The sequence below is a fragment of the Rhineura floridana genome, chromosome 1, assembly GCF_030035675.1.
Source record: "Rhineura floridana isolate rRhiFlo1 chromosome 1, rRhiFlo1.hap2, whole genome shotgun sequence".
Lineage (NCBI taxonomy): Eukaryota > Metazoa > Chordata > Lepidosauria > Squamata > Rhineuridae > Rhineura > Rhineura floridana.
The window spans coordinates 149732078-149849203 of record NC_084480.1 but is presented as its reverse complement, the minus strand read 5'-3'; the positions used below and the strand labels follow the sequence as shown (position 1 = coordinate 149849203).

General features: G+C 45.2%; 4 protein-coding genes and 1 non-coding gene across 10 annotated transcripts in view; 1 reads left to right on the top strand and 4 right to left on the bottom strand.

Annotated features, from left to right (window-relative positions):
- Positions 1-6699, top strand: part of GAPDH (glyceraldehyde-3-phosphate dehydrogenase) — a 7356-nt gene extending 657 nt beyond the window's left edge. The window contains exons 2-12 of the mRNA XM_061637404.1: positions 169-214; positions 2304-2403; positions 3026-3132; positions 3229-3319; positions 3671-3786; positions 3932-4013; positions 4699-4850; positions 4947-5025; positions 5646-5729; positions 6131-6228; positions 6475-6699. Coding sequence (XP_061493388.1) covers positions 192-214; positions 2304-2403; positions 3026-3132; positions 3229-3319; positions 3671-3786; positions 3932-4013; positions 4699-4850; positions 4947-5025; positions 5646-5729; positions 6131-6228; positions 6475-6544 — 1002 coding nt within the window. The 5' untranslated portion in view covers positions 169-191 and the 3' untranslated portion in view covers positions 6545-6699. The remainder of the gene's footprint in view (positions 1-168; positions 215-2303; positions 2404-3025; positions 3133-3228; positions 3320-3670; positions 3787-3931; positions 4014-4698; positions 4851-4946; positions 5026-5645; positions 5730-6130; positions 6229-6474) is intronic.
- Positions 6700-21600: 14901 nt separating this feature from the next.
- Positions 21601-45726, bottom strand: IFFO1 (intermediate filament family orphan 1). Of its 3 annotated transcripts, none has more exons than XM_061637316.1 (9): positions 44508-45724; positions 31108-31168; positions 30924-31019; positions 29656-29796; positions 28602-28786; positions 27444-27564; positions 24906-25001; positions 23011-23141; positions 21601-22340 (listed from the first exon to the last, which is right to left on the bottom strand). In XM_061637316.1, exons 1-9 carry the CDS (start codon positions 45410-45412, stop codon positions 22238-22240), a joined length of 1839 nt encoding a protein of 612 aa, XP_061493300.1. In that variant the 5' UTR covers positions 45413-45724; the 3' UTR covers positions 21601-22237. The 3 variants fall into 3 exon arrangements, with proteins under 3 accessions (XP_061493300.1, XP_061493309.1, XP_061493319.1); XM_061637325.1 differs by having other exon boundaries at positions 28602-28762; positions 44508-45722; XM_061637335.1 differs by lacking the exon at positions 24906-25001 and having other exon boundaries at positions 44508-45726.
- Positions 45727-49660: 3934 nt separating this feature from the next.
- NOP2 (NOP2 nucleolar protein) lies at positions 49661-71002 on the bottom strand. The gene is made up of 17 exons (XM_061637302.1): positions 70899-71002; positions 70032-70398; positions 69339-69384; positions 68586-68653; positions 67012-67271; positions 65248-65291; positions 64806-64969; positions 63731-63930; positions 57983-58072; positions 57803-57890; positions 57533-57673; positions 53927-54066; positions 53041-53130; positions 51394-51516; positions 51193-51290; positions 50952-51082; positions 49661-50200 (listed from the first exon to the last, which is right to left on the bottom strand). Exons 2-17 carry the CDS (start codon positions 70135-70137, stop codon positions 49878-49880), a joined length of 2112 nt encoding a protein of 703 aa, XP_061493286.1. The 5' UTR covers positions 70138-70398; positions 70899-71002; the 3' UTR covers positions 49661-49877.
- Positions 71003-73694: 2692 nt separating this feature from the next.
- Positions 73695-103349, bottom strand: CHD4 (chromodomain helicase DNA binding protein 4). 4 transcript variants are annotated; one of them, XM_061637266.1, is made up of 40 exons: positions 103327-103349; positions 101571-101750; positions 98591-98718; positions 98081-98275; positions 97559-97677; positions 96590-96831; positions 95992-96119; positions 95704-95839; positions 95095-95276; positions 94753-94992; positions 94090-94293; positions 93789-93994; positions 93270-93401; positions 91201-91297; positions 90103-90294; positions 89804-90004; positions 89492-89629; positions 89112-89233; positions 88831-89004; positions 88356-88497; positions 87648-87779; positions 87410-87527; positions 86374-86498; positions 85443-85707; positions 85166-85338; positions 84793-84973; positions 84615-84701; positions 84115-84203; positions 83845-83978; positions 83422-83566; positions 82770-82935; positions 82357-82475; positions 81836-81962; positions 81585-81662; positions 81348-81485; positions 81148-81256; positions 80131-80263; positions 78939-79134; positions 74346-74521; positions 73695-74197 (listed from the first exon to the last, which is right to left on the bottom strand). In XM_061637266.1, exons 2-40 carry the CDS (start codon positions 101665-101667, stop codon positions 74180-74182), a joined length of 5784 nt encoding a protein of 1927 aa, XP_061493250.1. In that variant the 5' UTR covers positions 101668-101750; positions 103327-103349; the 3' UTR covers positions 73695-74179. The 4 variants fall into 4 exon arrangements, with proteins under 4 accessions (XP_061493250.1, XP_061493241.1, XP_061493261.1 ...); XM_061637257.1 differs by lacking the exon at positions 103327-103349 and adding an exon at positions 102814-102911; XM_061637277.1 differs by lacking the exon at positions 103327-103349 and adding an exon at positions 102814-102911 and having other exon boundaries at positions 81836-81959.
- Positions 82598-82731, bottom strand: LOC133375998 (small Cajal body-specific RNA 11). Its single transcript, XR_009760381.1, has one exon. It is a non-coding gene; the product is annotated as a small Cajal body-specific RNA 11 (non-coding RNA).
- Positions 103350-117126: the final 13777 nt, after the last annotated feature.

The window sequence follows — 117126 nt, the reverse complement described above, 5'->3', positions numbered from 1 at the left end:
GCTTCCCTCCCCTCTGTTGGGCGTGGGGCGGCTCCTCTCCTAAGGGAAGATTTTTCCTGGCGATGGGACCGGGAGATAAGAGATTCTTTCAGTCTCCGAAGATTCTGCTGGTGTGAGTCGGAGCTCGCCGTAGTGCAAAGCAACCCTGTATCTTCTGTTTTTCTCCAGGAGCGCTATTTCCAGAGACAAAGATGGTGAAAATCGGAGTTAACGGGTGAGTTTTTGGACGGGGTGGACGTGCGGCGAGACTGCCTCGGCATGGGAGGAAGGGAGGAGCCTGGTTCCTGGGAGAAGTAAGGAGGGGCTGTCCCTTGGCAGCGCTTGGAGAACTTTCCAGCCAATGGGGAACTCTTGGCGTCCGGATGCCTCTTACTGTCTCACTCCCAGCCTTGGGGGACCCAGCCCGGCATTCCTGCCCCTTGCAAAGACATGTGAAGGTCACTCTGGTCATCTGCCTCCGCCTGGCAGCTGTTTATTTCTCACAAGGATCTTTTTTTGTCCTTGTCAGCCTGGCTGCCCCCTTGAAACAGATGGCACCCAACAGGTTTTTGGCCGCCTCTGACTAATGTGTGCAGCATAGTATAGAGAAAGCACATGGGGGAAGCCAATGGCCAGGACATGCCTCGGCTTCAGAGGAGCAGTGGTGACTCACTTACCTGAGCTTTGTGCTTGCTGAGTCACTGGGGGCAGGAAGCAGCAGCGGCTTGTGGGGTCCCTGGTCCTCTCCAGCCCACTTCTCTCTATTTCTCTCTCTTGCAACTCTGGCCTCTTCCCCATGCTCTAAAAATCAAAGGGAAGGTTGTGTGTCTGTTTGTCTTAAGGGCCCAAAAATAATGTGACCTTCTGCCTACACCACATGGAGGCAGGAAACTGTAACCAGATAACTGCTTGGGAGGGAGCTGGCTCTAAAGTTAGGGCCTGACCTTTCTGCAGCGGGCTGGTGGTGTAAAGGAGGAGAGGTTTGCTGGGATGCAACATGAGAGAAAGAGACGGCCTAAGCAATATCTTTCCCAGCGCAAGGCAGCTAATGAAATACTGCAAAGCTGCTTCCAGGCAGAATTCCTGTAGATGACCCATAGATTTGTGGTAGAGTACATGCTTTGCATATAGATTGTGGGCTCAGTCTCTGGCACCTCCAAGATCTCAGGTTGCAAAACTGAGAGGGACCCTCTGTCTGAGATAAGAGGGAGCAACAGCTGCTGCTGTAAGTCAGAAGTAAATGTGTGAGCGAAAAGGACTTTCCTCAAAGCAGCTTCATACTGATTATGGAGCTTTCATTTGTACAGAGCCTTTACTAATTCTTATCTGACACCCTCACAGTAGTCTTAAGATGAATCTGGCACAACTTTTCAGGCAAATGCACTTACTGAGTAGGGATTTGAAACTGAGATTCATGACCGAGTGGAAAGATTCAGGCCTCCCCAATCCACATTTTTCCTTGTCCCTTAGATTTGCTAGTTACCAGTTTCAGCCATTTTGGCAGAAAGGGGTTAATGGTGGTTTGGTCTCATGGAAAGATGCTCTTTGTCTCAAACACAAAGCCTTCATCATGTGACCCAAAAGCGACTGTTAGCTCCATGCGGTTATAGGGTACTGGGAGGTATGCAGAGGGAAGTGGTATTGCATGTAGTTAGTTGAGTTTTTTTTCCAGTTACCCTGTTCCTCCCCACATTTCCCCCACTAGTTCTTGATCCTAACCATAAGAAAATCTGAGAGAGGGCTTTCTGAGCTGTATCCTGCCAAAGCACATTTTGGCCATCAGCAGATTACGGTTCATTGTTGAAGATAGCTCTAACATGATGCAGCTGCCTTGGGCATCAGATTTTGACTGCTGGTTGAGGGTGCCAGAATAGGATTAGGAAGGTCTACTATGTGGGTCACAGTCTTGGGAACAAACCTCATATGAAACTAAATGGAATTGGGCATTTTAGTGAGGCTTACACAGTGTCCCTGCAGACTGTGTCCAATGATACTGACATAACAAAGAAAGATGTCTGCTATGTGTTTTTGATGCCTAAGGCAGGAAATATTTCTAGAATAAGCTTGCTTTGCTCAAGATAGGGTCAGATTCTGGTCTAAAGCCTTGTCCATCCCAGTGGTTGCCATAGGATTGCAAGTTGTCACAAGTTGCAGTATAACATGCCTGAACCCTTGCTTCTCCTCCCCCCCTTCCTCCCCATAACACTTGGTCCTTGATTCTTTCTCGAAGTACTCTTCTGCTTTCTCTTACTTGTAGAACACCTTGAGAGAGTTCTGTTTATCTGTCCTGAACTTGGTGACTGTTGCTATTATTCCTTCTCTAGATTTGGCCGTATTGGCCGTCTGGCCACCAGAACTGCAGTGATGTCTGGAAAAGTCCAGGTTGTGGCTATCAATGACCCCTTCATTGATCTGAACTACATGGTGAGAATCCACTATTCTTCCTTGTGAAGTCAAAAACAGGCTATGACTTGCCTTGTGACTGTTTATTTGAATTGCTAAATAGTACTCTTGATATTATCTAGAAAGCTGGTAATAACTCTGTCAAGAAGATTGTCTACAGGCTAAAAGCAAGCAGCATCGGGCAGTTAGGGGTGATAGAGCAAGTGCCCCTTGAGAGTTTAGACTACGTAGCCCCTAGCTGAAGAACTCTTGAAGCAGAGCCAGAAAACCAAACTATTTATGCCATCTCTATATGAATGAGATGCTGAATTTCAAAGGGCCAGTTCATACTATTTTGTTACCAGCATTTTCCATACGCACAGATGCAGGTAGTTGTTCAGGATTGCAAGGAGAAAATATGGTGTGAAATGGCACGTGGCTATACTTCCATAGTTTCTGTGACTACAGCTGTACTTCACATCCTCCCCACAAACTGCAACAGCATCAAACTGCATTTCTACTGTCAGTTCACACAGCATTGTATTTGAGAGTAGCTCGGGTGGAAACATCTTGGGGGGTGGAAAGTGAGAAAGGCTGTTTAAGGGATTAAAGCAGAAATGGACTATAAAAAGGCCAAGACCAATGCTGAATGTCTCCATCTTAGGTCTACATGTTCAAATATGACTCCACTCATGGCCGTTTCCATGGTGACGTGAAGGCCGAGAATGGAAAACTGGTGATCAATGGAAATGCCATCACAATCTTCCAAGAGTGAGTAACATCCCTCCACTCCAGCTTTCCTTGCCTGGCAGGGGCTGGCTTTATCAGAAACTTGCAGCATCTAAACTGTCTCATCTTCTTTGCCAGGCGTGACCCTGCAAACATCAAGTGGGGAGATGCTGGTGCAGAATATGTTGTGGAATCCACTGGTGTGTTCACTACCACAGAGAAGGCCAGCGTACGTAGCTTGTATTTAGACTGGCATTGGGAGAGGCCTCTCTCCAGGGGATGGAGGGTGTCGGTGCACTCAGTATTTCCCCAGGCTGGGCAGTGATCAAGTCTGAAAAGCCACATAGTTTGCCTCATCCATGTGGCTGCAGGCTTCCAAACACAACCATGACAGCACAGGATAAATCCACAGAGAAGGGGCTCATTCACTATTGTGGTAACTCTTGAAAATAGGCCTTTAGTAACAACATTCTTCATCACTTCACTAACCAAATCTCTGCCCTGGTTGTCATGGTGCCCTTGGATAAGACATCCTACCTAAGTGAACATATTACTACAGGTTTTGCCTTTCCCTTATTAGGCTCACTTGAAGGGTGGTGCTAAGCGTGTTGTAATCTCTGCCCCATCAGCTGATGCTCCCATGTTTGTGATGGGTGTCAACCATGAGAAATACGACAAGTCTCTGAAAATCGTCAGGTAAATATGGAAGTGAAACTGGGGTAATAATAATTGGAGCAGAGTGTTGATCCTGCTAATGTAAGACCTGGAAGGTTTTTTTTATCTAGAAGTTGACAGGGGTGACAGTGTAACAATCCACTTAGATGCTCTTGTTTTCTCCTAGCAATGCTTCTTGCACCACCAATTGCCTTGCTCCCTTGGCCAAGGTCATCAATGACAACTTTGGCATTGTGGAAGGCCTCATGGTAAGTGAACTGTATGCTCCTAATTGTGCACACTCCTCACTGCCAGGGGACCCTGGGCCTCCTGTCAAGATCCTTCCACTAGAGATGGGGAGGCCTTGACCCCTCACAGATATTCCAAGCCCCTAACTCAGGTGAGAAGCTTGTGGCCTCCCAACTCCCATCAGCCCCAGCCAGCATGGCCAATGGTCATCAGGGATGATGGGAGCTGTAGCCAACAATACCTACAGAACACTAGGTTTTCCATCCCTGCTCTGACTAAATTTGTAGCTCTTTTTAATGAGGGTCTACCTTGTGGAGGTATGAGGAAAATTATACATATAGTATTCTGTTCAATTACTAGTTAATAAGTGATACAGTATTAAACTACCAGGGTTCATATTCTGGCTCTTTTGCAGTTACTACCTAACTCTTTAAGCCCTCTCTCCCTCACCACGAAATTTCCCACTGCAGGATTGATTGTTGAAAGGCCTCAGGAACTAGGGCTAGATAGGACTACCATTTCCCCCCCTATACTCAAGTGCTGTTCAAAGCATGACTACAGTGGTGAAAGGCAACCTAGGAGGAACTTTGTCTGGGATTAATGAAAGGGCTTATACAGTTCAGAGTCCTTTCTTACAGTTGTGTACATGGAAAGTATCTTGTGCTTGGGGTGAACAGTTGTCTTGTCTTGCTTTTTTGATGCCAGACCACAGTCCATGCCATCACAGCCACACAGAAGACTGTAGATGGTCCCTCTGGGAAGTTGTGGCGAGATGGCAGAGGAGCTGCTCAGAACATCATCCCAGCGTCCACAGGTGCAGCTAAGGCTGTTGGCAAGGTCATCCCTGAGCTGAATGGGTAAGTCCTCCTGTTTCCCCAGTAGTGGCATCAGAGGCATGGGATCAAACTGAGGAATATGTGCACCCTAACCTGATTCACCTTATACACCCACAGAAAACTCACAGGGATGGCTTTCCGCGTCCCCACTCCAAATGTTTCCGTTGTGGACTTAACATGCCGCTTGGAGAAACCAGTGAGTACTTTGCAACCTGGAGTACCTTTCCTTCTGCTCTTGTAGCATAGACCATTTTCTACAAGTAAATTTGTTTAGCATTGTGGCACCATAAGCAAACTCCATTTCATTCCTGTATGATTTGAGTTTAAAATGTGGAACTCCACACACAATTTTTTTGTTTCTTGTAACATATGAGTTGTAAAGCATGGATTGATGGGAGGAATGTTAATTGCTTCAAAACTGAAGTATAATGCACATGGCCATCTAAAGCCCCCTTCTTTTAGTCCAGGGCCTAAAATTACCTAGCTGCCCCATTGGGCAGGTGCCCCCGGTACCCACAATGCTTCTACTAGAGGTAAACCTTCAAGAATTTTGTGTGTGGATCCATCCAGTGCAGATAATGTTGCAGTGTATTGGATGGTGGCATTTTCTGCCTTGGTGAGCCAGCCCTAAACTTTATTGAAAAGGCTTAGGAAGCAGACTAAGAGAACAATATGCCTTGGCGGTGTAATTGTACTCTCTTCTTCTCTGCCCTGGGTCTTAAGTCGCAAGTGGCTTTGCCATAAGCTCCTACGCATACCTGTTGAGCTCAGGCTGCTTTGCCTTTTTTAAAACATTTCCCATCTCTTTTCTCACAGGCCAAGTATGATGACATTAAGAAGGTTGTGAAGGCAGCTGCTGATGGCCCAATGAAGGGTATCCTGGGATACACCGAGGATCAGGTACACAGTCATGGTTGCTTCAGCAGACACCATCTACTTTGAATTTTCCCTTGTGCGTGCAGATGAATCATGTGGAGAGAGTACTATCTGGCGCACTGATGCATTTTGTAGCTATTCCTGCTATTGTGGTGATGGCACTAAAGATAGTGCCATAGTTTTGAATGTTGCTGATTGTATCTGTGGTACAATTTCCTTTCTCTCTCTCTTTCCTCCCCTGCCCCACATGACTGATTACATATGATTCACATTCATCATGGAACTGAAGGGAGCCTCCCAGACACTGGGGGGAGCCCAGACTTGTTTAGCTTCAGACCATACCCTGAGAAATAACCGGGCATGTTGCCTTCCTCCTAATTGCTCAGCCTTGCCTAGCATTGTAAGTCTTCTTCCTTCTCCCAAAGGTTGTCTCCTCTGACTTCAATGGTGACACACATTCTTCCATCTTTGACGCAGCTGCTGGCATTGCTCTCAACGATCACTTTGTCAAGCTGGTCTCCTGGTAAGAGATGGGGCTAGATGACCACTGGAAAGAGGCTTGGGACTGGGGTGGAAGTGGGAAATTCTTGCTATTTGAATTGCACCAGACATTCAATGGCCTGCTGAAGTTTGGAAGGGGGGAATATAGCACTTGCAATGTGTTATATGGTGACATAGACTTGCTGCTCTCTCTTCTTCCTCCCCATCCCCACTTGTCAGATCGAGAGGCTACTACAGCAACAATACTATTTCCTGCTTTCTTTTTCAGGTATGACAATGAATTTGGATACAGCAACCGTATAGTAGATTTGTTGGTTCACATGGCATCTAAGGAGTAAAAGCAGAGTACCATTTTTTCCCCTTAAAACTCGCTCTAATCTTGCAGTAAGAGGCTTTCTCCATTCCATCTGCCTCTGAGGAAGTGGAGAGGCTGGAAGAAACGTGAATGTTTCAGTAACATCTCCCCTCTCAATAAAGTCATCACTGTTGAAAACTCTTGCTGTCTTGCCTGTTGTTGTGGGAAAGTGAAAGTGTGAGAACAAATGCTGTCTTTTTCAAAAAGAGTTTGTCTGGCTTAAAACATTACAGCCACCCCATGCAGGCTGCAGAACAAAGCTTCTGCATAAAAATTTCCTACTTGATGGTTGCGTTGCTTATATGTAGCAATTGTGTTGCTCTAAGGACCATCTATGTGAAAGATGAGCTGGGATGTTCAGTGCTAGGGTGGTGATGCCGCACTGCTGTCTCTTTCAAAGAGGGGTTGAATGGGCATCTGTCCTAACTACTGCAGAGTTTCAAGTGTCCAAAATGCCACTATCTGAAGGAGTGAAACTGAATGGGCTGCTACTTAGAGTACTTCATTTGTTGATACAGTAAATGAGATGGTTTATAGAAAAAAATCAAGTAACTGTAAATTTACAACAGAAAATTTATCTGTTTTGATACTTCTATAATTTTAGAAAAGGCAACAAGATTATCAAGCAGTTGTAGCTTCATTAGGGAAAAGACATTGGCTTGTTGGTAACAAACAAAACTGTATTTTTGAGGGCTGGAAAACAGCTACAGTGGTGTGGTATCATTTATGTACCAGCAGCTCTGGCTGGAATAGCCACTGGAAAATCTGCTTGACTTCCACAAATATTCACCTGAAATGACTTGTTTACCTTGCAGCCTTCTTTGTTTACTTTCCCATCTTAACTTACATACATGTAGTGCTTTTTAAATAAACAATTAGGTGTCAGTACTCATATTTTGATAAAATGTTTTGATTACTAGCACGAAATGGTTACTATGTAAAACAAAAAAAGTGCTGGTCCATCACAAAAAACAGTATATGGAGCTGAATTGCAGCCTTTTTGTAGCACTGAGGTAGACAACTAGTGTTCTTGCAACACTAATGGGAACCACAAGGTGGAATTCTGCCTTGCCCCTGCACAACTTTTAAAGATACAGAAGACAACTTGGTTGCCAGGCCCAGCCTCCAAGAGATCTTTTGTGGTTTTTCCCATTACAGTGTTGCAAGAACACTTGCACTTGGCTGACTTTCTCTTCTCCTAAAGATACAGGATCAGTCTCAGGGATTGAACCTGGCACCCCTAGCTCACACCCATAATGGGGGCAAGTGGAGGAAAGGAGGGATGTTCTGCATTCCAAAATGTGGATCCTCTTAAAATGGGTGACTAACCTTTTTTTGATCTCTGGAGCCTGCATACCAGCAGTGAAAGTTGTGGCCACCCCATACTTCAGTCGTGCTGCCCATGCCAGCACTGTGTCTTAGCTTTTTTCCTTTTGGTGTCTCTGCCATAACTGAGGGGGGAGAATTTCCTGGGAGGTAGATGTGTTGCTTCTTGGTTCGGACCAGGCCAGGCCAGCTGCTAGCTTGCCCATCACATACCCAGATTGCAAATGGACCCATTGTAGTGATTCATGCCTCAGATGGGCCTGATATTCCTGCTACCCCCTTCATTGTCCTCTGGTCCGTGGTTTCCTTTATGGAATCAATCCATCTCTTGTTTGGCCTTCCTCTTTTTCTACTCCCTTCTGGTTTTCCCAGCATTATTTTCTAGTGAATCATGTCTTCTCATTATGTGTCCAAAGTATGATAACCTCAGTTTCATCATTTTAGCTTCTAGTGACAGTTCTGGTTTACTTTGTTCTAACACCCAATTATTTGTCTTTTTTGCAGTCAGTGGTATGCACAAAGCTCTCCTCCAACACCACATTTCAAAAGAGTTGATTTTTCTCTTATCTGCTTTTTTCACTGTCCAACTTTCACATCCATACATAGAAATCGGGAATACCACGGTCTGAATGATCCTGACTTTAGAGTTCAGTGATACATCTTTGCATTTGAGGATCTTTTCTAGTTTCCTCTCATAGCTGCCCTCCCCAGTCCTAGCCGCCTTCTGATTTCTTGACTATTGTCTCCGTTTTGGTTAAGGACTGTGCCAAGGTATTGGTCAAGAATAGCTAACTTTGGTCAAGCTGAATTGAGGCAACCAGAGAGAATTCTGGGAGCCTGTGTCTTCCTTGAGATTCCCTACTGAGGAAGATCCGAAGCTCAGTGTCAGACAGGCAATTTACAACCTTGCAAGGAAATGCAACTGATTCTTAGGTGTTGCCCCTTATCAGCTTCCTGGGATTAAAAGTCAGGAAGAGGGGATATTGTAGATTGGGACACCTGGATGATGCTGTCTTGCTCTCTCAATCTTCAAAGACTTCAAAGGAAGGGGTCCCCAGCAGGGGCGGGATATGGCTATTTATTTCCCCCCCTCCTTGTTGAGGAAAAGAAACCCATAAATATGAAAAAGCTTCTTTCAAAAGGGAGTTCCCTCTTGTTCCATCTAGCTCGACTGGCTGCTCCATGAAGGAATAGAGTTAACTGGATGTAAGTATAGGATCCTAGTTAGGATAAGTCTTTCTTTTGTTCGTGTCTGTATTGGACATCTCTCCTTTTGTTATGCCAATGACCGTGTGTAGCCCGCCTGAGGGTGATTAGCTTTAAGGAATCAAACTCCTATTTCTCCTCTTGTATATACCAATGTATCTACTCTTAAATAAACAATCTTTGTATAAAAGGTGTGTATTGGCTTGGAACTAAGGATTCTAAATCTAGCGCTGGAAGGCTGAATGCTACGGATTGATTAGTGAGGGTAAATCCCTCTAAAATCACATACTTCTCTGAGGCCCCTTCACTCAGGGGAAGAATTCAGAAAGAAGGGTGGTGGCAGTGAATACCAGGGGTAATTACTTCCATGGAAAGGGAGGAATGTGCCTGAGAAGTGGGAACCCAGTGGGGTGGGGACTGTTCTCAGAAGCAAAGAACCCCCTTGGGGTACTGAGGGTAAGGAACCCTGGGGGGATGGATCTTTGACAGTATTGATAATCCTTGACAAGTTCAATGTCCTCATTGTCAACTTTAAAGTTACATAAATCTTCTGTTGTCATTACTTTAGTCTTTTTGACGTTGAGCTGTAGTCCTGCTTTTGTGCTTTCCTCTTTAACGTTCATCAGCATTCTAGCATGGTATCGTCTGCATATCTTAAATTATTGATATTTCTCCCTCCAATTTTCACATCTCTTTCATCTTGGTCCAATCCTGCTTTCCGTATGATATGTTCTGCGTATAGATTAAACAAATAGGGTGATAAAATACACCCCTGTCTCACACCCTTTTCTATTGGGAACCAATCAGTTTCTCCATATTCTGTCCTTACAGTAGCCTCTTGTCCAGAGTATAGGGTGCACATCAGGACAATCAGATGCTGTGGCACCCCCATTTCTTTTAAAGCATTCCATAGTTTTTCATGATCTACACAGTCAAAGGCTTTGCTGTAATCTATAAATCCTGGGGTGATTTTCTTCTGAAATTCCTTGCTCCGTTCCATTATCCAACGTATGTTTGCGATATGATCTCTGGTGCCTCTTCCTTTTCTAAATCCAGCTTGGATGTCTGGCGTTTCTCACTCCATATATGGTAAGATCCTTTGTTGTAGAATCTTGAGCATTACTTTACTTGCATGGGATAGGCAATAGTTCGATAATTACTGCATTCCCTGGGATCCCCTTTCTTTGGAATCGGGATATATATTGATCGCTTCCAGTCTGTGGGCCATTGTTTAGTTTTCTATATTTCTTGACAAATGTTTGTCAAAATTTGGACAGATTCAGTCTCAGTAGCTTGTAGAAACTCTATTGGTATGCCATCTGTCCCTGGTGATTTGTTTCTTCCAAGTATTTTAAGAGCAGCTTTTACCTCGCATTCTAAAATTTCTGGTTCTTCATCATATGGTTCCTCCGTGAATGAATCTGTCATCCTGGCGTCTCTTTTATAGAGTTCAGTGTATTGCTTCCATCTTCCTTTTATTTCATCTTGGTCAGTCAGTGTGTTCCCCTGTTAATTATTCAACATCTGTACACTTGGTTTAAATTTCCCTTTATATTCTCTAATCTTTTGGAATAGGGCTCTTGTTATTCCCTTTTTGTTGTCCTCTTCTATTTCTATACAATAACTATTGTAATAGTTTTCTTTGTATCCATGTACTAGTCGCTGACAGCAACTCGCTGTATTGTTGCATTTAGGGATCTCCTTTTGCTTTTGCTTTCCTTCTCTCTTTAACCATTTTAAGAGTTTCGTCAGTCATCCATTGAGGTCTTTCTCCCACAATTCAATAAGCTCTAGAAGCCCCAAAATACAACAATGGTCTGGCAGGACTTATTCTTGACAAATTCAAGCTGGCAATCGCTGCATTATCAAAGATTGCCTGTCTCTAGTCTTGTAGCTTTTCCATTCTCCAAGATTTCTCAAAGAGGATAGATGGAAGTTTTGAGAGTAAGGCTGCAATCTAGTACATGTCTACTCAGAAGTAAGCTCCATTGGGTTCAATGGGTCTTACTCCCAGGTGTGTATTGGATTGCAGCCTAAATTGACAAGTTCTAAGATGCAGCTGCAATCCAATATCACTTACCTGGGAGTAAGACCCATTGAACCCAAAAGAGCTTACTTCTGAACAGACATGTATTGGATTGCAGGCTAAGTTAACAAGTTGTTAAGATGCATTTTTCATCTGGCCCTGAAGACTTGAACTCATTTAACATAGCTAGGCACTTCCTGACCAACTCCTTATCAGTCTTGAACTGCAATCCTTTTTTTAAAAAATCATGATTTTCCAAAATACAAGTTTATATTGCATACTTTGGAGTTCACATTACATTTTTTACACAAACAAAATAAGCCTGTTAACTCTCCCCACTTCCACTTAAAAAGTTTGAAGTAACCCCCAGTTATCTTCAGCTTCTCACTACGCTATTTATGTAGCCACATTGTCATTTTTAAAAGATTTCTCCCTACATAACATTTTCCTGCACTTATGAAAATTAGCTTTCCTGATATCCAAGGTACACATTTAATTATGCTCACCTTTGGCTTTACAGGAGATCATAAATTCCTGCATTATATATTGACCATATCAAGTCACCACAAAGTTCCCATGCCTCACTCTTTCCTGTTAGTCAAGATTTAGTCAATTATAGGCAAGATCTCAGGGCCAGGGCCAGGCATGACTGGGTCCTTGGACACTAGCCTGCCCCAGGCCAATGGCACCCCCCCACACCTACCTCTCCTACTGCGGTAAATGCTGGTCACACTGCAAGCACATGCCTACCATTAACCATGGTGGTGGCAGAGGCTTCCCTAAGGAGCTGATGCTTCTGCCACCATCTTGGTTGGTGGCAGGCATGCATGCAATGTGGACAGCATTCACCCCAATGGGAGAGATAGGTGGAGCGTGCAGGTGGACATTGCGGGCCTGCATGGTTGTAGGGGGGTGCCTGGGATCTCCCTGTCTGCAATCTGTGGCAGGGTCAAGAGGCAATGCTGCTGCGGATCGCAGAATTGGACCTCTACCAACCCACCTTAAAGAGGGGCCCTTCAGGGGCTCCTCTGGCCCCAGTGGCCCTCAGCCAGGGCCTGACCTGACTGCCCACTGGCACCAGCCCTTCAAGATCCCCTCATATCTTTTTCCACCTTTTGAAACAGCTTTTGTTTTGTTTTGTAATAATGTTTATTAAAGTTTTGCCATATACAATTTGCAAATACACCAAGGAATCACTTCTGTTTGGAATCTTACCAATGACCAAAGGTAACTTAATATAGACCAGGGTCCTCTCAATTCTTTGTCCCTCAATATCAGGGCTGTAATTAATGGATAATTTTTCAGCCCCTTTCCAGCTTGAGTGTAGTCGTGATTCTGCTCCCCTTTAAGAAACAAAGGCTCTTTAGAAATAGCTAGCTACACCACTTCACAAGGCACTTTTTAACCATCCTGGACCTATCCTGTAGAGGGCATTGTAGTTGTGTTCTACATGTCAAGGTACATGATCAATGGCATTTTCATTTCTCCTTAACTTGTATCTCTTGGCAGCATGTGTCCATTAGGTGGCTCTAGAGGAACACAAATCAGTTTTTAAGTTGAGAAATTTTGAGATTGATTGGACAGTAACTTCATGTACATCAGCATTTCTCAATGTTTGGGTCCCCAGATGTTGTTGGACTAAAACTCCAATCAGCCACAGCCAGCATGCCCCAATGATCAGGAATTATGAGAATTGTAGTCCAGCAATATCTGGGAACCCAAAGATTGGGAAAGGCTGATTTATAAACTTTATTTTTCACAGGTATCATTACATAACATGAGGCTCTTTCTTCGTATCAAACAGATACCAGTATAACAGAACCCAAATACAACTGAACAACATCCAAAGAAAACAATAAAAATAAAAGAGAGACTCTCGTGGCACTTGACTTATTATTAAACTGATGTATAATCTTCTTGTTTAAGAAGTAATTTCTGCCTGCTCTCTGTGCAACAAATACAACACTTATAAATGTCCCCATATCTTCCAGGCCACCATAGATGGATGATGAATCAATGTATCTTCTGAAGTGCGTTCAATAAAATAATGCAAAGCAAGATAGAAGGAATCTGGTGTTTCCTTTCCCTGTCTTTCTTTCAATTCATGTGCCAGCTTTTCCATCATGGCAATGTTCCAGAGGGAGTTATACCAGTGTTTTGTAGAAAGATCATTTGTTGTTTTCCACTGAGATGAAATCGTTAATTTCACTGCTAAAGTCATATAGATTTAGTTCTTTAGAGAGCAGTTTTGAGTGTGCATCATCAAAGATATTAAATAATAACAATTTTGGAGAAAACTGGAAGTGTTCTTGGGAAATCAACTGCATTTCATCATATATCAGGTGCCAAAAATCCTGTACTTTTCCGCATTCCCACCAAAGATGAAAGTAGGTTCCTGTGTTTCCACAGTCTCTCCAACATTTGGGGGAGGTTGTTGAGAACATACGTGAGATCTGAACAGGGTGCAGTACCATCAATGTACTAGCTTTAATTAATGTTCTGCTATATTGGGCTGCATTAACAGAAGTATAGTTTCCAAATCACGTGAAGTACTAGTTCCCCCCTATTCAGCACTGGTTAGGCCTCATCTTGAATACCGCATCCAGTTCTGGTCTCTGCACTTCAAGAAGGATGCAGACAAACTGGAACAGGTTCAGAGGAGGGCAACAAGGATGATCAGGGGACTGGAAACAAAGCCCTATGAGGAGAGACTGAAAGAACTGGGCATGTTTAGCCTGGAGAAGAGAAGACTGAGGGGAGATATGATAGCACTCTTCAAGTACATGAAAGGTTGTCACACTGAGGAGGGCCAGGATCTCTTCTCAATCATCCCAGAGTGCAGGATATGGAATAATGGGCTCAAGTTGCAGGAAGCCAGATTTCCACTGGACATCAGGAAAAACATCCTAACTGTTAGAGCCATACGACAATGGAACCAATTACCTAGCGAGGTAGTGGGGTCTCCGACACTGGAGGCATTCAAGAGGCAGCTGGACAGCCATCTGTCGGGAATGCTTTGATTTGGATTCCTGCATTGAGCAGGGGGTTGGACTCGATGGCCTTATAGGCCCCTTCCAACTCTACTATTCTATGATTCTATGATTCTAACATAGCTGGAAACAGTTTTAAACAGTTTGCATTCCCACAACCTATTCCAATCTCTAATCTGTATTTCAGAGTTTATATCTGTTTCCCAAATTTCTTTGAGTGAGAGAGTGGATTTTAGGGATGTATTAAGTAAGATGGAGTATATTTTAGAAACCAGACCTTTGTCTCCCTTGTGTGTATCTTGAAGTAATTGTTTGAATTGTGTGATAGGCCTTGTTGCTTGCTGTTTTATGTACTCTTAACATGATGAAACTGCGAAATTGGGCAAGAGTTAACCAGCCCAATTGTGTTCCTTTTAATTTAAGTTTTAATTGTTCAGTTGATATTGGAAAGGAATTTATATAAAAGTCACATAGTCTATGTAACCCCTTATTGCTCCATTCTTTTAATTGATGTTCTCTATCGAGGGTGTGAAATTTGAGGTGAAAGGCAATGGGTATTAATGGAAAGGATTTTGGTGCCAGACTGCAGCAATTCTAGGTTGCAGCAGAACAAGTTGGAGATCCTGGACTTCTGATTTCAGATAAATACTCTCCCCCCCTCCCCTAGATAAAATAGTATGATGTTTGGGCACTTGAAAAGTTTTACTTGTAGAATCTAGAATGTGTATGCATAAGAACCAATCCAGTGGGGAGGATCTGCTGGAGTTTTGTCTGGAGGGAGGCAAGCTTAGAGAAGCAGCGGCAAAATGATGCCATTTCTCAGAACAGGTAATATATTTTTAGATGCCTGAACTGGGTGACCGAATGACCTAATGTCTCAGGGATCTGGGAGTTTTGCCACTTGGTTATAAAGGTGAGGTGAATGTGCACAGAAACTGCACAGGGACTGCACAGCCTTCAAGGAGCAATGAAGGCTCTTTTTTTAAAGAGAGGTCACAATCTATGTTTATATTAAGAGCTTTAAATCAACCTGTTTTATGTACTAACCTGGAAGTTTTAGCCTTTAAAGTCTGAGCGGCAAGGGGAGGGTTGTAACTTTTTAATTGCGATTCTGAGAAGCTAAATAGAACTGAGTTATAAAATAGGTTGCAAAGTGTGCTGTGTGACGTAAAGGATGACGCAAGAAGCATCAAATTTGGTACTCATGACATATCTGTAACCACACTCCACACAGCAATGGCAATGGATGTGCTACCAAGGAGAATAATGACGTTACCCAAGTAACTCTGCTATCAAAGTGGAGAAGAATGTGTGGGCTATGCACCAAAAGGGAGAGACCTGCTGTATGTTTGTTTCCGTTTGAGCACTTAGTTACTTATGCTATTAAAAAACTTAAAGACAGATTGCTGGCTAAACCTGACCACCAGTGCACCAGCCCCTGGGAAGGAGAGAATTCCTGCTGAATGTCCTCAGGAGAATTATCATCCTGGCAGCCAAGCTGACACAGCAACCACAAATCTGACACTATGTCTGGAGGCTCAAAGCAACATCCAAACAGTCCAAAGTGAAATTTTGCCAACACCCCACACCCCAGTAATGTATTGGCAAATTCAGAAATGCAGGGTCCCTTCATGATAGTCACAGCAACACTCCTCCCTCCCTTTTTATTTTGTTGCTGGTTTGGGACCAAGCTCCTTGTTAATGTCTTCCCCCACAACAACAGACATCCTTAGGAGCCAATCAGCATAAAAGGGAAGAGTGTTAACTAGTGAAAAGAGTCTTCTCAGTGGCTGATTCACCTCCTTTCACTCTGATTGGCTCCAATCAGCAGGAAAAGACAGTGAAGCTGGTTAGAAGACTCTTCTCAGTGGCCAACACACTCCCCTTTCATGCTGATTGGCTTATACAAAGGGACCCTGCTCTCAAAAAAGGAAGGGGTTTAAGACCCCCCTAAGATCCCAGATGACTACACCCTTGCCCCCCCCCAAAAAAGTGTTATCCACTTTGCCATTCAGGAAGGAGAAATCCTAAAAAGAGTACATTGCTCTCTGCAACAACCAAACAAGATCCCTATAACAACTAGTTAACCTTCTCAAATTTGGCTTCTTTTGCCTAGAACACCACCTTAAATTAATCTGCAGTTTTGCTGTAATAGGTCTACCTCTCTGCCTTACAGGGAAGATTTGTATTTTGATTCACTTTTTCGTTTGTTGGCTGGTTAAGACATTTTTGCATAGTTGGGTTTTTTCCCAGCCCACTTATGCTGACTCGTTTTAGTATTTATTATCTGCTATTTTGCTACTGAATGTTTTCCCCCATTGATTCTGTTGGTGGTGGTTTATTACACTTTTAGGTTTTTATGTGTGCGTCACTGGCCACTTTGAGTGCTTTATTTTAAGTGCAGAGGTGGGATATGAATGATCTTAATAAATACATTAGCAGCAAAAACTGGTCCAAATAATCGGTGCAGGCTTTTTTTGTATTTTCAAAGGGAGAACAGCATTTCACTGTAGTGTATCTTTCTGTAAGCCTGAGATCTTTTTTTTTTTTTTGCAGCAGGCACGGTTTAAGTCTGTGTAACACCCCTTCTCTCTCATTCCAGACTATTACAAAGGGCAGATTTTTGCTTTTCATCATGACATCTGTCTCTCCTCCTCCCCCTCTGGTGGAACGTTGACAGAAATAGGGAAGGGGAACTTCCGGACACACCACAGCGAAAGAAAGACAGCCACCCCACCCACACACACACACTCTTATGATTACTGCCTGACCTTTGTTAACAAACAACCCTTATCAACAACTTGGTGCTTAGCAACGGGCAGTCTGACCATCACTGCCTCTCTCAGCAGGCAGCCACTTCCCTGCATTCAACAGCACCAGGGAGAAGTCAGGCATTCCAGCACTTGAGGCCAGACTTTTTCCTAACATAAATCTGAGAGCTATTTCTAATACAAAAAACAAAAACTGGCCACAAATGCCACACAGGCCGAGTTCCAGATAAGGCTGAATACGGCGGGGTGAGGGGTCTTTTCCACTTCAAAACCACAAGTGGGTGGCTTTACCATTTTCTGAATGCTGTCCCATGAGCTGGGGGGCAATACAAAACAGCTGAAGAGCTGTACATTGGCAGGGAGTGAGTGATGTCCAGCACAGAGGTGGGGGGGGAGAGAGAGGAGCTGGATGCTGAGCTCTTCTCCCTCCTAGCTGGCCTTAAGACCAGAAATAAGCATGGTGAAGGGAGGAGGGGTGATGCTGAAGCACAGAACGAGAGAAGGGTGCATGCCATGAGATTAACCCAAGCACATGCTACACAAGGGGGAAATGACAACTGTCTTCTTTTCTCTCTCTTCAGAACTGCATACACGCTAGGGTTGCCAGGTTCAGGGCCTGAGACTGATCCTGTGTCTTTAGGAGAAGAGAAAGTCAGCCAAGTGCAGGTGTTCTTGCAACTCTGTAATGGGAAAAACCACAAGGTGGAATTCTCCCTTTCCACAGCGCAACTTTTAAAGATACAGAAGACCTCATGGTTGCCAGGCCTGGGGCTGGCAGTCTTCTGGCAGTATATAGCACAACAGGAGGAAGTATCACTGTGGGTGGGTGGGGAATGTGTCCAGCCCTTTCCCACTTCTGAAACGCATCTCACTGTGTCTGAGGCCTAAAAAGTTCCTGTTCCAAACATCAGTGGACAGCAAAAGAGTTTTAAAGATGTTCTTAAAGCAAATCTAAAAAAATGTAACATGAACATCGAGAACTGGGAAGTCTTGGCCCATGAACGTCCCAAATGGAGGTTGGCTATTATCAAAGGAGCTGTGGACTTTGAAGAAGCACAAATACAAGGTGAACGGGAGAAACGAGCTAAGCAGAAGGCACATCAAGCAAATCCTCATCGCGGCTGTCTTCAGTCTGGAAACCTATGTCCTCACTGTGGGAGGCTGTGTGGATCCAGAATTGGCCTCCACAGTCACTTACGGACCCACTGTTAAAGACCTTACCTTGGAAGACAATCTTACTCGGTCATGAGTGATCGCCAATGAATGAATGAATGAATGAATGACCCCAGTGTCAAGAATAGCTAACTTTGAATTAAAGTTGGTCAAGCTAAAATGGTTCAACCAGAGGGAAATCTGGGAGCTTGTTGATCCCTGGGATACTCTGCTGGAGAAGTCCAAGTGCCAGACAGGCAATTTGCAAATGTCAAGAAGATGCAAATGAACCTTATCTATTATCTCTTATCTGCTTCCTGAGATCTAAGTCAGGGAGAGTGGGTATTGCAGATCAGGACCGCTGGGTGGGACTGTCTAGCCCCCCCTTATCTTCAGAGGAGGTGATCACGGAAGGGGCGCCTAGGATGGCTAATTGGCCCCCTCCCTGTTGCCAGCTAAATCCCATAAAAATGAAGAGTGATCCTTCAGTTACTACTTGATCTGCCTGACTATGCTGTGGGGAACCCGGCATTTACTGTAGTGAGTATAGCTAGGTTAAGTTTTGTTGTGTTGATTGTCTGAATCTCTCACAGTATTATGTGAATGTATCTGTTGTTTAGCCCAGTTGAGGGCAATCAGCTTTAAAGGAAATATATGCTGCTCTCTATGTGCCTTTCTTTTCTTTTAAATAAACTACCCTTTTATTAATGGTGTGTATTGCTTGGGGCTATGACTCTAAATTCAGTCCTTAATCACTGGACACTACGGACTACTGTTGATTAGTGTGGGTTAATGCCATAGAGCAGAGGGTGTAACAATAGGTCTGTTCTAGGATCTCTGTTAGTGCTCTGAATTCCCCTTATTCAGAGTGGAAGCTAAGAAAGGGGGTGGTGGCAGTTCTACTGTAAAACTAATCCTGGAAGAGGGAGAGTTTGCCTGGGAAGCAGTGACCCAAGGGAATTGGGACTGTTCTCAAAAGCAAAGAACCCCCTTGGGGTGCTGAGGTCAAGGGACCCCAGGGGGGCAATCTTTGACACCCAGATGTTGTTGGATTACCATTCCCATCAATCCCCGCTAGTTGAGCTGATGGCCAAGGATGATAGGAGTTGTAGTCCAACAACATCTGGGGACCCAAAGTTGAACAACAGTGATCAACGGCTGAACATAAGCACTCCTCTTAGGAGCTACAGCTACACAGTTGCCCAGCTGGCACTGACTGCGACAGAGCCTTCTTGGTGAGGTTCCACCATTGCGGAAAACCTTCACTGGTGAGGTGTGTGCCTTCCTCATTATCAACATTCAGGCATTTGATGGCTGAATACTGCACTCAGCGTTATTGAAATTAGCAGCTTGGATGGTATGCAACCTTTTAAAATGTTTTTAGATGTTCTTAATGTTTCAATTTTTGAATTTTAATTTTATTATGCTACTTTGTTCTTTGCCAACCTGTGCTCCTTTGGAAGGAAGGGTAGGATAGAAAGTCGATGAATGAAATATTGTGCTCCAGATTCCACTTGTATCTTCTAACAACAGCACTAGACAGGCTCTAGGTAGTCTTCTTGGGCTCTTTTTGCCTGTTTATATTTTGTGATACTGTTAAAGATGCATGTGAGTTACTCCTACTAGTCTCCCTGCTATTCACAAATGAGAATTCAGACCTTTTCTGGTTTTCCCTCTTCCAAGTACCATGGGATCCTTATCCCCCCCCACCTCGGGAAGAGGAGGGCCCTTTTCAAAGGCCAGTGCAAATTCTAGTTCCTGCCTGGATTAAGCAAACACTTGGCATAGTGCTGTCTGCCACTGCCATTAAATTGCTGCCACCACTTGAGCACCCCAGTCCTGCTCATATTGGCACTGCTGTAGCCACCAATCACCCCCGCCAACCAAGTTTCATGGTGGTGCAAGCACCGTTTGAATGAAAGCCATGTTGTGGCCTTGCTGAACTTTTCCACAGTGTAGTGCCTGAAAGTATCTGGTACAGCAACAAAAGAGGGAGAAATCAGCAGCAGCAATGCCAGGGCACCTTCGACAGGGTAGAATCAACACTAGCGGATCCTGGCAACGCATGGACTCCAGCAGACACCTGCAGATGCTGGGTGTTGACGATAGGCCTGACTCCTGCACTGCGTTACAGAAATGCTAGTACTTCAATTGGAATATCATGCTTTCAGCCTCTTTTAATCATACAGGTACAGAGAAGGCAGCATGGGATAGATGTGAGGGATAGATGGATGGCAGGGCACACATACGCAACAGACAAGAGAACAGCATTAAGTGCCTCACACATCAGAAGAGCCCTGCTGGATCAGAACAAAAGCCCATCTAATCCAGCACTCTATTTCCGCAGTGGTCAACCCCATGCCTAGGGGATGCTCACCAGCAGGACGTGAGCCCAACAGCACTCCCCCCTCCTCCGGTGACACATATATCTCCATCATCACTCGCAGCCACCGATAGCCTTATCCATCATGAATTTGTCCAGTCCACTTTTAAAGCCATCGACTGTGGTCCTTTTGTAGAGAACTCCATTGTTTAATCATGCACTGTATGAAGAAGTACTTCGCTTTGTCCGTCCTGAATCTCCCAGCTTTGTTGGATGTCCCCAGACTTCAGTATGGGGGGGGGGAAACCTTTCTAATTGCTCCACCCCATACATGCGTTGTGCACCCGTTATCATGTTCCCTCATGGTCACCTTTTTTCTAGACTTAGGCCACATTCACACCAGACATTTATTCCACTATTATTCCACTTTAAATACTCATGGCTCCCCCGAAAGAATCCTGGGAAGTGTGGTTTGTGAAGAGGGCTGAGAGTTGTTAGGAGGCTCCTGTTTTCCTCAGACAGCTACAATTCCCTGAGTGGTCTAACAGTCAATCCCTCTTCCCAGGGGACTCTGGGAATTGTAGCTGTGTGAGGAGATTAGGAGTCACCTAACAACTCTCAGCACCCTTCACAAACTACACTTCCCAGGATTCTTTGGGGGAAGTCATGACTGTTTAAAGTGGAATAAATGTACAGTGTGAATGCAGCCTGAAAGCCTCAATTGTTGTAGCCTTTCCACCTTAAAGAAGGTGCTGCAGCTCCCTGATCATTTTGGTTGCTCTTTTTTGCACCTTTTCCCACTCTGTAACACCATAGATTTGTATAAGAACATTAAGATACTGGCAGCTTAGGATTGTTTTTTAAAAAAAATCAATTCTTTCCTAATGATCCTTAGCATAGAATTTGGCCTTCTCCAAAGCTGCCGCATAGTGGGCCAACGTTTTCATGGAGCTGTCAATAAAACCCCAAGATCCCTTTCTTTGTCAGTCATTGCCAGCTTGGACCCCCATCACTGAAGTTGGGATTCTTCGTCCTAAACATGCATCATTTTACACTTAGTTACAATGAACCCTATTTGCCATTTTATTGCCTATTCATCTGGTATCCTTTAGGAGCTCTTCAGAGTCCACTTTGATTTTCACAACTGAATAATCTGGGCTAGTCTGTGGCTATGAATATCTGTACTAAAATCTTGTGTCAGCAGCACCCACCATGAGGTTCACAAAATCTCACGCAGACAAGAGGCATAGAAAAGGAAGTTAATCCATTTAATGTTCCTTGTTTCCAGACATTTCACATCACATACGACTTTTTTGCCACAGCTACACAACCAAGCAAAATGCAAGGGTGGAGCAGGGGTGAAGGAGGCCACGGCTCATTCTTCGTCCCCAGGAGGAGAGGTTCTTGCTACTGTGTACAATGTGGCCTAGAGAAAACGAAAGTGGTGCCTGCTCGCAGAACAGGGTTCAGCCTTTTAGCCTCTTGACACCAAGAGAAGGTTCAAGTTTTGCAGAGAGAAACAGATCCAGTTCTGCTTGTGTGTAGCATGGTGGGAAAACAGTCACATATACAAGGAGGTGGCAGCAAGGTGGAGGGGGCTTCATGAGGGCGACCCCAGGAAGAAGAGCAGCAACAATAAGGTGGGAGCCTCCCCACTAAAGCCCACAAAAGTACAGGGAGGGGGAGAAAAGAGAGAGGAGGTGATCAGAGGAAAGGAGCTGGGAGGCAGACCCCCCCCACATCTCCACCTCTGAAGTGCGGAGAGAATTCTAAAGAGTGGCTCCTGGCTCCCTTCCATCCCTCACAGCCATAGTTAGGAGACCTCCTCCACACGCTCACACTCCTGGGCCAGGAGAGAGAGAGAGGGGCAGAGCCTCCCTCATTATCTGATGGAGGCATCACTTGGGAGGTCATGATCGGACTCCTCCGTTTCCTCGCTTGGGGCCGATTCACTGTTCGATACTGGAGTGAAAGCAGGAGATTTTCTGAAAGAAAAAAAGGGTGGGGGGTCACATGGGCACTAGGGCTGTGGGAGGGGTGAAAAGGTCTGGTGGGTGCCAGTTACAAGGCTCACAGGGCAGAGAAGCAGCACAGGAAAGGGCCCTGGTACCGGAAGCGGGGCATGGTTGGAGTGGAAAGGGGTTACTTGCTAGCTACACTGGACAAGTGGCAGGGCACAGAGAGGGAGACACAGAGGAGGGTGAGGGAGCTTCCTTGGGATCTTGCCAAGCCCAGGGTCGCAAAGGGATGAGGGGGGGGGTGCAGTGCAAAAATCCTCCCCAGCCCAGTGCTGCACTGAATTCATCGTCCCATAAGCTAGTGCAAAAGTCCAGCAGGTCAGCGATGCTTCTTATGTCCGGCCGAAGTTCTTTCAACAGCAGTTGCATCTTTCAAAACTGCGTCACCTTCTAGAGACACATGGCACGAAACACAACTCCTGTAAGTCTGCAAGGTGGGGGTTGCAGCCGATCACTCAGAATCCTGCCCAAATTTGCCATCCCCACCCCACCTCCAGCCACACACACGCTCCCCTCCCCTCCCGCAACAGGAAAGAGAACCGACAAGGCCCAGTTGCCAGCCCCTCACTGGAGAACGCTGCCTCCCGTCCCACACCTGGGATGAAGGCCTGGTCATGTCCCCACAGAGGTGGCTCACCTGTCTCCAGACTGGGTGATGAGCCGGCGACAAGTCTCCATCTGCACGTCCAGCCCACGCTTCATGCTACACATCTCCATGTACTCGTGAAGGTGCCGGTTCATGTCATTCTTGGCTGTTGCCAACTCCAACTGAGTAAAAAAGGAGCAGCAGAGGCTGTCACCCTGTAGATAGTATCCCCAACCACCTTGTCTCAAAAATGCCTTCCCTGCTGCTGTCCGGGCTGGCTCAATCTGCCCTAGACAAACATTAGTTTTGCCACACACCCTACCGGTCTCTTTTTGTTTGTTGTTTTGTATACAGTGGGGAAGAGGGAGGGCTTGCTTCCTCTGAGATTTTCCTCCACTGCAGTCCCCTCCTCACACAGCTACATATAAACACCACTTGTGAACATGGGCCCATTATTGCAAATCAAGAATTCAATGGATTCTGAACAGCTGGGGCGAAGCATATTTAGCTCCCATGGCGAGGGATAGTGTCCCCAGGTGTGCAACCCTTTACTTCACAAGCAGGGAACCTTTTTCAGCCAAATGGCCACTTTCCCTCGTGGTCAACTTTCCAAGGGCTACATACCAGTGGTAGGCAGAGCCAGAGAGAAAAGTACACAGAGCAATGAAGGTGACTCTTAACTTTATAATACCTTGTAGCCATGCAAAAGTCAGAGAGCTTTCTGCACACCCACACTCATCTCCTTCCACCCAGGCAAGCAAGAGGCATTGATCACAATTCAAGGACACATTCCAAACAGGGGTGGCACGGAGCAGGACTGGGAAGAGACAGAGAGACTCGAAGGGCAGCATTTGGCCCCTGGACCTGAGGTACTCCACCTTCCTTTACTTTCTCCCACAACAGTTAATGGCTATCCATCCATTCCCATGGGGAAAAGTAAAGCAGTGCACTTGGGGACAAAGTGTGCCATCCACTGGGGGGCCAGGCCTTACTGGGCAGAGACCCCAAAGGGGATGCAATAAAATGCAGTGTGCAGAATTGCTCTCCCTACATACTCCACTCATGATGAAGGATATTATGCCAATAAAGATACATTATTTATGAAGTACCTAATAGGTAGGTGCTGTATAACAAATGAAAATTAAGCAAATTGGCCTTGCCTTCAGGCTGTTAATAAATAAGAAGGAAGAGAGAAAAAAGGGGAAAGCTGGGAATATGATTATGATAACGAACAATTACAAAATATAATTTGTTTACACACAGGTGAATTGAACAAAAGGAAACCTGAAGGGTGCAAGATATATCTGCCTCCACCGTGGGATCCTGTTGCCTCAAGGAATGGGAGAACCAAACTGTCCCCCACTTTGAGGGCTTCCCTGAGATATGAAGCCCTTTCTTCCACTTCATACAATTGCATGCAGTGCATTGAAGGGGCTCTGAATGGGGAAAACATATATGTGCAAGTGGTTACATAGAACATAGCTGCTCCCTGCCCTAGACTCCACATTGGCCCAAGAATCTCTGAGGGAGGCCACTGGTTTCCCCTTGCCCATGGATCTTCACCATTTGCCAGATGCCCCTGGAATTCTTCCCCTCAGGTGGGTGCCTGTTTGGCCTCTTGAGTTGAGCTAGCCTGACACACACTTCACCACCTGCTAACAGCTATCACTGTTGACTTCCTCTTTAATTTTTTTTTTTACTTTGAGGATGGCAGGTAGTAGTTGCCATCTTCATAGGAAGCGCCCTTATACCGAGTCAGACCACTGGTCCATCCAGCTCAGTGACTGGCAGCTGCTCTCCAGTATTCCAAACTGGCTACATTCCCAGCCCTATCTGGAAATGCTGAGGATTGAATCTGAGACCTTCCGCATACACAGCAGATGCTCTGCCGCTGAGCTACAATGGCCCTTGGCTGTATTCATTTCCTTACATCCCTCTTTTCCCACCTCAATTTGGCCGATGGTTTCCTGATATTCCTTCTCCCTGCTTTTGAAGAGCGACTCTGTGTCCTTGATCACTTTCTCCAAACTGTCGTCCGCCTGCTGGCAGGGAAAGTGGCGGTGCCCCAATAGGAAAGAAAAAGAGCAGGTGCCTCAGTAACAGAGGTTGCAAAAAGGAACCAGCATCACCACAGAAGGGCTCAGGCAGGAGCACAGATTACAGAGCACTTTATTTCTAAAGCCTCATTCATAGCACGATGGCAGGGTTGCTTGTTTCTCCTGAGAGCAGAGAAGCCAAGAGCCGAGCTAACCGTGGCGTTAGTTAACTATTTAAACAATCACACTTAGGCTGCCATCCAGTATGTCTACTCAACGGTAAGCTCCATTGGGTTCAATGGGACTTACTCCCAGGTAAGTGTGGATTGGATCGCAGCCTTAATTTGGCTGCTTTTATTTTGAGGAAAACATACTCCTAGTGCAGACCAGGGTTGTTTTGGGGTTCATGGGCACACGTGAAAACCCGAGTGACTGCTGTGGCGCAACTCACAGGAATGTAGGAAGTTGCCTTATGTTGAGTCAGACCCACTGCCCCATCTAGTTCAGTATTGTCTTCACTGATTGGCAGCAACTCTCCAGGATTTCAGACAGGGATCTCTCCCAGTCCTACCTGGAGATGCTGGGGAGACTGAACCTGGGACCTTCTGCATACAAAATGGATCCTCTGCCCCTCAGCAATGGACCTTCCCAAACACTACAACCACACACCCACAGAGACAAAACCCATGTCTGCAGTTTGCGATGGAAAAAAATGAAAAAAAATAGGCCAAATTGAACCAAATGGAGTCTTTTGCAGGTGCAAAGCACCTGGTCTGGATCAGGACCCTAGTGCAGAGGTAGGTGGTTTTAACCCTTTGCCCCCTGCTGTGGTCCTGATCCAGACAGGGCTACCTTGGGCTTGCAATTTGTATTGCAAAAAAAGGGCCCATTTAGTTCAATGGGACCTTTTTCTAAATGCAAATTGACCGTAAGATAGGCTTCATTTGGATCTAGATCAGGACCACAGCAGGGACAAAGAATTAAAGCACCCCGTCTGCTATGGTGGAGTTCTGATCTGGATTGGCTCTCCCCTCGAGATGGCAATTTGTGAAGGAAAGCTTCTCCCTACCTCCAGTACACTGTCTGCTGCTCCACTCCCTGTTTACCAGCAGTGACAAAGACCATTTCTTTCTGGTTTTCTTTCTTTCATTTTAAGGGCAATTTTAGTCCAGTTCTCCAGCAGGCCCGCCCTCTTAACTTCCTTTGAATGCCTCTGGGCCCATCTGGGGCACAGAGGAATTCTTGGGAAAGAAAACAAAGGGGACACTGCCACTGGAGGCCTGGGCTCCTGGCAGCAGTCCAAGTTCAATTAAGAAAGGAAAACCCCAAATGGGGAAGGGCACAAAAGGAAGAAGGTGCCACAGCACTCACAGGCAAAATGTTGGCAACCCCAGCATCATATTGTCAACAATAGCTAAATTTGGTCAAGCTAAAACGGCTCAACCAGAGGGAATTCTGGGGTGCTTTGTTGCAAAGACCTCTGGGATACTCTGTGCTGGGGGAACCCAAGTCTTTTAGTGCCAGACAGCTGCAAATTGCTAATGTCAAGAAGATGCAGCTGAGTCCTATCTGTTATCTGCTTCCTAAGATCAAAGTCAGGAATCTGGGTATTGCAGATCAGGGACCGCTTGGTGTCACTGTCTAGCCCTCCTTATCTTCAAAGAAGGTCATCACGGAAGGGGCGACTAGGATGGCTAATTGGCCCCCTCCCTGTTGATACCCAAAACCCCATAAAATGAAGGATGATCTTTCAGTTCCTTGTTCCCTATTCCATCTACCTTGACTCGCTTGAAGCCACTTGTAAGCCATTGGGAACCAGGCTTTCAACTGAAGGGAGTATTAAGCTAGGCTAAGTAAGCTTTTGTTGTTTTCCTTTTGTCTGTTTTGAATCTCTCACAGTGTTATGTAATTGTGGGTAATTGGCTTCAAAGGAAAATAATGCTGCTCTTTTTTTATATGTACCTTTCTTTTCTTTTAAATATATGTATTGCTTGGAGTTAATGACTCTAAATCTAATCCTTGACCAAATGCTACTGACTGCTGTTGATTAATTTAGGTTAATGCTCCAGAGCAAGGAGTTTAACAATAGATCTGCTCTAGGATTTCAGATAGTGCTCCAAGTTTTCCCTTAATCAGAGCCAAGGGATCATCCCATGGTCAGGCAGCCAGGCTTTAAGTGCCCTTCTTAGCTTATTGCTTGAGCCTCAAGGAGCAAGACCAGAATGCATTCTACAAACTCAGGAAACCTATGAATTCAACTCTTTCTTGGCCCAGAATTTTGACAGATGCAATTTTGTTTTGTGCCCTGATTATCACCCTCCAGCATGCAGTACAGGAAGTGATTCAAAGAGCCCATTACACAATAGTAGAGGAGCTTGTGTAGAAATGTGGACAGATGAGAGGGGAAGTTCCAAAGCTTGCCCAGGAGACAAAGACTCTTCCCATTACCTCCCCTTGAGCTTCCGCAGCAGCAATAGCATAGCCAGAGAAATCCTCCCACAGCAGCAACGTTTCTTCCGTCTCCTCCCAGGTGAGGCTGTCACAGTCATCTTCAAAATCATACTCCCTCCTGGAGACAAGAGAACAGTATTATCAGCAGAGTGAAGATGGGAAGGCTCTCCTTGTGAGCAGGTGTGCTGAGGAGGAACAGGAGTGGTGACTTTGCTACATTTCTTACTGGGACAGGCCAGGTTATGGTAAAAGCTTCTAGCAACTTCAATTCTGGGATGGCCAGCTTATGTGTTCTTACTGGGCAGGCATGAGTCCAGGGGCCAAACTAGATGGACCACCACCACCACCCCTCTGCCAGATGGTCAGCCTACACAAAACAAAGTTGGCTTCACCTAGCAAATAAAGGCTTCATAAATGTAGAACTCGGATGGTATGTGATCATTCATCTTTTTTTTGGTGGAGGGTGTTCCAAGGAATGATTGTGATCATAAGGTGAACTGTAAGGAGGTCCTTTCCCTTTCTAGAATGCACATGAAACAGCTCTGCAATGCTGTAAGAAATACTTTCAGGATTATTCCTTCTTTGCTTTACAAAACAAAGGCTGTGAACACACTAGCCTTCAGAGCAAAGCGTTTCCATTAGCCACACCTGGAGCGGGAACAGGTTGATGTGCTAAGTAGTTGCAAAATCTTTTTGAAGTTGAATTCTTTTTAAAAATGCACTCAGCTGCTCCCACCAGATTTTACAGTAAAAAGGGGCAGGAGTTCACTAGCATTGTGTGCTCCCGTTTTCAGAAGAGAGAGGTGGAGACGCACTAGAAATGGCAGAACAGTGAGCGTGTTTCTACCCAAAGTGAGCCAAATTTTACCAAAAGGGTAGCCAATGTGGTGCCCTCCAGATGTTGTTGGACTTCAACTCCTATCAGTCCCAGCCAGCGCAGCCAACGGACAGGGATGATGGGAGATGTGTTTTAGCAACATCCAGAGGGCATCACTCAGACTGGCCCTGCATTACCAGATTCTAATTAAAATTTAGGAGGGCTGCCGAGGACCAGATAATTCTGCTTTCCAGAGGCTGGATTGGCAATCCCTGAATGCTTGGGGATCACCAGAAGCTAATTCCTCCCCCTCCCTCCAAGAAGCAGGATACACTCACAGCTGGTTCAACATCCTTTGCATCTCCTCATTTATGCTCATGGCTGTGGTCTCGTCCTCTTCCTCCTCTTCAGGTTTTTTGGAAGGCTCACTCTCAGACAGGGAAGTGTCTTCATCGCTGACCAGCTTTCGCTCCCGCTTCCGCCCCATCGAGGCTGGGACCTTAATGGGAGACAAGTGCAGAGACTACAGAACGAGGTTGGGTTGGAGATCAGAAGTGGGTGGGTGAGAAGAGATGCCAAGGAAAATGGGGTGGGTGTAGGATGATATGAAGATAAAGACAGAGGAAGAGGAAGAAAGAGAAAGAGAGAGAGAAAGAGAAAGAGAGAGAGAGAGAGAGAGAGAGAGAGAGAGAGAGAGAGACGGGCTTATTATGACCAGGTTAAAGATGATGTGATGGCTAAAATGTAGTTTCAGAAACCTCTATTTTAAAATTAAAAGCTAAGCAACTGAAGATGAAATCAGATGAGGGTTCACAGTAAGGGAACTCCAATCACACCCCAGAGGTGGAGGCAGGAATACAGAGGTTTTAAGAAAGAAGAGGAAAATGCCAGGATTTACAGTTAAATTTTATTTTACAGAAAAGCTTCTAACTTGCATATTGTTCCAGCTCAATGAAAAAAACAACTAACCAACTGATTCTATAGGGGAAGAAAGAAAAAGAAGAGTGAGAGCAAGTGTGAGATAGTCAGTGAGTGAATAAGACAAAGAGAGAGATAAAAAAAGGGGTGGGGAGGAGAGGAGAGAGAGGATGTTAGAGACACACACAAAGACACCTTTGCAGCATGTCTCTCTCTCCAGCAGCTGCTCCCTTGGCAGGGCCCGCCAAGTCTTGCTGAAGAGATGCTGTACTGATGGGGTTTCCTAGTATAGCTTCCCAGAGATCTTGTGTGAAGGCTACCCTCAAACTGCCTGCCAGGTTTCTCCCGTGTGACTGAGATGAATACATGGAATGAGGTCAGAGCGGCAGGGCCATTTCCCTTCGAAAGGGCATGTTTTTGGTTCTTCATCACATCCCTTCCCCACAAATGGGAAGAGGGTTTGGCACCTCTCACCTGAAACATTTTGATCATGTCCTCACAGTTGCGCTGCTGGGCTACGTCACACAGTTTAGCCGTGATATCTATACGCCGACAGATGTCCATATCCACTTTCATGGCTTTCTCTTGGATTTTGGTATCTAGCTCGGTAAGATTCTAGCTCAGACCAAAGTAAAGAAAGAGAAAGAGAGGAAATTAGATAATCTTCTTTGAAACTTCCGACACGAATGACGTTGCCTCACGAGATCTCACATTAAGCATGAGGTGGAAGGAGAAACCTTGTGCTGGGCATTGTATTTTATAGACAGGCAGCAGAACTGAGGGTTATTGGACTCCAGCTCCCATCAGCCCCAGCCAGCAGGGCCAATGGTCAGCAAAATTATGTAGTCCAAACTGTGGTCCATGAGCTTCATCAAGGGGTTTGCAGCATGTCCATATTAAATATTCATATTGATTTCTAACTATAATCTGCTTTGCTTTTTATATATGAGACCATCTTGGCTGTAAGACCCTCTCTCTGCTTGCTGGCCTCTTTCCACCTGCCCTGGAAGGGCGGGGCCTTGTCTGACTGCAGCTGTAAAAGGTATCACTACCTGAAGATGCTAGAGACCACCTTGACTGTGGGGTGTTGTTTAGGGGCTTCTGTTTGGGTAAAAGTTTAATTTCTGATGGTTGGTGTTTTGTTCTGCTGTTATTGGGATTATGCTTTTGTATTTTGTTGTTGGATTTTATTAGGAATTATAAGGATGTATCAATTTATTGTATGTTTTTATGATGTTTTTGTTAACTTATTGACCATTTGAATTTATTTCTTACAGTGAGTTGTGTAACTTTTTCTCTGCTCATGTTGTGAGCCGCCTTGTGCATAAATTGTTACGGAAAGGCGGCATACAAATAAAGAGTGATGATGATATTGTATTTTACTATATTACAATTTGAATTCTATGGAATGCAAATTGTAATACAATGAAATACAATATAAGAATATAATTAAAAATCATACAGCACCTACCTAGCACAGTGAATTACAACTGGTACAACAGGCAGAGAAAACATTAAGTGGTCCACCCAGACCATCAGCAATTTTCAAGTAGTCCATGAGAAAAAAGAATTGGGAACCACGGATGTAGTCCAACAACATCTGGGAGGCCACAGGTTTTCCACCTGTGCAGTATAGTATCCTCCATGTATGGGTATTCTCTTGCCAGCAATCTCTGGACCTGAAATAAAGTGGTAGGGGTGTGCGTGTGTAACAGATTGGAGTCAGTAATATATACACTCACATTACTCATCAGCCCCTTGAAAACGACCAGCTCTGCTTTAAGCTGCTCAACCTTCATAGCTAGCTCTTCCTGACATGCTTCTGCCTCTTGGGCCTCCTAGTGGAGAGACAGACAGACACATCACAACTTGGAAGAGACAGGGGACCCGGGTGCAGGGAGATGGAGGGAAAGGGATGACCCTCACCTCATGCAGCTCTGTCACTCGGTCTTGCAGCTGAACTCGCAACGTATACTCCTCTTCCCACCTGGCAAGAAAAATGGACCAAGGACATGGCAATCGTTTTTGCACCAGATTCTGCTGGGACACAGGTGGATCCATCCCTTTGGTGACACTGATGCTGGCATAGGAAGCTTTGCTCATTCAATAGAGACTGGCATGGAAGCAGAGGCACCCCTTGGAATGTGTTGCAATGACAGGTGGCAGGCTCTGCCACACAGACTTAACTACCTTGCTCTAAACTCACTGAGTACTTTTCACATACCACCGGCTGCAGATTGAGGAGGGTAACCACAAACTATGTTTAGTAACTGCCAACAGACTCCCTACCCCAGAATAAACCATGCTGACAGATGACCCCTGCCTCTCTTCCCTGTTCTGCTGGATCAAGCCACTGGGTATGTCTAACCTCATCGGTTTTTGGGCAGCCAGAGCTTGCATTCCCTCTTCCTTCCTTCACAACTATACCTGGCACTCAGCTGTCTCTGGCCTATGGAGTGGCATTTTACTGCTGCCAGATAGCTATATATGTTCTTCACAGGGACTGATATATCTATAGTGGCCCCCAAGCAAATTTCTCTGGTCTCCCAAGACTCAATCAATTTTGGTGGCAGCAGCCCAAAGGAAGGCTGGGCGGAATGAAACACTGCACTAATGTGGATGGATCTCAGTACCCTGATGGCAATGCAAATTTCCCTCCCTAGTCATGAGAATAATCATTTTATGAGTGGAGAGGGGGCAACAACTCCCTCATCAGCTGATCTGCATGGATCAGCTGAGGGGAGGAGCTGCCTGCCTGCATGTGATGTGTGTGTGGGCATGTGAGAAAGAACATGAGGTGGCCACACCCACCACTGCTACACAGCACCTGGAAGGTTGGCCAAAGGTAAATGCCCTCAGGCCATAAAAGGTTAGCCGTCCACTACAGAGCATCAAGTCAGCTATGGGAGATCTCTGTCACTGTCAGTGTTCAAGCAACTCCACTACCATGTACTGCCATGGAGTTCACTACAACAGGATGCCCTGGCCTGGACACAGGAAACTGGTATAGTGTAAATCAGAAGCAACAAGGAATAAAAGAGAGATGTCTAGACTACACTAGCAAAGAAAGAAAGAAAGAAAGAAAGAAAGAAAGAAAGAAAGAAAGAAAGAAAGAAAGAAAGAAAGAAAGAAAGAAAGAAAGAAAGAAATGGGGAAAAGGGCCAGGTTAAGCCATAACTTTAGAAAAGGTACAATCCCAGAAGCAGAGAAAAACAGAAATGAAACCATCCCTTTCCTTCTATCTGTATGTATTCCATAGATCCAAGAAATCACACATGTGCAGAAACTGGTACTGAATTCAACATCTTGGGGGGGGGATCTGTTTTCTTTGAAAAAAAATGAGCTAAGTCTAGCCTTTAATATTCTGAGGATAGACTTGAAAATGTCTGGGGTTTCACTGTGAAGGGCAAGGTATGAATAAAATAAACACACTATAAAGAAGCAGGTTTAAAAACATTAGGAACACAGAATTTTAAGTTTCCTACACAAGCACTCTGGTCATAACTCTTCAGCTGCTGCTGCAGAAAACATATGCCACTTTTTACTGTGCTGGACTGCTCTGCCTGTAGGGGGGAATCACTGCAAGAAATTTTACAATACGGCAGGTTGTTGCTGAGTGGGACAGCTCCCCTACCAAATCACATTGTTGTAATGCCGAAGGTTTCACAGTAAAGTGAAGGGTGGAGTATAAATTAAATCAACACACTATGTTCTGCTAACTTGAGTCGCTCTATGATGATGTGCTAGTTCATTACATGCCTGCAGTTTTGCTTAGCTACTAATGCTCCGCGTGATGTATGTAGCTGGTGCAAAGAAGGCTGCACAACTCCTGCTGTATCCAGCTTTGTGCAACACCTCAAAATAGCTATGAAGGAGCAACTGAATCATAAAGCATAGAGCAGGAGGGAAACCAGCTGAACATCTAGTCAAGCAGAGGCTGAGATGCACTCAAATGCCTTAGAGGCACTGAATGGGATTGTCAACATGTTTTTTCTTTGATCAGCAGACACCTGCACTTCCAGTGCCCTGCCACAAACTGCTTTTGAAATTCCTTTCAGATTTAGAAGTAGTTTGCCTGTGGCCCTGAGGAAGGCTTCTGCTTGAGGAAGAAAGAGCCCAAAGCCCCTGGGAGTATGTGGAACCAGTTGGTGGTTCTTTGTATCCAAGTATACCTAATTCCTTCTCCAGCCAATTTATAAATAGTTCCAAAGTCAGAGGTTTTTAACTGCCTTCCGAACCAGCTTTTCTCTGTGTTTTACCTATAAGATTCCCACAGAAAAGCAGGCTGCTGCATACACAGCCAATGCAGATACAAATACATCCCATATATATCATATCTAGATCAGCATCTACATTGTAATGCTATGTAGTGCCCCACTAAAATGGCTGGAATGATATAACCTTACTGGGAAGACTGGGTGGTGTAAATCTGGTCACTGAGTGAGTAGAACAGAATCAGGGCTGTTTGAAATTTACCTCCAAGGGACTTTTGTGAACACTTGCTGCTTCCCCTTTCCCATCATCCTTTTAGGACTTCACAGAACAAACTCCACTTTGAAGAGTCCCCTTCCTTCCAGAAGCAACAGGCTGGGCTGCCATCTTGTCTTGCCTAAAATAAGCAGAATTCTTCTCTGGCAAACCCCCCCCCACCAAATGCTCTGTATGCCCAAAAAGTTTGCCTGCTCACCCATCCCTACAGGACAAAAACAAATTGGTGGTGACTCATAGCTTGGGAAAGAACAGAGGAAACCTGGAAGAATATGAGAAAGAAAGAAAGACTCAGGCAGAGGGCATGTGGAAGGAGGGGCAGTCAGAAAGCTTACGACTCTGAAGGACAAAACGTGTCACTTCTGCAAAATTTGTTAAAAGATACCTCCCTCTCCTGTCCTTGGGAAAATAAAACTGAATCCATGGCCTACTATCATAGCATGCTGTCAAAACATATAAAAGATATCTAGGTAAAGGTTGCTTTTCTATGTTAAAAACAAAAGCGACATCTGCTTTTTGAGATTATACATTATAAACAAGGCTTAATAATAGATATAGCACATGCTTGTTATTAATTAGGACAAGTCATGTGGACATCCACCCTCCAATTCTGCTTTCAGACATGTGCTTCCTTATCACTAATAATAATTGCTCTTCAGCTATAATTTACAATTGACTTTCCACTCTGTCAGCAATGTTTTACACTTTTTCCTGTGTGTACATCCCACTGGTGAGTGTGACAAAGCTGCTGTGGGTGGGAAAGATGCAATTCACCAGAACAGCCACTACAAAAAATAATAATTCTGAGCAATCCTTATAATTGCTACACATGCAATGTCAAAAACTAAAATGTTTTAATATTTGTTTTGGATCTGAAGTGAGGATTGAAAGTATTTAATCTGAGGAAAAACCAAGGTACTAAAGTGGCAGCAACTGGAATTTCCTCCCATCAGTGAAAAAAATTAGCGTTACAGTTCTCACACTCTTTCATTTAAGCTGCATTTTAAAAATTTAAATAATAGCCAGAAAAGTGTTTTATCACTAATTTAAAAATACATTAAAAAATAAACGGGGTGACAAAACAGCACCCACTACAAAAGTTATAGTGAGGCGATAGGCTCGCCTGCCCAGTGCATCTGTCAAATATTTAAGAAAACATCCAGATTTTACATGTACCTCCTGGGAAATATAAAGTTGTAACCCATCAACACGGTTTAAAAAGGTTGAGTCAAGCAATTACTATGAACAAGCTACAGGTCCATTAAGCATGATCAGTGAGAGAAGTGGAGGGGTGCAGACTTCTAGACTTTTCTCCAGAGCTGTGGAGTCGGAGTCGTGGAGTCGGAGTCGTGAGCAATTTTGGGTGAAGTCGGAAGCAATTTTGGGTGAAGTCGGAAGAAATGTACCAACTCTGACTTCCAAATAAAGTTTGATTGACAAGAAGCAATTTTGGGTAGAGTCGGAGTCGGAGAGTAGAAAAATAGAGGAGTTGGAGTCGGAGTTGGAGTCGGACAGTGGAAAAATAGAGGAGTCGGAGTCGAAGGTTTGGCGTACCGACTCCACAGCCCTGCTTTTCTCCCATTATTATTATTATTTAAATGTATATCCCACCCTTTATCCCAAAGGGAGACTAGGGCAGCAAACAGATAATAAAGTACTAAATGGATTAAAAACAGAACATCTTAAAAATAAAACATCTTAAAAAACCATTCCAGTACAGATGCAGACTTGGATAAGGTATCTATTGAAAAGGCTTGCTGAAGGAGAAATGCCCTTCCCCCACCCGACACCCCCCTCCCCACTCTTTTATTCATCCTGGAGGCCACTGCCTCAGACAAAGCAAGCGCCAGGGCTGTTCTTCTAAAGCTGGCCCCACTCACAGTTTCCCCAAACTGAAACTTGCCCTCTGGGCCCCAACCAAGAGTTGAGGACCACTTCCCTGCCCTCAATTCAGAAGCTTCATTTGGAGTGGGACAAGACACTATCTTAGCTCCTGGTTGGGAGGAGAAAGAAGTGGAAACAGATAGCCCTAACCCCATCATAACACAGCTGCCTTCTGGAAGGGGGATGATGGGATTCTCTCCTGCCAATGATGTGCCTATCAACAGTGGCTGCCCCCCTGCCTCCCCTCCCACTTCACAGGGATTATGGTGCTGCCCCATTGCAACATTTTCTTCATCCCCGCATGAAAGAATGACAGCCATTCACTTATATGGCAGAAAACAGTGGTACTCTGGAGGGGGAGGCTAGAGGGAGTCCTGCCACTTATTTCACAGCAGGGACAATGATGTCATCTCCTAGGGCACGGTTTGCCAATTCTTCAAAGCCAAACAAATACAGTAGGGCCCCGCTAATACGGCAGGTTAGGGACCAGGCGCCCGCTGTAAAGCGGAAATTGCCGTAAAGCGGGGTCCCATAGACTATAATGGGCCGCGTCGCGCAAAAATAACATCAAAATGGCACGCAACAGAAAAACCCACCGTATTAGCGGAACAAGCGCTGTAAGAATGGGGCCTTTCCCTAATTGAAAACTGCCGCATGAACAAAGCGCCGTAAAGTGGAACGCCGTAAAGTGGGGCCCTACTGTAAGCTTTTCTCAAGAGAAACCCACTAAATAAGTTAAGATGAGGAAGGGATAGGTTATATTTAGCATGCATGGATGAGAGTTACACTGCCAGTTTTAGTTTGGACTCTTTATTGTGACTAACCAAACTGTCACAAAATATTGAGCAAGGTTTTAAGTCCACCAGAGCTCCTCATCAGGCTGGATGATAAGCAAAGTGGGAGGGAAAGTGAGGGGAAAAAACACCTTGGCATTACAGCCATGATGTCTCCAATGGTCTAACATTTCATTTTCTGGAATAGTCTTAGAAGAGGCATGGCTAGGGGGATTGTCATGAGGAGTATCTGCACTTCAGAATTTACCACTACACCACTGGCAGAAAGTAAATGTGCATGCGTGGCAACAACATTATGGCATGGACAAAACCTGCCCTTGGTGATCCCAGGCGTTGCATCTTCTCAACTGCATACTAGGTTTGCCCCCAGTCTACTTTGCCCTATAAAATGTAATGGACACCATTGAGAACGGAAACAAGTCAGCCCTTACTTTTGTAGGTTTGCCCTGGGATCCCTGTCTTGGTCACAAAACAATGTGACAAGAGTATTGAAACTGACCACTCTCTCCCACACACATGCAAACAAGCAAAATGCCTATTATCAGGGATACCAGGAGGGAGGGCAGAGTATCCCAGAAAGTGCTGCTTTAGGGCCCCCTCCCAAAGGTGACTGGCAGGTGATCATCTATGGAAAAGCGTCAATACCCCCAGGTATACAGTGGAGTTGGGGCAACACCTGTTTCCTGCCCACGGGGGGCAACTCCAGCCAATAGGAATCTGCTCCCATTGACAGAGCCTCATCCTGAATGTGGTTTGTTGGTCACAGTACTGAGTAACAAAATGCAGGGAATTATATAGATGGCCTGAAACTAGGATTTAAATCAGATATTTTCCCTTAACAATTTCCACCCTGTTCCTGGACCTTACCAAATTATCTCCCGTTCCCTCTACTGGCCTTTCAGCTCAGGGAAAAGAACACACACTTTAACTCCTTCCCTAACCCAGTATTGGTCTGTTATGAATTGTTCCTCCACCTTTCTTTGCTGAAAATGGAGTAAGCACTTACTAGGGGGAAACACTGATCTGACTGCACAGCATCAGAATTAGAAGAAAAATCTAAGCCTCCTTCTGATCCTCCTGCATATTCATCCTCAACTCCTGGTCCTCCATCACCTCCTGGTTCCCATTCTCATCTGCAATGCACCATTTCCTAATAACAGTCTTACTGCAACAGTCCCTCCTCCCCACCCTGCCCAACCCAGGCAAGCAGGGCGCATCTAGCACAGACAGTTTCCTTGAGTGACCCCACAGCTCACCCTTCCTAGGGAGCTGCTTTTACGTTGCAAACCAAAAGGGAGGTAGACAAGAGAGGGGCAGGAACCCATTCCCCAAAGAGGTCAAGTCTCTGAAGCAACAAGAGACCAGCAGGAGCCTTCCTGGCAGTGAACCATCACTCCCTCAAGACATTGTAAACTCCCAACAGCAAGGAAAACTATGGAGCAGGAACCCTAATAGGTGTTCAGAAACCAGGTGAGTCCAGTTCAAAGTGTCAAGTCTGAAGAGCATTCAGTTTCACTGGATGCTGCTATCTATGTCCCAGATTTAGATTTTCTCTACTTTTAATGTAACTCTGAGAGTAGCTAGTCTGGAGTCAATAAGTCATGACATACACAATATAAACTTAACGTCCCCTATAAAATTATCATCCAGGGCATGAACAGAAACACACACATACTTCCTAGGTACTTCTTATGTTCCTCATTCACATGCATGCGTTAAAGGATGCAACCATTCCCTTGGTGTATCATATTATGGGCAACTTCTCTCTTTTCTGAGTGGCCAGCAAGACGCCTCAGGGAAGCTCACCAGCGAAGCATGAAGGCAGAAGCTCTCCCCACCCCCCACCTGACCCCCCATGTTTGTCTCCAACATCTGCTATATCCCATATATGTACACCGAGATCCATAAGGAGGGGGCCAAGAAATGTTCCCAGGGGCTCCTGAGAATACTATTTCTATGACAGGCAGAGGATGTGAAGGATCTCCAACAGATTTTCAGCACCCTCACTAAACTGCAATTCCCAGGATCTTTTGGAAGAATCCCTAGTAGTTAAAACTGGCATAAATCAAAGCAATCCGGCAGTTCAGACATGTCTTCTTTCTGCCAAAAAAAACAGGGGAAAGGACTGACTTCTCTTCACTTATTAGTATTTCATTCAGTCTGAGAATAGCAAGGAATTAGGTACAAAAGAACAGCCAAGTTTTAATTTTTTTAAAAAAGCTTTAATTATTTAATAAAGATTAAGGACACTTAGATGGCCTGAAATCCCTTCCCATCCCAAAAACCAGGGCTGCGGAGTTGGTACACCAAACCTTCGACTCCGACTCCTCTATTTTTCTACTGTCCGACTCAGACTCCACCCAAAATTGCTTCCAACTCCACAGCCCTGCAAAGGGCTGTAAATGTCTTTTTAAATTGGAAGCTCTCATAGGAGCATTTTTATCGCTGCCTGAATATGCGCTGATCTTGGCATCACAGCATTTGTCTTCACTGACACACAAAATGTTTTCTATCTTGAGTTATGGTGAAATGCTCAACTACAGCTGACTTCACGGGAAGCTTCTTTGACATTTTGAATTTATATTTTAAAAAAATTGTCAGTCAAAATTTATTTTGAAGCCGGAGTCAGAACATTTCTACCGACTCCACCCAAAATTGCTTCCGACTCCACAGCCCTGCCAAAAATTGTTATTCTGTAAACATCCAATGATGCTGAACAGAACTGCACAGTCATCTCGTCTCTGCGTTTGTCTTTGACAGCTTTTCAGTTTTTTCCAGCACACACACTCTGAAATCGCCAAACTCCACAGCATTTAGTGATTTATGCATGTGGATTCAGTTTTCCCTTAGGATATCACAAGTGAGGGACGGGAAACTGTAGTTCAGTTATTAGGCCCCTTTCTATTTCAGTAACTATTTGGCTTCTGGAAGGGTGGCACATGTTCAATTATATATCTAGCATTTATTTAGTACTTTCCCTAATTGCACAAAGCTCTTTGTAATTATCATCTTAGAAACGTTATGATAGATGCCAGACTCATACACCACAGCACAAACATTCTCTCACGTGCACAGCACATGTGTCAATTCCCCACGTCCCCAATTCAGCACAGGATTTCCAGCTGTTATTTTCCATAGCCCTTCTGTGTTTTTAACAAGAGTCTGGCAGAGATAATTTAAGCAGATGAAATGTTTCCGATCATTTCCTCTTCATACCAGGAAAAGCTTCCCTCAGTAAATTACTGTGTGTCAGGCGAGAACATAGGAACAGGGTCAATTGTAGGGGTTTGTATGGGTGCTCATCCACAGACCTCCTGGGGGACAGGATATTGCAACCCTCCCTGGAGCTCCTCCTCTTGTGTAGGAAAACATCCTGGTAATTTGTACTGTACATTAATCAGTGGAAAGAAGATACTATTTTGATTTTCTGCCTCAGGCACCAGTGTCTTAGTCCAGTCCTGCTTCTGGGAATTTTTCTCAAAAGCACCACGGGGACCAAAGGTAAGCACATATGAGACACAAATGAGTTCCAGTGGGGAATCTGGAATGGTGCACTAGCAGGGTGGTGATGATACCTGATCCTTTCCTCGCCCGCCGCTTTTCCACTTTAAATCACACATACACAGCACAGGGTTCCAAACATGTTTGCAAGGGTGAACATGCATTTGGAGCAGAAAAGGAGGTGAGGAAAAGGTTAAACACCAGCACCTGCTGCTTCTTTGTTCTGACTTACCCCCTCCCAAAGCGGTGTTTCTTACACACATGCATGCATATTTAACTGCCACCTCTCCTCCAGAAAGAACTCCAAAGGTTGGACATCTAACACATAGATGGACAGCACAGCACAGCCTAACAAGAATGGCCACTGGAAAAGATCTACAGGCTTTTATGGAGCCTGTGGGGGGGAAATGCCAGGAGAGGGGGTGATCAGTGGGTGGTATTTGGCTCTATCCCATCAACGCACTTGGTTCTGATATAGCTATGTCAAGAATTGTCTTCTGCTTGCCTCTCACTTATCTTGTCTGGCAAAGAAAGCTGGCTGGGATGAGAGGAGAGCTTCACTGCCTTTCTTGCAAAAGAGGCAGGCTATATAGTGCAAGAAATAAGGCTATCAGCTCAGTTCTGCTTGGTCCGACTTCACCTGGAGTACTGTGTCCAGTTCTGGGAAGAAAGACAAACTAGGACGTGTTCAAAGGAAGGCAAAAAGAGAGACCAAGTGTTATGAGGAAAGATTGTTCACCCTGGAGAACAGATTATGGAGAAGTGATACGATAGCCAAGTATCTGAAGGGCTGTGCTACACACGTAATGGACCAAATTTGTTTTCTGTTGCTCCAGAGGGCAGGGCTGAAGCAATGGGTTTACATTTTTAAAAAAAAGATTTTAGATGAATCATTAGGAAGAACTTCTGGATGAAGCAAGCTGTTTGACAATAGAATAAAAGGAGGTGGGCTCTCCTTTGTTAGATATTTTAAAGTACAACTAGGATGGCGTCTATCAGGGACACTGTAGTAGTAGTAGTTTCCCTGCATCAGCAGCAGGTTGGACTAGATGATCTTTGAGATGCCTTCCAATGTGATGATTCTGTGATTGTCTAGTTGTAACAATTAGACACAGGATGATAAAATATTAACGCTATAAAGGCAACCAGGAACCTGCCCCAAACTAGCCCTCATGCTGTGCCCTTTGTAAATGACACAAATTTGAAGCTATTTTCCTATGTTCCACATTTTGTTTTGCTGCTGCCAGTATGAGCATAAGAAGAATCCTGCTGGGCCAGACCCAGGCCCATCTAAAAAAAAACATGCCATGCTGGCCATGGCTGATGGAAGCTATAGTCCAAAAGGGCTGGAAAGCACCCGTGGGGGGAATGACTGCTGTATCCCAATTTCAACAGTAGCCAGACAAGTTTTTTCTTCCAGGAAGTCCACAAGCCAGGAATTCAAAATATAGTCTTCTCCCAGCAGCAACTCATTCCCAGTACCACTGAAGATGAAGGTTCCCTTTAGCTATCATGGCCAATAGCCACTGATGGCTTTAATCTCAGTGAATTTGTCTAATCTTCTTTTAAAGCCAGTGGCCGTTTTGCCACATCTTGTGGCAGTGAATTCCACACATATGTTGTGTCTATCCTGAATGTACTGCCCATCAGTTTCATGGGCTGAAGCTGACCTCCTGTATTATGGAGAGAGCGAGAGCGTCTCCATTCACTTCCTCCACATCATTCATAACAATTCTTTTCTCCCTCTCCAAAACAGGCGTGATTTGAGAGACTCATTACCACACCCATGTAAAACAAAAAGGGTAACAGAAATAGGGAGTGTTTTTACCCTTTCTGCCCATTCCATTTACCTAATTTAAAATCATCCCCTGCATCCTGCCAAAACGGCCCCATTTTAGCTCTGCTAGGGGAGTGGACAAGCCCAATATATTCTTTCCCCCTCCGGTTAGGTTAAAAGCAATGAGGCAGGGGGCAGTTCCTGTTGCAAAACTGGTGCAGGGAAAAGAACTAACCACTCCTTCCTCTCGTGCCTTAACTTTTTATTCCATGTTCTCTCATGGACCGTCCTCTGCTTGGTTACTATGGATTAGGAACAAGAGTCGCATGTTATAGTGAAGTGATGAGTGGTGGCGGCAGGAACACATTATGACTTGTGCATTTCCCCCCCTCACACTCCTTGGGAAACCTGCAAAGAAGGAAGTGGCACATCTCCCTTTCAGCAACATGAGCGAGGCCCACATTTACAAGGAACTTCCACAGCCAGGTCCTCTCTTTTCACATTATGCAGATAGGGCAGTCACATGAAGCCATGCTAGCGCCTTCCATGCTCAAAGCCAGTTCAATTAGCAATAGCTTTGTTCAAAACAAAAATGCTTTTTCTTGGCAGCTGCTCATAAGTTGTCCATCTTGCTGTTTAAAGGATGCTCTGACTTGGGGATCTCTCTGCCTCACTCATGATCTCAGACTTTCACCAGCTTCTCTGTGAGGACCTTAAAGTGTTTTGGGCCTTCCTTTGTTCATAGCCCTTCCTCATGTACAAAAGTGCATTGCTATTTATAGTTCATCTTCCTGACAACCAAACTGCATGAAAAGTAACAGCAGGCACTGGGCTACCAAGTGTGCTTCAAAGGTGAGCACAGATTTTAACCTGGCTCCCCTTGCTGAAGCCCGGCTAAAGGCAGCTGCAGGCCTGATGTATTTAAATAGCCTGGAACTTTGCCAGTGTTGCACCTCTTTCCCCCTTCAAATGTAGATATGTTTTAAGCATCTAATCCTGTACTATCCTACTTCAAAACACTCTCAAAGTAGATTACAAATGAAAAAAAGTTTTAATAAATAAAATCGAGAAGAATATACCACAGAAATGCCATATTTGGAAGAGTTGCTTTAAAAAGGCTGGGCAGATAAGGCAATCTTCACTTGATGCCCAAAGGTCAACAGACTCAGCGCCTGGAAGCCTCTCTTAGAGGAGCATTCTATAGCTGGGCCCCACAAGGCCCTTTTCCTGATCGCCACTGGCTTCCATTCTGAAGGCGGGGGAACTCCAAGAAGAGCCTCTGACAATGATCTTGGCATTTACCTAAAGGGAGACAGCTTACCACTTGCTCTCTCATTTTTGTGCTCAAAACATTACCACTCAGGCAAAAGATACAACTACTTGCAGCTGGGAAAGGCTCTTAGGCAGGAAAAAAAGGGAAAAGATTTAGCAACTCCCTCCTCCCATTCATTCTCTGGGGTGATGGTGTCTATCTGCACCCCAACTCCCGTTCTCTGCCTTGGAGCCTGCTTTCAATGAAAGAAAATAACATGTCAAGGAAAGGATATGTGTAATAAGGGTCTTAGGCTTCCCTGCCAAATTGAAATGATACATAAAAGCATATAAAAATGCATTTTTTCACATCCATCCCTTCCCACTCCCAGCAACTGTCTAAATGTAGACTGCAAGTTTCTTAGGCCAAGACCTTTACATCTCCTTATGTAAACCAAAGCCATTTATGACTGTGGAGCACTATGCGCGCTGATAGAATTATATAACTAATATGTCATTAACAGAAATGACAATAATTCAGCACACACAGATATCTAAAGGCTTGGGTTTTTCAACTTCCCTCTTCCAAGTCAGCTCAGTTAGCATCTGCCAGTGGTAGCTGTGGTGCGACACAAAACTCATCCAATATGGCTTCCATACAAAATGCACAATGATGTTGATGGCTGGATACAAACAAATAACACTAGGGAGGGGAGCACTATGTAAGGGTACGCTGGTGGTGTCCCAAGTTAGTTGCAGAAATCTAAGGTAGCAGGGACTAACAAGGTACTTAAAAAGGGCAAGAAGTGTAGATTCAGTTCTTGATTATGCTTCAAGTTTCTCTTTTCCTAAGAACTGGTATTTAACTGCTTCCTTAAATCTGTTCTCCCATCTGTGAAAAAGGGTGTGCGTGTGTCAAGATTTGCATTGCAGAACATTTGGGAACATACAAATTCAATAAAGCTCAAAAGCAGAAGGGGGCATGTCTGGCCCTCAGATCACTGTGCCCCCTACTCTCCATACAGAGGATTCCAAAATCCCCTCATAAAATTCCATCCTCTCCACTACACGAATAATTGATTGCGCTAACGAATCTACCAGGAGTTGACAAGTTCATCACAGCATTTAAAGCGCATAAGATTCTCTCTCCCTGGCTTTCACACAAGTGAATTCATGCCACATGGGTCAGCGAGGGCCTTTTGCTGGCCCCTCACTGTCCCAATAGGATCCCGCCACAGTACAAAAATTAATTAATTATATCCCACCTTTTCTCCAAGGAGCTCAAGGTGGTGTACATGATTCTCTCCCCTCCTCATTTAATCCTCATGGCTGAGCAGGGATTCAAACCCTGGTCTCCCAGGTCCTAGTCCAGCACTCTGACTACTACACCACACTGGCCTACCATGCCAAAATCAGAGGCACCTGCATAACAACCATCAACCCTTTTTTGGTACAAGGTGCCACAAAAGAGCCTCTGCCCCGTTTCTTTGCCTCTGCTGCTTCCAACAGCCCATTTCTCACCCTACCGCTGTATCTCGCTCTGGCTCTGTCCCACTTCTCCACCTTTCCTCGCCGGCTGTCGCCTCTTGTGCCCACACACCAGGATCGCTTTGTTCGACCCTTCACCTCACCTGCGCTTGTAGTCATCCCGTTCTCTCTTCACCTTGGCCAGGACGTTGTAGAGAGCCCGGATCTCTGGGGTGATGGTGTCTATCTGCACCCCAACCCCGTCAGGGTGGACCCAGGAGACACCGGGCCCCTGCACCAGGGTGGTCTCTAGGCCGGGCCCCAGGCGGCGAGCCTGCGAGAAGGACCAGATGGTGCCTGGCAGGAAGCGAGAAGAGGACGAGAAAGCGCTGCTGGACAAGGACGGAGACTGGGAGGAGGTGGGGGTGAGCGGAGCCCCAGGGTGGTGGCAGCTCGGGGAGCTCAGCACCCTCGACGGGGCGCCCAGCCCCACAGACCGGGTACTGCTGATACTGCCGGCCAGCGCGAGCCCCAGCGGGCGGATAGGGCCGATGAAGCCCGTCTGGACTGCTTGATCTCGACGCTGCAAGCTGCCCCGGCGGGCTCCTCCTTCTTCCAGGGCCTGCTGCAGCTGCTTTTCCAGCTGCCGGTTGCGGCGCTCCAACTCGTGCACCTTGGCCAGGAAACATCGGAAGCGGAGGTTGAGGGTCTTCAGCACGTTGATGTTGGAGCCCAGGTCGTTGCGGAGGGCCATGGCGGCCGGCGGGGCCGGGAAGGGAGACCCGGCGGCAAGGGAAGCCGGTGGGGCCAGCTTCCCGTCGAAGGAATCCCCCCCCTGGGGCTCGCCGGGCAGAAAGAGAAGAGCCGGGAGGTGCTGTTGCTTCTCGAGATCCGCGGCGGCCAAGCCCTGCTGCTCCTGCTGCAGGAGGAAGAGGTTGGGGCCGAATAACGGGTTCATGGCTGCAGCTGCCGTCCAGGGGCTGCGACGGGGCAGGGGGAAGCGGCCGGTGGGAGGGGAGACGCTTCCGGCAGAGCCAATCACAGCTGGAGGCTCCGGCCCGGCTGGCATAGAAGGGGCGGGCTCCAGCCTACTGGCCTCCTCCCGCAGCTGCAGAGGGGAGGTGCCTGGGCAGGCTGGCGCAAGGGAGGGATGCTCCGCAGGGCGGCCGGGAACGGTAGGGGGTCCTGCCGACGGGTGGATGGATGCGCGCCGCACGTCCCGGGGGGGGCGGTGAGGACGCACAGCCGTCTAGCTGAGCTGCTCTGGTCTGATCTGGTTGCGCCGCCGCCCCCGACGGTGCCAAAGTACAGGAAAGCAGGCTCCGAACCAACCCGGGTTTTGCGAAACGAAGTGACGCGGTGCTCGCCCTTCTTCCTGACGACTGGTGGGCTAAACCGTGCGCGCCCACGTTAATCAGCAAGCCAGGAAACGTGGCCTTTCCCAAGCTTGGTCACTCCTTTACTTTCTTTCGCCCCCGCCCTCCCCGTCCGCTGTGCCCTGATATGCTCAGGCTGCCAATGCAGCTCTGAAGGCTCCGCATCATGGCCGCTGGATTTGGGACTAAGCAGCGCCTGTGCCTCCTTCCAAATATATATCGCCCAGACCGTTTCTTACCCGGGGCACCGGGCGGCTTGCGGCACTGTAACCGAGCCCTAACTGTCGGTTGTGGTGGACCTAAAAACACGGGGCAGTGTCTGAAATGTCAGTGTATTAAACTGTCCGAATTCTACCCGGGCAGCGCTAGTGGCCCCACTTCCTGAAGATGAGCAAGCGGCGTGGGGAAAGGCAGTGCCAGATTTAGGCATAAACTGAACAAGCTACAGTTTAGGGCCTCACAATCCGCAGGGGCCTCAAAAAAATTCAGAATCTTTTGGGGGGCGGGCTTCCAAAATTTTATGTGTACTGAATATATATATCTGGTGTAATTTTTTAATAAAGGGCCTCCAAGCTTTATATAGCTTAGGGCTCACCAAGTCTAAATCTGGCACAAAGGCCTTAGAGATCAGTAGTAGATCACATATGCTTTGCACGCAATGCCAGGTACGATCGCTGGTAGCAGCAGGTAGAGCTAGGAAAGGCTTCTGCTGAAACTCCGGCCAGCAACCGCGAGTCAATGTTGATAATAGTTACATGGGCTAACACAATACTTTGTATAGGGCAGCTTCCCCTAAAACCAAGTCCTAGATGCCTATACCAATACATTCCTGCGCCCTGTGGAGCATGTTTACATGAATGCACTGTGTCTATATATAGCTGAATGAAGCAGTAAAAGCAACTGGACTGCTTCTGTGACAAAAACACTTTGCAAGTAGAAAACTAGACAGTAAGGAGTAAAAGGGAGGGGGTGCAGCCGGCTGCAAAAAAATCCTGCTCCCTTCTAGCCGCACAGCAAAGTATTAGCCAATAAACATAAGGTTTCCAGTTAAACAAGCCTCAGAGTCAAAGTCACTTGTAAAGGCAGAGGCTAATAAGTAAGGTATGTATGAATGATTCCCTATGAAATATTAAAGAGGTCTTTACAGCTAGGCTGAAGCTTAAAATGGAAGGAGCCAAACAAATTACACTCATCAGTGGATATTCAACATGACAATGGGGAACACAAAGGGGGAGAAATGCTGTCACACTCCTGTCCTGCCTTTGGGCGTTTAACCAGGACGTGGTTGGCTACTGTCAGAACAGGATACCTAGGATAAGCCTTTCACCTGATCCAAGCAGGGCTCTTATGTTCAAGTGGAACTTGCAACAAAATGAAGTATATGCTTACCCACCGACAGGAGGGGTCCTAACGTTAGCCCTCCCAAGTTCCTAAAAGCTGTAAGGGACTTACGAAGGACAATTCATTCCACCCCCCATTTTCTTTTCCAAGCATCGTTACCTTCTGTGGCTCCTGCAGGAGGCGAAGCTGCTCAGTCTTCATTGGGCTTTTCTTGTTGGTGGCAGCGAGGGATTGCCTGTTGGGGTTTACTTAAAATGTTCTGCACTTTTACACATCTTGGGAGTCTCTCAAGAGAAGAGTGGTCTCTTTTTGCCTTCAATCATATTATTAGCATTCAGACGAGCTATTCGAGGGAAGAATGGCTATATATAGCCTCCACATTCAGAGGCAACATACCTCTGAACACCATTTGCTGGGGAACCACAGAAGGAGAGGGCTGTTGCCTTCATGGCTTGCTTATGGGCTTCCCAAAGTGTGCAGCTGGCGGCCACCGTGGGAAAACAGGATGCTTGGCTACATGGACCTTTCATCTGATCCTGAGGGCTCCTCCTAAGTAGTAGCATGGATATGGAAGCAGGCACTAGTTGACCTAGCACTGTAAATATGGAGCACAAGCTTGCACAGGGAGCTTCATAAAGATTTAAAGGGAGTAAAGTACTTTGGAAAACTTTTGCCTTACGCAACAGAACATAGTCTCCCCAGTCACACCATACTGGACTTGCATTGACAGCTCAATTTAGAAACTTATTAAAATAAAAAGCGGAGATTCACAATTTCTAGAATCTAGATCAGCCTTTCCCAACCAGTGTGCCTCCAGATGTTGTTGGACCACAACTCCCATCTTTCCTGACCATTGGCAATGCTGGCTGAGGCTGATGGGAGTTGTGGTCCAACAACATCTGGAGGCACACTGGTTGGGAAAGGCTGATCTAGATCATCGGAGTGCTAAGAAAACTCGAGCTCTTCTGCTTATTTATATTTATGAAATAACTGAGGCTAAAGGGCCTTTAAGTGTTTGCAGGTAAATAAAAACACCCAACACCTTCAATTACCCATTCCATTACACAGCAGTACCAATCCCTGTATAGTTAAGGACAGGTGTTAATTCAAATACAAACACTCTTCTTCCAAAGCTTAAATCAGAGATGGGAAAGCAAGTACCCTCCAAATGTTGTTGGACTAGAACTCTCATGAGCCCCAGCCGGCATGGCCAATGGTCAGGGAAGATAGGAGTTGTAGTCTAACAGGTTCCCTACTTCTAGCTTAAAGCAGCCTCTGACTTAAACACAAGATTGCAGGGAGCAACAAAGCTGATGGGTCACATTTGCAAGATTACCTTCTAGTACACACTGCCGTTTTCAAGTAGAAGTTGTATATGACTCATTTATAAACACATTTCAAACTGTTTATAATAAGCTATAAAATAATTTTCTTTTTCCCCATAAGCAGAGTCCATAATCTGATCGAGGCAAGTCTCCTGGGCCAGAGAATTCCACAACCTGGGCACTACCACGGAAAAGGTCCCACCCACCAGACAACAGCAGGATATAGAACAGGACCTTCAGCTGAGAATCTAAATAGGTATTTTGATATCTGAAGGAACGTATCTTTCCATATTAGGGTCACAAACCAATTAAAGCCTTAAAGGTCAAAACTCACATTTAACACCAGCTTCATTTGCTCCTGGTTTGATTTATGCCAACTTTAAAATGCCCAAAGCAGACCAAGATATTGCAGGGGTGCATACACAATGTCTCTACAGAGACACACAATGCAGATCAACCATCTCACAATATGAAATCTCTCCACATAGTCCACAACTTCATGTATGTGTGTAACATAATGGACAGAATAAGGTATCCTGGACGAAACTCAGGTTATAGTAAAATGGAAGGTGTAAGAGGAATGGAAAGGGACTGCCTTCGATTCCGACTTATGGCGACCCTACAAATAGGGTTTTCATGGTAAGCGGTATTCAGAAGTGGTTTACCATTGCCTCCCTCTAAGGCTGAGAGGCAGCCCAAGGTCACCCAATGAGCTTCATGGCTGTGTGGGGATTCGAACCCTGGTCTTCCAGGTCATAGTCCAACACCTTAACCACTACACCACACTGGCTCTTATAAGAGGAATGAAGAGGACACCAACTAGCTCCAGTATTTGGAAGAGAGTCAAACCACTGCAACAAATGGGAGATGAGCCACGTTTACAGTCCAGTCTGCTCTATGTTCTTGTGAAGAGTGGTTCATCTACAGCATGAATAACTTCAAGTCTAACTCCTTACACAATTGTTTTTCCGTATTTGAATTTCCATCATCTTAGTCTGCGTCCAAGGCACTGAAAGCCCCATCCTGCCTGTTCACAAACATTAATCCTCGTGCTCCGGGGACTGTGCACAAAAACCCACACTGCCTTCCAAATAACGTTCTCTCCCCTACCCCAAGATTAAATATCGTGAAAGGTGGAAGGATACAGGTGGATATCAGATTAGGAGGGACAGCAGTCTAGAAAGAGCCCCTCACATGCTGAACCCAAAGAATGAAGGAAGACACTGGCAATTAACAGTCAGACTAGAAATAAAGTCCTATCCCAGATACTCAACATGACCAAGTAGAAAATTTTTAATGACTTGATAAATTCAAACAGTTTCTGCCCTTAAACAGGCTAAAATTAAATATTTTAAGCCAGCCCCAGTATGTAGGGGAGAGTTCCTGAACACCAACTCTGCACAGGTCTTGCCAGGACAAGCAGCTTGGACAGGATCTCCCACCGGTCTTACTAGCAACTGTCAGAAAAGCATCAAATGATGCAGTTTCCCCTCTAATGGTGGCTTCTGTGCACCCTGCGCTTCTTGCTGGGGGTTGGACCTCCAGGAGAGGGCCGAGCAGCCCTCAAAGGCCTGGGCCGCTTCTGGAAGGAGCCTTGCCGTGAGACTGAGAGCCGTTTGTTCTGCTTATCAGGTTTCAACTCTCCTTTAGCCTGCTTCTTGGCTGCTATTGCCGCAGAACACTCCTGTTTTGCAGTCTGCTTCTTAACAGCTTTCAACTCTACACGTTTCCCCCTGTTAGGCAGAGGCTCAGCTGGTGCTGGAACAGATCCTTCTTTGGCCGTCTGCACAGCTGGCTCTCCATTAGGGTCTTCATCTGGAAAGAGAATGGAGTGTTGGATCAGAACAGCAGCAGCAACACTGGAGCGAACGGAAAAGGAAGCAGAGGGTGGGAATGGCCACAAACACACAAAAATCAGAACATTGTATTTGCAAAGGGACTTTTGTTTACTATCGCAGGAGTGCCACAAATGATAGCATCTGGCATCCAAGGTGATGTCCAGGATGACCATCAGATTTCTGAGAATTTCAGCTTTTAATGAATTTGTTTTTGAAAATTCCTCACCTCAAGTTCCTGCTAAAGGCTCTGGGATGAGACTCATGCCCCATCCCTAACTGATCACCACATTAATCCTATTGCTTCTTCCCTAACGCAGTTAGGAGAAACAATAATTGTCCGTTAACTGATTCAACTGAAACATTTGCCAAACTAGTATAGATGCGTTTCTGGAGGTACTGACCTAAGATGCTACCACTCACTGTTCACTTTTTTCCCTGTTCCGGATTTTATTAAAAACAGAACTAATAGCCTAAGAAGATATGACAAATGCCACAACTCCACCTTAGTACTTCTGCCTCAAAATAAAAGTAGTATGTGGCTAATGTTAAGCCGAATCTGTGCGTCATGCATGAAGGGTGTTGCACTGAACAGTTCAGCAAAACTCCAAAACTGGCATTTACGTAAATGACTCTGCTTGAGAAGCAAATGAACAAGGCACAGAATTGTGGTGGGGTTTGTTTGGCGGCAAAGTAAGGTTCCTGATCAGGGAAACACTCTGACCCATTACCTTTGGGAGGCTTTGGAATGGCATTGGAAAACTTCTTGAGTTTGGCAACAAAAAAGCCATCCATGTTGTGGGTGTGAGGATAGAAACGCCGTGTGGATTTCAAAGAGGGGTGGAAACGCCGCTCCTTAAACCTAGGAATCAAGAGGAACACAAACACACACATATCATGTGTTTCCAAGGACAAAAGCATTAGATCAGTAGTCTACTTTCACATTCCAGCTTTCGGATTAGAGGGGCACACCTGGTAAATCCTTCTTTGCCAAAGTCCAGACCTGTCGGCACCAAACGGACGTTTCGCTTCTTCAGGGCGTAGTCCACAACCCACTCGTTTTCTTCCACCTGCCAACACAGAGCAGACAGTCAGATTCCTTTAAAGTCGCCCACTGGCAGGGATGCTTCACTGCCTGGGTCAGCAGAGACTCAACAGAGAAAAGAAGCTCACCATGACTGAACACGTGCAATACACAATGTAGCCCCCGGTCTCCGAGGCAGCATTAACTGAGTCAATAGCACTGAGAATCAGCTCCTTCTGTAGGTGCGCACAGCGCAAAATGTCCTTCTCATCCTAAAAGAGAAAGGCAGTTGTGCATCATCATCATCAACACCACCACACTTAACATGTAACAGTTTGAGCGTTCAAAGCATTTAGCTTACATCAGGGATGGAGAACTTGTGGCCCTCCAGACATTGTTGGAATCCAACTCCCGTAAGCCCCAGCCAGCATGGCCAACGGTCAGGGATGGCGGCAACTGGGCTCTAATGACATCTAGAGGGCCATATGCTCTCCACCACCGGTTTTCCATTTTCCAGTGGTCCTAACAGCCTTCTCTCAATGGGATTCCTGTATTTTTTTTTGGAGGGGTGGGGAACGACACTAAGGCTGAGATACAACAGCTTGCTGAATGCCACCCGACAACGTCATGGCAGGGGGAGACATCAGAACCACTGCCTGTCCACCTTTTATCTACAGCATGCGGAGGAGCTCATAGCTCAGTAGCAAGACACACGCTTGACATGCAGAAGATCCCAGGTTTAAGCCTTGGCATCTCCAGCAAAGAGGATTTTGGTTAGCAGGCCTATAGCTTTTAAGAGCCTTTGCCAGATGAAGTATGCAACACCAGCATTGCGCCGTGGAATGAAGGCACCTTTATGTATCCCATTAAAATCTCATGGTGTATACCACCTGTACCTGGAGATTGCTTGGCTTTTAAATGCATCCACTTGCCCTAAAACTGCATCTCAACACTTTTATTTCACTTAGTTCTTCAGACTCCCTCCACACAGAACTCTGGTTCAGGGGCGGTATCTGTCAAGCATATTTTCAAGTGCAGACAGACACAAATCGTTAATTCAGCTTTTCTGCAAGCTCCTTTTCGTCCTACTATAACCCTTGCACTTAGCTATATACCGTCCAAACTATCGTTTTTGTTTGCTTGTCATCGACTTAACATTCATTCTGTCAGTGCTTGTGCTTAATTCTGTTCTCATTTGGGCTACACCTTCCACCTTTTAAAAAGGAATCCTTGCATCGTCTGGTTTCCTTGACTCTCTCATTAAGCATGCTGGCATTCTCTTGCACTTGTTGGTTCCTTCCCTAATCTGTCGTATACTTATTGCCATTTTAAAGCGCCTCCAAGCACCCTGGAGAGATCTGACCACCACCACCCAATTCTCCCTTCCAAGTTTCTTTACACCAATACCCTCATTTGTGGCAAATTTCCTCTTTTTAAACTAAATGTGAACACATTAGACTTTCTGGGGAAACTGACATCTGTTGAACGAGTTAGCGCTGCGATAGTTGCTGTTCGCAATCATTTTGGCAACACTTCATGCACCAGATCCTGGGCTCTATTCAGGATTAGCTTAGAAGTTCTGTCTTTCCACTCAAGTCACGTGCAGTCAACACACTTGCCTGGGTTCCTCCTCTTCACTTCCTTCATCAAAATATTCTCAAAGAGGTTTTGGCAAGAAATACAAACGGAGGAAGCAGATGTACAGCTCCAAGCTTCTTTGCTCACCCCCTAACCCGTTTCTGCACACAAATTCAGACCCCAATGCCCCATCTGTAAGCGACTGTGGCTCAACTCACCTTATTGGTTTTAACTGTGGGGTCCTTCGAAATAACACCCGTGCCACTGCATGGAGCATCAAGCAGGACCCTGTCAAAGCCACCCAGTACCTTGGGAAAGAAAAATCCATTCAGAAAGATGTCTCTCCCTTGGTTCTGCACCAGGGCTGGGGAGTCGGTACACCAAACCTTCAACTCCGACTCCTCTATTTTTCTATTGTCCGACTCCACCCAAAATTGCTTCTTGTCAATCAAAATTTATTTGGAAGTCGGAGTCGGTACATTTCTCCCGACTCCGACTCCTCCCAAAATTGCTCCCGACTCCGACTCCTCCCAAAATTGCTCCCGACTCCGACTCCTCCCAAAATTGCTCCCGACTCCGACTCCTCCCAAAATTGCTCCCGACTCCGACTCCTCCCAAAATTGCTCCCGACTCCGACTCCTCCCAAAATTGCTCCCGACTCCGACTCCTCCCAAAATTGCTCCCGACTCCGACTCCTCCCAAAATTGCTCCCGACTCCGACTCCACAGCCCTGTTCTGCACAGCATCTCCTCTCTCGGGTTGCCACCTGGAGACCAAGCGCACATCTTTAAAACCTCCAGGGCAGCAGGAGGCAAGGCAGCTTCCTGTCCACCCCCATCACCTCCTAGGACACTTGGGGGTCCTCCTTGTCACAGCATAGGAAGAATGCGGCAAACTCAACCCGAGTAAAAGATGCTGCGCTGGCCTTGTCTCCTTCTGTACGGGTGGATTTTGGCACCTGTTTGGCCAGGTTTCAAGATGGCATCTGTGCTTTCCCCCCTACCCAGAGGACCCTCCCCTTCAGGGAGTTACTTGCTGGGCCAAGCATGGTCAGATCCGCAAAAACTATGACAACAACCCCACCCTGCTCCCTCAGCCAAATACCTTGGGGAACTGGCGCCCATCACAATGGCCCACAACGGTGTTTGTAACTCCTAAGCGGTGCAGATTTCCCACCACGCTGTGCAGACGCTCAGCATTGCTGTCATTAGCCAGTATCACACCAGTGTTCTTCATCAGCTGGGCTGTCAAAACGGAACACCAAAGGGGGTGTGTGGGAAAAAGTCCAGGTGTCCGCGTGAAAAACGGCCTGCTCCCCAGGCCTGATCCAGAGAGACTTAAATTCCTTCCTCTTCCTGCTCTCTTCTCAGGCAGAAGGGAGAGTCTGGCCTCTCCTCCTTCTGCTTGTACATTGAACAGTGATCTAAAATACTGGGGTGCCTCTTCTCTTCAGCCACTAGGAGGAAGGCAAGTTCTTTGAAGAACAATTCAGCTGAGGCCTAGTCTGGGAGGCACATTCCACTTCCTCCCTAAAGCCAGTTATTACAATACGTTACCCGAGCTAGATGGCCAGCTACAAAACCAGAATGAACCCACTAACAGGCAAGTGTCCAGGGCAACAACCAAGGCAAACTGTTTGGGGCACAAGTAGCAGAGTTCACAGATATGCCCAACATGCTCAAATTATCTTTACTAGTTACCACAAAGCATACCAACAAAGATGAACAGGAGGGGCTCGGCATGTAGCCGGCTTCTCTTGGACACAGCCATGGCACCAGATGCCTTCGTCAAGAATTAACCCTGGCACATGCAAAGTCAGAAGCAATGAGAGGATCCCTGAGGAGGGGATGCAGTGCATTTCCGACACCACAGGGTAACTCTAAAACTTCCACTCAAATCAAGGATTAAAGCAGGAATGGGGAAGCTGGTGCCCACCTGCCTCAGCTAGCTTGGCCAATGGTTACGGCTGATGGCCATCACATAGTCCAGCAAACATCTGAAGGACCACTGGGTCCCCACCCTTGGATTATGGGGAAGGGCTTCCATATCAGAGGGCAGTATTTCCAGGCAGTCCTGAGCTCTAACAACATTGTTTCTTGAAATCAACCCGAAAAAGGTCCACAGTGATGGCCATCAACCCTCTGGAGATGGTTGTGGACATGGCTGCAAGATCACTAAGAACTCAGCAGGGAACAAAGTTAGTGGCACCCTAAGTAAGCCAAGCTTAGGATGCAATGGGTTTGTCAGGCTAGGAAGTCCTCTAAAAGATTAGATCGCCCAGATGAGCAATGATGCACTGAAGGCAGGGAAATTCATGGACCCCGTTAAGCTTCAGGACAGAATGGAGATACTAGGACCTTCTCTGGCCTAGTTACAGAAGTGCATCTTGGGGACTGGGGTGGGTGGGGAGAACCTGCCTGCTAAATCCATAACAGCTTCCCTTCTTATATGGAGGGGAGCAGCGGCACACAGTTCAGGGGAAGATCACTTCCATAATCCCACCTGGCATTACAGGGGCTACCTTCAGAAAGAATGGGGACCGTGCCAGACTTCTTGGAAAAAGGATGGAGACATGCTACCCCTATTTCTAAGCCCATGCAGGAAGCTCTAGATCAGCCTTTCCCAACCAGTGTGCCTCCAGATGTTGTTGGACCACAACTCCCATCAGCCTCAGCCAGCATTGCCAATGGTCAGGAAGATGGGAGTTGTGGTCCAACAACATCCGGAGGCATACTGGTTGGGAAAGGCTGCTCTAGATCAAGGGTAGCCAAGACAGTGTCCTCTAGATATTTTGGACTGCAACTACCATCATCCCTGATCATTAGCCATGTTGGCTGGAGTTGATGCAAGTAGTAGTCCACAACATCTGGAGGGCACCCTCTTGGCTAGACAGAGATATCCAGGAAGGGAGCCCAAAAAAAGGCTAGGCTTTGCACCCTGTGCTCCCCGAGACCAAGCTGGGGGAGGGATTACTGAATCCCATAACTCAAGGCAGGGACTAATACAGCGGTTCTGACTCATCTCTGCTTGCTTTTGTGCTTTGGACCCAACAGTGTGTTCTAGCCAAGAGAACAGCAGCATATTCAGCTTTTGTTAAATGGAAAGAAACTACAGTAAACTACGTTCAGTTGAGCACAATGAAGCCTTGACATGGTTATTTAACACTGCATACGGTGTTAACCTCTTGGTCTGAGCAATGGTCAGGCAGGTACAGAGGACTTTGAATCACAAAAGGAAACTTGGAAAAGACTTTGACACTCTAAGAGAAAGATGAGCATGCCTTAGGAAGCGCTCGACACAGCTTCCCAAAGTCCAGAATATACTTCCCTTCCAGATCTGCTCAGAGCAAATAATGTTTCCTACCCATTAAAGCCAACTGAATGAAGGAGTCATTGCTAAAGAATTCAGGGGGCATCCACATACTATGGTCTCTCTCTATTTAAAGCATCCACACACCTAATCATGTGGCTCTATATGACAGCCCTGTAAGACAGGTGTATATTATCACTGGGGCTCTGAGGCACATGGGGTCTGAGGGGGAGAGAGGCTTGCTTAGAAACAGAGAACAGCTCAATCTTCTATGGTCATTTAGGCCAACAAGAATTCCAAGGAGCCACTTCTCTTGAGGTCATATCAATGGGTGAAGGATAGGAAGGAGCCTCTGAAATGGTCTCTTTTTCATTCAAACAGCCAAGACAGGCTCAAGGTTGAGGCACAAGTCAAGTGACTGGAGGAAGCCTCAGAGGTCAACAACCCAACATTCAAGTGTTTGAAGTGTCTAGATCAGGGGTTCCCAAACTGGGTCATGGACCAGCAGTGGTCTGCAAGCTTGATTCAGGCGGTCCATAGCACGTCTGTGAACACTTACAATTTGAATTCTATGGAATTCAAATCATAATACAATCAAATACAAGATATAAAAGCAGCCATAACATAATTAAAATAAAATTAAAAGGCATACAGCAACGAGCATAATCAAAATATAATTAAAAGGCATCTAGCACAGTACATAGCCAGTGTGGCGTAGTGGTTAAGGTGGTGGACTACGACCTGGGAGACCAGGGTTCGAATCCCCAGCCATGAAGCTCACTGGGTGCCCTTGGGCCAGTCACTGCCTCTCAGCCTCAGAGGAAGGCGATGGTAAACCACCTCTGAACATTGCTTACCATGAACACCCTGTTCATAGGGTCATCATAAGTCGGAATCAACTTGAAGGCAGTCCAAAGCAAAGCAAGCACAATGCATTACAATGGCAATAACAGGCAGAAAAATCATGAAGTGGTCTGCCAAGACCTCAGCAATTTTCAAGTGGTCCGTGGGGAAAAAAGGTTGGGAACCACTGGGCTAAATAAAACTCTCAGTTGGCTCATTTCACTCATGCATCCAAAATGCAAAGAGGGGAAGGAGGCAAGAAACAACGACAAGAGCTCCTGAACAAGGCTTGAATCAGGGACTACCTATCTCCCACTCCCACTGAACCCCAAGGGATTTCCTGAGCTCCATCCTCAGTGGGAAAGTGGGGGGCTCCCAATATGGCCACTTCTGCTGCAGTATACGGCCCACTAATCTCCAAGTACAGGCTCTAGCCAATTCTTTCTTCAGTGAACCTGCCTGTTAACAGACAAGGAAGAGCACCCCGTGTGCTTTGGCCTATTGAGAGGCACAAACAAGACTCGTTTCCCCCACTCCATCCCTCCCCTCCACCGGTACCTATGTAGCTGGTCTTGCCGCCTGGGGCACAGCACATATCCAGAATGCGCTCGTTCTCCTGGGGGGCGAGAGCCATGACGGGGAGAAGGCTGGATGCTCCCTGCAGCATGTACTGTCCGGCCAAGTATTCTGGGGTGGCACCTGGCAGTGAAGGCATAAGCACAGACAAATCAGGGAGAAACCAGCTGCTGAGAAATCCCAGCAAGCTGCAAGAGGCAGGTTTTTTGGTGGTGGGGAATGGAAGAAGAGAGAAGGCCATCCCTTACTCACCTATAGGAACAGAGGAGTCGTACACAACAAGTCCAGTTTTAGACCACTTTCCTAATGGGTCAAGGTTCACCCCACGATTTATCAGGGCCTGGAGGATGAAGGGGAAAGAAAGAGGGAAGCTTTTTCACCAGGACAAGAGAGGGGCAGAGAAGGACTCAGGGTTCCCAGCTAGCTACACACCTGGGCCAGGTCACGTCGTCGGGTCTTGAGGGTGTTGGTGCGAAGGGTCACAGGACGGGGGACCTCATTGGACTCCAAGAAATCAACCAGCTAAAGGTTGCGGAGGGGGAGAGAGAGAGACAGAAGAAACAACCAATACAAGGATGAGAACCTCCCAACATTATGGAAGAGCCATTGCGGGGCTTCAGCTCCATCTCTGCAAAAAAGGCTGTAGAGCCATCACCTAATTAGAAAAAGCTTTGTGAATTAGGTGTATGAACTTTACATCGACAAAAGCTCACACAAATCAATTAAACACGTCCGTCCGTCCCTCCGTCCGTCCGTCCGCCCCTCCGTCCCTCCATCCATCCTGTATACCGCCCCATAGCTGAAGCCCTCTGGGCGGTTTACAACAATTAAAGATAATGGAGCACTGGGCTTGCTGTGATCATTCCTCTATTTCAGATGGAAAAGGGCTCCTGGAGAGGGCAACTGCTCCCACTGGACTCCAGGGAACAGGGGGCAAACAGCCAGCTCCACATCTCATCCAAAGGAAGGGCTCCCCTCCGAGTTTAAGTTGTAAAGAAGCTGCAAGGACTATTTGAACATTGAAAGACAGTGTCCAGGGAAGAAGAGGCCCTGAGCCCAAACACCCTGCACTCAGACTGTGTTGCCATTGTGCTGGGCTGGGCACATGGCATCCCATGCTCTACATCTTCCTTTTACTTTTTTGTTGTTCTTCCTCCCTCCATGAGCTATATGGACAAAAGGAACAAGTAAAAAGTGGCTTCCATGGACCAGCAAAGCTTTAAACGAGGGGTATGGAACCTCTGCCAGGTGGGCCAAGTTTGACCCGAGAAGCTGTTTTCCCAACCCACACCCACCTGTCATATGTGATGTCAGGTGTGGGGCAGGTAAAGACACAGCTGAATTGGCTTCATTGCTGAGTTCCCTATGGGGAACTCAATTGCACGGCTAGTCCTTGCAGAAAGCAGATGTGAAGTCAACTCACCAGCTGACAGGCACTGACTTCAAGTCTGCTGGACCAGCTGCGCTACGGAGTTCCCAGTGGGGAACTCCATCACACAGGCAAGCCAGACGCATCTCTACCTCTTGAGACAGGTAGAAGCTTAGACAGAGAAGTGGCCAAAGAACCTTGCTCCTCTAATGTAGGCAGGTCAAGAACCAGGAAGCGAACTTACCAATGGATGAAACCAGAAATTTGCTGTCCCATCAGAGTATACTGGAAGGAGTTACCCTCTCCATGATTTCCTCCTCCACTGAAGGAGAAAGACATACTTCCTTTGTTTTTAAAAAGTCCATTCATGTGTAGCAGGTGCCATTTTAGACCCATTCTGTCATTTGCCATCTTAATGAGTGTCGTAGGAGCCTAAATAGGCTATTGCCTGCTATAGTTCAATGCTGGGAGGCCCTAACCAAACCTCAAGACACAACAATCGATTCTTTGATTAGAAGTCTTTATTTGCGCACAAGCAATTGCTTGGGAGAGTTACACAGAGAACAAGTCTCTATGTAAGCCTTACCTTTTCTAATCTACTTTCTATCAAAAGGCTTTAAAAACACAGAGAGCTAACCAATTCAAATAACTGTGAAAGCATACAAAGGACCTTACTATAGCAGACTACTCAGTCCAGCATCCTGTTCCCACAGTAGCTAATCAAACTCCTAAGCAGGACTTGAGTGCAACATCACTTTCCCCACCTGTGATTCTAGCAACCGGTATTCATTGGCATACCTTCAGTGACACACACAAATGGCACTTTCAAGAATAAAAAAGGCAGAAAGCCTCACTAAAGTTGGCAGGTTGCACACGTGTGTGTGAGAGGTGTGTGTGTGAGAGAGAAACAGAATCGACAACAAAAAATAGGGATGTAACTGCTGGACCAAACTACCGTAAGGCATTGGAACCGTTTTGTGGTATGAGAACATTTGAATCTTTGCAAAGCTCCACTTCAGGCCGAAAAGCAAAGCTTAAAGCAACTAAGATTTATGCTTACAGGCAACAAAAATGAACAATGTAATTCAACTGTACAATGTAACTCAATGTAAGCCCAGCATCTGATAGCAATTCCTGGAGTCCTGCCTGAACACTGAATAGTATGTGGCAATTTCCCACACCTTTCGACGCCATCTGTCCAGTGTGAGACCTTCCAGAGTTTTCCAGACCCATGCAATCACCGTTCTGGCAGCCACCAACAAGAAGCCAGTCACTGTATCTTTATATATTCTGTCGCCGTGGCCCGCGCCGCCGCCGTTGCCACTGTCGGCCCGCTTGCATGCGGGCGTTGTCGCTGCTGCCGTGGGGCGTGCCGCTGCGGTGGACTCTGCGCCGTGGCCCGCGCCGCCGTTGTCGCCGCTTGCGCGCGGGGCGTTTTCGCCGCTGCTGGGACCGTGTTGCTGCCGGGGACTTCGTCGCTGCGGCTCGTGTTGCCGCCATCGCCGCCGCTGGTTGCAGGCGTTTTCATCGTCGCCGAGGACCGTGCCGCTGCCCAGGATACTACCACTGCGGCTCCGCTGCCTTCGCCGCTTCTCTGCTCGTGTGTGGGCGCTGTTGTCGCTGCTTGGGGCTGTGTTGCTGTCCTGGTGCCATCGCTGGCGGCTCGTTTTTGGCTGGGGGGCCCGAGACTGCCATTGTTGTTTGAAGAGGACTAATTAATTTTAACGTTGTTTGTTTGGTGTGTGTGCGTTACTGTTGGGTGAATGATTGTATGATTGCTTGTCTGTGTGAGTTTGTGTATTTTTAACATGTGCCTGGGAGAAAAGATTCCATCCTTCGTGGGGGGGCTTTCGAGGGCCCCAATTAACGTAGTTAATTGGCCCCCACAATACTACGGAAACATCGGAAGCCCGCTGCAATGAAATTGCTGGACACTTTCAAGATAAGATCGCATGTATCCGCAGGGATCTTGACTCCGATGTTGCGACAGATGAATCCATTGAAGTGTCCGGAGCACGGCCTTGTCCTTCATTATTGGATGAGTTTCAGTTGGTGCAGCTCGAGGAAGTGGACAAGGTGCTTGGAATGGTTTGGGCAACCACGTCTGTTCTGGATCCTTGCCCATCTTGGCTAGTGAAAGCTAGCAGGGCTGGGACCACCAGTTGGGCCAAGGAAGTGGTTAATGCCTCCTTGAGGGAGGGAGTAGTCCCTGGTAGCCTCAAGGAGGCAGTAGTGAGACCTCTTTTAAAGAAACCCTCCTTGGACCCAGATAACTTGAACAACTATAGACCGGTGGTGAATGTCCCTTTTTTGGGCAAGGTTTTGGAACGGGTGGTTGCCGGCCAGCTCCAGGCGCTCTTGGATGAAACCGATTATCTAGATCCGTTTCAATCCGGTTTTAGGCCCGGTTTTGGCACCGAAACAGCCTTGGTCGCCCTGTATGATGACCTTTGTCGGGAGAGGGACAGGGGGAGTGTGACTCTGTTGATTCTCCTTGATCTCTCAGCGGCGTTTGATACCATCGACCATGCTATCCTTCTGAGGAGACTCGCGGAGTTGGGTGTCGGGGGCACTGCTTGGCAGTGGTTCTGCTCCTACTTCGCGGACCGTCACCAGAAGGTAGTGCTTGGGGAACATCACTCGACACCATGGACTCTCCATTGTGGAGTCCCTCAGGGGTCGGTCTTGTTCCCCATGCTTTTCAACATCTACATGCAGCCGCTGGGTGCGGTCATCAGGAGTTTTGGAGTGCGTTGCCATCAATATGCTGATGACACGCAGCTCTATTTCTCCTTTTCATCTTCCTCAGGTGAGTCTGTTGATGTGCTGAACCGTTGCCTGACCGCGATAATGGACTGGATGAGAGCTAATAAACTGAGACTCAATCCAGACAAGACCGAGACACTGCTGGTGAACGCCTTCCCTGCTCAGATGGTGGATGTTCACCCTGTTCTGGATGGGGTTACACTCCCCCTGAAAGAACAGGTACGTAGTTTGGGGGTTTTTTTCGATTCTTCCTTGTCTCTCGAGGCCCAAGTGGCCTCGGTGGCACGGAATGCATTTTACCATCTTCGTCTGGTAGCTCAACTACGCCTCTATCTGGACAGGGATGACCTCGCCTCCGTTGTTCATGCTCTGGTAACTTCAAGATTGGATTACTGTAATGCGCTCTACGTAGGGCTGCCCTTGAAGACAGTTCGGAAGCTTCAGCTGGTGCAGAACGCGGCTGCCAGACTATTGACGAGGACCAGTCGGTCTTCGCATATAACACCTATTCTGGCGCGTCTGCACTGGCTCCCTATTTGCTTCCGGGCGAGATTCAAGGTGCTGGTTTTGACCTATAAAGCCTTACACGGCGTAGGACCTCAATACCTTGTGGAACGCCTCTCTCGCTATGAACCTACCCGTTCACTTTGTTCAGAATCTAAGGCCCTCCTCCGGGTACCAGCTCATCGGGAAGCCCGGAGGGTGGTTACTAGATCTAGGGCCTTTTCTGTGGTGACCCCTGAGTTGTGGAACAGCCTCCCCGAAGAGGTACGCCTGGCGCCTACACTTCTATCTTTCCGGCGCCAGGTAAAGACCTTTTTATGCTCCCAGGCATTTTAATCTTTTAATTTTCTTAATCTTTCTACTTTTAACATGTATCCTTCTTAATTTGTGTTGTATTTTGTTTTTGTTGTGCTTTCTGTTGTTTGTTTGTACATGTTTTTGTGATTTTTTACTATGATATATTGTATTTTATCTTGTTTGTTCACCGCCCTGAGAGCTATTCTGCTAAGGGCGGTATATAAATTGAAATAATAAATAAATAAATAAAGTTCCATAAAATGACTAGCAGCCATCAACAGACCCGTTTTCCATAAATTTGTATTTTAAAAACTAGTTAAGCTGGTGGCAATCACGGCATCTTTTGTATTCCATACATTAAACATGCATTACGTGAAAAAGTAGTCTCCATCTTTTATCTCCTGCCAATTATGCTCAGTACCCAAAGAGGTGGGTCAACAGAAGTCAAAAGTAGTAAACTGGTCTGATTTGGCTGCTCTATCCCTAGGGTAGGAGTTCTTAAACTTACTACCACCAGGGCCCACTTGACACTGCTGAAAATTGAGGCCCATCAATCACAAAATGATGGCACAGGGACAGAGAGAGTCACAGAATTATGGGAGATGGAGACAAGGTTTGACATAACCAGCCTTCAATTACCAACATCACTTTCTACCAATATCTAATCCATCTTTGGAAGTTGCTAAATTATTTGCTATAGTATTTTCCTTGTGCCAAGGAGTTCAGCTTTTCCCAAGCTACATACAAATTTTGCTCTGGAGATATTATGACTCAGCCTCTCTATTTCCAAAAGAATTTACTGGCCTAGAAATTTTATGTGGAGGGTACTTTTTCTTTTATATTTTCCCCTTCGCACACCCCCCCACATCTTTCATCTTCTGTAATTCCTTCTTCCGTTCTCCTTTCACATTCAACTAGTACCTTATCACCACCACCACCCCAAATGGTCAGTTAGTGGAACAGGGGGGTTCTAGTAAAAAAAAAAGTAGATCCCACAAGATGAGAAAGCTTCAACGCTACTTGCCTAAACAATCCAGCCCTTCCAACAAAGAGCTAATTCAGACATCACATGCCACTCTCCCCCAACCTAGTGTCCTATGATCCCTGACCCTCAGCCATGTTGGTTTAGGGCTGATGGGAGTCCAACAACATGTGGAGGGCTAGAGATTCCTCTCTCAAATATGAGCATCCTTAAAAAGGCAAGAAATTAGTTAAGTCAATTTGTTTGTTTTTTTAAAAAGTACCTCAGAGAGTGGGAAAAGCTCCATCATCTTCTCAGTCAAGAAGTCGCTGTATGAGTAGTAAGCAGCAAGGTCCCGCCGCAGAAGGGCCAGATATTCCTGCCTTGAGTGCCCCTCTTCTCGCTTTGTAGTGAAATCCTGAAGCACCTCTATGTTGTCCTTTATGCGCTGATGAATGAGCTGGAGGTCAGGGGGCTGAGCAGGTGATCAGGCAGTTAAGGAGCAACAGCAGACACAGGAAATTGCCTCATACCAAGTCAGATCATTGGTCCACCTAATCTAGTATGGTTTATTCTTAATGCAAGTGGACCATCATGGAGCAGCACCATGTATACATATGCTAAGTATTCAAAAACCTGCACATGCACATGTGATCTCAGCAATTCCTAAAAAAGCCCTGGAAAGGAAGCCAGTATTACCACTCCTTTACTGCAGATGGAGAGTTTTAAGGCCAAGAGAGGCAGCAAGCGTAAGGGGCACCTGATGAGTTCACTGGACTTGAACCAGGAAATTCCCCAGCTTGCTGACACTCATTACAGCAGGGATGGTTAACCCACAACCTGCAGGTCCTCCCCGCCCCTCCCAACGTTCCCTCATTTCTTAAAAAATTACTGACTGCTTCCACTCTCTCCCCCATTGTGCCAGTTGGGCCCAAAAGGCCTCCCAAAAGTTATCCATTTAATTTTTTAAAATATTAATTTTCTAACTGAGCACTCCTAAAGGATACCTGTGGTTCTGTAATGCCAAAAGGTTTTTGTTACACCCCCCCTTCCCCAAGATCCTCCAAATTTGTCCTTTAAGTTTTGTTTTTCACTGACTGTATTTACACTTTGGCCATGCCCACTTTGACGTGTGACCTCCGGCGGGATGACAATGGGTCAAAGAGGCCCTCGGCTCAACAAACTAAGTCACCCCTGCATTGCAATGACACTTTGCCATGCAAAGGGACACAGAGGAAAAGATGTGCATGGAAGCATACAACTGCCAGCCCTGTGCAAAGCGGTACATCTCCCTGTCCCCGGACATGTAGGGGCCCACATCTTCATGTACACTGAGGGTCAACCGAGAGGAAGGATATCTTCTTTCTCTATTTCCTGCCCGCTGGGCAGCACAAAGCACTCGTCTGTCTCCACATTGAGCTGAAGGTCTGCCTCTTTGTTTTGTTCCTGCTCCACATCCTGCTTGTGTGGCAATGTCTCCTCCTCATCCTCACTGTCACTGTCATCCTCACTGAAGGCCTGCCTGCATCCAAGGGAGGGAAGCATTTAAGCAGGAGATTCTACCACTAGCCCGGGGAGGATGGAGGGAAAGATGTAGCTCTGATATCCCCAATACAAAGGCAGCCAATGCTGTGCCCTCCAGATGTTGCTACAGAACAACTTCCATCATCCTTGAGCATTAGCCATGATGGCTGGGGCTGACAGGAGTAGCAGTCAAATGACATCTATGCTGGCTATCCCACTCCTGAAAGGACAGAGGGCTGATCAACCCACAAAACCCGAATCTCCCGGATTACTCACCCCTCCAGCATCTCCTTCTTGGCAGCTTTTTCTATAGGCAAGAGCTGAGTTTAAGGCAAAGGGAAAAAACAGTTAAGCCAGATGCCAGAAGAACCTTTCATATACCAAGATGGATAACACAGATCCACAACAGAATGTGCGAAAGGGGGAGGGGGGAATAGCCAAATTACAAATAGCCTCGCACATTTTCCAAATATACACATTTGTTTATGTGAGGTCGTAGTTATATTTTATGGAGTTTGAAGTGCTGAAGATTTTCAGAGAAACACGTTAGCAGGAGATTTTTATATACAGTAGGGCCCCGCTTTTCGGTGTTCTGCTAATACGGTGGTGCCAGCGGGACAACAGCTGCAGCGTGGGGAGCTCCAGCCCCCACACTCCAGCTGATAGTGATCAGCTGGAGTGCGCGAGCTCCCTGCACTACAGCTGATCGCTGTCAGCTGGAGCCCCCCGTGCTATAGCTGATCGCGCACTACAGCTGATGAGCGGATCGCTGTTAGCTGGAGCCCAGCGGCGGCTGGAATACAGTAGGGCCCCACTTTCTGGTGGTTTTCGCTTTTCAGTGGGGGCCTGGAACGTAACCTGCCGTATGAGTGGGGCCCTGCTGCTTAGAAATATTTCCCACTGTCTGCATTCACAATCTTGTAAAGTCCATTCTTTTACAGAATGCAATTTTGTTTGGAGTCAGTCATTAATCCTAGGGCCAAAGAAGACATTCAGTGGCAGAGGCAGCAGCCTCGGCTACCCAACACTGCAAGGCAGGGGATAGGGTGGAGGAAACACTATTTGTAGCAGCGGACAAGCAGCAGGCAAGAGCAGGAAGGTTACTCCTTCACCTACTCGTGATGAAGCCAACGTGCCTATAGTTGCATCTGGAGGAAAAGCCAGCAATCAGAGCCAGGGGTAGGAATCACCACCACTTCTTTCCTGGAAATTGCAATCACACACTCATATGCGCTTCATTCCACCAATGATCTGCAGCTGCCTGCTGGTAATATGCGATCTCCAGCCTGGGTCAGTTGTCAAACATCTGGTCTACTTCACATCTATGCCATACATGCAGCAACTTTGCAATTTTACATTTTCCTTTAATCCCACACACCTTCCCATTTTTTCCATCCACAGCAAAAACAAAGCGGCACACCGCTATTATCTTGGCTGATGTCAGTCTGCTTCAGATGCACTGTTCGTCTAGACTACAATCGAACCTCATCAATTAGCATGATACACACTGAAATATTTTTCCCTTTCCTTTGTAAAATTCTTAGACACTTACAATATTTAATACTTCACGGCAGACACAAGATTCAAACTGGAGACTTATCAAGTTGCATCCAGGGCTGTGGAGTCGGTACGCCAGACCTTCGACTCCAACTCCTCTATTTTTCTACTTTCCGACTCCAACTCCTTTATATATGGCAAATGTATATTAACTAGTAATAACAAATTTACTGTAGTAAAATGGTAGCACAAGGCATTTCATCACTGCCACGTGAATCCAGAGCTTGGAAAAGTTACTTTTGCGAACTACGATTCCCACGAGCCCAATCCCTGGGCTACCATTTTACTACAGTAAATTTGTTATTACTAGTTAATATACATTTGCCATTTATGAAGGAGTCGGAGTCGGTACATTTCTACCAACTCCGACTCCACCCAAAATTGCCCTGGTTGCATCTCAGTTATGCAAGACCAAAACTCCCCCCCCCCAACAGCAAGAATGATCTGCACCCAATTCACAAGGGAACTGCCAGGAGTCCTTACCTCCTCTCCATCATCAGAAGACAGAGTTTCATAGTCATCCACCATCCCATCCTCACTTGCATCATCTCCGTCACTCTCATTTCCGTCACTGCCGCCAAGTGCCACACTTTCCTCATCATCACTCTCTTCAGGTCCGAATCTCTTTTTCCCAGAAGCTGAAGGAGTCAGCCAGGTGGTATTGTCATCGCTGAAACCACGTTGGCAGCCAGCTTCTGATGCCGCTCTCACATTTGCACCCTTTAACAAAGATTTCTCTGCAGCTGTAAAGCAGAACAAGACAGAACTATTCAGAATTAGCCATTGTTTAAAAAGCCATGCGCCCTCCAAAGGAGAAGCAATTGTGCCTGTTCTACATAGTGCTTCGTACTTCAGTTTTCTAAGAAAAATTGAAGTATCTGAGGCACCTCGCTCAGTCTAAGAATCAAGGCATTTTAGGAAGAGGGCAACAGGTATTGGAAAAAATGAAATCCAAGGTTTAAACAGCTAGGAATCACACACATGCAAACCTGAAGTCTTTAGAGGGAGACTCCCATCACACAAATTTGATGCCTTTTCTTTAAGAGAAGAAACCTATGTTTTGTAAACAATGTTGTAGTAGCACAAAAGTGAAAGATGATGTCAGCAGGTCTGTCATATCCCCCAGCAAGTCAAAGATTCTGCCAAAGGGATAAGCAGCTGAACAACAACAAAAATCAGGTCCACCTTCCAAAGCCATGTTCTTCACAAGTTATGATCCATCTAGAATAAGATTGTAACCTTTAATCTGCATATCAAAAGCTAAGACTTTTGTTACTTAATAAACACATAAAATGTTTACTTATCTATCAACCATTACAAATAATCAAGCAAGTGTTACAAAACCAGTTACTCCATGATCTGTTGATGTTCGAGCATTTTAGCCCTAGTATCAACAATAAATTTGGCAACATTTAAAATAACAAAAGGACTATTCGCCTTTAAACGCATTTTCAAATGAACTGCATCAGATCTACTAGGAAATTGTTCTAAAATAGGGTGCAACCATCTGTCCCTTGTACCTTTATAGAAGTTATAATACAGAAGCATGTGTGCTATAGTTTCAACAGCACCTGAAGCACATGGATAAAATCTTTGGTCACAGGATATACCTTGAAAATATCCTTCCATCATCACAGAGCGCATGGCATTGACCCTAACCAGAAAAAAATGCTCTCCAATACTTTGACAGATAGTTTGCTTAAGTAAGGGGCACATACATTGCCAGGGGAGACATTTACTCCTAAGTCTAAATGGGAGCAGGAACTATTTGACAAGGCTATCGTACACTGTCAATATCCAGAATTATATGCTTTATCAGAAATTTAGCATGCAAGCTGTTATTACTACATAATTCAGCAGAGGAATGGCTGAGTGACGAATCCTTTTGTGACAGAGCTTTTTTCCATGAAGAGATACATGGGTCACTCAAGGTCAAGTGAACATATACCCATCTGCCCTAGGCACTGAATGGCAGTAACAGGGTCCTCTCAGCCTCTTTGAAGTAACAAACAAAAGCAAGTTAAAGGCCCACCATAACCCCACCTGCTACCCCTCACCTGTTTGGAGGTAAGGGACATTCTTGACTGTTTGGGGCTTTACGGATTTGATTCGCCTCTTTGCAGCTCTAAAATAAGACAGAACAATTAGCAAAAAGCAAACACGTCTAAGACAGTAAAACAAATCAATTTATTTCTTCAAAGTAAAGTTTAACTGATAAGTAAGATTTAAGGACACATTACTTTTAAAGCCATTGGTTGCCATGTTTTCAAGGGGGAGGATCTATGAAAACATGAATCTGCCCATTTTTCAAAAATGGTGATAAATATACTTTAAAAAAGCACATGAAATAGTTAACACCTGAGTTTACAATATGCCTTCCTTACAATATCAAATGTTATCCATAAACATACTGTTGTATATCTTAACTACAGCCAGATTCACTACCATCAGCATCAAAACCCATGAAAATGGAATGGCATAGACAAGTTAAAAAATAGTTTAGGTCAGTCAAATTAACAGCATATCTAGTTTCTGGTGTATGCTAGAAAGGCTTGGCAATCTGTTGCCAATTATGCTTCTCCACTGGTAAATTCTCACATTTGCTTTAATTTCTTCAGAAAGCAGACACGTAACAAAATTGATGTCAATTAAAAACATCAATATTACCAATTAACATTAATTTTACTAATGTACAAGGTAAAAAAAATAAAGCATCAACTAAAAGCCTCTTTCCCTGATGAGCAGCCATATATTTTCAAAAAAACTATTATTCTGAATAAACAGCAAACACAGATGCCTCTATGACTAACCTTCGTCGAGCATGACTGGAAAGCTTCCTGGCACTGTCATCAGAAGCTTGGGGGGGGGAGAAAAAAACAACAATAAGTAACCCACAGGAGTCTGATATAGCAATACAGCTGGCAGAGAAGGGACAAAAGTTTAACTCTCTCCTACAGCAGCCTGATGCATTGATATGCTGGGCACTGAGGAGGGATGGAACACTACAGACCTTCTCCACCAATCCACCTGCATGCAATCCATTTTCACCCATGGCTACCAGGCAGCTAGCTGCTCACCAGCTGTCCTAAACAAGGCTGTCCTAAACCAAAATCTGAGTATCACAGAAAGAGTCCCCAAGAGCTTTGAGATGCATGCGCCTTCACCTCCTTGCACACAGCAATCAATTACTTCAGGTCCAGGTTTGCAGCAATAGGCAGGACTGCACCCATTGCCACTAACCCAGGGATGGCCAGAAGTAGATCACATCTATTGGTGGAGCACTAGCCAACTTCCAGTAGATTACCTAGCTGAACAAGGCTCATCGTTATGTGCTCAAGCAAGACAGCGTATCCGGGATTATTTAACAGAGTTATGTTTTAATTATTCCTAGATCCTGAACATATACTCGTTCTATGCACATTTTAAAAGTCATCCGTAGATAACCCTGCGTCATAGCATGCGCAGCGCCCATCTCCCAGGCTGAACATGAAGTCGTGACTTACCAGATGTTAGGAAACGAGCAAGTTCCTCCTCAGCTCCGCGTTGCTTGCGAGCCTTGCGCCCGGGACCTCGCTTCACCTTGCGGGTCGGGTCCAACTTGCGCCCCATGGCTCAGGCCTCCCTGGTCTCCCTCTACACGACGAGAGGAACTGCTACACGTGCACAGACCCCTAAGTAACGCAACTTCCTTCCGCTGGATAGGCGGACACTGATTGGCCAGATCTTTTTCCTATCTTTTTCAGCCTTGTGATTGGCTGAGTAGTTTTACCCGTGTTCGATTCCAAGACTTGTAATAAATGTTCTCAGCCACAAGGCGGGATCCGATATCAAGAGAACGACTTTTTTCTCCCCTCCGGAAATGAGAGCTGCCTATGGAAGCGAATGGAGAAATGCCGAGATTTTTACCCTAGCGTGTCAGAGAGGATCTGATGCTAATTCTTACTCTGGTCTTAATTTATGTGAAACATGCATTTTATTTTAATTTTAGACTTTCAACATTTAAAAGCCCAAACGCGTCAGCAGGCGAGGCGATGGGTGCGAGGCTTTGCGCTGAATTTGGCCAGAGGGTGGGTCTGAGGCAGTGATTCTGTTGCAAACGGAAGGGTGCTTCGTACGGGGGATTTTTTGAGTGGTAAACCAAACCAGCCTTAGCTCCGCCTCCGATATTGCAATGCTGTTAGTGAACTACATTGCAGGGCTGTTTTAAGCCACTCTACCACAGCCTTGTACTCCATTGACATGCATGCAGAAATGTTGAAAAGTTCAATATTAAAAAACACAAAAACTTTTTGACATGAAGATCCTCCGAGTTAGAAAGTACAGAAACTTCCACCTTTGCTGCTAAATTTTCTTGCTGGGTGCTACCTTACCGCACACTCGCAGCTCCAGTAAAATTGTAGATTTCTCTGTTGATTTCAGACGGCACAGCTGCTCCTCACCCTGCCCCCCAAGAGGAAAATACTACATCTGTTGAAACCGGAAATTCAAAATATATTTCTACACTTTCTGATATCTATGTCTTCAAGAGCCTCTTTCGGTGCTGCCAACCTCTTCCGCCTGCTACAACCAATCACACGACCGAGAGCAGAGGCGTCTCCACTCCTTGCTCCACAGGCTAGGCCACATTCACACCATGCATTTATTTCGCTGTTGCTCTACTTTAAAGTCATGGCTTCCCCCAAAGAATCCTGCGAAGTGTAGTTTGTGAAGAGTGCTAAGAGTTATTAGGAGACTCCCTATTCCCCTAACACAATCTACTATTTCAGAGCAGTTAGTCAGTCCGCCCTCCCAAAGAACTCTGAAAATTGTAGGGAATAAGGCGTCTCCTCTCAGCACCCTTCACAAACTACACTTCCGGGTTCTTGGGGGGGGAAGCCATGACAGTCCAAAGTGGAGTAATAGCGGAATAAATTCATTGGGTGAATGTGGCCCTGATCAATTAAGCAGCTTCCTACCCTTTGCATACAAGGAGGGAAATTGGAAAAGGGAATTTTATTCTGAAATTTTCTCAAACATGTCCAGTTTCTGTATTTATTCAGACTGGGTCCAAAATTTGTATTCTTAATGAAGGGCCACACCTACAATGTGATCTACTTTCTTTCTTATTTACTGGTGTGCGATACTGGTCCCTGCTGAGATTGGGAAGTGCTTTCTAATAAAAGGTGAGCTGATAGACTTGAGTTACTGAACCGTAATGATGGGATTGTTGCACTGGTCATTTTTAGTAGGGCAGAGATCTACAGCCCAAGAGCATCAGTTCATGTTAGCTTCTACCTTTTTTTCTTTGCATTGTCAGCTTGCATTCAATTTATAACCCATACGCCATGCGTATAGGTGACAAAATAGTCAGCCGTTCATAATGTAATAATTTACCCTTAGCAACGTAGACCCTCCGTGGCGCAGAGTGGTAAGCAGCGGTAACGCAGCTGAAGCTCTGCTCACGGCCGGAGTTCAGTTCCAACGGAAGAAGGAAATCGAATCTCCAGTAAAAGGGGCCGAGGTCCACTCAGCCTTCCATCCATCCATCGTCAGCATACGCTGGGAGGTAAAGAAAGACCCGGGAAGGAACTTGCAAAACCACCCCATATATACGGTCTGCCTAGTAAACGTCACAAGACCTTACCCTAAGAGTCGGAAACGACTCGCACTATAAGTGCGGGGACACCTTTACCTTTTTTAGCAACATAGACTGAATTTGTGTGGCCTGATCCAGTGCGTAAGAGTTCCACTGAGTTCAAAGGGAGCTTACTCCATTTCAGAAATGATGCCTGCTACAGGCTGTCTCAATCTAGTAACACACCTAGGACTATTCAGATATGGATATTCAACACTTGGATCTATCTACCTTTAATCCGCTACTACTGTTGTATCTTAAGAACGCAAGAGCCAGCTGGATCGGGCCCATTGCCCATCTAGTCCAGCATCCTGTTCTCAGTGGCAAACCAGATGCCTATGGAAAGCCTGCGAACAGGACCCAAGTGCAAGAGCACTCTCCCCTCTTGCAGTTTCCAGCAATTGGTATTCAGAAGCGTATTGCCTAACAACCGTGGAGGCAGAGCATAACTGTCATGGCTAGTAGCCATTCATAGCCTTATGCTTCAGGAATTTGTCTAATCCTCTGCACGGGCAATCTCTTCACAACCTAATTTTAAGGACATAATGATAACCAGATGCTGTATTTATTTTTTTTAAAAAGTACTGCCTTGAAGTCGATTCCGACTTATGGCAACCCTGTGAATAGGGTTTTCATGAGGCTGAGAAGCAGTGACTGGCCCGAGGTCACCCAGTGAGCTTCACGGCTATGTGGAGATTCGAACCCTGGTCTCCCAGGTTAGTCCAACATCTTAACCACTACACCACACTGGCTCTCATTTGTTTATTTACTTAACCATTTTTATAGAATGCCTGCCCTCAGCTATGCATAGCTCCCAGCATGTAACGAAGCAACTTAGAAGCTTGTACTTTATTTTGTGAAGTGATTCCTAATGACGCGAATAGTAAAGCCCCCATTAAAGAAAACTGCTTCCAGAAGAAAACACAGAATTTTTATCAGCAAGGCTGGATTTTTAAAAAAGTCATTAAGTACTGTCCTTCTGAACCCAAATCTCAAAACAAGCCCACAATACACAGATGGGAAGCTTTGAGACTTCATGACCTGACAATACCACACTGGCATCAAATGACTACAAAATTAGGCAAGCAAAAGCACATAAAGATCAACACTGCCAATTTGGATCTTTTGACAAGGGGGAGCTTAGATGGGGTTCATGGGAACATTTTGATTGCTACTTCTAATTACAGGCCTTCTCGTGCTATGTTGGGATACAGCAAGACAAAAAAAGCTAAGCCTGCAAGCTATTGTAGGATGGTGACCAGTAGGTATTGCTCTCACTGTAGATGCAGAATGCTGAATTACGGCACTTACAAAGCAGCTTTTCATGGAAAATCAAAATATATTTTGATTAGACCTTTGAGAGGTCTCAACCCCAGTTGAACTGGAGCAGCATTTGTTAAGAACCTGGACCAGTCTGGGATTTGCTCACCTTACACGAGCTAAAAACAGTTACATGCCTACTACACTTGTGGCATGTAGCTTCTGGCAGAAAGCACATTAAACTGTGCATAGAGAAAAGCTCATAGCTCCCAAATACTTGGACAGAGCCAACTAAAATACAAGGAAACCTTTATTTTCAACTTTATCAAGATTTTTTTGTCTTTTTTCCAGCTGTTTCAGAGGACAAGTCCAGTCAGTTTTTGTATTAAAAGGATCTCGATGGAGGTAGCTGTGTCTGTCCTGACTTTTGCTTGCACTCGTCTTGGTAAACAAACTCAAAATAAAATTAAAATCAAGGAAGAGTGGGCCAAGATTATGAGCATTGCAGCCAGGTCTGTGTAACAGATGTGGCGCTGCAGCCTCCAGTCACTATGTACAGAGTCCATCCAATGTCCCCATCACCCCAGTGCAATCCAAGTGCAACTGGCCGCTTATGGAGAATTGCACTTCCTCCTCTCTCCAGCCATATCCCCTATGCAGAGAGGACATCTTCTGATCAGGAGTGCCAGGCAGAGGGGAAGGGGGTCAGAATTCAAACAAGGGTATGTATATGTCACTTTAGCCGAATCACTGGGTTGTCAGCACTGGGCAAGCATTTCACTGCTGCTGAGCCACCTACGCAGAGAAAGAGAGAAGCAAAAACTGAGTATAGTGTACATCCTGCAGAACCCACCCACCTGGGGCAGTCGCCAAGGGCCCCCTCCCTCCAGTTCATGGCCAGGGTTAGGGTGGAGAGGGAAAGGCAGCAGGTCTGGATGCTTACCTGCTGGGGCGGTGGCGGTGGAGGAGGTTCACTGCTACGGTTTGCCAAGCGGCTGAGGATGTTGCGCTCCGACATCTGGAGACGCACAGCCACTGGAGGAATGCGGGCAATTGTGGCAGGCAGCCGCGTCACATCGGCCTTCATGTCGCTCAGCAACTCCTCCAGCTGCTTCAGCACTGGAAGAGAAAAGGAAATTCTAGACTTACCTGTGAATTTGATCTCCTTAAGAGGAGGGGGGCAGCTAGTCTCGAGAAAGGCCTCTCCTCTGGGGCCAGGAAGGCAGACTCCAGTTTTGAATTTGAGAAAGATGGGTCACCCCCTTACTCTCCAAACACTTAAACTGAGAATGCTCCTATGCCCAAGTCGTAACTAACTACAACCAAAAAGGGAAACTTGACTGTTTTCTGCATCTCTGTGAAGAGAGCAAGTTGTAAGGGGTGGTACCAGCCCTCCTAAAAGGATGTGTTATATTCAAGAGCCACGAGATGGAATGGTAGTACGTAGAGTGGACCTAGCTGCCCACCTTTCCTTGAGGAGAACAGAAATTCACAGGGAAGCCTAGAATTTCCTTTTCTCTGCCCTGGAGAAGGGCAGGAGAAAAGAGGACAGCTAATATTAGGATGTTTAAAAAAAACAGAGGAAATTGGCAACCAGCCTATGGTGCCACTTCTAAAAGGTACGCAGTCATATAAGTTGATCCGTCGTTCAAAGATCACCTCAGCTTAGACAAAAAGTTTATCACACAGTGTCCTGAAGCCCATATGGCTGTTTTGCATATCTCTTTTTAGAGGAGTGGAGGGCTCTCCCAGAAGGATGGAGAGGAAATAGCACCCCTTACAAAATGTGCAACAACACTCTTGGCCACCTGCAAGTTGCTGGAAGAGTTGGCTAGGCTGATGCTTTTCTGAAGCCAGTATCACAAGGAAGCTGTAGACACTTTCTTGCCCTATAAAGACTTCTTGGTAGAGACAGGTAGAACTCTCCTGCCTAATCAACAGGATGCCGCCTATGAAGTACTCAAAAGCCCTGCAGGCATCATGTGTATATCATGGTGAATCAAGTATAAAAAAAATAAAAAGATTCTGGTGAGCGGTTTAAGAGGTAGAAGCTGAAACTCTCATAATGCTGGTTAGAACAGAGACTTGCCTATACAGAATGTTTGGTTTGAGTCCAGACAACAGATCATCCCGCAGCAACCTCAGGACCTCTAGCCAACAGAACGTATGGCATCAGCTAGGCAATGCCATAGTGATAGGGCATCTGGATCGCTTCCCTGGAATATTGATGGGATCCAAATATGTTCCACTCTGTCTCCAAGCAGTTAGGTACATCATCTTTGGACTTTGATGAATGGTAGGACTTTGCAGTAGGAAGATGGCCAGAGGTTGGTTACTGACACTCGCTACATTCAAACACCATGGACATTTCAGCCAGCTGCTGAGGATTACTTCTACATAGATGAATCTTCTGAATTGTCTTTGGACAAAGAGGTAGAAGTAATATAGTCAGATTTGATTGCATCAGTGATTTCTGTTCCTCTCCAACCTTGCACCAAATTTGGATAGGTTTTTATTGGTGAGAGCAAGATCTAGATCTGATTGTCACTATGGCAAAGATCTATAGGTTTAGGGACTCGGTTGAACCAATCTACTTGAAAACTAGGGATTCTCTTCCATTGTTCCATCTGTATGGACTCCAGATGTCTGTCTTTTCAAACAACTTTGAGTAGGATTTGAATCAGGATGGGTATGGCACCAAGACAGACTCACCCTGAGTCAGATACATAAAGTGGAGTGGCACCATGATCACCCTTAACTCCAAGACTTTCCCCCCCTTTTCTATTATCTGATCAAGTCCCCATGGCCACTGAGGCTGGCATTGTTCATTACCACCTTGCACTGTGGCTCCTTAATGGACATTTTAGAGGTCAGATAATGGGATATACATGACCACCTGAAGCACCTATTTTATTTTTTTTCTTATGGGCCAACATAGCTACCTTTAATTTAAATATTTCTTAGAAGTGCAACCTCTAGGTTCACTCAGTTTTCAACCAGCATTTCTGATAGCAAGGTCTGTAAGTGAAATCCTGCCCAAAGGAGATAAGTGAAAAGATATATGAAATCAGTTTCAAGGTTTGCTGGATAGTGGGGATGTGTCCTAGGACAGTAGCGGAGGAGTGTTACTAGCATGCTTGCAGAAGTCTGCCTACTGGGAGAGAGTCTCATTCTATGAAGATGTTCACTTTCTGGTGGCAAAGCAAGAGATCAATCCAACGAGCTTTCCATGCAGCTGATTATAAATTATATTGTAGTTGCTACATCTCTCTGGCATTGTCCCCAAGATGGAGAACAGATAAGCAGGTCATCCCTCCTGCCTTAAGACCACCAGGATCATGGGGAAGACCAAAACAATCGGCACAGAACTGCTATTATTAGGCCCTATAGCTGAACAGCCTCTATCTTGTCTGCTTTTAACAGAAATGTGAAGGTAGGCCAGGAAGAGACTGAGCAAGACTGCATGGTTTCAGCCAAGAAAGGATCATATAGACCTTGACCACAAACTGGTTGCCGTGCTTTATATCCAGGATAGCCACTGTGTTTTGCTATTTTCTTTCAGGAGTGTGAGACAACCCTATTTCCCCTTTCTGGGACAGGAACTGGTTTGAATGCCGATTTCCAGCAGATGAAGGATCACTTTGGAAATCCAATGTTTAGAAGGGACTACCGGATATGGGAGCCAAGAAAAATCGGTGTCTTGGCCTCTTGGCAAATTCCAAAGCATAGCTTCTGCAGACCAATTCCATTACCCACTGGCAGTGTTTTTTTTCTGATGTCCATAAATTCCTTCAGGTGGCTTCCAACCATTAGGAACTTGCAGGAAACTGGGCAAGGGGGAGGCACAATAGATAAATTTAGCTTCAGCTTCCTTCCAGAATGTTGAGCAGCAGCAACTAGTTTTGGCTCTCTTGTTTCTGCTTTTGTTGCCATATGGGCTTGACACTCATTTTAAGACATAAAGAACAAGGTGGTTTGAAAGATTCCTTTGTACAGTTGAAGCTTGTCTTCACTTTCTATGAAAGCAAGTCTCCGAAGGTCTTATATTTGGCACCTATACTCCAGTTGCAACAGATTTCTTCAGACAATCCTTTCGGAGGCCATGAATCTGTTACCTACCTATATAGATGTCCAAAGATGAGTCAGCAAAAGACATATCCACCTGACACAGTATGATTCTCTGAGCCATCTTTGTCTAGTATCTCACTGACCCATGTAAAGGTGGCTCTGGTGACAAGACACTCTGTGGAAGATTTTCTTAGAGTCACAGCTGAGGAATCCAACCTTTTCCACAGGTGAGCTCCAGACTGGCAACTGTGGTAGTCTATCAGCAACTTTTTTGTTTCAGACAGGAGCAGTGCTTTGGCGGTGAGGTCATCATAGCAAGTGTCTTGGGAAGAGTCCACAGTCTTGTAGGATGTCTTCAGTAACCAACAGAAGTTGTTTCCTCCTTCAAATTATCTACTAAGGGCCTTATAAATGGTACTTATCCTTTTGGACAATGACCTAGAGCAGATGTTAGAGCATCAGAGCTCCCAGGACCTCTTGCACCCTCAACATCTGAGTGGGGAGTTACACTTCTACATCTGGTGCAGGAGTGAGAAAAATCAGTACTCTCACTTCTACCATGGAAAGTGGGATTCCTGCTCCTCAGAAAAAATGCATGTCCATTTCTTTTTGCTTTTTAGGAATGGACACAAGAGTCATCTTGATCCACTACAAAAAGGTGTGTGTGTTGGGGAGGGGGGTTAATTCTCTCCCCTTCAACTGGGGGTGGGGAAGAGAAGGGGGTAAAGTGAGGAGACTTGATCCTTCCCCCCAAAAAACCAATGATGGTCACCTCAAGCTCTAGAAGCATCTTCCCCAGAGAATGGGCTGCAATAGAGGGGCTTCCTTGGGAATTACCTGACCTTCCTGCATCTCCACAGCTGTCTTCATTCCCTTTCACTGAAGGGAGACTATGCCAACTCGCATGGCCCCCTCTCCACCAGATAAGGGATGTAGAGAAGAGAAACCTGTGCTAGTGAATAGATGTATGTTACAATATTTGGCTGTACTGGAGATGCACCTGTGGAATGGGAGTAGCCCACGTGCGTTCGCTTTGACAATGCCAGAGAATTCCCCTTCGGATCCAGTGCCAAGGTAGGCTTGAGCAGGGTTTGATCTGATAAACCCTGTCCCATCTCCTGCTCTGTCTGCTTCCTTGTTTTGGTTTTTAGTGCTTTGTGATTACAGAATGACCAAGCTCTGATGGACCTTCTCTGCCTCCCAAAACTAAGGCAGAAAACATTGGGAGAGTAAGGGAATCAAGCCCCTCCTTCTTATTTTAATATTGGAGTCTGCCTTTTGGGCCCAGAGGAGGGGCTTTTCTCAACACTAGCTGCCCTCACCCCCTTGAAGAGAGAAAAGAGGGTGCACATTTAGAAAAACACAGGCAGTGGGGAGGAGGAAGGGAGGCGGGAGGAGGGGGGAAGGGGCCAGTGGCACACAACAGAAGTCTGCCCTCACTCCATTTGATCTCCTGCCGATTCCTCACCTTTGTGAAGCACCGCGTTGGCTGGTTTGTTTCCAGCCATAGACTCCTTGGATAGATGCTGATGGCTCTCGGCTAGGCACTCCACCTCAGCAAAACGGGTATTGAGGGCCATAGAGGGGTGGGATGGATCTTCTGACATGTTCAGGTAGGCAGCTCTCCTTAGCTGCTCTTCAATCACCAGTGCCTGTTCCAGCAGCTGCAAGAGAGCATTTAAAAACACAGGAGTCTGAGTTTACCTCTTCAAATTGCTACAAAGTTTCCTCCCAATAGAAGGGAGGCCTTTTCTCACTTGAGCTACTGGGCTTCCTCTGCAGGATTCACGCACATTACTCATTCCGCTCCCAACATGTTTATGCAGTACCAGGAAGACCAATGCTGTTGTCATAAGAAGAAACACATCTGTACTCAAAACTCCCTCAGAAATGACATACAACCGCAAAATGTTTATTGCAAGCCTATGTGGGGCAGTTCCACAGCTCATGGTCTCTCATAGAGTTCCAGTCTGTCTGGGGTTAGGCTTACATGCAGAAGCCACACAATTCACCCTTGAAACCCAAAGGAAACCACAGCTCAGTAGCAAATACTGCCCACAGAGAACCAATCTCTAGTGCCAATGCCAGCTGCAGCATAGGCTTACACTGGTGTTAATGAGTTAAAAAAGGTACAAGAGAAAATCCTTCCCATGACATCTGCAACTTGACCTGCAACAGAATACACAAAATCCTGTTTGGAGGGACTGAGAGCTAAAAGGCTAGTTGCTTTCTGATATTTACTCCTGTGCTACTGGGACCTACAGGGTCCCAATTCCAATGGTAGGACTGAGGCAAGACAGGTGGATAGGATGGGGCTACTCAGCCTCTTAACAATTTTTTAAAAAACCTTGTTAGGTGCAATAACAAACATGCTTGCATGTGTTTAAAAAGCGGACTTATCTTACTGAAGAGATAAACTAGTGTGAATTCATTAGACTCTCTTCATAAGAGGAGCTACAGAAGAAGACCTCCACTCACTTTCTCTTCTGTTTAAATGCCACGTCCTCACAACATTTATCACAAATCCACAACTACACATTCTACAGAGTACTCTTTTCTTAATTTATCGGAAAGCCTAGACAAAAATAAGCTACTCTGCCCTTCAGAGACAACTTAAGCCACCACTAAGAAGAGTTTGTGTTCCACGAAGAGGTTCTCACCTTAAACCTCCTGGCCAAGAATTTGTTCTTTATCTCCAGGAAGTTGCCCCTGTTCATTTCACCCTTGAAAGGTTCATTGAGGATGGCGTAACGAGGATCATTCTGGATATCTTGCCAGCGAGCATAACCATGGCTGAAGTTGGCCAAGCTCAGAAGAAATAACGTTGGAAAAGCACTGTCTCAGCAACTGATATTGCTGTTCACACTTATCACCGAGAGTCTTAATGGCGAGATTAAGACTTAGTCATGGGATAGTGTTCTTTTTAAAAAGGGGAAAATACCCGCAAGAGATTTTTCAAAAGATGCAAGTTACATACCAAGCTCCAAGTCAGGTCTCCATAGTCCCAGATCCACGAAGCAGGCCCTAATACAATCACCTTCCTTAGGTCAGCTTTCCCCATCTTACTGCTCCTCCTGCCAAACCACTGCTACAAAATTTGCTGGAGCAGAGCCTCCCTGCAGCAGAGAGCACTTCTCTGTGGGGAAGGAGCTCCTACAATGGCCAAGTGGGGCTTGTCAGACAGAGCAGAAAAACCCGTCAATGAGAGCAAGATATAGGAACAGGAGTAATTACAGCAGGCCTAAAGCAGGGAAAATCCACCAGAAGCTAACAGGCAAATAGTATGTTAATGCAAGCAAGGGAGCGCATATGTATATATCAGCATGTATTGACTGCAATGTGCAGAACGCATGCATACTAGGACTGTTGACTTCAGATATGTGAAAACCTGTTTTCAAACTCTGTTCAGCCAAGCCATCACATTGTGCAAAGCTGGGGCAAGTCACTCTCATCCTAATCTACCTTGTAAAATTGTTGCAAGGATTAAGCAAGGTAACCCTGTGTACTATACCCTAGGCTTCTTGGAGGGAGAATATAATATGAAGTAACAAGCAGATGCAGTGAATGCATGCAGGCAAAACTGTAGAGGCAGCTTTGGGCCCAGTGAAGCCCTTTGCACGAGGCCACTTTAAAAGTCTAGGGCTGAACTAATCCTGAAGACGCTGTAGAAAGGATACTTTATGATCCCTGCCAGGAGCCAGTAGTCATGGCGTCGGTGCCAGATTTCATAAGTCTTCTTGGTAACAGTAGCCGCTCGCTCTTCATTTTGCCACAGGGAGTGCAACTCTGCAAGAGGAAATGATGTCAGAAAACACTTCTTACAATTGAGTAGGCCTCACTTCCCACAAGCAGAAACTACAGTCTTAGCCAGCAGTACCAGTGAAGCCTCCATCTGCAATGTTGAACATGAACCGCTGTTTCATGGCTTTCTTGTGCCGATCATCAGAAGGTTCTTTAAGTGTCTCCCCGTTCTGCAGCATCACTACGTCCTTCTTTTCATCTTCTTTCTTCTCTTCTGCAGAAGGAAAGAGAACTTGTTGGTCACACTTTGGATTGCCATATCCACATATAGCGAAGGCCACTCCAGCATGCCATCCATGCCTAGAATACTCACCCTTCTCGTCTAGGTTAATTGTTGGAGGTTCAGTGGTTGGCTCTGCAGGAGTCTTCTCCTCCACCTTCTCTATCTCAGCTGTAGGAGAGAAATGTTTCAAAAACTGAAAATCCAGTCTCATGAGCAGTTGCTAATCAAGTCCCAACCAGGTTAATCTTGGAAGCCCTATGAACGCCCATCTACATTGATACCAGAGAGCCCCATGGAATTTCACCTATCTTATACATGTATCAAGTGAGTTACATCCTTACCTTTGCTTTCTGTTTCCATTGGCTCCTCTTTCACTTCTGGTTCTTCTGGTTTCTTCTCTTCAGTATCCACAGCATTCACAGGGGATTTATCCTCCTGTGAGTGGGTCTCTGTTGGCGGGGGACCCTGCTGTGTGGGGAAAAGAGACAAAAAGAAGGGAAAAAGTCTGTACTTGGTGGAGTGTAAGAAACTGAACCAACCCACCACCACCAGCAGATTTCACAGTAAGTCCAGCCACAAGAACAGATGGCTCTCTCATCCATGTACACAGCTTTATGGAGTTTTGTATTTTAAAAGATAAGTCTGTTTGAAGCAAATGTCTATATTCGGAATCCTGAATTAAGCATGGAAAAGTAAGTGGTTAAAAGCCATATTTCCTTCCTCCCAGTGACAAGGGAGACAAAACGAGCAGATAATAACAGCGTGTAAAAGCTGAAGAATTGCCATCATCAGCAAAATCTTCAGACAATCAGGAGAAGGAATTAATATTCTTAACATCGTGAAGAAAACCCTCGACACTCACCTCAACTGGGACTTCATTTTCAGCAGTGGAAGCAGCAGTGGGAGTGGTCTCTTTCTCAGGTTCTGTGGGCTCCCCTGGATCCTTGGTACTCGCTCCCTCTTCTACTTTCACTACCTCCTCTATAAATCACAGCATGGGAGACATTTTCAGCAACCTCTTCCACTTGAAACTGAGACAGGCTCTCTATATCTGATCTCTGAGCCTCTGGCATAACCCTCCTCCCATACAAACAGTCCACACTGATGTCCTCTTGTGCCTTTGAGAGCTACTCAATGCTCCAAGAAGCCCTCCTAAATTAAGAGTTGGTTTGATCTGCGTCCGCCCCAAGCCCTCTATCACAGCTGGAAAGAGGAGCAAAAATTGAAGGCTGGACAGGACTCTTAAAAGAAAAGACACAAACTCAAGGTTCTCACCAACTGGGGGAACAGGGGCAGGGGTATTAGGCTGCGTGTCTCCTGGTGTAGAGGGAGTTGGGGTTTTGGGGGAAGGTGAGCTGGGCTGCAAAAGCTTCTTGTTCTCCTCTATCTCTGCTAGTTCCGGCATACTCCAGCGCCCATTCACATGCTCAAACTCTTGCACCTAAGAGGGGAAAAGTCATGAAAAATCTTTTTTAGTTCTTCAAAGTTAGAACCAATTAAAAGTATCAGTATCTTTCTGAAAAAGACAGGTTGGGAGGCAAAGAGATCACCATTTCAGTCCATCCCATTCATATAATCCCCATGCCCCTTAGGTTTGGATGGCCTCCACTAAGGACTGAGCCTTTAGTGTGATAGGCCCTGCCCTGTGGAACTCCCTACCAATAGAAGTTTGGCAGGAACCATCCCTTCTTTCTTTCAAGCATCTCTTGAAAACTGATAAGAAGGCCTTTTAACATGATCCTCCCCCTCCCGCAACCAACACAGGATTATTGATGCTTTTAGTTTTTATTGTTTTTAAATTGTATTATGTCTTCATATGTGTAAGCCACTCTGATGTACTCTATAAGAAGTGCAGCTTATAAAATAAATAAATAAATAAAAGGGGCTAAGGACCCATCCAGACTAGAAAGACAGTTTTAAAACCCACCTTCTTGCGTATAAGAGACATGACCCCTATTCGTGTGAGAACATGCTGTCGAGACAGGCCCTCACGTGGGACACCATCAGCAAATGTTTCTGCACCATCTGCTCCTGGCTCGCACAAGTGACGCATGAAGAGAGAGACGTAAGCCCTGAGGAAGGAAAGGAAGCCTTTAACACTAGTAGTGCCATCGCCACACAAATCCTCAATGCAAGTTATTGCCCAGCAACACCCAAAATAATCTGTGTGAAAGTTCTTGACCACCAAATTGGCTTGGTTCCCATGGCCTTAATCTTCAGACACTGCTTGTCAAATTCTATCACTTCTCCTTCCTGCCACTGTGATGGCTAAGCCGAATTTGTTACCATCATTCCACTCCTTTGTATGAGGTTTTAAAAATCATTCCTCCATCCTGCGCACCAGACTCACTTAAACTCCTTTTCTGACTTCCCACGGAGGTCCCGCACCAGCCACTGGGTAGTAAAGGCATCCTGAGGTGGCATCCCATAGCGCATGATAGCATTAAGGAAGGCCTTCCGCTGGCGAGCATTGAAGCCCAGAACCTGAAACAGTGAAACCAGGTCAGGAGATTATAAAATGTGAATACAGCAGCAGCTGCTCCCAAGCAGGGTCTCAGGGATTCCACAAAGGATCCAATTTTATTTAGTATAAAACTCAGCATGACATATTAAGAATTACCTCAATGTTGCCTCCTACACGAGCGAGAAGTGGGGGTAAGGGCTTGTCTTTGTCATTCCTTAAGCCTTTTCGACTAGGCCGGCGAGCAGCTGGTGACACAAAAAAGGGGAGGAGAAGCACAACTTTAAGATAGGGGAGCATATTAAATTGGAATTTGCAAGGGAAAGTATATAAAAAAACCTTCCACCCTGTTTCACTTATTCAATTTGCACTTTGCCTTTTCTCGAAGGAGTTCAGGACAGTATGTTTCTCTCCCAGCTCTTCCGATTGCCCCCCCCCCCAGCAGCCCTGTAAAATATGTTAGGCCAAGATATCATGACTGGTCCAAGGTCATCTGACAATCTTTATGACTAAGTGGGGATTTGAATGTGGATTTCTCTAGTTCTGGTCCAACACTACCCACTACACCACACTGGCTTGCAGCATTTCCTTTTGCTTAGCTATCTTCTCATTATGCTCTCCCAGAATCAAAGAGTGTAACACACAGCACCTCAACATACCTTCTGACCGCTCATCAAAATCTTCATCCCCTTCCTCAGAAGCTACAGAGTAATCAGACTGATTATCTGACTGGTCATCCTGCCAGTCTGGAAAGATAAACGAATGCCCAAGTAAGTCACCTGAGAAAAGCCAACCTTTTTAAAGCCACTTCACCCCATCATCTTCACACACACACACCTCTGTCTTCCTGTGAGCCATCATTGTAGTTGACCTGCTTGCGGATCCGCTTGCCCTTTCCTAGATTTCTGGCAAGATCTTCCTGCTGCTGCTCATAATGGTGACGAAGCAGCTTTTCCCAATAGTCTGGATCCACTGACTCTTCTTGTTTGATAATCTCCCGTTCAACCTCCTCTTCTTCCTGTCACAGAAGCATTAGAAATTAAGGGTAACAGTGCAATCCTAAACATCTTTACTCAGAAATCCCAGTGCCTTCAGTAAAGCTTATGCCTTAGCAAGTATGTTTAGGACTGAAGCTTTAATTTGGCCACCAGCAATCAATGCCTTTGCACAAAGGAACAAAAGAATCAAGAGGTAGTCAGTTCACACTTACCCCCATTTCCTCTTCACGCACCACATACTGGGCCACCTTGAAGGAGCTCAGGTACTCATTCATGCCTTGAAGCTCAGCATCCTCAGTCTCATCCTGGTTCCGGTCCAGCAGACGTTCAATTGCCTTGTCATCATAATGGATGACACTGCCGTCCTCACCTTCCTTGATATCACCTGGAGAAAAAGCACAGGCTTGGTGTCACTGAGGGGCTCTTGGGCAGCTGAAAAGAAGGCAAAGCAGAAACTACAGCCAAAGGAAAGTTAACTACTTCACTCACATTGTGTCACATTACGTAGATTCTTGCCACCTTCAGTGGCTTCATCTTTGAAAAGCTCTTCGGTACCAAACTTGAGGATGTCATCCAGTTCCTGTTTAGACATAGAACCAGTCTTGGAGCCTAGCCCTGGCCTCACAACCAAATGGGTCAGCATCATTTTTTTCTTTGCCACCTGCGTGATCCGTTCTTCCACAGACGCTCGTGTGACAAAGCGGTAAATCATCACCTTCTTGTTTTGCCCAATTCTATGAGCTCGGCTGAAGGCCTAATGGAGAGAAAATATATTTTTCCAGTTTTTCATGATTCATTAAATTCCCCCTTTTGTCTAGATACTTCAATTTCCTTGCCTTCCCAAAGCAGACATATTTTCATCCTCCCCAACACATTAGCACTGCAGCCAAGCCATGACAAACTACAGTTTAGGATTATAAGAACGAGGAGCCCAGGTGAGCTTTGGGTTCTCACACTCCCCATGGCAAGGAGGAATCTGAAAGGTTTCACTTCCATTTTACACTAAATGCAGCTTGCCATGTCATCCAAACCCCTTGTAAAGTTATTCCTTATAAATAAGACCCTCAGAGACCCAGAGCATGCTTTCACTTAGAGTGCACCTGGTGAATTCATCACTTTCAAGAAGGGCCAGAGTTTATGAACTGGTGGGTTTTACTAGCCACACCCAAGATGAACCAGAGTTTGGGGTTTGGATGTGAGTGCTAAACTAGGGTTACTTTAAAATGGAAGTGGATGCTTCCAGATTCCTCCTCACACCTGCACTGGAGGAGGAGAAGCAATGGGAAGAACACACAGCCAAAGCTCACTGCAGGTTGTCCCTGAAATACTAAACTATAGTTTAGTAGTGCCACATGCAAAACAAGCCCCTGTCTTTTGAGATTCTATCTTGGGAGATTTTTATTTTGTTGTTCAAACTCACCTGAATATCATTGTGTGGATTCCAGTCAGAGTCATAGATTATCACAGTGTCAGCAGTGGCAAGGTTGATGCCAAGCCCCCCAGCTCTTGTGGAAAGTAGAAAACAGAACTGTGGAGCACCAGGAGCTAGAGAGATAAATGAGACAAGACACTGTCAGATATCATAGGCTTGGAATACCCAGTTCTTCATTTTCACAATGTTTTCCAAATAGACCAGGCTATTATAAAGGGTAATCACAAAGAATCCTTAGTTAAATACATGGCATAAACTTTCATGGACCACAGTTCATTAGATGGTGAAGTGGACTGTAGACCATGGAAACTTATGCTGCAATAAATTTGTGGCAGCAAAAAAACCCATAGTCTTTTGGCACCTCAGACTATAACCCAACTACCCCTTTGGTATGTATGTATGTATGTATTTATTGCATTTGTATACAGCCCCATAGCCGAAGCTCTCTGGGCGGTTTACAACAATTAAAAACATTAAAAACAAATATACAAATTTAAAAACACATTTTTAAAAAGCAATTTAAAAACACATGCTAAAATGCCTGGGAGAAGAGGAAAGTCTTGACCTGGCGCTAAAAAGGTAAGTGTTGGCACCAGGCGCACCTTGTCAGAAAGATCGTTCCATAATTTGGGGCCACCACTGAGAAGGCCCTCTCCCTTACTGCCAGACTCCCAGCTTCACTCGGAGTAGGCACCTGGAGGAGGGCCTTGGATGTTGAGCGTAGTGTACGGGTGGGTTCGTGTTGGGAGAAGCATTCCATCAGGTATTGTGGTCCTAAGCTGGGTAAGGCTTTTTAGGTTAAAACCAGCACCTTGAATTGAGCTCGGAAACATACAGGCAGCCACTGCAAGCCGGCCAGAATCGGTTTTATATGTTTGAACCGTCTGGTCCCTGTTGCCAATCTTGCCGCTGCAGTTTGCACAATTATAAACAGTAAATTGATTTCTCAGCCAGTTTGGGGGGGGAAATGCCCTAATACCTGCCAAGGATAATCAAGTATGCTAGGTATTCTGTCACATCATACCATTGAAACGATCAATGGCTTCCTGGCGCATATTTCCTGTGATCCCACCATCAATTCTCTCATACTTGTATCCTTCGTGTTCCAGAAAATCTTCCAACAGGTCCAACATTTTAGTCATCTTTATAAAAAAAAGGACAGAGAAATGAACTGGAGTAAAAACACACAAAATGCATTCAGCTAACCCCTTTCCATCTGGAACAGCTCCTGGTCACAGCAAGATACTGCTGCTCTTGGTTACCTGAGAGAAGATCAGCACCCTGTGACCTCCCTCTTTGAGGTTTTTCAACATCTTCTGGAGCAGAAGTAGCTTCCCGGAGGCCCGGATTAGGGCACTACCATCATACATCCCATTGGGCATCTTTGGTGCTTCCTGGATGAAAAAGCAATAGAAAAGGGTGAGGGAGGGAAAATATTATTCAAACTTGATTATCTTGGCCATTTATTATTCTCAAGCGTCAGATAGGTTAGCTTATCTGGCAGGTACTCTAGCAGCCTTAAGTATTGCTACAGTTCAAGTCTTTCTTGCCTATGTCTCTCTAGTAGTTCGCCCTACTTTTTTCAGCTGCCCTATTGCTTCACCATTAGCAGGAAAACGCCAGTTGTTCCACAAGAGGCAGCATAGCAAGAAATATAAGACCTATTACTTATTAGAGTTTCAACTTTGGACCAACTCTCACAGACTTTTGAGGTGGTCCTCAAACAATAAACTTGCCTTCAGTGACTATCTTATCAGCCTTGTAATGTGGCATCTTTTTTACACAGCCAAGCTCTCAAGTGATAGCTGCACTCGGTAAATTTGGTCATAAGTATCAGATTTAAGATATGGACGAAGATGTAAACAGAACAATAGGGGACGGAACAACAGCCCCATTCCCCAATGCAGACAACTAAGTTAAAAGCGCAAATGGTGTTTTCAAGGAAAATTCTGGGAGGACGTGGAGCTTACCATGGCAGCTACAGGAAAGAGATAGGGGTGGTTGCAGCATTTCTTCAGATCCATTACTACATTGAGCAGAGAAACTTGGTTGCCACCACCTCGGGCATTCAGTGCCTCAAAGTTCCTCGTCAGGATATATTTGTAGTACTTTCTGTAAAAATATTACTGTTTAACATTGTTGACTACTTATTTCTTAGGTCTGCTACAAGTGCTTAGCTTCTACCCCAGAATTACCTATTGAAGCACAGCTCCCCTCTCATTCCCCCACCTGCTTGCACTCCCAGGAGGACTACCAGTACAAGTCCAGTTTACGCAGCAGATCAGCCTGAGAGACAGACTGACAACAAGAAACTGAACATATTAGCAATTCAGCATCTTGAAGCATAAAAAAGGAGGCATGTACTCTGCTCAACTATATTAACTTTAGGGCACTCAATAAATGAACTAGGTTCAGTAGAAGAAGTGACTATCCTCCCACACTCACTTCTGCATAGGGCTTAATTCCACTCTGACAATAAGCTCCGTCTTGGAAGGCATGTTCTTGAAGACATCAGCCTTGAGGCGCCTCAGCATGTGCGGGCCCAGCATATCATGAAGCTTTTTGATCTGATCCTCCTTGGCAATGTCTGCAAACTCCTCCAGAAAGCCCTCTAGGTTGCTATGAGGGAATTCAGACAGACACTCAGGAAGAAAGAGGGAAAAAAGAAACATGGGAATTGCAACCCAACAGGCAAGCGGTGTGTGAGTGCACACTGAAGGACTTACTGAAATCTTTCTGGTGTCAAGAAATTAAGCAGGTGGAACAACTCCTCCAGATTGTTCTGCAGAGGAGTCCCGGTGAGCAACAGCTTATGCTGAAGAGAGTAGCCATTCAGCACCCGGAAAAACTAAAGGGGGGGTGGGAAGAGAAAGAGATGAGATCCAGGATCATCTGATTCACTGCCACACATCTCCAAATATACAGAACTGTACCCAAGATGACAAGTCTCCACTCTCAAAACAAGTTCCCAGCTTTTGTAAAGTTACAATAACCCAACAATTAAAGAATATGCAGTGTAGTAATAGCACAGAAAATAAGCAAAAGCTGCCCAACAAACACCAAGCTATTCTTGAGGGTTAACAAAGCTTCCTGAATTTCTCCCTACCTTTGACTGGTTATTCTTTAGTCTGTGTGCTTCATCCACTACAAGGCAGGCCCAGTCAATGGAGCCTAGAATGGCCATATCAATAGTGATCAACTCATAGGAAGTGAGCAACACATGGAATTTCACAGATGCCTCTTTCTGCAAGGAACAGAATTCACACATTATGGAAATGAACAGAAGCCAGAACCAGACTCACAAAAATCCGTATTTCCATCATCTAAGATTAATTGACATTCAAGGATTCACTCAGGAACCTGCAACATCACCAAGTTCTCAGAACAGGCACTAACTCAAGTTAGTCTACCATAATACCTTCATCCTGGAGGCCTTCTTTCCCCCACGGATAGCGTTATCTTCAAAGGAAAATTCATTCTCACGGATAATGGCTCGGCTGTCCTTGTCACCGACATAAGTTACCACATACATGTCTGGGGCCCACATCTCAAATTCTCTCTCCCAGTTGATGATAGTGGACAATGGTGCGCTTACCAAGAAAGGTCCTTTAGAATGCCCCTATAGTCAGATAAAACCCCTGATGTTAAGACAGCAGAAAACAGACTTCTGGAATATATTTATATACACATACACATCAAGATCTGTTGGAACCTCACCTCTTTGTAAAGGGAGTACAGAAACACCGCTGTCTGTACAGTCTTTCCCAGACCCATTTCATCTGCCAGGATGGTGTCTGTGCCTTGGGCCCAGGAGAAACGAAGCCAGTTCAGGCCTTCCAGCTGATAAGGATGCAGGGTTCCTCCAGTCACATCCAAGTAATCAGGCTGTCTATCATATTTCACTGTTGGCTGCAGAGATATAGAGAATCAACTGAAAATGTTTCATTTCTGCCTCTGTTGGTATTAGACAAAGATTGGGTAACATGCAAAGTCCCACTTCAGGACCAGGACAACAAGCTTGTTTTCTCTACCTCTCACAATTAACATTGCATAACATATGTTTAAAATTAAGAAAAACCCTTACCCAAGCAAGGCTCTATGAGCATGTATAACCTGGTTAAAATAGGACATCAGCAGGCCAGTTTTGCATAGCCTTAACCATGTGCCTCATGTGTGCATACTGTTGCATGTGGTGGTGTGAAGTACATACAACCATCTCATAGGTAAGCTTTACTTTATTCAAACTCCTATGTGAAATTTGTTTAGTAAGGAGGGGGAAAGGGGGAAAGTAGGCAAGCATTAGGAGAGGGACAGGAACAGACAGAACCAAAAGGAAGCTTGATGCTTCCTTTGCAAAGTCAGAGTGATTTTGTCCAGCAGGAATGGTGTAAATTCTGTATTCTGTACAGGACCTAGTAGACTTCTAATACTATGCAAGACATTTAGTAGTAGCAGCAGCAGCAGCTCTGGTGAAGGCTAGTTCACCCTGGTAGAGCAGTAAGTTCATAGAAGGCTGGTGAATTGGACCTCTCCTTCATCCTCAGCAAAACAAAACCCAGAAAATATTACCCAAGGGGGCATCACTTTCATCCACTACTTAGCACCATCAAAACTAGTCCAGGGACAAGTTTCTAAAGAATGCATAGAAATTGCAAAGGCTTGCCATGGTGGTCAAGAGCACTGGAAATATATAGCTTTCACTTCAGCTACAGAACATGTTCTCTCTCATCTTGAACATACAAACTGCAGGACTATTGTGTTGTTTCCCTTTCTTGCCTCCACCCATCCACATATCCTGTGAAGCTAGTAACTCACATCCACGGTTGGTGTTTCTGGGGGCCTCTCTAGTTTCCGCAACTTCACCTTCTTTATCTTTTTTCCAGGTCTTCCTTCTTCGCCCCTCATCAATTCCCTGTGCAAGAAAAGAGCCACGGGTTGAAAAGACTCTGAACTACTACAAGAGCAGGAGGAAGAGAAACAAAACTCCTTTCCAAAGGAAATACCTAGTAGAGAGTCCCTATCCTTTCAGAGAAAAAGCTATAAAAAGTCTTAAAATAACTATGCTCCATTATTATTACCAAACCAGGACAAGGTGCTTTCAACAATGCTGCCATCAATGCGTCCTCTCAACCCTTGCCTTTCTTGGCTTATTAAAGATCGCTGAGGCGGTTTGATCAAGTGGATCCAGGGTGTGGTCAACACATCATTGCAGGAGGGAGTGGTTCCAGCCACCCTGAAAGAGGTGGTGATCCGACCACTCCTGAAAAAGCCCACTCTGGATCCACTGGTTTGCAACTGTTACCGACCAGTTGCAAATACCCCTTTTTAGGGAAGGTGATCGAGAGGGTTGTGGCGCAGCGATTGCAAGTACTCTTGGATGAAACAGATTATCTTGATCCATTCCAGTCTGGGTTCAGGCCTGGTTATGGGACTGAATCTGCCTTGGTCACCCTGATGGATGACCTCTATCGGGAGAAGGACAGGGGACTGCGATCCTGTTACTTTCACTTGACTCTCGGTGGCTTTTGATACCATTGACCATGGTATCCTTCTGGGCCGACTTGGTGAGATGGGTATTGGAGGCACTGTTTTACAGTGGTTCTGATCCTATCTCCAGGGTTGTTTTCAGAGAATAGCATTGGGCAATTGTCTTTTGGCTCCTTGGCAGTTGTGCTGTGGGGTGCCGCAGGGTACCATCTTGTTCCCTATGCTGTTTAACATCAACATGAAGCCCTTGAATCAGTCATCAAGAGATTTGGGGCAAGGTGTGAGCAGTATGCTGACGATACCCAGCTCTATGTAACATCTGAATCGGGAGAGACCGTGCAAGCCGTGGACCCCTGCCTGGACTCGGTGGTGGGCTAGATAAAGGCCAGTAAACTGAGTCTGAATCGTAGCAAGACAGAGGCACTGTGGGTTGGCGGTTCCACAGTTCAGATAATTGGTCAGTTGCCTGCTTTGGATGGGGTCATACTCCCTCTGAAAGAACAGGTCCGTAGTCTGGGGGTGCTCCTGGATCCATCTTTGTCGCCAGAGGCCCAGGTGACCTCAGTGGTTAAAGAGTGTCTTTTACCAGCTGCAGCTGTTTCTGGACCAGGCTAGCCTGACAACTGTTGTCCATGCACCAGTAACCTCCAGGCTGGATTTCTGTAATACACTCTATGTGAGGTTGGTCCAGAAGCTGCAGCTGGTGCAAAATGCAGCAGTGAGACTGCTCACTGGGGCAGGGTATCGCCAACATGTCATTCTGCTGTTTAATGAATTGCACTGGCTACCTATTAGCTGCTGGGCTAAGTTCAAGATACTGGTTCTGGTGTACGAAGCCCTATATAGCTTGGGAACAGGATACCTGAAAGACCATCTTACCCCATTGATCACTGAGCTCTGCAGGTGAAGGCCTCCTGCAGATACCATCTTATCAGGAGGTCCGCTCCGCACAACATAGGAAACTGACCTTTAGTGTAGTAGCACCCACCCTTTGGAATTCCCTCCCCTTAAATATCAGACAGGCGCCATCTGTGTTATCTTTTTGGCGCCTACTGAATACCTTCCTCTTTCAACAAATCTTTTAAGTAGAGATCTTATCCCAGTCTTCGTCTATGTTGGAATTGCTTTTTAATACATTTTTAAAGCTTTTTAAGAAAATGTTTGTAAAGCTTTTAAAAAATATATATTTTACAGATGTTTTGTTTTAATATGTTTAAGAATGTTTTAAAGTCTGTTTTTATGATGTTTTAAAGTGTTTTTAGTGCTTTTGTTTGCCACCCTGAGCACTTACTGGGAGGAAGGGTGGGATATAAATCAAATAAATAAATAATAGGGGACCAATAAGTGGGCTTTTCTCATCTGCCTGCTGTTCAATAAAGAATGAAATCCACGCTCACCTGTGATTCCAGTATGCTTGCTTGTAGATGTCATAATCCTGTATTTCTGCCTCCTCATTCTCCCAAGAAGCCTGGTCATACGGGAGATCCCTCCATTTAATAAGGTAGTGAACATTCCCTTTCTTATCCACACTACAGGAAAGACAGACAGACTGACTGTGATGTTCATTAAAGCTATGTAAAGAAGTATAAAGATGAGAACTAGGTCTCTTATTCCTGCTTTTTTCATAAGATAGCAAATTACTGATTGGAACCACAGCAGGCACAGATGGGGAGGTCAAGTTGGGTGTTTGGTCAACTTGGTTCTTACTGAGTTTATCTTTATTGGTATTGCTGACTTTATATTATTTTTACATGTTTGTGTTGAGTGTGAAAGAACTATATATAAAGGTATGCGTGTCTTTACAACCCCTTGGCTACAATTTCTCCCTTTTGAGACCTTTCAGGGCCACTTTTATATTAGGAATATCCAACTCTTCAAATTTCAAAGACTAAGGCAATCTCAACCTCTTTCCTCACCTATGGTTGAGAATCCGATGGATCATCATCCACTCTGGCTTGATCCCATAACGGTAAAAACGCTCTTCCATCTCTGCAAACTTGGGGTCCTTGTTTTTACGTTTACGGCTCTTCTCTTCTTCTCCCCCAAAGTCTCCTGAAGGAGGTTCATCCATATCATTCTTACGCTGGTAATTGCGAAACATTACCTGGCAATGCAGCTCCAGCTGGGATGTAAGCAGATGCAGTTACGTACCATCTTAGTATGGGGGGGTTAGTCAACTTCTTTGCTCTGCTCTTAGTTACGGCCCCTTTTGCTTACCTGCAGCTCAGAAACCCAGGAGCAGTGCCAGTAGGACATGCCCTGCCACTTGACAAAGAACTGTCGCTCAGGTCTTCCCTCCAGAGGCTTAGGAGAAGGTGCATTTGGGTCTGCATCAGCTGGTCGGGGCACCGGTGTGGGTAGTGGGGGCTGTCCCCACTTCCAAGTCAAGATCTTCTGCACCTTACCCTTCAGAGGTGGGCACTGGAGGAGGTAAGCAAAGGCATTGGAAATCACTCTCCTTCAAAACTTTTTTTCCCTCTGCACACCATTTTGCTGACATTTCCAGCTGCTTTGTTTATCAGCTTCAGTGTCAGAAAGGCAAGCTCAGCTCATGTGTATACAGTATTGTTCCTAAAGACTATATATTTTGGACCTTAAATTCAAGCTCCTTTCAAGATTAATGAAAAAACAACCACTTTTCCAGTTGTTTTTAATTATTTGGCAAAAACTGACTTCTATAGCGGCAAATGAACACAGTACTAGCTCATTTTCAATCACAAATATTTAATCTGCCCAGAGTGAGTGTTTCAAACTTATAGTCAAATATTTTTTAGAGCAGGATCTCAACTTGAGCCATCTAGGTTCAAATACTATCTCACTCATGGGAATCCCACAAACTTAGCTTACATTTCCAATTTGTGAAACAGCACAAGCACTCACGGTACAGCGTGGGCAAAGCCATTCTCCATTGGGAATCTCTGGCAAAGGTGGATTCAAACAGTGGATGTGGTAAGAAGAAGGACAGGCATCACAGCAAAGAAGCTCTCCTCCATCTTTGCAGACACGGCAAAACTCCATGTGGTGATCATCCTCCTCCTCTGCATCCCCCACAGCATCCTCCATGATCTCTTCACCCTCAGAGTTATCTTCTTTAGCCTCCCATTGGATACCCTCTTTCTCCTATAGGAGAGGGAAACTGTTAGACCAATGTGCTGATGGTCCCAACAGGGAATCTTCCTAACGCTACCTTCCCAGGCCTCTAGCTGAGAACCCAAAACTCACACAGTGCGGGCAACTCCACTTGCCCTCTGGCGCTTTCTCCATATCTGGATCCAGACAAACCATGTGATAGGCACGAGGGCAAGTGTCACACAGGATGATCTCTCCCCCCTGTTGGCACACCTCACAGTAGTCCTGGTGGTCCGTTTCGTAGCCATCAACAGTTGCAGCAGAATCCTCTTCTCCTAGCAGAGCAGGATAGTGGAGAAAGCTTTTAAACAGTTATGCAAGCAGCATGTTCAAGCAACTAGGAGGATACTGCTCTATGGCATGAGGCTGGAGTATCTATATAGAAAAGATTTACAATTCACATAACTACACAGCTGCAGAGAGAGCAGTCTAGATACCATTATTGAATCCCAAGGGTCAGAGCAGAAAAATGGCTATTGCATACAATAAAAAGACCCAATACACACAAGATTTCCTCAATGAAGGTCTTGTCCCTTTGAAAAACCCAGTCTTTCAATTTACTTCCTCCCAGAGTTCACAATAGCAAATATTTTATACATTTGATCCCAGCATCCCACTCAGACACTTGGAATAACTGAATCATTAAATGCCTGCCCCACACATTCCACACAGCTCCCTTCTGAGCTGAGCAGAATTCAGTACCTTTCTTTTTCCTCTTTCCTGCTTTAAGTTTCTTGCGGCTCCGGCTACTGCGACTGGTAGAGCCATCTGACACAGAGTAACTGTTGATGCTTGCATCATCAAAGTCTGACTCAACATCCAAGTCATCATCCTCACTCTGAGGAAAAAAAAAATAAACGAACATAAAAATGGTCTCTGTGATCTAATGAGAAGTCCTGTTAAGATCCCCCCAGTACACACACACACACAGACACACAACCATATCCTGCAGAAAATTCCCACCCTCTTACCAGAAAAAGAAAAACTCACAGATGATCTTTTACGTTTGGAGCCAAATCCTCCCAGCTTGATTTTCAAGGGTGCCACCTTCTTGGTTTTGGGTTTTTTGATGTCAGGAACACGAGGACTGGGCTTGGGTTTTTTCCGGGCATTGGGACCTAAGAGACAGACCATCGGGTGACATTATTATGTAGTACAGTAGGGCCCCGCTTTTCGGTGCCCTGCTTTTCGGCGTTCTGCTAATATTGTGGTACCAGTGGGGCAATCAGCTGTAGCGCACGAGCTCCCCGCACTACAGCTGATTGTGCACTACAGCTGATCGCTGTCAGCTGGAGTGCAGCAGCTGGAATACAGTAGGGCCCCACTTTCCGGCGGTTTCCGCTTTTCGGCAGGAGCCTGGAACGTAACCTGCCGTATGAGTGGGGCCCTACTGTATCTAGATGCTAGCTGAGCTCTGTGTTTTAAAAGGGAACACAAGGCAAGGGTTTTGCCAAAGACCTTTTAAGATATTTCCGGAAGTGACTTGAAGCATGCTTAGCACTACAGTTTATCACAGTTGCTTAGAATAAGGTGAAGTGTTTATGAAAACACCCCCCTCCCCACTATCATGGCAACCCTCTATGATCACCTTTGCCTTCCTTGGTCTTTGCCTTCCGAAGTGGGACTTCAACTGGAGGCTGAGGAAGAACTGCATCCACGTTAGCCACCATGCTCTCCACCACAGCCACAGCAGCAGCTGCAGCCGCTGCCACTGATGCCCCAGAGCTCCCCTTGAAGGGGTTGTTTGTGCTGAACTCTCTCCACTTAGCCCCCAGTACCATCATCATTTTTGAGACAGCAATTTTTGGATTCTTGGCAGCGATAAGCGGCCTGTGTGGGGGAAGAGAAATAAAAGAGCATTGCTGGACAATGTGGACTTCAGGAAGCTCAAACTTTACAACCATTTCTCAACATTATTAGCCACTCCATTTCCTTCTGAAGCCAATCAACATAGGGAAAAGAACATTGTTAGCATAAGAAAAGCTAGGAATATTCCTAAAACTCTACCGATTCTTCTTCTTAAGTAATTGTGGTCAATTACTTAAGTAACCCTATTTTAGCCTTTCATCCTTTTATGAGTAATAACTAACAGCACAATCCTAACAATGTCTATTCAGAAGTCCTGCTGAATTCACTGAGGCTTATTTCTAGTTAAGTAGGGTTAGAACTGCACCCTAACCAATTTCCTAGGGTAATCTATTAATTCTGTAGCACTCAAGTATTGCATACTATGATAATTTATATAGTATTTTCCCTATACCTTTCATAGTAATTCACATACATTACCTCAATAATTTATTAGATTTATATCCCACCCTTCCTCCCAGTAGGAGCCTAGAGCGGCATTCTTACGACAATCCTGTAAGACAGGTAGTATTGTTTCCTACTAAGATGAGGTACCAAGACAGAGAAACAGTAGCATGTCTAGTTGCCATTCAAGGAACAACTGAAGTGAGACTTTCAGATCATACGCTTCAATTCAATATCATAGCATCTCCCAGGTTATTAATCTTTCCTACCCTGTATTCCCAAGATATAAAAAGACAGAATGATGCACCTGACAAACTGGCTAAAAGCCTTGTAATTGGTAAGAGTGCGATAATCCTCCTCTGTGAAGACATGATCAATATCCTCCATGCCCCAGTCCTCTAGAAGCTGGGCAGAAGACTTAGGTTCCTGGAGAAAGCAACAGAAAAGGTAGCTAAACAAGGAGACAATAGTCTCAACAAGGAGACACTTTCCTGTCCTGAGCAGGAAACTAGTAAAAGAAAAACAGGATCAGCAGGAAGTTTATAAGAGGACTGGACAAAAGGAAGACAAACATGAGACACACACCCCAACCCTACAAAAGGAGGATAAGGCATTCCTTTAGGCCACAAGAAAAATTTCACCCTCTTTTAGCAGCACCTTGTGTTTTGCCCATCCAACCACCGCACCAAAAATAGGGTTCAGAAGCAAAGAAGAGGAGCTGGGGAAGCATTATGGGAGCAGTGGGCTCACTTGTTCATGTTGGACTCAATGGCCTTATAGGCCCCTTCCAATTCTACTAGTGGGACATCTGAGAAGTTTCCCTTCTCACCTTGGAGTCATCATCTTCATCCTCCTCCTCCTCCTCCTCCTTGCGCTTGGCTTTGCTCTTCTTCTCCTTCTTAGGCCCAAGTTTCTTCTTCTTCTTTTTACCGGGGGTATAGTCACTTCCCTCACTGTCTGAGCGCAGCAGCACCTCCTCTTCCTCCTCCACAAACTCATTTCCTTCGCCAGAGCTGTCTCCAAGCTGGGATGGAGGAGAAGGAAAGAATTAAGCCACATTAATCAGCACCAGAACAGTGTTGTTTCCAAAAGGATGCCAGACCCTAATGCAGCCTTTCCCAACCAGTGTGCCTCCAGATGTTGTTGGACCACAACTCCCATCAGCCTCAGCCAGCATTGCCAATGGTCAGGAAAGATGGGGATTGTGGTCCAACATCTGGAGGCACACTGGTTGGGAAAGGCTGGCCTAATGAAATGAACACGCAGAGTCATCGGCACATTAAGCAGGTTTTCTCTTCCTCATCCTCCCATCAGCCACAAGTCCTACTCTATTCCTTACCTCTTTTTTCTGGCGCTTACTAAGCTTGGGTACTTTAGGTTCCTTCAGCTTCTTGGGCTTCTTCTTCTTCTTGATTTTTGGTATCTCTGCCTCTGATAACAGCTCTTCCTCTGGCTCTTCTTCAGGCTCTGAAGCAAGGTATAAAGGCAGCAGGGGATAAGAACTCACAAATGGAGAGCATCACTTCTCACAACTTTTTGAACTGGGGCCATTTTTTACTCCTACCTTATGCTCCCCATCCCCACCCCCCACCCCCGATACGATGGTTTTTCCCTGAGTGAGATTCTTGTGTGCAACCTCCTTTAAATGCAATAGCAGAACTATGGACTGGAGCACTAGTCCAAAACTGGGATCAACAGATTAAAAAGAACAAGGTATCTCTGATCCTCTCCTAAAACCACATACAGAAAGCACTGATTGAAATAAAACAGCTCTTCCTACGTTAGTTTCTTCCCAAATCAGAATGGGATAATAGGGCAGCAAGGAAAGGAGTAATCCCTACAAACCTAATGCAACTCAGAGAGGGTCCCTTGCTCAGGGGCATTCAAACCAACCTAGATGTCAAGGCACCACCTGCCTCAGGATCTTTTTCATCTCTGGGACTTTGTATCTGCCCTTCAGGTGTCCTGCACACACAAGGGGGGCTCACCCCATAGTTTGAAAAACTACTGCCATATCATCAACTAACTGGCTTCGTGCATCTTCCTCCACTACTTGCCTAGTGAAGTTGCTCCACATGGAAGGCATTTTTTTAGTCCAGCAACACAGCAAATAAAGAATAGGAATAGTAAAAAAAGGTAAAGGTGTCCCCGCACTTATAGTGCGAGTCGTTTCCGACTCTTAGGGTGACGTCTTGCGACGTTTACTAGGCAGACCGTGTATATGGGGTGGGATTGCCAGTTCTGCCTTATAAATACAATTAAACAGCAATGCACTGACTCCTCCATCCCTTAACATGCCCCTCGCAAATGAAAAATATACATCTACAAGCAAGAAAAAAACCTCAGACACATCTGCTAAAAATGATCAGGGTACAACAAGCACTCTCTCCCCCATTTCTCAGAATCCCCTGAAGAAACCTTTACAGGTTACAGCAAACTCAACAGGAAGCAGTTTTGACTCTTCCATCTTACCTAGATTGAAATGGAGGTTGTGAGCAGTAAGGTGCATGCCCAGGTGCCAATCCTCTTTCAACTCACAAATCTCCTCCTCTCTATGCAAATGCAAGCTTTAACTCATCCCCTCTCATGTGCGTGCATGCGCGTGCACACACAGCACGTCACTGTCACTCCTTAACCCGACAGACCACACTCCCATCTGTTCTTCCAACCCCCCACCTCCCAAAGCCCAGAGGGGCACAGCCAGCCGGCAGCTTCCTTTGTGACAGGATCCACAGTAACCAGGCATTCTCCCTCCCCTCCCCCCTCATCAGCCACCCCCGCCCATTACACGCAGCCAGAGTCACAAGCTCTCCCTCCAAGGGAAAATGGCCTCCTAACCACAAGCACTGGGCAGGATGGGGGAAGCTACAGGTCACAGCAGTTGCTGCAATCGAAGGACAAGGAGCAGAGGGGAAACTGCGCAGGGTGGAGTCCTGCATTCCCAAACCAGCAAATATATCCTGTGTCAGAAGTATTTTTTCCATCATGACTTTCCCATCTTTCTACCTTCCCCATGCACTTCAGTCAGGAGCAGTTTCCCAAACCCTCTGGACCAAAACATCACCTCTACCTCTTTCTCTAGGCCTTCTAACATCCAGCAACGGTACTCCAAGAGAGAGCCATTTCCCTCTTTGGCCTGTGAACTCAAATACACACAATCCCTATCTCTCCTGAACTTTGAGAGACAGAAAGAACAGTCTGCAAACTGGAGGTAACAAGGTGATATAGCTCTCAATTGGTCAAGGTGCGACAAGCACTTCAGAAGCCAGGAAACTCCCATCATATTCCTAGGATCCACTTGCCCTCAACCCAAATCAATAGATGGAAACTTCATACAACTGCACTCAAATACAATTCTTCTGAAAACTTCTATGTATTGCTCACATCTTGCCATCTCATGGTGCAGGCCACATTCAACCCAAAAAACAGCACTAATGTGAGCAGCTGTGAAGTAAGCTACCATGGGTGTGGCTGGGAAGAAAAGTGGGTCATGAGACAGCCCAGGGCACAGATCACTTTGGACATATTTGAGCTCTCAAGTGGGCAAGAGAAAGAAAGCCAGGTACTCTCCCATCTCATATTTCCTTTCAAAGCAGCCTGGATGAAATTTGTGCCTGATAAGAATTCATCACTCATGCCTTCCATCCTCAATTCTTGTTGATCCACTTGCAAGGTTCTCCTTGCCCTCATAAGTCCCCCAAATGAACTCCATCACACGTTTAGAAAAAGGATGCAATAATAAGGAGCGAGATGCTTTCTATCACATACACATAGGAGCTCCTAGTAAACAGAACTTTCCCTTGTGCAATGTCTTTTTGCAGCCACTACTCATATTCATTCAAAAACAAAGCTAGTATGACAAGCTACATTTTACAGGAAGCCCTCTCCAGGGAGGAGGAGAATTCAGCAGAAGCAATGGAAAGAGACAAGCAAATAAGACATCTAAAACATCAGCAGCAATAGCAGTCAATGATTAATCTACAGCCCAAGTAAAAAGTTCAAAACAATTTTTGTTCTTTTCCCCAGCCTCAGATCCTAACTACCAAGTTCTTTTATAATGACTACATAGCATAGCTATCAGAATGCATCAAAGACTGAACACAGGGCAAGATACTACCTCCAGGTCAAACCCATTAACCCATGTCCTTGGATTAAGGCCAGTGTTTCAGACCCCCCTCCCCCGGTAAAAGAGGAATTGGAAGAATATGTCATTACTGGTTCAAAACATACAACAAAAGAGAACTCTTTTGGTTCAAAGAAAAGCCATCAAAAAAAACCCAAAATGAAGTCAATTCTATTATGCTAGCTGGTATGCATACCTTGGTGTTGGTGGATGCTGTTGTTCAGCAGGATCTCCATCTCCTCCTCATCGCTGCCAGCTGAGCATGGCGATGGGGATCCCATGCCCGACGCCATGTCCTCTGATTCAGAGGGCAATCCTGGGCCTCAAGCAGCTCTTGCTATCTTGGCACCTCCTTGCTGCTAATGCCAGCAACGTGCTGTAGGAAGAGAGAAGCATAAGAGGGCTTAAAGTCACAGCCTTGTTATAATAAAGAGCCAAAAACATTTGACTCTCTGTAGGGCACCCTGGAGAAAGGCAGCACCAGGGAGGGCCAAGCAGTTAACTAGCAACCTGGCCCAAGCACCCAACTAAGATGGCCTTCAGGCTAATGCCAAATTAGTGCGAGTCACTGTCCCATTGTAAGCAGATTGACTGGAACATCAACTTTGGGATTTCCAGTTCTGTTCAACCTGTAGTTTAGACAGACAGAATTCCTTGGTGAAACAAAGCCTGAAACAACCCATCACCACCCCAAATACCTTTCAAGGAATTCTAAACCTACCTCTTGACCGTTCCCCTCTTGCTAAAACTACCATGTTTACATTATGGGCAATCTAAGAGTTTCTCCTTCATACTTTATTTGTGACCAGAATGTCCAGTGCCAGATGAAGCATATTATCAATATTCTGGAAAATTAGTTTTAACAAAACAAAAAACAAAAGGCAGGGGCGCTTAAAGGAAAGCGGAGAAACTTGTCTGACCCGTCCCACTCCTAGCAATGGGGGCAGGGGGGGGGCGACAGAGAAGAGAAAAAGACCGCAACTCTAAGAGCATCGGGGGCGGGCAGAATGGCCATTCTTGAGGGCATGGCCAAGAAATTGGGGACACCGGTCGATCTTTGGGAGATGGGGGGCGGCGGGCGAAGAGGTCTCCTCCCTTATTCGAGATGGGGTGGAGGAGAGAGAAAATAGAGAAAGGAGGAGCAGCTAAACAGATAATACCCACAAGGCGCCCTCCTAACACGTGTGTTAGGCTCTGGATCAGGGAGTGATCAAGAGGGGGGCAACATTCCCGAGCCCCCAAACGGCAGAGACCCCCCTTTTCGTCCCAGCAGAAGAGGCTACGGGGGGGGCTGGCGAGGTGGGGCACTCCGCCTCCCTTAGGCGGGTTGTCCCTGGGCAGGGGGGGAGCTATTGGTGCAGCACAGAACCTGGGGAACCGTCCTCCTTCTTCCCACCACCCCAATATCTATGGGGCTTTCGCCCCCATCCCGCCCTCACCCGACTCAGGGCGCCCCGGCTTCTTATTTCTCGACGCCGCTGAAGGGAAAATGGCTCCGGCTCCAGCGCCGCCTCTTAAAGGGGAAAAAAAAGGCCCAGCCAAGCCCCTCCCCTCTCCCCCACACTCCCGCCTCCATCCCATAATATGCCCCGGTACCTTGGCGACGGTCCCACCTCCGTCACCTCAGTAACCCCCCCCCTCAACTGAGCCATCCCATAATACTTCCCTGTCCACAAAACTCCCCGCTCAGAGCCCAGCCCAGCCCTGCATCCCATAATAATCACTCTCCTCCCCCCTTCCAAAACATCCCATAATAGTCCTTGCGGGGGACCGTCCAGTAATACACTCTCCCCCCATCCGGAAACATCCCATAATACTCGCCCTTACTCATACATACCACAATAGTCACCCTTCCCCCATCGAGGTATCCCATAATAATCACATTCTCTCCTTTCTCTCCCCCTCCTCCCCCGTCTCACTGCCCTGAGCATCCCATAATAGTTGCTACCTACCCTCTTCCCCTTCCCTTGCTCTTCCAACAACCCACAATAATCTCCCCCATCACTCACTCACTGACATATCCCATAATAATCACACCCGTTGCCAAGTCTGGCATCCTATAACAAGCACTCCTCCCTTTCCATCTAACCCTGCCTCACTGAAATATTCCATAAGAGCCCCATGGCATCCCATAATAGTCACATCCAAGACATCCCATAATATTAACCATTTCCACCTCTTTCCTCCCCCCTCAGACAAACATCCCATAATAGTCCCCGTCCAGTGAGATATCCCATAATACTGTCAGCAACTCTTCGCCACAGCCTACAATGCTTGCACTTACTGCATTTCTCTCTCTCCCCCCCCCTTCACACAACCCATAATAATCACCGTCACACTGTTCTTCCCTAGTCCAGACAAAACAGAATGAAGAGAGGACCCTGCTAAGCAGCGCACAACACCCAGTGACCCTCCAGGTCATCATCTCCTTAAGCTACACCCTAAGAAAACATTTGGCATGGATATTATAAAGGTACCCCATCCCCCATTGAAGTGCACAGACCATAATAACCACTGGGGGCACAGGGCCAATGGCACATCCCATAATAGTCTGGTAAAGTCTGCCAGGATTCTCTATTCTTCCTTCAGATGATACAGACTCTGCACATCCCATAATCTTTCATACACTCCAATACAGACGTTAGAAGTCAGACCCTCATAGTCTGATTACAAGGCCTCTAAGCAGACTTCACCTCTCTACAATTCCACACAGCCCTCACACAGATTGACAGCACAGGAGTATATAGCATGGTATTCCCAAATATGTATGAGATAACAAATAATACATAATAAATATGTATCCATCCTTTATAAGGATGGCTACATTGTGGATCACAAATAATCTCATTGTACTAACATGAACTTCAGTGAGGATCACATACATGAGCTTCTCCTAAAAATTATTCTTTCCACTCCTTTTTTATACACCTAGATCTCTGAAAATTCAGCCCACTTCAGTTTTAAAACATAGGACTGCCATCACAAAATAAAAAGTGTTGATATATTATCTATACGTATACGTAGCACATCCCATAATACTAGTATCATTTTACAAATATACAATTTTATAGCCACTTGTTCTCAGGTATCCATATCATCTGTTAAAATATAATAAAATCATATAATTGGAAAGTACCTCAAAGGTCATCTAGTCCAACCTCTTGACAATGCAGGAAACCCAGTTTCTGAACTTAACATTCCTTAAAGCTATCTTATCTGCAGCTGAACATGTGCCCAATCTATAATTTTAATGCTATCAACATACTGACCTTAATGTGGTCCTTAATATGAATGGAAAGCAACCCACCAGGATCTCCACTATTGCTATGCAAGCTGTATTGACATTAATGGAAGCTGTGCAGCAGGTTTAGTAGACTGCATCTATGAAGATTATATCTGTCCATCCCCTAATTTAAAGGCACACAATCTTCTTAATTATTATGATCCACCTCTTCTTCTTTTTGAACACATGATCCACAATGTAGCCATCCTTATAAAGGATGGATACATATTTATTATTTTATTTATTTAAAAGCATTTCTAAACCACTTAATATTTAAAAATCTCTAAGCAGTAAAAAAAACTACAACATGAAAACAATAAAGTATTATCATAAAAGAGATACACCATTAAAATAGTAAAATGGTATAAAAACAGGAATTCAGTAAAAATAGTGGATATTAGAAAAAGTATAGTGAATGGGCAGTCATGTAACTAAATAGTTGTGCTAGTGCAAGGATTTGAACTAACACAACAGGATTTCACCCCTCTTCACTCCCCCTCCACATGCCCTGCACTGTCCCCATATCTGCTCCAGAAGGATGGGGGAAACCCCAGAACAGATTGGGGGGGGGGAGAGAGAGAACACATTCCGTTGCACAAGAAGAAATCCTTGCACTAATGCATCTTTGCATACATTGAATACAACCTAATATTACATTTGACATAGTCCACAGACATAACACACATCTTATTACATTTGACATAGTCCACAGACATAAGAATCAGTGTAAGTAGCATGTTACATTTTCTTAAAAACAATCCATATATGGGGCAGGGGAAGGGAGGGAAGAGGAGTACAAGCATAAGAGACAGGATTGGCCTCCAGTAACAGCCTTTATGAGCACAGATCAAAATTTCTATAGAAATATTGATATCATTCAGGAGCTTGTGAATTCCATTAATACCAGCGGAGTTTATGAGATAAGACATAGTTTCACTGTTATGGTTAGGTATTTATTTTAACTGACTAGTATTCGTCATAGCAGCTTTCACCTCACATTCTAAAATTTCTGGTTCTTCATCGGTTCCTCCGTGAATGAATCTGTCATCCTTGCATCATTTTCTATAGTTCTTCAGTGTATTGCTTCCATCTTCCTTTTATTTCATCTCTGTCAGTCAGTGTGTTCCCCTGTTGATTATTCAACATCCCTACTCTTGGTTTGAATTTCACTTTAATTTCTCTAATCTTGTGGAATAGGGCTCTTGTTCTACCATTTTTATTGTCCTCTTCTATTTCTATACAATAACTATTGTAACAGTTCTTTTGTCCCTACGTACTAGTGGCTGTATTATTGCATTTAGGGCTCTGACCGTGTTATTCCCGGTCTCTATGAATGGATGTGAAAGTTGGACAGTGAAAAAAGTGAATAAGAGAAAAATCAACTCATTTGAAATGTGGTGTTGGAAGAGAGCTTTGCGCATACCATGGACTGTAAAAAAAACAAATAATTGGGTGTCAGAACAAATTAAACCAGAACTATCACTAGAAGCTAAGATGATGAAACTGAAGTTATCATACTTTGGACACATAATGAGAAGACATGATTCACGAGAAAAGAGAATAATGCTGGGAAAAACAGAAAGAAGTAGAAAAAGAGGAAAGCCAAACAAGAGATGGATTGATTCCATAAAGGAAGCCACAGACCTGAATTTACACAATCTCAACGGGATGGTTTATAACAGATGCTACTGGAGGTCACTGCTTAAATTATCCAGACTGGAAGGGCTTAGGATTTGTTTAAGTTTCATTCCTCAGCAGATCTTGGAGACGTGCCACCATTAGGAACCTGATATCTATCTATCTATCTATCTATCTATCTATCTATCTATCTATCTATCTATCTATCTATCTATCTATCTATCTATCTATCTATCTATCTATCTATCTATCTATCTATCTATCTGTCTGTCTGTCTGTCTGTCTGTCTGTCTGTCTGTCTGTCTAACCAATTTGTATCCCACCCTTCTTCCCAGTAGGAGCCTAGGGCGGGAAACAGAAACACTAAAAACACTATAAAACATCATAAAAACAGACAATGTCAAAGTTATGCCGGTGTATCCCCATCACTGATGAAACTCTATTATTTATTTATTTATTATTTATTTATTTAATTACATTTCTAGACCACCCTATAGCAACAAGCTCTCAGGGCGGTGTACAACAAGATAAAACACATTTAAAATACAAGCAAGTGTGGATTGCACTATACAATTATAAGAACATATTTAAGAACAAGATTAGAATAACAATTAAGATAAAATTACAATTGCAATTTAAGTTTAAAATTGAAATAAAATAAAGCTTAAAATGCCTGGGCGAAGAGGTAGGTTTTTACCTGGCGCTGAAAAGATAACAAAGAAGGCGCCAGGCGTATCTCATCTGGGAGGGCATTCCATAGTTCGGGGGCCACCACTGAAAAGGCCCTAGATCTAGTTACTGTTCTCCGGGCCTCTCTGTGAGTTGGGACCCGGAGAAGGGCCTTGGACGTCGAGCGCAGTGGTGGAGGTAGAGATGTGAAGGTTGGGGGGGAGGGTGGACAGAAAAATGGGGACAAAAACAGTCCCCCCCCAGTTTTTCTGAATTTTACAGGTTTTTTCCCAGAATTATTTTTAAAAAACTGTCTCTTTCCCCTAATTTTTCCAGTTTTTTTCCTGGGCCTTCACATCTCTAGGCTGAGGAGCAGAAATATGTGGCATCTGGGTAATGTCAAGGAGGAGTGGGCTTAATCAAAATCTTAACCTGTCTCAGACTATACTCTTGGCATTATGCTAGCAAAAAAGATGTAAATCAAAACAGTCCTGTTGAACCCAACGGAGAGCAAAAATAAACTGCTGACCCCCTCCGCCATCTCCTCCTGCTCTGCCTACACTGCTGCAATGAAATATTGGATTCTGACTAACTGCAACCAAACACAGGACATCAACACATAAAACCCTGGCAGGGGACTCATTAGTTAAATAAAGGGGTGTGATACTTGGGGCTATGTCTGGCCTTATGTTGTGCACACTTTATACAAGAGGAAAGCTTGGTGATGGGAACTAATGAAGAAAGGGCCCTTTGCAAAATAAGGGAGCACTTTGCACAAAGATCCCAGGACAACTATAGGAAGAGCAAATAAGGAACAGTTGTTTTCCCAGAACCCTTCCAGGTTATCTGCTTCAGGATTCCCTACAAAAGCACCCATTCACAACTCCCACTCCACTCCTACAACTGAGGATGCTCTAGGACAAAGCAGGCTGCAAAAATAAGCAAAGGAGGAGGAGTACTCTAATACCTCTAAGTGTAATCACTGCAAGTGCCTCCCATATCACTCATTCCCTCTAAAGCTAGAAGCAGCATCTTCCACACAGTCAGCAGAAGGGTAAGTATGCAGAATGGGGAAGGGGGCAAGTGACCATGCACACTCACATGCCAGTAAGCTTTCTATTGGCAAATGTGAGGTACTGAACTCCAACCATTGCTACTGCTGGCCAAAAACTCATGATCACTTTTGCCTTGCAGGAGGAGGAGAGCCCAGCTACCAGGAGCAGACCAAACAGTCACTGCACACACAGATGTGCGCTGCAACTCCCTATGGAGAAAGGGTTAAGTAGTACTGCCTCAATCACTATATTCTCTTGCCTAACAGGAGGAGGGGAGGCTGAGGCAAGGGCATGAGGAGTGGTGGCACTGCTTCTCAGTCAGTATTGAATATCTGACCCAGAGACTGGGTGCAACTGCTGACCTTTAGTCATTAATGTCCGTATCTCTCTCTTGGCTCTCCACAGCTAGCCCTTCAACAAGTTCATTGGTAAGGACTTCTCAGTGACCAGTGTGATTCCAGCTATTCCAGCTATTCCTCTGTGGAATTGACAATCTTCATGTTATAGTGGGTCCTGTCCCTTCTGCAATCTGCTGGACATACAATACATATTGTTGAACCCATCCAGCATAATGATGGAACTCTGCTGCGTTTCATGGAACTTTTGAGGACACGAGATCTGCTGGGACAAGACACTCTTGGGCAACCTATTAATCGGTCTTGCTTCTAGAAATCTCTGTCTCTCTCATGCTGTTTCATAAAAGCATTTACTTTTTTAACTGGTGTTGTTTCTTTGCTAATAGAGTTTGCCATCTAGGAATCTTTTCCCTGCCCCACTGTGCCACAGCTAGCCTCAGGATGGGACTCTCAGTCCTGGTATATATGGCTAGGTCTGGCAGCTGGTGGAGGACAATGTGTTTGGTATATACATTGAGCTAATGGGGTTGGCTGCAGTAAGACGGCATTTGTGGATTCCTTTATTGCTTGTCCCAATGCCTCCCTTTTCCTGCCTGGCAAATGAGCCATCTAGTCCAGCATCCTGTTCTCACAGTGGCCGACCAGATGCCTATGGCGAGCCTACATGCAGCACATGAGTGCGACAACACTCTCTCCACTTATGATTCCCGGCAATTGGCATTCTGAGGTATACTGCCTCCCAACAGTAGATATAGGACATAGGCATTGCGGCTAGAAGCCACTGATAGCCTGATCCTCCATAAATTTGTCAGTGGTAACTTTTGAAGTTCAGGAGCTCATCTTGATAGCCCACTAGCTACTCCTAAGGAGAATCCAAAAATGCAGGCAGCTGTACAGAGAATTTTTACTACAAAAATTAAGAACATATTTCACAAAGGAATTTTTTTATAGATTTTTTTTTAAATAAAATGATTGCAGTCCCATGCATAGTTACCTGAAAGAAAGCTCCATTGACCTCAGTGGTATGTATTTCTTCCTGTATAGGTTAAACTTGCAAAACACACTGAGCTTTAACCAAAGATCTTCAGAAAATTGAAAGTTAACATTTAGCTTTTAATTAGAAATGCAAGACCCAATCTTGCAAAGTGCTACTGTTTAAAACTGCTAGCATAAAGTAGAAACTCCATCAAAGAAAAGGAACAGAAGTCTGTGTTATCTTGGCATTCACTTGCCAGAGCTTTTCATTTATGGCAGATGACATCATTACTCCAGCTCTTTGCCTCGCTGTGTTCCCTCTCCACTATGCCACTGCAGTTGGTGATTAACAGACCCTCACTTGCGTCTCTATAAAAAGTGAGTGAGCAAGGATGGCAGTTCCAGAGAATAGGACTAATGTGGAAACAATCCAAGTATACCATCAGTTCATATAAGATGATGGTGTGGCACAACAGGCTTGGTGTTAGTTTACTACTATGCATCCCATATAAGCGTAAGGGCCTTCTCAGGGTCTGGATTTGGAAAACCTAAACTGGCTCAAAGAGCAAAGACAGAAGGAAGATTGCAAACTGATTTAAACTCATTAGAATTATGGCCAAAAAAGGCCTGCGTAGCTGTCATGGAAGGCTTAGAGAACACACCAGTCAGGCAGCTGGACAATAACTTTATTGCAGCCTTTGCCAATCTGATACCCATCATGGCCATAGTGACTGGCTTGATGGGAGTTGGAATCCAAAACATCTGGAAGGCTCCAGATTGGCAAAGGGTGTTTTATTGTCTCTGACTCCACCCAGATACAACTAAGTCCAATGCCACCTAGTGACTAAATTCTACGACACTATCTACACAGTGACTCTATCCAGTCTGTGTACGCCAGTACGAGAGACCAGTGCAAGAGACAGCAGCTACAGAATTTGCTCTGTCTTGCTCCCTCTATCTTCCTAGTAGCAGCAATACCCTCTGAGAGGCACAGATGTCACTACCACTGAGAGAGATAGCAAGGTGAGGTCCAAATAGGCCACCACGGTGGCCTCTTATAATGTTTCAGTGCAAAGAGCACATTCATAATAATGGTCTGGATGGAAGGAACCATAGGTCAAGTTCAGTGCTCAGCATCTCCTTATAGATAGATAGATAGATAGATAGATAGATAGATAGATAGATAGATAGATAGATAGATAGATAGATAGATAGATAGATAGATAGATAGATAGATAGATATTTGTTGTAGTACTGGCTTCACTTTTACACACATCATACCCAGCATCTTCACTGTCCACAGACCAGTAGAAATAGGCTCCAGCCTATGAAAGCTCCTGTCACAATTAATTAATCAGCCTTTAAAGTACTACAAGTTGGTTGTTTTCACACGCAGTAAACTTCTCCAGACTTCACAGCTCTCTCATACTTTTAGATATCTGAAGCTGCAATCCTATGCATATTTCATTAGGAATAAGTCCTACCTAACTAGGAGTAATTCCTACACAGGATTGCTCTGTGAGTGGCATATACTCCACTGTCCCTTTTTACCAAGGATTGTCTCTGTTTTCTAGTACCTGTCCCTGTTAAACCACTGTCCACTAACCTTGTTTTGCCTTTTGGAGAAATACTGGAGATCCACTATACAGTATAGTTCTTCATATACAGTATAGTTCTTCAGAGCTACCCCCCACACACACACACCTCTAGCAGTTAATCTGTTTTAACTCAGGAGGGTATGCATCTTATATATGCATTTAAATGCACTCCCACATTCACAAAATAACAGAGCATTGCTTTACCAACACCGATAACTGCATATCCAGACAGTGGGTATGATTCTTGACTAAAGCTCATTAATGCAAATGCACAGACCTAGAATGCCCCCATAACAGCCTGTCCTAGTAACTTATGCTGAATCGGGTTTTGCTTACAGTATTATGAAATAGTTGCAAGGCAGACACATTATGGGATGTAAGCATTGTATCAATTATTAATTGGACTACTATATATACGTGTTTGTGTGTATCATATCTATATCTATATATAGATAATTTGTTATACAATTAGTTTAAAAAAACTGCAGATGGCAAGTGCTATCTTAAAACAGGCATCCCCTTTTTTCTGTCTATATATACAGAGGAAATGCCTCTTCAAGGATTATGCCTGCTACAACACATTTGTTGCAAAAACAAAGTATGCTTCAGAAATACTGCTTTTAAGTCACATGCAAGTTTAAGCAATAGATTAATGATTAAAATGCTAATCAATCAATTGTGTGAGTTTTAGTCCATTAACTAATTGATCAATCAATTAATCGACCTCAACTCTATAGGGTTGCACAATTGTCACAATCAAAATGAATGTGTGAATTCACAGGACATTTAGCAGATACACAATATTTGTGTTTTTCTGTTGATAATTTTATAACATGATTAAAGTGTTATTGTTACTCTATTGTTGCAAAGAGATGCAAACATTTTTGCCTTCATAAAGTAATTTGTTGTACAAAAACCATACTTTCCTTCCAGCATTTTATCGCTAGAAAAATGCAATCCCCAGCCTGCCCATCCAGCGTTGGGCCTGTTGGGATGGTGTTTTTTCCAATGTGGTTGTAAGACTGTGGTACAAGAACTTATTGGAAAGTACAACTTCATTAGTTGTGAGCAACTCAGATACAATACCACTACTGTTCCCCACTCATGTATCTTTTTAATATGGGGGGGGGATTCCACAATATTGTTCTGCTCTATCCACTGCATGATGTATTCATCCAGTCCCATTATTTAAGAACTAAAGCTGTTATGCTCTAAAATGGGGGTGGGAGAGAGAAAGAATTAACAATATGTATCTTGCTAAGTATAAACTGCTGTTGGGCCCACTTTTTTATCGTGCAGAGAAGCCCTGAGACAGTATGATTTGCTGAAAGAGATAATGTTGGAAGTGGGTCAAGAGCAACTCCTGTTTTGTTCTTTTGTTTATGTTCCAGAAGGGAAATAGCGTTAGGGTCATCCCGATGACTGGGCTTGTCTACCTTTACCTGTGATGCTCTGACTGACATTACATTGATATGCTTAGGGAAGCTTATCTGCCCCTCCTCCTTCTGACCTTTCCCCTTCTCTTTTTCGACTGTCCGAGAGAGAGGAAACACCTGGGCGTTGCGCCTCCAACTTTGTTAGCCTTTCTGTCTACCATGTATTTCTATAAATAAAGTAGCTTTTGTTATTTTACTAGTCTTAAGTCTCAGTGATCTCAATGCAGGGTAAAAGCCTGCTTTCTTGGGTAAACGCACACACTGGCACACAGGCATCTCAGTATACTATAGTCAGTAGGGATTTTTCGCGTTCTACCATGTTAAATGAAAATACCCACCCCACCCCATTCTGGTGCTTTGTATAGTCCCAATTCAAAAGAAAAACTTACAAGTCTTATACTGTTGGATTCAGAATCGCCTGCTCTACAACTCTGGAAGTTTTCTTGGTGATACACAACCCCCCCCCCCCATGGAGAATCCACAGGTTAAAATGAAAAATGGGAGAGAGAAAAACTAGAAGCTGTTTGGACTTTTTTCTTGAGAAATTGTCATAATCTGTTGTCGTTGATTACAACTCAGAGATGACTGTAAGGTATCCCTGAGCTTGCCCCAAACACAGTACTTCATCTGTAGTAGGTTTAAATTAAAAAAAGGCATGGTTTATTTTTAATTAATTTATTAAAAAATGCATTGCCGTGTATTATAACGTACCGCATGCGCAGAAGAGTTCTTTTGTTCACTCTCCCTCCCCTTCCCCTTCCCCTTCCACTTCCAGTTACTTGGAGGAAGCAGGGGAAGTCTGCTCCTGTGATTGGTGGGCAACAGACATGTGACTCACACTGGCCTTCTGCTGAGCTTGCTTTGTGTGAGGAAGCACGTAAGAGAAAGAGACAAAATGGCCAATGGAGGGAGAAAGCAGCAGGAGAATGGAGGTGAGTGGGAAAGAGTCAAAAAATGGGGGGGGGAGCTTTGAAGGACTCTGCAATTTTTTAAAAGTCTACTCGGAAGTAAGTCCCATTGAGTGCAGTGGGGTTTACTCCCAGGTAAGTGGAGCGGTGCTTGTGTGCTAGCAGTGAGCTTGAGGGAAGGCAGGCGGTAAAATGTCTACTCAGAAGTAAATCATACTGAGTTCAGTGGGGCTTACTCCCAGGTAAGTGGAGTGGAGGTTCTGTGTGCTAGCAGTGAGCTTCAGGGAAGGAAGGAGGAAAATTGTCTACTCAGAAGTAAATCTCATTGAGTTCAGTGGGGCTTACTCCCAGGTAAGTGGAGTGCTGTTTTGGGAGAACGGAGAAAAGATTCTGAGGGCTCGCACTGTAATTCCAAAAATGTCTACTCAGAAGTAAATCTCACTTATTCAATGGGGCTTGTTGTTATGTGCCTTCAAGTCAGCGAACTCCAAGAGCATCTGTCATGAACCACCCTGTTCAGATCTTGTAAGTTCAGGTCTGTGGCTTCCTTTATGGAATCAATCCATCTCTTGTTTGGCCTTCCTCTTTTTCTACTCCCTTCTGTTTTTCCCAGCATTATTGTCTTTTGTAGTGAAACATGTCTTCTCATTATGTGTCTAAAGTATGATAAACTCAGTTTCATCATTTTAGCTTCTAGTGACAGTTCTGGTTAAATTTGTTCTAACACCCAATTGATTTTTACAAAATTAAATTTGATTACATTCATAGTACAATCCTAACCCCAAACCTAGTCTAAAGTAAATCCGATTCAGTTCGGTGGGACTTATTCCCAGGTAAGAAGGATTAGGGTTCCAGCCCCTTAGAAGAAACAGTTGGGGGGGGGAGAGAAAAGGAGGGGAGTTTGCCTATGTGTCTGCTCATGTTGTTGTGCTGGACTGCCTTCAAGTTGATCCCAACTTATGGCGACCCTATGAATAGGGTTTTCATGGTAAGCGGTATTCAGAGGGGGTTTACCATTGCCTTCCTCTGAGGCTGAGAAGCAGTGACTGGCCCAAGGTCACCCGCGCTCTCTCCTACTGCCTGCCTTCCCCACTCGCTCAATCAAGCTTGAGGGAAGGAAAGAGTCAAAAAATGGGGGGGGAAGCTTTGAAGGACTCTGCAATTTTTAAAAAGTGTACTCGGAAGTAAGTCCCATTGAGTGCAGTGGGGCTTACTCCCAGGTAAATGGAGAGGTGTTTCTGCGTGCTAGCAGTGAGCTTGAGGGAAGGAAGGCGGTAAAATGTCTACTCAGAAGTAAATCTCACTAAGTTCGGTGACACTTACTCCCAGGTAAGTGGAGCAGAGCATGTGTGTGCTAGCAATGAGCTTCAGGGAAGGAAGGAGGAAAATTGTCTACTCAGAAGTAAATCCCATTGAGTTCAGTGGGGCTTACTCCCAGGTAAGTGGAGCAGAGCTTCTGTATGCTTGCAATGATTTTGAAGGGAAGGAGGAAAATGTCTACTCAGAAGTAAATCACACTGAGTTCAGTGGGGCTTACTCCCAGGTTAGTGGAGTGCTATTTTGATTAAACCCTCCCCATCCTCTTCCCCGGGTCAGTGTTGGACTACGACCTGGGAGAGCAGGGTTCGAATCCCCACACAGCCATGAAGCTGACTGGGCGACCTTGGGCTGGTCACTGCCTCTCAGCCTCAGAGGAAGGCAATGGTGAAACCACCTCTGAATACCTTTTACCATGAAAACCCTATTCAAAGGGTCGCCATAAGTGGGGATTGACTTGAAGGCAGCCCATTTCCATTTTCAAACATGGTTGCATAGAAATAAATCCCATTGAACTCAAAAAGTATGCAAATGATCAAACCCACCCTCCCATCTCCTCCCTCCTATCCCCTGCCTTTGCCCCTCCTCCCCCTCCCTTCCTCTTCCCCATGGTCAGTTTTAGCTATCTTAAGCATGATTGCACGGAAGTGAATACCACTGAACTCTATAAGCATGAAAATGATCAAACCTGCCTTCCCCTCCCCCTTCCTTTGCCCTCCTCCAATACATTCCTTCCCCCTCCTCCTCCTCCTCCCCCATGGTCAGTTTTTCCTATCCTAACCAATATTGCATAGGAGTAAATCCCATTGAACTCAATAAGCATGCAAATGATCAATCCATTCTCAGCAAACTTGGACAGGATCCTATTTCTTACCTGCCAGATTAAAAAGCAGGGAAATTCACTCATAGGCAAAAAACCTTGCAGTCTTTCACAGTCCAATCCACTTCCTGTGTACCTTGGGAGAATTTGGTAACGTGCCTCTGAGCATATGGTGAGTGGTGGCAACACCTGCAATCAGCCCAAATAACAGAAACAAGACATGTGCTCTGCTGATCTTGTTTTAGCAGGGAGGAACCAACATTATGAAGACAGTTGATATAGTTCAGATGATCACTTTCAATATGTCTGATTTCCTTTGCAATTTTAGTGAAGCTTCCTATAGGAAATCATTTTCTTTTGTTTTTATTTCTGTGAATATGTGAAGTACATCAACACTTTGGAAAATGTACACTACAAAAAAATTCCAAACATAATAATGGCACTGACTTCTGCAGAATAGTCTCCAGTGGACCTCAGGAGTGTCTCAATTTGCACATGATAAAACAGTGGGAGGTGAAATATATTCTAGCAAAATTGTAGATGTGCTCTATGTTTTTAATTGACCATGAACACCTTGCCTTAAATAAAGTGGTTTAAACATAGGAGGCTGAAAACATGCATCCTCTTTTTTCCAACAGCTAGAGTCATTGCTGAAGTAGCAACATATTGTAATCAGTCTGATTTTACATCAAACTGCAGTTTCAGATTCAACTGTTAATGCACCCAAAATAGAAATAGAACATAACCTCCAATATATAAAACATGACAATCACATGACAATGACTAATAAAAAGGCTTTGAAATTAATAAAAATACATTTGATACAGATTTCTAGGATGAATAAGGAGGGGGGGGAATTTTCTGGTTTAGATTCTCTGTAGAAACATTAGTAACACAGGAAAGAAGCAAAGTAAGAACACCAACAAACATACAAAAATATAATTCTCCATCTTTGGAGATGGCAGGTGTTGCCACCATTCACCATATGCTCAGAGGCACATGTTACCAAATTCTTCCAAGCTACACAGGAATTGGATTGGACTGTGAAAGACCAACCCAAATGGTGTTTACATTTTGACCAATTTGTAGGGCAGTCCAATATCTCAGAGAGGAGGTCAGGTCTCCTGCTCCCCTGGTGCATTCACTATAGCTGTCCAATTTCCCTGCTTTTTAAAGTTTGATAGAGATATCTGTGGGCTATAGGTACATTCTTAAACCGCAAGGTTTTTTGCCTATGAGTGAATATCTATACAAATTTACACAATCAGAGTTCGGGGGGGGGGTTATTATGTTGTTACATTTAATTTTATTCAGACTTGAATGTGCATTTCTGAACTACATTGTGGGGCTCAACATGATATTCTGGAATTATCCTCCTTAATTTCACTTTGCCTCAACCTTCACTGAGGCACCAGAACTGGCTACCATTTAAAAAGTTATCATATTTTTATCCTAAGTAGTCCTGACAATACATACAGTTGTCAAAAGCAAAAGAAGTTTAAAATCTGGGTGTTTTTTTTACAGGGCATTATTTCTATACCTCACCTTTCTTCTAAGGAGCTTAAGGCAGCCTATATGACTGCCCACTTTTATCCTAACAACAACCCTGTGAGGTAGATAAGGCAGGAGGAGAGAGAGAGAGTTACTGGCCCGAGGTCATCTAGTGATCTTCATGGCTGAGGGGGAATTTGAACCTG

Excerpts from the sequence above, each read along its gene's own strand:
- IFFO1 (XM_061637316.1), bottom strand. The coding sequence starts at position 45,412 with ATGCCAGCCGGGCCGGAGCCTCCAGCTGTGATTGGCTCTGCCGGAAGC. Across the intron at positions 28,787-29,655 it reads ACATGATCAAAATGTTTCAG|TCTCTGCACTTGTCTCCCAT; the intron begins GTGAGAGGTGCC and ends CTCGTTCTGTAG. Across the intron at positions 23,142-24,905 it reads AAACCATCGGCCAAATTGAG|TTGGAGTTGGCAACAGCCAA; the intron begins GTGGGAAAAGAG and ends TTTTTTACTCAG.
- NOP2 (XM_061637302.1), bottom strand. The coding sequence starts at position 70,137 with ATGGGGCGCAAGTTGGACCCGACCCGCAAGGTGAAGCGAGGTCCCGGG. Across the intron at positions 67,272-68,585 it reads TGTCCCTTACCTCCAAACAG|CTGCAGAGAAATCTTTGTTA; the intron begins GTGAGGGGTAGC and ends TCTGCTTTACAG. Across the intron at positions 53,131-53,926 it reads ATGGGCGCCAGTTCCCCAAG|GTACTGGGTGGCTTTGACAG; the intron begins GTATTTGGCTGA and ends TTCTTTCCCAAG.
- CHD4 (XM_061637266.1), bottom strand. The coding sequence starts at position 101,667 with ATGGCGTCGGGCATGGGATCCCCATCGCCATGCTCAGCTGGCAGCGAT. Across the intron at positions 91,298-93,269 it reads CAAGCATACTGGAATCACAG|GGAATTGATGAGGGGCGAAG; the intron begins GTGAGCGTGGAT and ends TTTCTTGCACAG. Across the intron at positions 82,936-83,421 it reads TGTCTCTTATACGCAAGAAG|GTGCAAGAGTTTGAGCATGT; the intron begins GTGGGTTTTAAA and ends TTCCCCTCTTAG.